At 45.1% G+C, this 144179-nt stretch overlaps 2 protein-coding genes across 2 annotated transcripts in view; one reads left to right on the top strand and one right to left on the bottom strand.

Moving 5' to 3' along the window:
- TBC1D22A (TBC1 domain family member 22A) overlaps positions 1-18833 on the bottom strand; it is a 119170-nt gene extending 100337 nt beyond the window's left edge. The window contains exons 1-4 of the mRNA XM_083463612.1: positions 18523-18833; positions 12097-12153; positions 5119-5456; positions 3660-3839 (exon numbers count right to left, since the gene is read on the bottom strand). Coding sequence (XP_083319738.1) covers positions 3660-3839; positions 5119-5456; positions 12097-12153; positions 18523-18584 — 637 coding nt within the window. The 5' untranslated portion in view covers positions 18585-18833. The remainder of the gene's footprint in view (positions 1-3659; positions 3840-5118; positions 5457-12096; positions 12154-18522) is intronic.
- Positions 18834-61435: 42602 nt separating this feature from the next.
- Positions 61436-114116, top strand: CERK (ceramide kinase). Its single transcript, XM_083463595.1, has 13 exons — positions 61436-61808; positions 75474-75587; positions 77368-77490; positions 78633-78758; positions 82973-83036; positions 86312-86457; positions 92869-92943; positions 99478-99630; positions 100141-100246; positions 103745-103815; positions 106127-106335; positions 111979-112187; positions 113919-114116. Exons 1-13 carry the CDS (start codon positions 61661-61663, stop codon positions 114001-114003), a joined length of 1629 nt encoding a protein of 542 aa, XP_083319721.1. The 5' UTR covers positions 61436-61660; the 3' UTR covers positions 114004-114116.
- The last annotated feature ends 30063 nt before the right edge of the window (positions 114117-144179 follow it).

Raw genomic sequence — 144179 nt, 5'->3', positions numbered from 1 at the left:
AGATGAATGCAAATCGCTACATGAAGTAGCGGTTTGCATGAACAATTAAATGATAGACATGATAAACTAGATTTATAAGCTTCACATCCTTATTAAAAAGAATCCTAGCATAATTTAACTATAAAGAACTAGAATATTCTTCCAAGACAATAGATTCATGGAACTCCAGCTCCCCCAACAGCATCTGGGAAGTCAAACAGCACATACAGAAAATGGCTTTTATAAAAAGGCTTGATATCACTATGGAAACGACTGCAAGCATTTTTTTAAGAGTAATAGCTCTGTTAGGTGCTTCATTAAAAAAAAAAATCCTAGCAAATAAAGCCCTTAATCTTCAATGAAGCAAACGTGTCAGTTGAATGCATACAGAAACTGATAAGTCAAATACAAGTGTGCTGAAGGAGTTAACCTGTTCAGAAAGAAATCTAGACAAAAAAAGCAAGCTTGATTAGCTAACTAGGGCAGAAAGTTGGAAAATTTAATAGTGAAATAGATGAGGTGGAGATGTGAAGGAAACAGAAAATAACTGCATAAGAGCTTAAGTGAAAGGAAGCACAGAATGTTTAGAAGATCATTAAGAGAGAATTTTAATGTGGGTGGTCAAAAGGGCAAATGAGAGCTGTAGAAATAAGTGTTGATCTGCATAGCAATTGTACTTCATAAAACTTCCTTCCTATACAAGGTTTTTTTTCCCCTCTGGAAACATTTATAGCTTGTACAGAGTATTTTTAAAATGCAATGCTTTTCACTAACGTTTTTACTCATCCCCCTTGCCAGAGAGGAAGGATGGTGCTAGCTGTTCTGGCAGCAGGCAACCAACCAAGATGCTCCTCAGCTACCCACTGCCAAAATGATACCCCACTCCCCCCCCCCAGCTCCAAATTTCTGAAGCTGAAAAAGAGATTACATCAGATGAGTGCCCTTTACAGTGGTACCTCTGGTTACGAACGTAATTCGTTCCGGAGGTCCGTTCTTAAGCGGAAACCGTTCTTATCCTGAGGCGTGCTTTCGCTAATGGGGAACGCGCCTTTGGCACATAATTTCCATTCGCATCCTGGGGCAAAGTTCGCAACCACGAGCAGCTACTTCCGGGTTCGCAGAGCTTGTAACCTGAAGCATTTGTAACCAGAGGTACCACTGTACTTCCTGCACTGGTGTTGGTTGGTTGGCATCCATCTGTCATGAGAGACAATGGAGTGCACCTCTAGGGGTGAAGTAAAACCACCATATAGCACATCAGGAACCAATACATTAATCCTATGTATACCATTCTGGGAGTAACCCAACTGAACATAGCAGGACTTGAACTTCCACACAGTTGCATGGAACAGGAAAGGTAAGCTCATAGTAACCAAAAGGTTCTGTTTGGTGACCAGGGCTAGCCAAGATTTGAAGACTCTTGCTTTCTCTCAATTGATGAGACAAGTCCCCGGCAATTACAAAATGCTCGGAAAGCCTAATGCCACATCCTTGAAAAAAATAATTTAATTCTAAAAATTAAGCAAGCTCCAAATTTGTCTGTAACCTGGCCAAATCTCTCAACAATTGAGTCCCATTATTGAGAGGTATAAAGGCATTTCACTGTTGCAATTCCCATGATCATACTTCTTGTACATAAGGTGCCTAATGGTTTTACAAACTATCTGTCATTCAGGAGTGAGGTAGGAAAGCTGACGGCATATTAGAGCTGGCTTAACGGTATTTGCTGCATTTTAGAGACAGCCCACCAAGCCTGACACTCACCATCTAAGCACATGCTATTGAAACTTATGGTTCTCTGACCAACAAGGCACAGAAAAAGCAAGAAAGAGCAGAAATCTCAGGCACTAAAAAGATCTAGTCATTAGGGAGAGATAAACACTGGATGGAGAAAGGCAGCAAGCAGCTCTCCCTTTTTTGTAGTGCAATTTCCATCTTTTCCTCCTCTTGGAGGGGGAGCTTTCAGAATTCAGCATAAAGTACAAGGAATTGCATCCACCTCTTGCCTTCTTAGAAGCATCTGGAAAGTGAAACGAGATTCTGCCCCTCCCCCAAGCCTGTGTGTCCTGGGAGGTGAAATTCCAGTCCAATTTCCACAGGAGAGATACTGATTATCTGGATTTGTGCCAGAAAACAGCCTTAGTCACTCTGGTGGATGATTTGCACTAGGGAATTGATGGGAGACTGCAATCTTACTGGTTTTCCTGCACCCCTCTGCAGCTTTTGATGCCATCCATCATGCTATCCCAAATCAGAGCAGGAGCTCATCTAGTCTTCACCATTTGCTCTATTATGGCAAAATGACCTCAGGGATTTTAAAATATCTTTTGTCAGATAACTAGAGTTTCTGTTCCTAGAGCTCGGGCAGCACTGTGTATCCCAGTTCCCCCAAAATCCTTGTGCTGCCAAATACTAGGCTTATTTTCCTTCAGCCCTGATTTGCTTCCCCAGCTCTTTCTAGATCAAATGTAAAGCTTATCACCACTCATGAACATTAATGAAAAAGCTCTGCATTTTCATTAATGTTCATGAGTGGTGATCAGCTTTACATTTGATCTAGAAAGAGCTGAGGAAGGAAATCGGGGAAAGACTAGGCATCACTTGGGGAATTTGAGAGGGGCTGCTACAAAATGTGGGTAACCAAATCAAACGCTGAAATGAAACTGATGTCATGGGCTTAACTTGGTTGTAAAGTGAACATGGATTTCAAATTGTTGCCAACAGATAAGCTGCCAGGCTTTCAAAAGGACCGAAGGTGACAGAACAAAGTAATAACTGGGGGGTGGGGGTGAAAAACAACAACTCAGAAACTAAACATTTTCACTTTCCAGAATAAATATAAAATGAATAGGAAGGAATTCAATTTCAATTCAATTCAAGTTCCCTGCTGCTCCCCTTGCCTAACAGAAGCGGATGTTATACAAAACAGTCAATGCATACAAGTTTATGCAGTTTATACAATTTATATACAGATGGTGCAATATAAACCTTTAGTTACGCGAACAAAGTCCTTATCAGGTTATGAAATCAAGCCCTACTTTATAAAACTAGAATATTTGATTTCAAATCAAACACAATTCAAGGTGGCTGAAAGGGTGAGGGGCATGTCCACACCACAAACTTAAACATGTTTAACAACAATCCCTCTTTCCCACAGTACTCAGTGAACTGTAGTTCTGCGAGCAGGAAAGGAGTATCCTAACAATTCCCAGCACCCTTAAAAACTACAGTTCCCAGGATTCTTTGGGGGAAACCATGTATGCTGAAGTGGTGTAAAAATGGACATTCATGAATAGTGCAGTTGAAACCAGAGAATAAATCAATGTTCAGTACCAAACACGTAAAAAGGGAATTTCACTGTAACACCAATTAAGACCTGCCATAAAACAGAATCACAATTTAAATTCCTTGAAAGGCTGAAATAGATAAGCTCAAAACGTTTGTTCCCTACGAAATAACAAAATCTCTAGAGAAGTACATCTCACACTTTAGCAGGGCTCAAACTGCCAGAGATAATCTTGCTACACAAGACCCAACTTCAACTTAAAACATGCATTGAAGAACCCACTATTTTTGCCATATATCTGTAAGGTGGCAGCACTGCTGTTGTGACCTCTGGTTGCAACCCAGACCTCTGTCCTAACCCACCAGTTGAAGACCAATGGTTAAGCAGTACTCACCAAGGTTTGTGTTGGGGCCAGCCAGTAGTTGCTTGAATTTATCTAAACGCGATGCCTCTCTTTCCGATAGCATAGGGATACCTGAGCTACTGTGGTCTGTCACTCCACCCACCAGAGTAACAGTGGAGGCTTGTGGAAGGGACTGAGATCTTGGCACAGAAATAACTTCATCAGCACAATCTGTAGAGTATATAAAGGAGCAAACAGACAGACATCAAGTGATCAATTTTTTATAATGCAAAGGTAAAACTTTAATTTAAAACAGAAAAATACTGGGACACAAGTATTTGTAACAGTTGTTTGGTTAGAGACAGAAAATGTTATATCCACTGTGACTTCAAAACAGCTATAAAAATAGAACTCCCTGTCATCATGTCAATACCAAGAATCTCACGTTTGTGAAGAAGCAGCCGAGAACAACTGATGGGTTATTCATATAGAATGGCATTAAACACACACACTTCAAGTATTAATGTTTTAAATGGTTCCTACAATATTTTCTTCTATTAAACACTTCCACAGTGATGTAGCAGGGTTTCCCATTTTTTGCTTCCAAGACAAAGAGGAAGCAGTGCTTTGTGTGTCTTAAAAACAACTCGGGACTCATTTCTTCAGGATTACATGAAAATACTAAAAACGCCTCCATAAATATAGTCATGCATGCTATTTTTTGTATGACATGCAGCCTGCTACCGAGTATTCATGTCAAGAGCGCCTTGTTCGCAGTTCAGAGTAGAAAAGCTTACTTTGTCCACTTTCTTATCTATGGTCCTATAACCTCAAAATTAGGACTGTCACAATGTGGTGTTCGTGGGGCTGCCTTTGAAGACAGCCTTGAGAAAGAAGATTACAGTTATGAGGTTATGAAAGACAACTGGGTGTGTCATCAGTGCTTGAAAGCTCCACTGATTTCTAGTCGCTTTGTGAACTCCAAACCAAGTGCTGGTGCTTAGTTTAAATAGTATATGCAGGAAGCTGCATTATACCAATTCAAGACATTTGTCCAAGACATTGTCTACACTGACTTACACCAAGCTTTGGCCCTACATGGCTTGGTGTCTGAACTCCTACTCCCTCATCAACTTGCCCACACATATAGGTAATCATGGAGAACCCCCTACGAATGAATATCACATGCAAAGCAAGTGGTGACTGGAAAGGGGACTTCTCAATTAAATGGCCCTTCTGAGTTATGGTCCTTAAATGCCACTATTTGGATTAGTCCCATAGACATTAGTGGGGTAGATTTAGAGTCTAAAGTACAAGAACTACTAGCACATTTTCCCAACTTCTCATTATTTTTATTTTTGAATGGATAACATGACCCTTTCCATTACTGTCTGGCTTAAGAGGGAAGTGAAAGCTTCCAAGCCCTCAAGAAATCCTGGAACAAGGAATACACTACAGCTTTCAACCTAGAGAAACAATGAATGGCAATGGAGTTTGAGGTTTAATATACCTGCAGAACTTGATGTGTTGCTTTCACTGACAGATTTAACCAGTCTGCTGTCACCACACGCAGCTGAGGGCAGTTCTGAAAGCTGCTGTGGTTGCTCCTTTTCCACCTGTTCCTCCTGCAATTTGTGCTGTTCTTGTAATTTGCTGTGATTCTGAATTACTCTGTTAGCTGTTTCCATGACTACATCTGTGTTAAGGCTTTCTGCAGCCATCGCTAGGAGTTCGTCGTCGTCATCCCCGACATCCCAAGCGTCGCTCGTGTTGCTTTCGAATTCTTGAAACGTGCTGATTTTCTTCAGTTTCACTGGAGTTGTCGGTGGCTTGGCTCCAGGTTTTAAGCTGTTTAAAAGAAAAACCAGCACTTTACACAAGAACAGGCACTTTTGTGCTTATTATACTACCTGACTAAGTAACTAGTTCATTCCAACTAAAGCAAAAAGTTTTACGAAGGCTGGCCCAAATTCAGCGGGACATATTTCTGAGAAGACTTGGTAAGAAGTGAGCTGCTAATCAGCAAACAATGTGCAGCTAACCAAAAATTAGTTAGATGTGCAGCTTTTTCAGTTTTCCATAGCATTTGGCATATCTAGTCACTGTGGTTTGTATCTTACTGAAAGGCCCTCCATCAGCACAACATGACTTCCTCTCCCTCCCTCTCCCTCATGTGACCTGCACCCACTCAAATCTGTTCTGGGGGTTCCCCCAACCCCCCAAAGCAGATTGGGGGACCACCAGGGGCATGCAGACAGATGAAGTTCTTGCACGAAGGGGGTGATTTTGCTGGATACAACCCCATTTTAGCTCCAACTAAAAGGATATTTCTGGATTTTAAATTTGAAGAGCAATGGAAGAGGCTGGTCTCAAGCTGCTGCTCAGAAGCAGTGATGCTGTGAAGAATGCCCGGCATATTTTGGACAAGGGTCTTGGACAAGGGATCGCTGTGTGGTGTAGTGGTTAAGAGCGGTAGCCTTGTAATCTGGGGAACCGGGTTCGCTTCCCAGCTCCTCCACATGCAGCTGCTGGGTGACCTTGGGCTAGTCACACTTCTCTGAAGTCTCTCAGCCCCACTGACCTCACAGAGTGTTTGTTGTGGGGGAGGAAGGGAAAGGAGATTGTTAGCTGCTTTGAGACTCCTTAGGGTAGTGATAAAGTGGGATATCAAATCCAAACTCTTCTTCTTCTCTGTGTGTATTTTTCCAGTTCATAAATAATAGCTTGTTCAAGAAGATACTTTGCACAAAATACTTTCCATCTTTCACATATTAAGTGCTACTTTCAAGCACAGCCTGCCTCTCCCTTCACTTATCCATTTCTTTTACATTGTGGTACTGCCCTCTCCAGTGTTAGAAAGTGGAATAGAAAAGTCAGCAGCCGAACGGCTCCTGGAACCTGGGTTGTGATTGCCAAAACTGGGGGGGGGTTTGCAACTCTTTTTATTGTTTTGATAAGCATGAACTAATATGCAATTTACATAAGTGACACATTGTTATATCACATTTTTAGCAGAAATTGTTAATGCATGTTTAATAATAATAATAATAATAATAATAATAATAATAATAATAATTTATTATTTATACCCCGCCCATCTGGCTGGGCTTCCCCAGCCACTCTGGGCGGCTTCCAAAAGAATATTTAAATACTATAATACATGAAACATGTTTAATTTGGTGTTTACAATAAAAATATTGGTACTCCACTTCAGTTTTCAAAACATTCTCCTCTTTATTGTTAAACTCCTTAACATATTGTCTATCCTTAACATATACTTTGAGGCTTTAAAGCACATGCATTTCAGAAATCCTTCAGTATCAGCCAGGCACAAAAAAATGGCACCCAGACATTTTTACGTGCTCGCAAACGGAGAATCTTTAGGCGCAAAATGTGCCTGGCACCGTGCTAATTCTGAACCCAGGACCTTTCCCTGCTCCCCATTCTTTCATGCCTAAAAATTACTCAAAATAAATTACTCTTCACTTCCCAAAGTCATTTAACTTGAACAATTTTTATGAGAAATTTTTCACCAAAAAAAAACCAACCCCAAACTTGAGGGGCTTCGAAACATTTTTCTGCAAAACAAACGTTTAATGAAACCTCCAAAATTCTCTATTACACTAATCACAGACAGTAAATGTGGGCAGAATAGCCTACCATTACAGTTCAACAAATCCAAGAGGGATTGAGCAGAATGCTGCTCAGTACTGCTAGCCACACAAGAGTAGGACTGAAATCCATTTTGATCCATTTCCCAGATCATCTACATAAACTCAGAGTTGCTCCAGTCCCTCTTTTCCATCCAGCTCTCCTCTCTCTCCCCATTACGCTACTTCCTGCTTATTTCAAGCACAATCCTCTGGTAAATTCTGTGCAAGCCCCATTAATTTTAATTGAGCTGAGTAAGTCCATTTCAATGGGACTCGCACAGGAAAGCTTCCCAAAGTTATTTGTAATTTTATGTTTTAAGGCTTATAAATGAGAAAGCTTTGCTAGTTTAATAAAAAAAAGGGGGGCAGATTCTATAAAGTAAACCAAGAAACGTATGTAGGTCAAAAGGTGTTTGTTATTCCTTTATTTCCTTCTGCGTTCACAAACCTATTGTTTCATACAGCCTTTCAAAGATATTGTTTCATTGTCTTGAACATTAAATGACATATTTGCATTGTGTGTGCTTACTTTGATAGGTGAAGGACCTCAAGAGCAATTCCCTTTAAATATCGAAACTGTCTGAACCTCAGAGATTGCAGGAGAGAATTAGCTTGCTTATCTTGAAACACCTTTAGCTCAGTACAAAGAACCAAGTGCAATCCTGTTAAAGTTTAGCTACTGGTTGAATTTTATTTCAGACTATTCAACATCCCATTTCCATACATATTCTCTCCAAAGTAAACCTCACCATGTCCCAAATGTGCACATGACAGTAGCACAAGGCTAAAAAAAAAATGATTTCGTACAAAGAGGGGTTATTTTTCTCCAGTCATGTAAACCTATTCCTTCTTCTTTTCTTTTGAATTCAAAGTGCGTTTGAGCCATGTCATCTACTGCATAGGAGCAATGCTTTTTTAAAAAAATTAATGCCTAGCAAGTAATGTTTTAAAGGCAACTATTTCAGATTTCAGTTTGCATCTCATAGGAATTAATGGGCAAAACTTCTGTTTTACACAAAGGGAAGGAGTCATAAGTGAGGACTACTTCATCAATTTTGGCATACAGTGGTGCCTCGCAAGACGAAAAGAATCCGTTCTGTGATTCTCTTCGTCTACGGTTTTTTCGTCTTGTGAAGCAAGCCCATTGACGGATTAGCGCTATTAGCGGCTTTTAGCAGCTTATCAGCTTATCGGGTCGGCTGATAAGCGGCTTAGCGGCTTAGAAAAAGGGGGGAAAGGGGGGAACCGCAGGAACTCGCAAGACATTTTCGTCTTGCGAAGCAAGCCCATAGGAGATTCGTTTTGCGAAGCACCTCCAAAACGGAAAACTCTTTTGTCTAGCGAGTTTTCCGTCTTTCGAGGCATTCGTCTTGCGGGGCACCACTGTACACATACACAATACAGTCGTACCTTGGTTTTCAAACAGCTTAGTTCTCAAACGTTTTGGCTCCCAAACGCCACAAACCTGGAAGTGACTGTTCCGGTTTGCGAACTATTTTTGAAAGCCGAATGTCTGATGGGGTTTCCGTGGCTTCCAATTGGTTGCAGGAGCTTCCTGCAGCCAATCAGAAGCAGCACTTTGGTTTCCAAACGTTTTGGAAGTCAAACAGACTTCCGGAACGGATTCCATTCAACTTCCAAGGTACGACTGCACTGTAAATAAAAGTCTAAACAAGTAAAGTGGGAATGGCAGACATCATAAAGACACACTAGCGAGAAAGCTGTGATTAGCTACCATTCCATGCACGATTGTATGCAGAATACAGTGTGCACAATGGTCCTGATTATTGTAGCCTCCAAGATCTTCCTAGCTTTTATCAAGCTGAAGAAAACTTCACTGTCAAGTCTAAGGAACCTGCCTAATTTAATTGCCTTAAAATACAAATCTTAAGCAGCACTGAAACAAGTAGGTTTAAAGAATCATTTCTTTTACACTGTGTTGTCATGTTTGATAGACATACAAATTATTATTGCTGCTTATCAGGAAACATTTTCTTCTTCTTCAAATAGTAGAAGGCACACTCACTTTTGGGTATGGGAAGGCAGAACCACAGTTTATCTGTTTAAGAAAATATCCCAGTGAAGTAAAGACTTTCCATGAGGTGCAAACTATTGTTATACAGAAGGTTACCATGCACCTTTTATATGCCTATACTACAGACACTGAATCAGAGAGACAATGTAAAATCGTAGCATCATGATGGCGGGGAGAGAGCAAGATTATACAACAATATACAATTCCTAGCTTGTTCAGATTCTTCATTGTCCTTTGTGACAACTTATTAATTACAGAGTACTAAAATAAAGAGGTAGGAACCACATTACACGTTTCACAAATGGTTAAAAAAAAGATGGTGTGTTTCAGCTCCACAAACAAGTCTGTAATTTTTTTAAGCTAACCTGCCAGAGATACCTTTGTCAGAAAGTTACCTAATTCAACAGAACTTTTATAAAGCTTGTTTTCCTCATCACTAGACAAGTGGTCATTTGCAAACCCAATATAATACTTGCAATTTTTTATCATTCACAGACCTACTGCAACATGTAAAAATCTTGACCATCCAGGTCACTACCCAACAAGGTTGATAAACGGTATTATATTCGCAGAGTAGTCTCAAGAGATTGCCTGACGTTGTGTCAAAATAATACTGCCACTCTCGGGGAAGAAATTTAAAGACTATTTGCAGAAATATTGTAAAATTAATGAATGTTAAAATGATGTTGGATTGAAATGAAACGGTTTTAGCAATAAGGTTAAAAAGAATATGTAAAAATGGATTGATAATCAGATGAAAATACGAAGTTATAATATGTTAAGATATAGAATTAAGATAAAAACAAAGAGGGAAGGGATTTGCTGAATTAACCATGTGAACTGGAATACAAAAAAGGGAGGTGTGAGGAGGTCAGGAAACAAGTAAATGAAATATAAGACATGAAAATATTGATTTGTTTTTAATTGTTTTTTTTACTTTTCATGTATTTTGTCTTTGTATTTTTGTATCTTTTTTTCTTTTATTATTGTTATTTTTTTTCTTTTCTTTATTTTTTCTTTTTAATTCTGTAACTTTTTATTGTCTGGAAAATTTCAATAAATATCATTTAAAAAACAAAAAAAACAAAATAATACTGCCACTCTCTTAGCTCCTCGGGAGATTTCACCAACCTTCCCAGTCTCAACTATGGCTTACCATCAGTATGTGAACAAGTATGATTAATCTAACTAGGGTGTACAAACTGGTTTCAAAGCTTGGTAACCATCAACCATAGCGAGTGTAGCTATACGTGACAGTGACTCCTGTTAAGCTGGGCAGAGGAAAGAGGGAGAATTCACACCACTAATCCCAATGTATTAAAAATGGTTAAGAGATCAGCACATTACAGCTGCACTGCCAAACTACTCCAATTCCAGAAATAATAGTAGTATGAACAGGGAGCGATAAAATCCATACTCTAGTTCAGTTCCTCCAGACTTGACATTTACAGTTTGCATCTTTTTGCCAGCTCATAAATTGGTTCTCCTCCAGCCGACAGAAAGCAAGCCTCTCAAATAATTCACCTCCTGCTATTTCTCAGTTCATATCTGCTTAAGCTAGTTTGCCTGTGCAAGAAGGAAAGCCGTAGTGATACAAAAGATCGGAGAAGCAAAAGGGACCAATTTAAAAATCTGGTAGGCAATCCAGGGCTGAGTAGCATTATCAATGAAACAAAATTATTTTATTGTATTAGCTCTACAGGAGGAAAAACTTGTCTCCTGCCACTGTTGAGACCATACATGGTATTTCTTACAAGTAAGACTGGGGGGGGGAAACTATTTCCTATTACCATCACCAATCAAGATGTCACAGTGAAACTTCTGTGTAGGAATTAAGACTGCAATGTAAATACAGATGGATGTGTATCTATATTGCTTCACGTATATCCAGTGAACTTGTAGTACAAGAGACCCTCACGCAAAGGAAACTGAGAAGGCAGCTAGCGTGCTCCCAAATGGCCAGAGCTTCTTTAAGAGGTCCATACAACAACGGGAAACATTATGCCTGCTCATTGTTAATGAATGCACAATATATAAGACATTTCTTGGTTTAAGAGAGGGATGGGGAACCTTTTTCAGCTTGAGGGCTCCATAAGCCATTTTGACAGTTGCATGGGGCAACTCACCTGTCTGTCCCCCGACATCATTAAGCTGTCAAATAACAACTTCAAAAGTGCTGACACAACCCACTTTGTCAACTTGCAGGAACAGTTTGGGGGGGAGGGGACAGCCTCCCAGGCTAAACTGGGATATAAAAGCTCTATTAAAAATAATCTTAAATTAAACAAATAAATAATAAGCAGCCCTTGATAAAACATCGACAAAGCACAAAACTTAAAATATTAGTTTGACATAAGGAAAAATAATTACCACTCCCAAATATAATATAGCAATGGTCCAAGAAATGTTAAAACATTGTTTGCAAATCTGTAATATGAACACAATTAATAAAGCCAGCTGAAACAGAGTCAAATGCTTTGAAAAATGAAAATAAGTTACCCTAATTTTGGCAACAGTTGTCAATAGTAAAGAAACACAGTTGTTTAAATTAAAATTACTTAACAGAATACAGCATTACAAACTGATTAGCTTATTCCATAAAGTGAAGGGACTTTCAAGCTAAGCCAAAGTAATTAAATGTTTAGCAATAAAATTCAAAAAGCCAGTGGAAAGCAGGAACGAAGAGAGCAATATGGTCAGAAGCAGAAAGAGAAGATGACTAAAGCATTGACTTCAACAAAAGATTAGATACTGAGAAGATTTAAGTCCTTTATCTGCTTTGAAAAAGAAAAAAACTTACGTTCCGTGCAACAGTGGATCAAAAGGAGGATGCTGAGCTCCGTATACATGTTGAATACTAAAAAGGAAGAAAGAAAGTTTAGTACAATTACAGCATAATCCAACACCTATTTACATGGAATTTTAATGAAGCTGAATCCCTAATAAGTGTGTTTAGCAGGCTTCAAAAATAACTCAAGACTTCTCTTATACAATAAGAAGTCTTACACTATAAATTTATACTATTTATAAACAGTACTCCAGTTAAACTAAACCATACATTGGTAGGAAGGGATCTGCTGCACTCTTTAACAGAAATATATTTTATATAAACAGATGAGGCCATCCAGCTTAAGACAATAAACATACAGGGGCAACCATTTCATGCAGTTTCCATTCCTGGCCCTTATGCGCATATAAGTTTGCCTCACCCCCGTTTGCCAAAATGGGAACAGTGTCAATTGGACATGCATAAAATGGTCACCTTCTGTACATCCTTTTAAGATTTGGATCATAGCTATACTGAAAGCACCTGCAAGCACTCATCAGAGATAGGGAAACCAAGACCCTTATAGGTTGTTAAGACTCCACCTCCTATCAGCCCCAATCAGCATGGCCAATAGAAGTGGTGTAGTAGGTGTCGGATCGCAGGCAAAACCCTAACATTATCAGATAAGCAAGACAACAATGTCAGCCCTCTCCACATTAAAATGCTTTCAGCAACAACAAGCTTGTTAAACTATTCTGTACTGAAAAGCACTAGATAGACCTTTGAGCTGATGATCACACAATAGGTAGAGATTCACCTACTGCTGCTTGAACGCTGTTTAAAATATTGTGTAAGTAACAAGGATGAGGCCCTACCAAACTGAAATTTGCTACCGCTTCAGCCCAAATCATCATTTCACCTGGACTTATTTCTTTTAACTATAGGGAATATTTCACAATGTACCACACTAATGCTTTACTTGCAAAATTTAATGGATTGGTTTTTATCAAATAACTAGGTAGACCAGGACCAAGTGAAGCAAACCCAACTAGCCTAATAATAGTCAAAAGCCACATTTGGTCACTGCACGTCTTGCACATCTGTGATGTTTCCAGGAGAACTCTCCTGAAAAATCATGCATGGCCATTATATATATAAAAAAACACAAGAGTCAACTTCAATATGCCTTAGTTTCATTTTTGTGGTGTTTTAAGTGCCTTGCTTAAAGTAGTATTGAAATAGAATGCATCCAACTCAAAATACTTGAATGCAACTTACTAATGTAGACTAGAATTAATACTTCAAGGACTTATCCCCGTCACACCCCTTTTCATCAAAGTTTTAAATGCTGGAATTATATTCAATCTTAGAAGTCATATGCACTCACTAATCTTGAATACTGCATTACTAAGAAATCGCATCTTAGTAGGCTAATTGTGAAACAAATAAGTCTACAGTTTGTTTTTTCAAGTATTGCATATATTGTAGTGTAGAACTTCCTACATGTGTTGCTGTCCACATTTCCTTCTCTAATATCACACACCTTACCACATTCTTCACAACTAGATGTAGAAATACTATGTAAGTATCTATAGTGAATTTTAATATATCACTTGCATATTCATATACCATAACCTGATTCAGTGGATGCTGCCAGGGAGAGGTTGTGCAAGAAATTCAATGACTGGGAGATGTGGGTGGAGAAGCCAAGTCAGAGGTGTAATAACTGTAGACTATTAAGTGCTGTTATAAGTGACTCTTTATCTGCTGAGGAAAATGGGCATCTTCCTATGCTATGGATACAGCCCGCTGATGAAAAACATTCTAGTGCATCCCATGTGTCAGGAATCCACAATGCTCCTAGCCCTACACTGGCATCCTTCAAACATTCCTTACATAAACAGGACCCCATGTGATTACTGAGGGACAGGATCACACTACCTGGCAGCAATTATTAGTAAATAATCGTGTCTCAGATGAACCTCATTGGTTATTCATCTGTAGAAGAGGCCAAGCACTGGCCCCAGGAGAGGACTTGAAAAACAGTCCCCCTAATTTAGGGGGGTATTCTTCCATGCATGCTTTAACATCTTCCTTGACCCTATTGTGAATTATGGGGATATGCAACATTCCCACCAGCACTACCAGTCTCTCTCACACATACAAGAAATCTGTCCAGTTCCAAAGTATTATGGAATTTTCAGTATATATCCCCAATATAATTTAAGATTAGTCGTGTAAAATAGCATGTTCAAAAGATTTCCTTTTCAATATATTCTTATGAATGAAATGAAGATTCTAAAAAAAAAATTCCTTCCAGTAGCACCTTAAAGACCAACTAAGTTAGTTCTTGGTATGAGCTTTCGTGTGCATGCACACTTCTTTGGTATCTGAAGAAGTGTGCATGCACACGAAAGCTCATACCAAGAACTAACTTAGTTGGTCTTTAAGGTGCTACTGGAAGGAATTTTTTTATTTTGACTATGGCAGACCAACACGGCTACCTATCTACTAATGAAGATTCTATTTCAGGTTAGTAAAATCTATAGGGAACCAGAGAATGGCAATCTATTCCACAGTCATGTCTGATAATCAACATGTGTCGTTATCATTGCATTGGAATCCATCTGTCTCAAGAGACAGTGGAGGGGTAAAGCAAAGTAAAACCACTGTGTTAGCAGTACTAAAGAGATCTCCCCAAGGTGCAAACCTAGGCAGTGTGTATGGAGATCCTGGGTTGCCTAGACGTCAAGACTGCCCTCTTAGTCTTGCTGATGTGGTCCAAGAGAAAGCAGAGCAATATGTTTGGCACTAGATTAGCTGCAGTAGTTGCCAGAGTTGCCATGTACTTGTACAGTACAAGGTGCTATCCAACTGTCTTAGGGACTCCACTCCGGATTTGTGTAGTGTTTAAGCCTTAGCATTTTCTTCTCCCAAAGATATCCCGCAAGGCAACGGAGGTTTAGGATCAGAGTTTTCCTTCTCCTAGGTTGGCCACCTACCCAGGTTGACGAGCCCCATCTGCTCCTCACTTCCCTTGACAGCACGTGCTGAAACCACCTTCTTGACCATTGGACCCACTATTGGTCTTGTCTGCTCAATCCACCAGACTCTGGCTTCGCATGCAGAGGAAGTCCCTAACTCACCAATGGCATGAGACCCATCGGCTACCTTCACCTGGTTTAGCCTAGCCGACCAGTCAAAGCTGTTCCTGCTGCTGTCACATGCTGACAGCTTCTAGGAGTCACAGGTGAGAGCTGAGCAGGGTGGGGACCAAAGGTGGACAAACTGCGTCAGAAGAGCATGATATGTTCCCACCAGAGGTACTATCCCTCTCCTAACACCCTATAAACCCTTCAAAAATCCCCACCATTTTAACCGACTAGCGTTCGAAACCACCTCAGCCAAATATTCTCACCCTGCTCTAGCTAAGTACAGAGGGCTTTCCTGTAGGAACAAAAGTTCCAGTAGCTATGGATTCTTTTCTCGATATTCAAATTATTAATGAAAACCACAAGCTCTATCTTCTCAATTTTAGCCAAATAATGCCTATTACCTTCTAAAGACAGTTGTCAACAGGCCATCACAAAAGGTAATGAGATGTGCTCCCCAACCCCAGCAATCTGAACATTCTTTTCTGTTGTAGTCATGAACATCTGCTGTTTGCAACACTATAATGCATGTGTTTATTTGAAATGTTTCTAGCCAACTGTTCATCTAACAATCCCAAGGCAGGTTGCAACAAAGATTAAACAAGTTAAAACGAAACAGTTCATAAAACCACAGAGAAACAGTCTACAATATGTACAATCATAAAATATCCATAAGGCTGCAGAGCATACCTTAGGCTGGAAAAAAATAGCACCCCACAAATGCCTGGGCAAATAAACATGTTTCAAAGTTGAGCTAAAATAAGATAATGGCCAGCACCAAGACCTGGAAGGAAAGGGATTCCATAAATGGTAGACATTCTACTAACTATGCTACTTTTAAGAGGTAAATCCACTCAACAGCCTTGAACATACTGTACTGTAATTCATACTGTTCAAAGCAAACTCACCGCCTCAATTTCTCCAATGGGTATTTATTGCCTATTCTGGCATCACATTCTTTACTGCCAATGAAATGCACATAGGCACCTTAACAGATTTTCTTGTTATCAACATACTCCCACTGTTGAACTCTCACGTTTGTTTATGGCAGAGTCCACATATCTTTAACAGCTACATGACACACACAAACTCAACAGGTACGGTTTCCTTCTCACTAGCATAAAGGTGGACCATTGTAAACAGTTTCACCTCTTCTAGCTAGGAACCATATCAGAAGAGAGACCCAAGCATTGAATGCTATAAGTAACTCTAAGCAAAAAAAAAAAAAAAAGGTCAGAAATCACGTTTCCCAACCAAAATTATTTCACTATTAATATACTTCTTAATTGTACAGTCATACCTCGGGGTACAGATACTTCAGGAGGGGGGGCAAGAGAGTGGGGCCCTAAGCTATGGCTTGTTTAGCTTATACGAAAAGCAATGACAAACCTAGACAGCATCCTAAAAAGCAGAGACATGACCTTGCCAACAAAGGTCCGTATAGTTAAAGCTATGGTTTTCCCAGTAGTGATGTATAGAAGTGAGAGCTGGACCATAAAGAAGGCTGATCGCCAAAGAATTGATGCTTTTGAATTATGGTGCTGGAGGAGACTCTTGAGAGTCCCATGGACTGCAAGAAGATCAACCCTCTCCATTCTGAAGGAAATCAGCCCTGAGTGCTCACTGGAACGACAGATCCTGAAGCTGAGGCTCCAATACTTTGGCCACCTCATGAGAAGAGAAGACTCCCTGGAAAAGACCCTGACGTTGGGAAAGATTGAGGGTACAAGGAGAAGGGGATGACAGAGGACAAGATGGTTGGACAGTGTTCTCGAAGTTACCAACATGAGTTTGACCAAACAGGGAGGCAGTGGAAGACAGGAGTGCCTGGCGTGCTCTGGTCCATGGGTTCAAGAAGAGTCGGTCACGACTAAACAACAAAGCAAGGTATTTGTCTTTGTTCCACATTCCTAGTCTTTGCATTAGAAGAACTCACTAAAGACTCCTTTGAACCTTAAAAATGTATCCCCACACTTAATTTCATATGCTCCCTGCCACCTCTATTTCTCCACTCATTCTCCTTCTTTTTCACAATATCCATTCTAATATACTTCAAATTTCTGATTCATAACAGGCCTTTTCATTGCAATAGCATTGTCATGCATCTGTCTCAAGAGACAGTGTGCCTCTGGGGGTGAAGTCAAACCATTGCATTAGTAGCACCAAAATAACCTCCCTGGGTTGCTAGCCTGGGCAGTGTGTCTGGAGGTCCTGGGCTGCAGAGGCTTAGGAAGGTCAGGTGGTACCAGTGTTCTCGAATCTACTAACATGAGTTTGACCAAACTGTGGCAGGCAGTGGATGACAGGAGTGCCTGGCGTGCTCTGGTCCAGGGGGTCACAAAGAGTTGGACGCGACTAAACAACAACAAGCAGAGCTTATCCATTCAAACCTATCCATTCTGAAGGAAATCAGTCCTGAGAACTCCCTGGAAGGACAGATCCTGAAGCTATGGCTCCAATACTTTGGCCACCTCATGAGAAGAGAAGACTCCCTGGAAAAGACCCTGATGTTGGGAAAGATGTACAAGGAGAAGAGGGCAACAGAGGACGAGATGATTGGACAGTGTTCTCAAAGCTACCAGCATGAGTCTGACCAAACTGCAGGAGGCAGTGGAAGACAGGAGTGCCTGGCGTGCTCTGGTCCATGGGGTCACAAAGAGTTGGACACGACTAAACGACTAAACAACAACAAGCAGAGCTTATCCATTCAAACCTCTCCATTCTGAAGGAAATCAGCCCTGAGTGCTCACTGGAAGGACAGATCCTGAAGCTGAGGCTCCAATACTTTGGCCACCTCATGAGAAGAGAAGACTCCCCGGGAAAGACCCTGATGTTGGGAAAGATGTACAAGGAGAAGGGGACGACAGAGGACGAGATGGTTGGACAGTGTTCTCAAAGCTACCAGCATGAGTCTGACCAAACTGCAGGAGGCAGTGGAAGACAGGAGTGCCTGGCGTGCTCTGGTCCAGGGGGTCACGAAGAGTCGGACACGACTAAACGACTAAACAACAACAACAAATCCGGCACTGGTCCACCTCCCCGACATAAATTCTGGCTTCCTGCCCCACCCCTAACACGAATCCTGCCCGTGCTCTGTACCACAATAGAGGCAGCAACCCCGTTCCCCCCCCTTCGCGAATTTGTGCCGCCCCACAGCGAGCGCCACACCGGCGGGCAAGTTTACTTCGCGCAAAGCCCCACCGAGAACCAAGAAAACAGGGGCAAGCTGGTCACATTTCGAGATTTCCGCCTCAGCGGGAGCCTCCCGCCCCCCGGGAGAAACTTTTCCACCCGCGCCCTCGCTCACCTGCCCGGCACCCGGGACGCGTTCCGCTTCCAGAACTGTTTCCTACCCGCGTCGCTCGCCATCTTCCCGTCACCTCATAGCCTTTTTCACCCGGAAAGCGAGAGCCCCCGCCGCCGCGGCCTCGAGCGAAGGGACGCCCAGAGCCAGACCGGGGGCCCCGACCGTTATTCCCCACCCCCGCCCCAAAGCCGAGCGCCGCGGCCCTCACTCCATCCCTGCCCCTCTTTTCCCTGACAGAAAGCAGCGCGCCGCCATCTTGGCACCCCGCAACAACCCCTCTCCCCATTGGCTGCCGGGGAACAGCTGTCGACTACGCCCAGTTGCGAGTGAGCGTACTGCCCGGCGTGTGGGTTTTTTCGGTTTTCGCCCAATCAAATTCCTCGAGTCAGATCTGAGGAGGAGCTGGAATTTCGGCCAATGGAAGCCCAGGTGTTATAGCATTCTCTGTTTCTCGGTTGTTCATTGGCTCCCGCCGCTTGACCCCGCCTACTCTGAAGTGGCTATAATTTGCCTGGAGGCGCTTGGCGTCTTTACAGCTGAACGCTGATGAATCGGCGTCAATTAGACGCTAGGACTCAAAAACATCCCTTATAAAATAGTCAAGTTTCAAAGAGGTTCTGCTTGCGCCACCCGCAAGCATCTGATATGCACTCCTTCATGCCTTGATTCTTTTCTCTGGTTTCCAAGAGCTACTTAAACGTGCATTTTTAAAAATTATTATTGTTCTGTTATTTATTGTGTTATTTATGCCGCCCTTCCTCTGGAGATCTTGGGCAATTCACGGCATAAAAAGGCAAGATAAAAGCACAAAATTCATAATAAAAGCAAGAACAGAACAATAACTCCTACCAACACATTAAAATGGTACAGGATGCTAATCAGCCAAAGGGTTGGCTCATTAATTTTAATTTTTATTATTTTTATTTGTTGTTATTTATTGAATTTATATACCTCCCTATACCGAGGGATCTCAGGGCAGTTCACAGAATAAAATCAATATATAAAATCACAAAATACATAATAAAAATAAAAACAACAATCCAATTCCCCCCCCCCCCACAAAAACCCACATTTTAAAAGGGCATAGGATGTAAATAAGATCAACCAAAGTATATTAAAGCCCTTTCTTGTTTTGGGGGTGATTGATTGATTGCATAGGAAAGCTTTTTATGGTTTGATGTTTTACTATGTTTTTATATAGGATGGAAGATGCCCAGAGTGGCTGGGGCAACCCAGTCAGATGGGCGGGGTACAAATAATAAATTAATATTATATTATTCCCATGCTCGCCAACATTTCTCCAATGAAATGAGGGACGTCCTAAGGAAAAGCAGGAAATTCTGGGATCAAATCAGAAACCATGACGACATCTGTAAATCCAGGACTGACCTTGGAAAACAGGAACACTTGGAGAGTCCGGTATATTGTTATGAATTTGGGACAGCGGTTGAAGCAGACTCCTCATAATTCCTGGATTTAGTAAAAGTCAGACTTAATGAAGGTTTGATCAAACTTTGTCAAATACGGAAACCCACATGGGTTTATCCATGATTTATGTTAGGGGCATGCTTTATGCTGGGGGGGGGGGCGCGAGCAGAACCGAGTTATCTGTGACTCAATTGGTCAGTTATTTTTATTTATTTACTTGAATTGGGGGGCAGCTGCTGCCCCCCTGCCCACGTCCATGTAAACCACCTGGATTTAGTTATGCAAAGAGCCAAGTCAGTTGAGCAGAGCTAGCTGGATGGGCCATCAGGGAACAAATGCCATCAACGAAACCCTCAGAGAGCAAGACTGCCAGGCAAGGGGGAGTGGGGCCCTTCATTGCTGGGTGCTAGTGGGCAAAGGGTTTCAGTTTTGAGAGCCAGTGGTCAGGGGCGTCTTAGCCATAGAAGCTAGTGGTGCCAGGGCGCCAAGTTCTGGAGGGCGCCAGGGATGAGGCGGAGGCTGGATGCGGCGCCTCCTGGCATCAGCTCACCACCCTCACCCGCCTCCACCATGCTACGCTGAAGAAGTGCCGCGTCCGGAGCCTCCGCCTGCCATGGGCACTGTGGCACGAAGTGGGCAGCTGAGCTGGGAGGCACCACGTTCAGCCTCCACCTCTTCCCTGCTGGAGGAGCTGCCCTCCAGCCGCTGCCCACCTCCTCTAGCCCTGCTAGCAGCGCCATCCTCCCTAAACAAACCTCTGGGAAATGGGGTGGGGTGCCGGAGGGATCTTTGCACCATGGCGCCGGATATGCTTAAGACAGCCCTGGTTAGAGTGGTGGACTAGGACCTGCGAGACCAGGGTTCAAATCCCCACTCAGCCATGAAACTCACTGGGTGACCTTGAGTCAGTCACTCTCAGCCTAAGCCTACCTCCAGGGGTCAGCAACCTAAGGCCCATGGACCCCCGCCACCTGCTCGGCTCCCTTGCGCTGCACTAAACCAGTGCGGAATAGAGTGGGGATTGCCTTCCGTGACTCTGGCCGGCTTCCCATTGGCTGCAGGAAGCTCCTGCAGCCAATGGGAAGCTGCGCACGCCTCCTCCATGCCGAAAGGAGCACCGGAAATAGCGTTTGCGCATGCGTGCGCGAACACTCGCACACTCTGACCCACCGTGGCATCTGCGGGACTGTGAACCAGCCCAAGCCACAAAAACTTTGCCAACCCCTGCCTACCTTGTGGGGTTGTTGAGAGGATAAAAATGGAGTAGAGGAAGAAGTGTGTGAACCCTTTGGAGGAGAAGTGGGGTGTAAATAATAGTAGTAATAAATGAAATAAATTAACTTTGAACGAGGTAGGCTGAGGGACGTTGGTTAGCAGCAAGAAGGAGAAAGAGGGACAGAATTCGCCTTACGTGGGGCTACCCTTGAAGCTGTCCCAGAAACTCCAGCAGGTGCAGAATGCAGCAGCGAGGCTCCTCATGGGGTCTCTGCCATGGGAGCATATTCACCCAGTCCTTTTCCAGCTGCACTGGCTCCCGGTGGAGTACAGGGTCAGATTTAAGGTGCTGCTTTTGACCTTTAAAGCCCTTCACGGCCTAGGACCCTCGTAACTACGGGACTGCCTCTCCTGGTATGCCCCACGGAGAGCCTCAAGGTCCATAAATAGCAACACCCTAATGGTCCCAGGCCCTAAGGAAGTTAGATTAGCCTCAACCAGAGCCAGGGCCTTCTCAACACTGGCTCCGGCCTGGTGGAACGCTCTGTCTCTTGAGACCAGGGCCCTGCTGGATCTGATCTCTTTCCGCAGGACCTGTAAGACAGAGTTGTTCCGCCTGGCCTTTGGCTCAGAATCAGTTTGATTCCCTCCCCTTTTCTTTTTTCTTTTTCCTTTCTCCTCCTATGATGAGATTGCTCCCTAATTGTTTTAATGTTGTATCTTAATCTTTTAAATTGTATTTTAATCTACTTGTTTTTATTATTGGTTGTTAGCCACCCTGAGCCTGGTCTTGGCTAGGGAGGGCGGGGTATAAATAAAAATTTATTATTATTATTATTATTATTATTATTATTATTATTATTAGAACTCCATGTGAGCAGACAGGAACCAGGAAACACAAAGGATGGCTTTTGGCAGTCCTTTCAATCCAGTGCTGCCCGTAACAGGGAAGCCAGACCCTCATAGGATGTGAATGCTCTGCGATCTCTCCATCTAGGGGCAGGTTGTATGTTGGTGTAAATAAAACCATATATCACAAAGAATTAAGTAAAAGTTGAGTGATATTGGGTTAAATTGAAAAAAATTAAGGTTAGATCATTAAAACTGTAGAATTAAAATTGAGAAAGATGGGAAGAACTTGCTGAAATAATGAATTGAATTAGAATACAAAAAAAGGAAGGTGTGAGGAGGTCGATGAAATACGTTTAGGAAAGGTAAAGGCATGGAATATTGGGTGTGTTTTTTAGTTTCTTTTTTGTCTGTTTTTTTGCTGTATTTTTGTATGGTTTTTATATGTTTTATGTGTTTTGTTATTGTTCTTTTTCTACTTTATTGTTATTTCTTTTTTTCTTCTGTGATTTTTAAACTTTTAATAAATATCATTTGAAAACAAAAAAACAAAAAACCATATATCATAAAGGCACCACGGTCTCTGCTGTGCCTAATTCCCCCAAAGGGAAGACAGATCCTGGTAAGTACGCCTGCAACCCCTGAAATCTCGCACTGCTTCTGGAGATTGGGGTGGTGTGTAAGAATATGAAAGCTGCAAGCTTTGGAAGATTTTTTGGGGGGAAAGCAGGAACTTCTCATCGCTGGCTTAAAAGGCTCTCAGGTGGCTTTCTGAAAGGAGAAAGTGCAGGCTGATCGCCATACCGATTATTGGGTAATGAAACCTAAGGCACAACGGGTTCTGCTTAAATTTTGGCCAGCACTGGGCAGTCACAGCCTTGCAGTTAATTTGTTGGCAAAGCAACTCTTGCTTGGTCGGTCTACTCCCTTTTATTGTTAAGGCTGCAATTCTAAGCGTGGTTGAATATAAAACAGATTGCTCCTACTTGGATATGGCATTGTTAGGACACGGGGAAGTTGTTCAAAACAGAAATGGCTGTGTACAGAAAGATGCTTTCAGCTCCAGCTGCTTTCAGGCAGCCCGATCCTCTGTAGAGTCGGTGACCCTTGGCACATTGCTTAGAACGTTTCATTATTACAACACGATATTACATCTTTGCAAACAAGGCCACAAAAGTTGCTAGTCTGCAGAAAGTGATACTAGATTTCTAGAGTCTGGCAGAGGAAGGACAGAGAACTCTCCTTTTCCTATTACAGTGGTACCTCGGGTTAAGTACCGTATTTTAAGACGCAGCAGACCACAAGACGTGCCTAGCTTTTGGAGGAGGAAAACAAGAAAAAAAATATTCTGAATCTCAGAAGCCAGAACAGCAAGAGGGATCGCTGTGCAGTGAAAGCAGCAATCCCTCTTGCTGTTCTGGCTTCTGGGATAGCTGCGCAGCCTGCATTCGCTCCATAAGACGCACACACATTTCCCCTTACTTTTTAGGAGGGAAAAAGTGAGTCTTATAGAGCAAAAAATACGGTACTTAATTCGTTCCGGAGGTCCATTCTTAACCTGAAACTGTTCTTAACCTGAAGCACCACTTTAGCTAATGGGGCCTCCTGCTGCCACTGTGCAGCTGGAGCACGATTTCTGTTCTCAACCTGAAGCAAAGTTCTTAACCTGAAGCACTATTTCTGGGTTAGCGGCGTCTGTAACCTGAAGCGTATGTAACCCGAGGTACCACTGTACATTTCTCCAGCATCTGGTTGAAAGAGCTTCCCTCCTTTGGAAACCAACTTGGTTTCCATATCTGGCACCAAGGAAGGATAATAAACTCCACCTCTCCTCTGCCACCCTGCTCACTCACCGCTCTGGAATTCCTTGCTAGCTTTCGCCACAAGGCGTGTGCTTTAAATACATGCCTGACCTGAATATGGCCAGGTGGTATCACTTGTAGCAAATAGATTCAGCGTGCTTTGCTGTAATATATTTTGCTGCCAGAGCTGGCATAAAGTCAGTGTAATTAAAATTAAAAGACAGGCACACGCGTTTGCCCATTGTTAACGGAATATCCTTAGTCACATCCTGTTTCCCCCAAGAGCTAGCCGTGGAACATGTTCTTATCATTGAATTCAACAAATAGGGGAGGGCTGTTTTGCTTTTCAAAAAGCATGGGGGAGAGAATAATACAAGGAAATCCTTTTCTACGCTGCAACTACTCTTTGAGATTTTGGAATTTGGGTCTGGAAAAGGAAGCTAGGTCATCAACTATCTGAGAAAACTTCAGGCCTGAGCAAAATTTAACTAGCATTCATAATAACAATTTCTTTAAAAACACTTCAGAAATCAGGAAATGCCCAACCATATATGACAGTTGTATCTATTTTGATATAATATCTTAAGGATGTCCCTGTTTCACAGCTGTGTTGGAATTTACTACGTGTGTGCAAGTAAGTGTACACTGTAATTAGCTATGTTGCAAATTCATATTCTACTTTGTTTTTACACGTAATTATTACTTGCACACACTGTTCCTTATTTCTCCATCTCCCAACATTCATTTGCATATAAAATGCTATTGGTTTCCCTTTGATACCATTACGCTTATATCTTTCATGAGCAGCAATGTATTAATTGGGTTTCTACTGATCTATTTAAAACAAATCTTTCCAAACAGGTAGTAGCCTCTCAGGTGCTGTTTGGCTATCACACTCACAAGCCACCAGGACAAATTGAGAGCCTCTTTTCCATTGGTGGCAAAACCCAAGAGAGGGTAGTGTGATAACCAGTGGCGTAGCGTGGGTTGTCAGCACCCGGGGCAAGGCAAGTAATTTGCGCCCCCTAACCCGTGGATTTGCGCCCCCTAACCCTAACCCCCAGATGTTGCACCCAGTGCGGCCGGCCCCCCTGCACCCCCCACGCTACGCCACTGGTGATAACACTGGAACAAGTCAGAGAGGCTTATAATTTGGGTTTTCCCTTTTTCCCTTTCTCCTTCCCTAAATCCCACACTGAATGGAGTAACATGAGTTTGGACATGGAAGCCTCCACTGTGTTCTGTAGAGAAAGGAAGGCGGCTTTGCCTATATTGCAAGCTAGAAATCTAAAGATTGTTTGTTTCAACAGAACTTATAAACTTAATTTTTTGTCCTGCCTCTGATCACCACCCTTGAAAATAGGGGGGAAGGGCAGGGAACAGTTATGTTCCTTTGATTTGTTCTGCTGCAGTCAAGAGAGTTCTTTTGTTATAGAGAAAAGCAGGACAGATAGACTGACACACAGAGATATTTTGACTCTGTTTGGAAAAGAAGAGGAGCAAGTTTTCCTAATAGTGAGAAGGTGAGGAGAGTGAACACACTGCTCTTGGTTCTTACCTGTATTTTTTGCACGGTTTGCTCATCTCTTTTCTGTCCCTGAATAACCGTTGTACGTACTGGATTCCTGCTCCGGTGATAACATTCAAGTTCGCTTTGAAACATTGATTGGGACTGATTTGCTGGTTTTAAGTGTTTGCAACGCTTCAAGAAAGAGAAGAGTTGTGGTCTGAGGAGTAGAGTTATCGGTCGGTTCTGCCATTTCCTGAGACATTTACAAATACCACATGGCTGCTATTGTTAGAACTGCTCCTGTTCTTGGGAATAGATTGCACAAAACCTCTGTCAAAAGGTTTGCAACATACAGCAGTGACTCGTTGGGGGGCAAAAAATTCCACTGAATTTTCATTAACAAAAATGTACTGGGAAGACTCCATTATATTTGAAGAGATCAAACCTGGCATCAGGACTTGCATCCCCAGGCAGCTGCTGCAGTGCCAATGTCTGCAAACTGAGTCACCCCTGCCCTGCAATTGTGAGCTACTTGCTGTTTTTAAACTTCCTGTTAGTAATGCCATATCCGGACATTTGCAGAAAACATAGGCTGATGAATGGCTCACAACCATCCACTGATCACTGCTGATCATTATACCTAGACCCTCCAAGTGTCTCTATTTTCCAGGGATAGTCCCAGATTAACAGAAGCTGTCCCGATATCTGGTTTGATCCTGGAATGTCCTGTTTTTCCTTAAAGGTAAAGGGACCCCTGACCATTAAGTCCAGTCGCGGATGACTCTAGCCAAGGGAGCCGGCATACAGCTTCCGGGTCATGTGGCCAGCATGACTAAGGCATTTCTGGTGAACCAGAGCAGCGCATGGAAACACTATTTACCTTCCCGCTGGAGTGGTACCTATTTATCTACTTGCACTTTGACGTGCTTTTGAACTGCTAGATGGGCAGGAGCAGGGACCAAGCAACGGGAGCTCACCCCATTGCGGGGATTTGAACCACCGACCTTCTGATCGGTAAGCCCTAGGCTCTGTGGTTTAACCCACAGCGCCACCCGCGTCCCTGTTTTTCCTTAGGACATCCCTATTTTCATCAGAGAAATTTTAGAGGGCAATGAGTTATGTGACTCACCCACCCCCAAGCCAAGGAGATAAGTAACTATACAACCTGTAGAAGACATCTGAAGGCAGCCCTTTATAGGGAAGGTTTTTTAATTGTTTTAATTGTTTTATTGTGTTTTTATATCTGTTATGTCCAGAGTGGTTGTAGCAACCCAGTCAGATGGGTAGGGTATAAATAGTAAAATTATTATTATTATTATTATTATTATTATTATTATTATTATTATTATTATTATTGAATAGGGCATTCCTATTGAAGTGTAGGTGGGTTCCCATGAGGCAACACACAGTGATAACAGCAAGAACATTTATTGAACAAACAGAACTGAACAACAGGAGCAAAGCTTATACAGTGGTACTTCAGGTTACAGACGCTTCAGGTTACAGACTCCGCTAACCCAGAAATAGTACCTCGGATTAAGAACTTTGATTCAGGATAAGAACAGAAATTGCACGGCGGCGGCAGCAGCGCAGCATCAGCGGGAGGCCCCATTAGCTAAAGTGGTACCTCAGGTTAAGAACAGTTTCAGGTTAAGAACAGACCTCCAGAACAAATTAAGTTCTTAACCCGAGGTACCACTGTATACATTTCTAAAGGCCTGGGCCACGCCCACTCCCAACATGATTGACTGTCCAAACATCCAAGCTGCGAATCATAAGTCAGAGTTTAAGGACCAATGGCAGAGTCCCAAATCCTGAAATGTTCTGTGATTGGATATCATGTATCAAATCAGAACACGGGGGCTCAGAATCCTTCGTCCAGACTCAAGCTCAGGCAAACACAGACCACTGAATACATAACACCTATTTTCATTGGAAATGGTGGTGGGTATGTTTTACCACCCACAATAAACTTATCCAGGTGTGAGTGCTGATGTTGGGATACCACAACATGCCAGTGTTGCCAGGGATTCCCCCAGCCCTCCCAAAATGAAACCCTGTAGCTAAGATTCAGTGAACAGACGAGTAAAATTCAAATACATTTCTCCAGACTCAGCTTACATTTAATGGCTTATTTCTTTTGTGCTTCAAGCAGACTGTTCAGTTCTCGTTCTGGCTCTGCAAGCTCACTAAAATATTTACTGACCTTTAATATTAGATTTTCAGAGGTTATACAAGAGGCTTAATGAAATATGAACTGCCTCCAGTAACAGAAGCTAGGACTTGACTGGGAGTGAATGACAAGGTCATGAGCAAATCGTTACTGAGTCTTAACCGGATAAATTGAAATTAGATCCAGGGGTGTCACTTTCCACAAAAACCTGAACTACATTTGACAGTAAACAGTGTAAAAAGTAAAAGAATAATACATGAAATATTCATTTAGTACACCGTACTTTGATGAAACACAACGTGCTTGGATTTTTGGTGCCCTTTATGTAAGAAGGTTGCCACTTTAGACATAATATCAACTTATGTAGACTCTGGCAGGGGTGTGTTGTGGGGGTCTGCCATTCAGATTTCTGACACACTGCAGTTTATATGGGCTAATATATTAGGACTGACTGACAGGCGTATAACTGGGGCACAGTGGTAATCCCCACACCTTGTACAAAACGTATGGTTCAGTTTCCCCCTTGCTTAGCCAAAATGGGTCTGAGTGGAGATTTAAATCTTCTGATGTTTTATCTTTCTTTTTCTTTTTATAACAAGGAGTGGAATTCACTCTACCCAAGAACATAGGCATTCATTAGAAGCCAGCAAGCAGCCATAAGGGACGTTCCAATCAGTCTCTGAAACTGAATATGCAGTCCTACTCAGAAGCAAGTCCTATTCAGTTCAATAGTCCCTGGCAAGGGAACACAGAGTTACACTACCTAGTAGTCCTCCTTGCTTCACAAATGTCTCTTACTTTGTGGTGGGACTCAGTCACCACAAGTTCACAGAACAGCCCCTTGTTTGTAATAGTAGTAGTTGATGATGATGATGATGGTGATGCTGATGATTTATTATTTATACCCCGCTCATCTGGCTGGGTTTGCCCAGCCACTCTGGGCGGCTCCCAACAGAATATTAGAAACATGATAAAACATCAAACATTAAAAGCTTCCCTAAACAGGGCTGCCTTCAGATGTCTTCTAAAAGTCTGGTAGTTGTTGCTCTCTTTGACATCTGTTGGGAGGGCATTCCACAGGGCAGGTGCCACTACCGAGAAGGCCCTCTGCCTGGTTCCCTGTAACTTGGCTTCTCGCAGTGAGGGAACCGCCAGAAGGCCCTCGGTGCTGGACCTCAGTGTCCGGGTAGAACAATGGGGGTGGAGACGCTCCTTCAGATATACTGGACCAAGGCCGTTTAGGGCTTTAAAGGTCAGCACCAACACTTTGAATTGTGCTTGGAAATGTACTGGGAGCCAATGTGGGTCTTTCAGGACCATTGTTATATGGTCACGGTGCCACTCCCAGTCACCAGTCTAGCTGCTGCATTCTGGATTAGTTGTAGTTTCCGGGTCACTTTCAAAGGTAGCCCCACGTAGAGCGCATTACAGTAGTCCAAGTGGGAGATAACCAGAGCATGCACCATTTTGATGAGACAGTCCACGGGCAGATAGGGTCTCAGCCTGCATACCAGATGGAGCTGGTAGACAGATGCCCTGAACACAGAACTGACCTGCGCCTCCAGGACAGCTGTAAGTCCAAAATGACTCCCAGGCTGCGCACCTGGTCCTTTAGGGGCACAGTTACCCCATTCAGGACCAGGGAGTCCTCCACACCTGCCTGCCTCCTGTCCCCCCAAAACAGTACTTCTGTCTTGTCAGGATTCAACCTCAATCTGTAAGCCGCCATCCATCCTCCAACCGCCTCCAGACACTCACACAGGACCTTCACCGCCTTCACTGGTTCTGATTTAAAAGAGAGGTAGAGCTGGGTATCATCCGCATACTGATGAACACCCTGCCCCAACCCCCTGATGATCTCTCCATCTGATGGTCATATCTCCCCCTCATGATCTTGCCATCTCTCCAGATAAGCCATCGTGTTATTCTTTAAAGGTGCCCGATAACCCGCTCATTTTTTTCTATTATATTTTATTAAGTTTCAAGATTTTTAACATATAAAATCATAACACAATTTCGTCTTTTCTCTTATTTTTGTTGACTTCCCACCCCTTTTCCCATGGAGCTGCTGTTTCTCTCCTGCTGCACCCTATCTTCTAATTACTTCTATTGCTCAAAGCTCAAATCCTGCTCATGAGTTCATCATACTATAACATTTCTTTAAGTAGTCCAAAAAAGGCATCCATTCTTCCATAAAACACTCATCATCAGATTCTCTTAATTTTGCTGTTAATTTTATCAGTTCTGCATAGTCCTTTATCTTACTTATCCATTCTTAGGGTTGCCATATTTTAAAAAGTGAAAGTCTGGACACAAAAGTCTGTTGTTACATACATAAATAACTTTTAATTTTTTTTGTGGGGATTTCTATTATCCCTAAGAGAAATGCTTCGGGGTTTTTTGATATGCTCATTTTAAACATCGTTTTTATCTCGTCATGTTTCATTTCCCAAAATACCCTCGCTTTCTTGCAAGTCCACCACATATGAAAACAGATCCATCTACCTGTTTGCACTTCCAGCAATTGTTAGGAACCTTCTTATACATTTTAGATAATTTGCTAGGTGTTAACAAATTATTAGGCTCCTGTTGCTTGGTCCCAGCTTCTGCCAACCTAGCAGTTTGAAAGCACGCCCAAAAGTGCAAGTAGATAAATAGGTACCACTCTGGCGGGAAGGTAAACAGCATTTCTGTGCGCTGCTCTGGTTTTGGTGTTCTGTTGTGCCATAAGCGGCTTAGGCATGTTGGCCACATGACCCGGAAAAACTGTCTGTGGACAAATGTCGGCTCCCTCGGCCAATAAAGCGAGATGAGCGCCGCAACCCCAGAGTCGTTCGCAACTGGACTTGACTGTCAGGGGTCCTTTACCTTTACCTTTTTTACCATATTTCTAGAAGTAGAATTCAGGACACAAAAGTTGACTTTTGGGGGGGAAACTCATAGTTGCTGACCTTTTCTTAGAAAACAATATAGCGGTACCTCTGGTTACGTACTTAATTCGTTCCAGAGGTCCGTTCTTAACCTGAAACTGTTCTTAACCTGAAGCACCGCTTTAGCTAATGGGGCCTCCTGCTGCTGCCGCGCCGCTGGAGCACGATTTCTGTTCTCATCCTGAAGCAAAGTTCTTAACCTGAAGCTCTATATCTGGGTTAGTGGAGTCTGTAACCTGAAGCGTCCGTAACCTGAAGCGTATGTAACCCGAGGTACCACTGTACTCAAAATCCCGGGCATTTTGCCGATTTTGATAACTCACTCCTCTGCCTGCCTGCTGACTAAGCCCCACTGAGTTAAATGGACCTTGCTCCCCCCAAAATGTGTATAGGATTGCAGCTTTGAAAAGGGTGGGGATTTTTGAACATTGTTTTGAGGTGCGGTGGAGGTGGCTGCGTAATACCCCGGCAGCACAGGGTTCTAATCCTGCTGCTGCTTCTGAGTAGGGGCAGAGAAGTTCAAACCATGCTGCTCCTGCCTCAGCCTCATCGACCTGTCTCCATTAGAAGTTGAGGTGGGGAAACATGCACTGTGGATGGAGAGTCTGTAAACAAGCATTGCCCTGCGGACAAATGTCTGTTAATGCTCAATGTTGTTCTCCCAAGATGAGTAATCAATGCAGGTAGTTTTAAAAATAAAAGCTGTCACTCAACCACGCGGCGCAGCTCATGTCTACGCTTAATGCACTGTTGTTTTTAAGAGAAGGAGCTCGTTTCTTACCCACCCTGCCCCTTAATGTTGCAATGGTTTAACCGATGCAGTGACATGTCATTTGGAGTTGTAACCTATAGCAGACCATTGTGCACCAGGGAACGTTAGCCTTTTGACGTTCCATTAAACAATTCAATAAACACACAAAACGTAACCGGCTGTACTTTTGAATAAATAAGGTATACTATTCATTGTATCAGGGACGTGGGTGGCTCTGTGGGTTAAACCACAGAGCCTAGGACTTGCCAATCAGAAGGTCGGTGGTTCGAATCCCTGCGGCGGGGTGAGCTCCCATTGCTTGGTCCCTGCTCCTGCCCACCTAGCAGTTTGAAAGCACATCAAAGTGCAAGTAGATAAATAGGTGGGAAGGTAAACAGCGTTTCCGTGCGCTGCTCTGGTTCGCCAGAAACGGCTTAGTCATGCTGGCCACATGACCCGGAAGCTGTACGCCAGCTCCCTTGGCCAATAAAGCAAGATGAGCACCGCAACCCCAGAGTCGGTCACGACTGGACCTAATGGTCAGGGGTCCCTTTTATTCATTGTATCAAATTGTAGGTTTCAACAAAAGTCTCATAAAGTTCAACAAAAAAAGCAGAAGACCCAGTAGATCAGTTCATTCTCTAGTCAGTTCATGCATAAGGTCCATACATGTAGAATTATCTATTCCACCTGTCTGTTCAAAGAGTCCAATAATCCACATGAAGGGTTGCTACAGTTCCCTTCTGCAACAATTGGCAGGGAAACGGCCAAAGACAGAAAAGGAAAGAGTCTCCAACGGAGGTTTTGCTGGCATCAAAAGGAATGACCATATCTTCCTTCCCACATCTATCTCATTACACACCCCTCGTCATTATGAGCCTCAAGCACATGCATCAAAAGTTCAAGTGCCGTATTATAGAGCGGCACAATTTCAGCAGATTGTCGAATTAAACCAACACGTTCTCAACCCAGGAGAGGAAGGGGCAGCGGGCTCTCTTGCCGCTGCTAGAAAATGAAAGAAGGCTTTCAAAATGTATTTTTTAAAAATGCAGACGAGTGGGTTTCAGGGGCTCCTCATTTACAATGGTCTTCAAATGCTCATCTCATGGGCTTTCCAAGTACCATCAACAATCCATTGACGACATGCAGTGGCGTAGCGTGGGTTGTCAGCACCCGGGGCAAGGCAAGTAATTTGCGCCCCCTAACCCGTGGATTTGCGCCCCCTAACCCGTGGATTTGTGCCCCCTAACCCTAACCCCCAGATGTTGCGCCCAGTGCGGCCGGCCCCCCCCTGCACCCCCCATGCTACGCCACTGACGACATGATTAGTAATGATGGGCAAGCTTCTGCAAGAGACAGAATGACATATCTCCGCCCAACGAGCGAAGCAGGGTTAAAAACTTGGATATATAATCCAGTGCTTTTTTTCTTTAAAAAAATGTTTCAGGGTCCTCTCATTTTGACTCAAGAAAATCACCATTTTATAGTTCAAATTGGGTAAAATAAATACAATAAATGGACAAAAGTAGAAAGAACATGCATTACCTCATATTACACAGCTGACAGCTCCCAGTAACTTCCACATTGGCATGAGGTTGTGTGCACTAACACCTTCCCGACTTTCATCAGTAAAACACCACACATCCACATTCCACACTGCTTCACACATTAAACGCTCGCTTCCGTCTGAGACTCAGGAACACCAGGAAAGGAAAGGAAGCCGCCATCGGAGGTGGTAACGAAACTGACCAATCACCATGCTATTCAACGGAACTGACGATTCACCGTGCTAGAGAAGAAGCTAATTTTTTAAAAATATATATATAATTTCTTCTCCCATTATATTCACAAAATATTTAGGGGTACGTGTCCCCCTGCGTCCCCTCCAGAAAAAAGCACTAATATAATCTAATCCCCCAAATGGCACCTTAAACCTAGGTTATGGTTACCACAATGGAATGTCTAGGTGCTTTTTCTTTTCTTTTTTGCAATGAAGCTTGCTGTTGCTGTTCATTCTATTTCTATACCGCTTCATTCTATTTCTATACCGCTTCATTCATTCTATTTCTATACCGCTTTATACTTTAAAGAACAGACCTCAAAGTGGCTGACAACACATGAAAACATCAAATAAAACAATCCAGAATGAAACAAGTTCTGGTTTTCGGTCATCGTTCCCCCCCCCCCCACACTCCTAATGCATCAACAAAGTCCTTTTGATTTATGTGTTGCTAATCAATTTCATATCCATTGTGATAGGGGCTTGTGCAAGAAAGCCTGCCCGCAGGCGAGCAATTGCACGAAAGAGTGCAACACTCATATCACTTCCCTTAGATGCTTCTCTGAATGAGGCTGAAAATCATGCAAAAGCGAGATCAGGTTAGTTTCTAAATCTTCAGTAATTCAATTTCAAGTTCACTCGAAAGATCTTGACAATTGCTTCAGGGTCTTTCTATCTTATTACGAGAAGTGTCCTTAGAATTCAGGCAGAGGACCACCAGAGAATCCGTGCTTCCTGGGAAATAGATGAGAGGGCAGCCAGACTATCTCAGAAGTCAGAAGCATTCTAAATGGAAAAGGCTCAGAGGATTAATCTTTTCTAGTGAGACACTGAAGTACTGTAGAAATATTTCTGGCGTGTATGATCATTAAAATGAGATTTCACAAGTAGCCGGAGGAAATGAGTATGTCATTCACCATCATCTTTGAGAAACTTCTCCAAAGTGCGGAGAAAAAGTGAGATATGTTTGAAATACAAATAAAAATCCCCTCCTGTTCTTTCGCTCCTTATGAACCAGACCTGCTGCCCGCTTTATGAATTGCTTGGGAGAAGTTAGATATATATTTTTACTAGTCATGATATATTATTATTATTATTATTATTATTATTATTATTATTATTATTATTATTATACCCCATCCATCTGGCTGGGTTTCCCCAGCCACTCTGGGTGGCTCCCAACTGAATATTAAAAATATAATATCATTCTTATATTGCAAGCATGGGGGACCTATGGCCTTCTAGACGCTGCTGAACTACAACTCCCATATTCCCTGTCATTGGTGATGCTTGCTGGTGCTGATGGGAGCTGTAGTTCAGCAACACCACATCTGTTACACTGCATACATTGGTTTGTAGCTCCAAATGTCATGACCAGGGTAGGAGCTGCGAATCAGCAACATCTGGCAGGCCAAAGGCTACTCACTCTTGCTTCACTTTAAGGGAATGACTCTTATCCCAAAATGTGAAACTAGAATACAACCAACATTTCTTATTTAAGGCCCAGTTGTGATATCCTTGGGGTCCCAAACAAGGGCCTGGCTCCTAGACATCAATGAGTAGCAGTGGCGTTACGTGGGTTTACAGTGCCCGGGGCAAGTCAAGTATTGCGCCTCCTAACCCATGGACGCGGGTGGCGCTGTGGGTTAAACCACAGAACCTAGGACTTGCCAATCAGAAGGTTCGTGGTTCGAATCCCTGCAACGGGCTGAGCTCCCGTTGCTTGGTCCCTGCTCCTGCCAACCTAGCAGTTCGAAAGCACGTCAAACTGCAAGTAGATAAATAGGTACCGCTCTGGCGGGAAGGTAAACGGCATTTTCGTGCACTGCTCTGGTTCACCAGAAGCGGCTTAGTCATGCTGGCCACATGACCCGGAAGCTGTACACCGGCTCCCTCGGCCAATAAAGCGAGATGAGCGCTGCAACCCCAGAGTCGGCCACGATTGGACCTAATGGTCAGGGGTCCCTTTACCTTTACCTTTAACCCGTGGACCATTAGCACTCCCTGAGTCCTTTCCACCAGTCCAGAATTGAATAAAGTCAATGAAATACTCTACCATGCTGACTTCAGGGTATCAAATCACTTGAGACAAGCACGGCGGAGAGTGGGATGGGGAATTGGTCAGGAGTGGGTATTTTCAAAAACCCCGTGCAGAGGGTGCCCTAGAAACCGTCTGCTGCCCAAATGTGCTCCTCAGTCTGCTCACACAAACATTGGGAGATTTTCTGTGTAAGTTATTACTACTTTCCTTCTTTTTCTTTTGAAATTTTGTGCCCCTAAGAATTTTGCGCCCAGGACAACCACCCCTGTGGCCCTTCCCATGCTATGGCACTGATTGGCCAGAATAACCAGCTGTACTGTTGTACAGCCTGTCCAATGAGCCAAGAAAAAATGTTGACATTGCCTACCAAAAGATGCAGCAGCAGTACGCTGCTTAAACATGCTTGACAGTGCTGATGAACATAGGAATGTGACATGATTATATTATGAATAATAATAATAATAATAATAATAATAATAATAATAATAATAATAATAATTTTATACCCCGCCCTCCTTGGCCAGAGCCAGGCTCAGGGCGGCTAACACCAGTAAAATTACAATGAAACAAAAACCAATTTAAAATACAGGTTAAAATACAATTTAAAATGCAGTCTCATTTTAATAGTAGCCCATAGATCAAAACCATAAGGGGAGGGAAACATAAGGGTCAGACTGAGTCCAAACCAAAGGCCAGGCGGAACAGCTCCATCTTGCAGGCCCTGCGGAAAGATGTCAAGTCCCGCAGGGCCCTAGTCTCTTGTGACAGAGCGTTCCACCAAGTCGGGGCCAGTACTGAAAAGGCCCTGGCCCTAGTTGAGACCAATCTAACCACCTTGCGACTTGGGACCTCCAAGGTGTTGTCATTTGTGGACCTTAAGGTCCTCCGTGGGGCATACCAGGAGAGGCAGTCTCATAGGTACATGGGTCCTAGGCTATTCCTATTACTATGGAAGCTGCCCAAACCAGATCACATTGAGCATTTGAACTATTTTATTTATTTAGGAAATGTAACAACCCAGAACATACAGTCGATTCAATTCAATTAACAAAAAAAAAACCCACCCCAATTTCATCTGGTAAGGGTGTCATCATTTAAAGCTGTTAATCTCCCAGTATTTGGAAAGCCTCTAACATAAACATGTGACAGTGGTACCTCTGGTTACAAACTTAATTCGTTCCGGAGGTCCGTTCTTAACCTGAAACCGTTCTTAAACCTGAGGTACCACTTTAGCTAATGGGGCCTCCCACTGCCGCCGCGCCATCATCGTGCGATTTTTGTTCTCATCCTGAGGTAAAGTTCTTAACCTGAGGTACTGCTTCCAGGTTAGTGGAGTCTGTAACCCGAGGTGTTTGTAACCTGAGGTGTTTGTAACCTGAGGTAACACTGTACACTGAAAGGTTGTTTTGTTTTTTCGTTAATTGAATTGTTTTGTCTTTGGGAAGGCTACAGTTAACAGCTCTGATCAAGGCAGATGTGAAATTGAAAATAATAAACCCATTGGAAAAAGGGAAGGGAGAAATATCCTCATTAATGAGAAATCTCTCTAAAACCGCAATGGAAGATGTTCGGCAGATCAGGAAAGAGCGTCAGGGCCAAGAAAATGCCAGTGTGGTTAACAAGCAGGGTCAAAGAAGCTATTAGAGGCAAGATGGCTTTCTTTGGAAAATTGTGCAAATGAGGAGAACAAAAAAGGAAGGCAGACTTTGGCAAGAGGAATGCAAGCAAACAATGGGGAGGTGCTTTTAGAAAAGAAGAATTCGGAGGACACTTGTGAAGAACCTACAGAGCACCACCAACCAGCCAACCAACCAACCAACCAACCAAACATTAAATACATAAGCTGTAAGAGACCTGCTACAGAGATGGCTGGAGTCAAGGGTGTGCTGAAGGAAGAAAAAGAGGTTGCAGGAAAGCTGAATGAATTCTTGGTGTCTGTCTTTGCAGTGGAAGATACAGGCCAGATCCCTGTCCCTGAACTTTCACACAAAGGAAATCTGAGGGACTGAGGCAAATAGTGGTACTTGGCAATTGTTCTACGCCTTGTTGGTAAAAGAAAAACTGATCAGTCACCTGGTCTGGATGTGGGGCTACCCCTGTATCTTATTTGAAATCTTCACGTAGCAAAGAGAAAAGTATTTAGTAGTGTTTCGCTGGAGTTTTTAATGATGTTTCTCTCGGTGTCATCAATTTTATTTTATATGTTGCAATATTTCTATGTATAAAGTGTGACCAGAAAGTGCGGTGAATGGTCACAGAAATTGGACAGCGAGAAATATTCAAACATACAATCGGCATCAGAAACCCACAAAATGCTCACAATTGTGTACAGAGATGAAGCTGTAACTCGAAAGACAGCATCTGAGTGGTTTAAGCGTTTCCGCAAAGGGCGGCAAACCATCGAAGATGACCCTTGGTCTGGCAAACAGTTGACGAGTGGAATGGTGGAAAATGTCGACAAAGTTCGCGAGTTATTGATGTGCGATCCGTGCCTTTCTGTCCACATGATGGCAAAAGAATTGCATATTCCGCGTGAAATCTTTACTGAGGTTACTGAGTCGTCCCACCCTCCATATTCACCCAATCTGGCCCCACTGGATTTCTTTCTTTTTCCAAAACTGAAATCTGCACTGAAAGGGCACAGATTTCCCAACATTTCACACGTCCAAGGTGCTGTGACGAGGGAACTGAAAGCAGTACGAAAAGAGGACTTCTCCAGACGTTTCCAGCAGTTCCATGAACGTTGTCAACGGTGCATTGTATCAGAGGGGGCCTACTTTGAAGGTATGTATGTTCGAATATTTCTCACTGTCCGATTTCTGTGACCATTCACCGAACTTTCCGGTCACACCGTGTGTGTGTGTGTGTGTGTAGTGGGAATTATAAATTTGCAAGTAAATAAATAAATAGGCTCTTTGCACATCAGCTGCAACCTCACATGCTACCTGAGGAGACAAAGGACTTCCAAAGGACTGCATCCCTGTGGTAACATTACAACTGGGCCAAAGATCTGTATGGAACCAACAGAGCTACCCTTTGAGTGCCTATACTTTCAAGCAGCTGTTAACTCCAGCAGACAAATATTTCTGTTCTGTACCATCTGCTCTGCCAGTGGAATGGGAAGCAGTGATGACTAGTGCCCATTAGAAATGGCGTGTAGAGGTACGGTGGGGAGGGGGGAGGAAGTGGAACTAGAGTCAATGACAAGCAGAGCCAAGGAACTCTAGTTTTGTCCCCATCTTTCTCCCTGCTGAGTTCTACAAGGACAATAACCTAATGGACCAGCATCTAAAGGTAAAGGGACCCCTGACCATTAGGTCCAGTCGTGGCCGACTCTGGGGTTGCGGTGCTCATCTCGCTTTATTGGCCGAGGGAGCCGGTGTATAGTTTCTGGGTCATGTGGCCAGCATGACTAAGCCGCTTCTGGCGAACCAGAGCAGCGCACAGAAACGCCATTTACCTTCCCGCAGGAGCGGTACCTATTTATCTACTTGCACTTTGATGTGCTTTCGAACTGCTAGGTTGGCAGGAGCAGGGACCGAGCAACGGGAGCTCACCCCATTGCGGGGATTCGAACCGCCGACCTTCTGATCGGCAAGTCCTAGGATCTGTGGTTTAACCCACAGCGCCACCCGTGTCCCTAATGGACCAGCATCTACTGGTCCATTATTTCTATCTGCGTCTGAGTGAGGCGAACTGCAAACTGCTGTAGGCTGGAATGAACTGCTGCAGTTTGGGAGGACAAATGCACCCTAATGTTTCAATCTCACAGTCTTAGTTAATGGTTCCATCCATTGCTTCTCTTCTGTTGTTGGTTCCGTTTGGTGTTGGGTCCTCTGGGCAGCTTTGGGTGGAATGGAAAGGGCTAATAAACGAGCTCTTGGCAAATGCAGCACAGCCATACGCCGAATCTATTTGAAGGCGCCTGAATAGGAGGGAGCGCCTTTCTTGTTATCTTGAGCAGAAGGAGCAGCAAGGTTGGGAAGGCAGGTGAGGAAGAGTCAGTGCCCTCCCCAAGCACTGCTGAACAACCTTCCTCTTTCCCCATGGCAACCCCAGAGGAGAGGATTAATTATTTGTGTTGTTGTAAGAACAAGCGCTGGGTCTAGCAGCAGGACAAAACCAACTGGCCTCTTTTGAGCCTGCTGTTATTGCCCTCTGAAGGAAGAATAGCAACTGGCTTCCCCAGAGGAACCCGTTATGACTTCATCATGAGATCCTAATGAGACGTGCCCCTGGGGGCTGCTAGCAAGAGAGCTGATAGCAGCTGCGACTGCTTTGCAGTACCTCGGCAACCTCCATCTTGGAGATGAGGAGCTTATTTACGTAGCTCCTCTCTTCCGGGGCTGGAGAACAATCAGCTCGGGAGGAACAGAAACACGGAATTCCAATAATAATAATAATAATAATAATAATAATAATAATAATAATAATAATAATAATAATAATTTATTATTTATTATTTATTATTTATTATTTATTATTTATTATTTATTATTTATTATTTATTATTTATTATTTATTATTTATTATTTATTATTTATACCCCGCCCATCTGGCTGGGCTTCCCCAGCCACTCTGGGCGGCTTCCAAAAGAATATTAAAATACTATAATACATCAAACATTAAAAGCTTCCCGAAACAGGGCTGCCTTCCGATGTCTTCTAAAAGTCTGGTAGTTGTTGTTCTCTTTGACATCTGGTGGGAGGGTGTTCCACCGGGAAGGCGCCACTACCGAGAAGGCCCTCTGCCTGATTCCCTGTAACTTGGCTTCTCGCAGTGAGGAAACCGCCAGAAGGCCCTCGGTGCTGGACCTCAGTGTCCGAGCAGACATCCGAGCTACTCACAAGGGAAGGGTTGGGAAATCAATAGTTAACATACTGATCTCTGTGATACCTGATGCTTGTGGTTCTCACACACACCCAACTTAGAGGGGGAAAGGTAAAGGACCCCTGGAAGGTGAGGTCCAGTCAAAGGTGGCTATGGGGTTGTGGCGCTATTCTCGCTTTCAGGCTGAGGGAGCCGACATTTGTCCACAGACAGCTTTCCTGTCATGTGGCCAGCAGAACTAAACTGCTTCTGGTGCAATGGCACACCGTGATGGAAGCCAGAGTGCACAGAAACGCTGTTTACCTTTCCGCCGCAGCAGTGCCTATTTATCTGCTTGCACTGGTGTGCTATCGAACTGCTAGGTTGGCAGGAACTGGGACAAAGCAACGGGAGCTCCCCCCGTTGTGGGGATTTGAACTGCCGACCTTCCAATCAGCAAGGCCAAGAGGCTCAGTGGTTTAGACCACAGCGCCATCCGTGTCCCTATTCCCAACTTAGGATGCCTCGTTCAGAGTGGTTGCATGTGGGTTTTCTAGAGAGGCATTTCTCCAGAACGATGTTGGGGACTGGCTGGTGGTGGAGAAGGGGGTCTGGAGACTGACTCAGAAGAAGGGATTAGTGATGTGGAGGAGCCTGTAATAGCCAGGGGATGAGAGGCAGAGGCAGGAGAAGCTGCAAGACTGGAGAGAGCTGGAGGATTGGGGAACAGGTGCAGGAGGAGGGGGAGAGAGGCCAAGCTGGTGTAGAGTCAAAGACTTCCACAGCTCCTCGTCATGCTCCACTGTCTCCCAGGACCAGAAGAGGAGTGAAGAGAGAGGAGCAGAAGCAGGTTATCTGCAGAATTTGCAAGGTAAAGGGACCCCTGACCGTTAGGTCCAGTCGTGACCGACTCTGGGGTTGCGGCGCTCATCTCGCTTTACTGGCTGAGGGAGCTGGCGTACAGCTTCCGGGTCATGTGGCCAGCATGACTAAGCCGCTTCTGGCAAACCAGAGCAGCGCACGGAAACGGCTTTTACCTTCCTGCCGGAGTGGTACCTATTTATCTACTTGCACTTTGACGTGTTTTCAAACTGCTAGGTGGGCAGGAGCAGGGACCGAGCAACAGGAGCTCGCCCCATCGCGAGGATCCGAACCGCCGACCTTCTGATCGGCAAGTCCTAGGCTCTGTGGTTTAACCCACAGCGCCACCCGCGTCCCTGATGCGCAAATGAAGAGACCTGAACTTAAGATTGTGAAAAGGAGAAACTGGGGGGGGGGGCAAAATTGGCATATCCACTCATTCCTAGTTGCAAGTGCAGCCATTCAGAAATAAGTTTGCAAGTGGAGCTCACTTTGGGAAGCCTCACTGCTCTCCTTTCTATGTTAATATCCATTAGAAGCAGAATCGCCAAGGGCAGGGCAACAGTGTGAAGAAAGCTGGGTAACACAAGGAATGTCAACGATCAGGAATTAATAGGTGGGGTGAAACGAGATGAATCCATGACGTGTCCATGCAGGCCCGATGAAGAAAGGAACCAAGACATTTCTGTCTGGCTAGCAGCTAGCAGCAAAGAATGATCTGCTCAGAGCTGCACTTCCCTGATACAATTTTGCAGAGAAACCATCTACATTCCTGATCTCTTCTTACGGTATATTCCCTGATGTTCTCTTGACGTTGGTCTTACACAGGTTCAATGTATGCAGCCTTTTCTCCTTCCACGTTTGGTTTGAAACTTCTTCCCAATTGTACTTACACAACAATTCCCTTGTTTTCAGTTTAGGGATCCTTGCCGGGCTTTTCCAAGAGCCGGTGGTAAGAGAGCTCTCTCATATCATTGTGGGTGGCGAAAGTGTTGTTTCCAAAAATCGTTCCGAGGCACAGAAAAGAGACTGAAAACCGCTATGACAAACGAAGTGCAGTCATTCTGGCGGGAGAAATCCAATTTATACATTTTTGCTCTTTCCGAGGGTTACTGAGAGGCACAATCCGCCTTTTAACTAGAACAACAGGGACTCTTCTGCTAGCAGATGGCTTATTATTAAGATTCACTTGTGGCCCAGAATTGCAGAGTCCTTGTCACTTTGGGAATATTGCCAGCGACAATAAGCTATTGAGAGACAGAAACTCCAAAGTCTGATGACTGAAGCACACTTTTGTCTGAATTGAGCTCTCGCTCCCACACCTAACCCCCAAATAGCTATATGTAGGGTTGAAAGAAAGAACTAACTATAGTGGCACTGTCAGCGTAAGCCTTTGGAGCAAAATTCCAGGGCCCCCACTCAGCAGAATGAGCAAGAGCTCTCTCAAAAACAACTAGACTAGATGATCACATCTTGACCATTAAGTCCTGGGACCAGCTGACCTTAGATGAACTAATCCCCTGTATGAGATGCTATTCTGGACATGTCTCCTCTGAACACAGGCAGTAATTATGCCAAGCCTTCCTATCAAGAACGACTGAGTAACCTAATTATACCCATTGTAGAGAAATGGAATAATAATACACTCCCAGCAAATGTTTCTTCAAAGGAAAGGTGGTCAAGTCAGTGGGTGGAGCACGAGGCTGAATTTGGTTACTAGCTGCCGGTTTCCCATTCCCACAAAAGCTCAGGACAGACCTGAGTGAGCAACCTGAATAAGGAACTTCAGCTGTGAATCAGGGCTTGCTTGGCAGTTGAAGACTTTGCTCTTATATTAGCTCTGCCTTTGCTCTTATATTAGCTCTGCCTTTGCTCTTATATTAGCTCTGCCTTTGCTCTTATATTAGCTCTGCCTTCAGCTTTATGCTGATGTTTTCAGATGGTGACATAGAAGGAAGATGTAGAAGGCAGGAATCATCAGAGAATTCTGGGGAGCATTTTTATGAGGAACATTGGCAGCTGCCCTTTACTGAATCAAACCATTGGTCAGTACTGCCTCAGGCAGCTTCAGGCAGGCTTCTTTCCCAGCACCACCTGACAATACCAGGGACTATACCAAAGCAGATGTTCTACCACACAGCTACAGATTTTAATTATCTTAAACAATCGTTGCATTACTGCTGCAAAGGGGCTTCCCTTGAAACTGTCCCAGAAACTCCAGCGGGTGCAGAATGCTGCAGCAAGGACTAATTCCGCCAGCTAGCCCTGGTGACTATCTAATGTTTATTGGATGGATTTCCCCCAAATTGATTTTTGAACTTTGAACTTTATTGTTATTCATGCAGAATATATTACGTTGAGAGGAGGTCAAGATGGCGACGGAGGCAGCAGCCTAATTAGAGCCTCTGATTTTAACTAAGTGTTTTTATTAGTTTTAGCCTCTTCAAGACCCCAAAACTGCACCTTAAGGACCTTAAAGACTGTTGGTTGCCTGTCCTGTCGCCTCGTTTTAATTAGTTTATTCCTTTATACTTCTATTGTTTTATTGTTTTATCGTTGCACTGTTTACTGATACTGCCACACTGACTTACAACCTTGGAGCTCCCGGACGACGGATCGGCTTGAAATACAACCAAAGAAGCAGAGGAAACCACTGAATTCCATTGAGCCTAACATCGATAAGATAAGTCCAAGAACTCCCCCATGAATACCCGGAATTGACTGTATACCAGCGGAACTATTTAAAACCAATGCGAACTGGTGGGCCCCCTTGCTAGCCTCTCTGTTCACATATATAGATAGAACCGCACAGATCCCATACGACTGGGGGACTTCCATCATTATTCCCATTTATAAAAAAGGCTCGAGGGATGATCCCTCCAACTATAGACCTATAAGCCTCCTGAATATAATAAGTAAATTATACGCTAAACACCTCAGCGAGAAACTGTGCGAATGGATAGAAAGAGCGAAGATTCTTGATGATGCACAGGCAGGATTTAGACAAGGGAGATCCACAATGGATCACTGCCTGATCTTACAGCACCTAGCTGAGAAATACACGTCGCACCACAATCACCACCTATTCGCAGCATTTGTAGATTTTAAAGCAGCCTTTGACTCCATCTCAAGAACTCGACTCTGGGACAAACTCAATAAATCATCCATAGACCGACGTCTGCTGCTACTAATATACAAATTGTATAACAACACACGACTTCGTATAAGATGCAGCCAAGAAGGTCAACTCTCTAATTTTATTAGAACAACAAAGGGAGTTAAACAAGGATGCATTTTGGCCCCCTTTTGTTCAACATCTATATAAACTCCCTAATAGACCACCTACAAGGAGCGGATACACACGCCCCAAAATTAGCAGACAAAAAACTGCCTATCTTACTCTATGCAGACGATGCGGTTATACTGTCCCAGACTCAGATGGGCCTCAAAAGAGCTCTTAACAGCTTGTCCCAATATTGTAGAGAAGAGAAACTAGCAGTGAACTACCAAAAAACAAAAATCATGGTTTTCTCTAACAAAAGGAAAATATATAGATGGAATTTAGACAATCAGGAGATTGAACAAGTGACATGCTTTAAATATCTAGGAGTGATATTCCAAGCATCAAGGAAGAAGACTGCCCACATAAACTACAGCACCTTTACAGCACAAAAAAGTACAACAGCAATCCTAAGATTCCATCGTACAACGGGAGGAAATTTCATTCCTGCTACAATTAAACTATTCGTGGCAAAACCAACAGCACAAATCCTATATGGCGCACCACTCGTCTCCCTCTCTAATCTAGACCCATATGAGAAGATACAATCAGGTTTCCTTAGATCACTCCTGCAAACACCTAAATGCGTCCCAAACGCCGCCCTACGACTGGAAGCGGGCTTATACAGCATTAAAGCCAAAGTATGGATAAGAACCTTATGCACTTGGCTAAGACTTAACAACTCGCCGGTTGGACTACTTTCCCTGATGCTTCTCGACAAATTCCAATCTAGCTGGTTGAAGGGCATCCTCAGAAAACTGGCCACATATGGTCTCTCCCCAGAGTATTTATTAAGTTTAGAAAGGGGAAGGGCCAAGAACATAATCAAAGAAAGGCTCAGGGACATTGAAACCCAAAATGACTTTAACCAACTTCCGATAACTTATAAACCTCTATACAACTCCCAAAGGCCCCATCTAGCAAACTATCTCAAAGTTCTAGACAATGCTAAACACCGATGGGCATTTTCCAGGGCCCGCTTCAACGCTCTCCCTTCAGCTCTTCTAGAGGGAAGATACAATAAAACACCGATCGAACAAAGACTATGTCCCTGTAACAGCAATGAAATCGAAACCATTGGGCATGTCATCTTATACTGCCCATTATATCGAGACTCAAGAAAAGAGCTGATCGAACCGATTCTGAGGAAAATACCTCGTAGCACAGATGACACCTATATCAGACACCTCTTAGCTGACAAAGAGCCCGAAATTAACAGGTCCGTGGCAAAGTACTGTTACATTGCAACAAGAATAAGACGAGCAACGATGTCTACAAAGGAGTCCAAACTGTAAACATCGAAGGAATGATACTAAACAGTAGCGACTCCTGAATTGAATTTTAAAAACTTAAAACTCGAAACCTGGTCATAAATATAAGCACCAACTCTGAGAACTGGCCATATTTTTACTGCTACTTCTAGCACAATATTACTCTTAATGTCATATTTTATAAACTGTTTCCTGGTCATTGACCGTATTAAAGATATTTGATTTGATGCTTCTATGCTGCTTCTATGTTGTATTACAATTAAGTGTTTTAAATTTGTTGTTAGCTGCACTGAGCCCTGTTTTCTGAACCGGGAAGAGGTACAGTGGTACCTCAGGTTAAGTACTTAATTCGTTCCAGAGGTCCGTTCTTAACCTGAAACTGTTCTTAACCTGAAGCACCACTTTAGCTAATGGGGCCTCCTGCTGCCGCCGCGCCACCGGAGCCCGATTTCTGTTCTTATCCTGAAGTTCTTAACCTGAAGCACTATTTCTGGGTGTGTAACCTGAAGTGTATGTAACCGGAAGCGTATGTAACCCGAGGTACCACTGTATAAATAAAAAGCTGGGATACAAATGCAATAAGTAAATAAGTCAATCTTACTTTGATGGTGAGGATGGGACCATGTCTAATGGTAGGGCCGGCCCTGAATCTGCATATTCCCACCAAAAATGTGGTATTAACAGGCACCTGCTGCTTAGTCAGCAGCCACTTATGTCAATAAGCCAGCCAGCCTCCACCCAGGCCATTTTTCCACCCTGAAAAACAGCAGAGGCTCCTGCACACTGATTCTGTAAAGAGGCCCCTGACCATTAGGTCCAGTCATGGCCGACTCTGGGGTTGCAGCACTCATCTCGCTTTATTGGCCGAGGGAGCCAGTGTACAGCTTCCGGGTCATGTTGTTGTTGTTGTTGTTTAGTCGTTTAGTCGTGTCTGACTCTTCGTGACCTCATGGACCAGAGCATGCCAGGCACTTCTGTCTTCTACTGCCTCCCACAGTTTGGTCAAACTCATGCTGGTAGCTTCGAGAACACTGTCCAACCATCTCGTCCTCTGTCGTCCCCTTCTCCTTGTGCCCTCCATCTTTCCCAGCATCAGGGTCTTCTCCAGGGAGTCTTCTCTTCTCATGAGGTGGCCAAAGTACTGGAGCCTCAGCTTCACGATCTGTCCTTCCAGTGAGCACTCAGGGCTGATTTCCTTCAGAATGGATAGGGTTGATCTTCTTGCAGTCCCTGGGACTCTCAAGAGTCTCCTCCAGCACCATAATTCAAAAGCATCAATTCTTCGGCGATCAGCCTTCTTTTTGGTCCAGCTCTCACTTCCATACATCACTACTGGGAAAACCATAGCTTTTACTATACGGACCTTTGTAGGCAAGGTGATGTCTCTACTTTTTAAGATGCTGTCTAGGTTTGTCATCACTTTTCTCCCAAGAAGCAGGCGTCTTTTAATTTCGTGGCTGCTGTCACCATCTGCAGTGATCATGGAGCCCAAGAAAGTAAAATCTCTCACTGCCTCCATTTCTTCCCCTTCTATTTGCCAGGAGGTGATGGGACCAGTGGCCGTGATCTTCGTTTTTTTGATGTTGAGCTTCAGACCATATTTTGCACTCTCCTCTTTCACCCTCAATAAAAGGTTCTTCAATTCCTCCCCACTTTCTGCCATCAAGGTTGTGTCATCTGTATATCTGAGGCTGTTGATATTTCTTCCGGCAATCTTAATTCCGGCTAGGGATTCATCCAGCCCAGCCTTTTGCATAATGAATTCTGCATATAAGTTAAATAAGCAGGGAGACAATATACACCGGGTCATGTGGTGAGAGGCAATTGTGCACTTTTCCCAGTGCACTGCTGGTGCCCAGATCCTCATAATCTTTTCATTCAGCCCCAACAAATAAAAGCCAGTCAATATTCCCAGATTTTTACTTGGGGTGTGTGTGATTAGTGCCTGTAAGGTGGCAGTATTCTGCACTGAATAGACAGTTACCATGGCAGTGTTCCCTGACTTAACGTGCCATTTCCCCTCTAGTTCCTACATTTTAGCAGTAGCTTGATCTGCGGCCATTAGTAGGTGATCAAGATTATGACTATTCTGGAAAAAAATAAATAAACCACATGCTGATTTCGACTACAGTTTAAAAAGCAGAAGAGCAGGCCAGGGCTTTGTTTTTTTCTGGTCAGCTGGCAACCCTAATCTGCAGAGATAAATATTTTCCTCTTTCTGAGGCACGTTTAATTGACTGTGGCTAATTATGTATGCTGTTCCCGACATCCTTAGACATCCATCTGATGCTATAAGGAAATGAGAGTGAAAGCCAGACAGCTTGGCCCAACGTATATGCTGAGTTGTCAAAAGACGCAGCGTGGAAAAAGCTAAGCTCTGCACTTTTAGGCAAAGCAATGGAGCTCATTTGCATCCTTGTATCAGCAATTCAGACAACTTCATACCCAGCTGTCATCTTCATCTTTACTTCAATATTCAGCCGGACAACGATCAAAGTGAAGATTATTCCGTTCAAACACAACTTGCTTTAATGCTCAGAATATCTGATAACAATTGAGGATGTGAACAGGGAGAGATTAGTTTGCATATTTCTTGAAGATTCTCCTTTCCATTGGCAAGCTCCTCCTTCCACAAACAATTAACATACACTAGTTGAAGTCATTTGTGCTATAGATTACCATATAAATGAGCTTAATTCCCTTTCCATGTGAGGCAGGGGTCAGCAAACGTTTTCAGCAGGGGGCCGCTCCACTGTCCCCAGACCTTGTGGGGGGCCGGACTATTTTTTTTTTGGGGGGGGTGAACAAATTCCTATGCCCCACAAATACAGTGGTGCCTCGCAAGACGAAAAGAATCCATTCTGTGATTCTCTTCGTCTAGTGGTTTTTTCGTCTTGCGAAGCAAGCCCATTGACGGATTAGCACTATTAGCGCTATTAGCGGCTTTTAGCGGCTTATCGGCTGATCGGATCAGCTGATAAGCGGCTTAGCGGCTTAGAAAAAGGGGGGGGAAAGGAAAAAACCCCCGCAGGAACTCGCAAGACATTGTCGTCTTGCGAAGCAAGCCCATAGGAAATTCGTTTTGCGAAGCACCTCCAAAACGGAAAACTCTTTCATCTAGCGAGTTTTCCATCTTGTGAGGCATTCGTCTTGCGGGGCACCACTGTAACCCAGAGATGCATTTTAAATAAAACCACACATTCTACTCATGTAAAAACACCAGGCAGGCCCCACAAATAACCCAGAGATGCATTTTAAATAAAAGGACATGTTCTACTCATGTAAAAACATGCTGATTCCTAGACCGTTGGTGGACCGGATTTAGAAGGTGATTGGGCCAGATCCGCCCCCCCGGGCCTTAGTTTACCTACCCATGGTGTGAGGTTTCAGCAAACTTTGAAAAGCAAAACAAAATATGCAGTGGTCATGTTAAGTTGTGGGTGAACATATCAGACGACACAGCGATTCTTCAAACAGCTCTTGTTTATTCACAGGCCAGGCCACAACTGAACTGAAGGGTTCAGTCGGCCTGCTTATATAGAGCTCCAGTACAATGTAACTGTAACAATTTTCTAAAACTATCCAATCACTGAACGTCACTTTCGATCCCTTATTTGCATAACTATCTACAGCACAGTATCCCCCTGCTGGCCCAGGGTGAGAACTTCAGTACATAACACCCCTCCCCACCAAGATAAGGCGTTAGTTACAATCTTAATGGTTTCCTTATATACAGCACTACACGTAATGGTTCAATTAGGCGCAAAAGCATATTGGTTACATTTCACATACTTCCATTAGACCAACAGTGTTACATGTCCACCAACATAGTCCTTTAAATAAGTTGGGCGCTTGGAAACTCTGCCAGACCGCCAGGGACTGGTAGCCAAGTCCGGAGGGGCCGCCCAGTTCTTGCTGAGGCTGTGGCGCGACCCTAGGTGGCGTTGAAACCAAGTCCCCTGGATCCGCTGCTGTGGGTGGAACCTCCGCAAGTGGAGTTGGCAGAATGTCAGGCACGGCAGTGGTCTGAGTCTGTCGGTCACACAAAACTCCAAATCTAAATGAGAATCGGAAACTGATCCTTCTAAGGCCCTACAGACTGCTGTCTTTCGTGGGTGAATTCTGCAACAAGTCACCGGCACACTAATACCGCATTCGTAGTGAATTTATACTGGACCAGTGGCGTAGCGTGGGGGGTGCAGGGGGGGCCGGCCGCACCGGGCGCAACATCTGGGGGTTAGGGTTAGGGGGCGCAAATCCACGGGTTAGGGGGCACAAATTACTTGCCTTGCCCCGGGTGCTGACAACCCACGCTACGCCACTGTACTGGACTGTTGTCCACAAGTCTTTCAGCTTTATTTGTTGCTCTGTAATGCTTCCCTGATGTTACAGCACCATCGTTGTCCAGAAGGATATTCTTCACTATAGCTCAACCAATCAGGACAAAAGAACAGCAACTCAGAAATGATTTGTGCCAAATCACAGGATGTCAGCAGGAAGCTACAGAGCATGGACTCATCAGAAACAAAGCACTAGGTCTATCCCAAAACCTTTGCAGGCACAAACAGCATTGAAGGCGGGATCACATATATTCCAATACCATCAAATCTGCATTTTAATAGATCCCCCCCACACACATTGTTTTAATTGCGTATAGTTGAATGGCTTTTTAACCATAACTTTTAATACGTTTCTAGTTCTCTGCATTTTATTTGCATTTCTTTTCATTTGAATCCTGCTTCTGAGGAAATGGCAGGATAGAAACAGACAAACAATACCATAAATGAACACTAATAATAATAATAATAATAATAATAATAATAATAATAATAATTTTATTTATATCCCGCCCTCCCCAGCCGAAGCCAGGTTCAGAGCGGCTAACAACATTAAAATGATACAACATTCTAAAATCATTTCGTTATAAAACCAATTCAAATCAGATTAATGGCAACCACTGGGCTAGAGCTCTGTGAGGATTGCCAAATAATCATGAATGCACAATAAAAAGGATGTCCGGACAGGCCTCTAGTTCTGTGGCACTGTTTAGCAGACTTGAAATTTATGTGCATTCTTTTTTTTACAAAATTAAATTTTGGAGGTTTAATCATCCATATCTGCATGGATTTTTGAGGCATTTACCCTCTCCCCCTCTCTGAGTATTACCTGGCTAGTGTTCTCGTTCGAGAAAGATGGGTTACAAAATTAAATGTATTATATTCTGACTAAATTAGTTTGGCCTCGGCGACAAGTGATAGGTAAGGACTGGTTACAGAAACGCCTGGCTTCACTGAACAAGAACGCTTTCTACTGTCATACTCATTCGATAGTTATGGAAGAACTTGTCTTCCGTTGCGTTGGGTCACCAAACAGGACATGTTTGATAGATTGCAATAGTGTGCAACAGTATCTAGGCCAAAAAGTTTAACTGAGTGCCTTGATTAAAAAGAGAAATTGGTTTTCACAATTTAATTCACATTTTTCCATTTAATACGAACCACTGGTATGATAGAACAAAGCTAAGAGCAGGCTTCCTCAACCTTGGCCCTCCAGATGTTTTTTGGCCTACAACTTCCATGATCCCTAGCTAGCAGGACCAGTGGTCAGGGATGATGGGAATTGTAGTCTCAAAACATCTGGAGGGCTGAGGTTGAGGAAGCCTGGTTAAGAGTGTGGACCTTACAATCCAACATCTTAGAGAGTAAGAATAAACTTTTTGGCTTATAGTAAAAGATGGAAGTTGGTGATTTCCTGTTAACTGTGGCAGTAGAGACTCCATGTTGTAGTCCTTAAGTTGGTGGCATGGTGTTATGAGGCTATATATATATATATATATATATATATATATATATGTTTTGGTGTCTTCGGGTGTCTTCCCGTGTAAGAGTTGGGGTGTCTAGGCGACGTTTCGACGAGGTCTCACTCGTCATCTTCAGGCTGGTGCTTTCGGCTTCTTGTTACTGGAACAGAGCAGGATCTCAGTGTTTGAGTTCCTATAAATACTGTTGAGGGGGTGTGGTGTATAGCCTCCAACGTTCTGGGCAGAGAGGAAGTTCCCAGGTTAGTGTGCCTTTTCTTCTTTTGTTCCTTAATTACTTGAGGGATATCTTGAGTGATTTCTTGAGTGATATTCTGAGTACCACTTAGGTGGGTCATTAAGTGTGGATTAGTTGCTAAAGCTTTCGTGTATTGACCTCTTGAGCTTGTGAAGAGTTTTTCTGAGAAGATGGCTGTACTGCACTTAGTTGTGCTCTGGCTTGGCTTCGTGTATAGGGGCGAGCTGTGGTTTTGTGCCCTGTGCCAGCCAGATCTGTGTAGGGATTGCAGGGGGGTGCAGCATCCGGAGGTGCCACTATGGTTTGGCTACTGGATGGTGTCTGTAATTTATCTGTGGAGAGGGTCTGGGTTTGGGTCTGGTGTGGTTGATTGGTGATGGCGTTCTGTGTGCCTCTGGTTCTGGTGTCGGTTTTTGTGGGGAGGGCTAATTTCCAGATGTCTGGCAGGCGGGACGTGTCGTCACGCTTGTTCATGTTGTGAGGGTGTTTCTCTATCTCGATGGCTTCCGTGATTATTCTCTTGTGGTGATGTTCCATGTTAAAGAGCAATTTGGAATCTGCAAAATTAATTTCGTGTCCTGTTTCTTTCATGTGTTGGAAAAGAGAGGAAGTTTTTTCTTCTTTTTTGACGGCATTCTTGTGTTCTGCGATACGTGCATTTATTCGTCTGTTTGTTTGTCCAATGTACGTGGCTGGGCAGACTTTGCAGGGTATTTCATAGACCCCTTGGTTTTCCAACTGGATTTTATATATATATATATACAGTATATACACACACACAGTAGAACCTCAGTTATCGAACGTAATCCGTTCCGGAAGACTGTTCGACTTCCGAAACATTCAACAACCAAGGCGCAAAGGGAAGTCGGCAAAGTCAATGGAGAAAAAAGAAAAAAAGCTGTTCAACTTTCGGAAGCCGTTCAAAAACGGACACATTCTACTCATGTAAAAACACGCTGATTCCTGGACCGTCTGCGGACAGGATTTAGAAGGCAATTGGGCCAGATCCCGGTTCCAGGCCTTAGTTTGCCTACCCATGCCTTAGAACAGATCAAGAGCAGATCACCTGTTGTTGAACTCCACCGACGCCCATCAACCAGGGGTCAGAGCTGAGGGAACTCAACAACTTGGAGGGCCACAGATTCCCCACCTCAATAGCTTTATACAAGCGAGACAATGAGAAAGGAAACAGTCTCCACATTTCAGATGGGCTGAGGCAGGTTAAGTAAGGATAGAATGAATGGATTGTGTTGTATCTGCCAGAAAAGCATAATAGCATTAACAGCTTCTCAGCAGTAACTACCCACGTCTAGTAGTAACAACACCTTACACTGAAAATCTGACCCTGCTAACACTGATTGATTAGCTCTTTAATCCTGTGAAGAGCGTTGGCTAATCAGCTAAACTTTATTTCTGATGCAGGCAGCGCGAGTTCAAAATCATTCTGCTTCCATCCTAGCTGTAATTCAATTCTGATTATTAACATCCCCGTTCCCACCATGATTGCATGGCATAGGAGACACAAAAACATCAGCTCCTTCTGCATTCAACCGGGAAGAGGAAAAGGCAAAACATTTAAAGTTTGCCACAATCAAAAAATTAAGGCTTGTGCGTCCCCTGAATTACACTAATTTAATGATCCCATAATTTCCCAGATTGTCTTTAATGTGCTGTGTGGCTAATCTAGTTTACCAAAAGCTGAAACAAAAGAAATCTACATATCCTCAATCTTAGCAAGAAGCAAGTGGGGGAACATCCGTCTGGTAGAGATTAGGGCTGCATACACACATTTGATTCTACTCTCAACAAAGACTTGAGTACATGGCTTTATTTCCCTGTGTAGTCCATACACAATCTAGATCTATTGCATTGTCATTATTTTATTTTGCCCACTGTGAATTGCTTCTTGAGAAAGTGGTTTCGTTCTGAAAATAAAAGCTCCTTGCAGATGGATTCTGCATTACTCCACAGTGTGCCCATTTGAAAACAGGTGGAGACAGCTTAGGTTTGATGAGGCCCTAAGCTACTGAAGGTAATGGGGCCCTTTATATGTCCAGCTGTCCTTTGTCAATAACAAATTGTCGCTGGTTTTTTGTTGAATATATGCTATATGGTAATTTATGGACCTTATAGGTGTCTCAAGGGATGCGGGTGGTGCTGTGGGTTAAACCACAGAGCCTAGGACTTGCAGTTCAGAAGGTTGGTGGTTCGAATCCCCGCAACGGGGTGAACTCCTGTTGCTCGGTCCCTGCTCCTGTCAACCTAGCAGTTCGAAAGCATGTCAGAGTGCAAATAGATAAATAGATACTGCTCCAGCGGGAAGGTAAACGGCGTTTCTGTGCGCTGCTCTGGTTCACCAGAAGCGGCTTAGTCATGCTGGCCACATGACCTGAAAGCTGTACGCTGGCTCCCTTGGCCAATAAAGCAAGATGAGCACCGCAATCCCAGAGCAGGCTACTACTGGCCCTAATGGTCAGGGGTCCCTTTACCTTTACCTTTAATAGGTATCTCAAGCCATTTGCCCATGTTGCCATGCAACCAGCCCATGCAGAACGTAGGCACCCTATATATAGAAAGGAGCAAACCTGTGATATTTTAGGGGGCAGACTAGCAGGCGGGGCCCATTACTTACATCATAGGAGCCTACACAACACAAAACACTGTTGCTGTACGTAGATTTTATTTTATTTGTTTTTTATCTTATATTTTGGAAATGTACATCCAGTTGTTGGTTTTTTCCATCAATTTTTTTGGGGACCCCCAAGAGAGTAGGGCCCTAAGCTATAGCTTGTTTAGCTTATATGTAAATCTGGCACTGAGAGGGTCCTTGGCAATGGTGTGTGGGTGGGTGTGGGTGAGATGCAGCCACACCTGTCCAATGGCATTGTGGGTGGGAATAGACCAAGATCACAGTCACTACTTCCTTCTTCATTCATCTGGTTTGTGTGCAGGGAGGAAAAAGCATGGATAACCTAATCAATGGGAGGGTTTCAGATGTGGGTAACCACTCGCACCATTGCGGACAGCAGGATCTAGAATCAATCTAGAACATGGGTAGGCAAACTGAGGCCCGGGGGCCGGATCCAGCCCAATCACCTTCTAAATCCGGCCCGCAGACAGTCCGGGAATCAGCGTGTTTTTACATGAGTAGAATGTGTCCTTTTATTTAAAAGGCATCTCTGGGTTATTTATGGGGCATAGGAATTTATTCATTCCCCCCCCCAAATATAGTCCAGCCCCCCACAAGGTCTGAGGGACAGTGGACCAGCCCCCTGCTGAAAAAGTTTGCTGACTCCTGATCTAGAATGTCCCCAAGGAAGCTCACCTGGTGCCTTCATTACATATATTTACCGGTAGGTGCCAGGTGAAAGCATTCCTCTTCAACCAGGCCTTTGGCCGATTAAACAATCTACTTTCTATGGGGGGTATTGTTCTATTATTCTTGTACAGTGGTACCTCGGGTTAAGTACTTAGTTTGTTCCAGAGGTCTGTACGTAACCTGAAACTGTTCTTAACCTGAAGCACCACTTTAGCTACAGGGGCCTCCTGCTGCTGCCGCGCCATCGGAGCACGATTTCTGTTCTCACCCTGAAGCAAAGTTCTTAACCTGAAACACAATTTCTGGGTTAGCGAAGTCTTTAACCTGAAGCGTATGTAACCCGAGGTACCACTGTATTAGGAATTTTATGTTGTAGGGCACTTTGTGATCTTTGTATGAAGGGCATACCCCCCAACCACCCCAATTTGACCAGGACATCCCAGAATGACAGAAGCCATCCCGGCTTCTGACTGGATCTCTGAATGTCCCGTTAGGGGTTGCAAAATTGTTAGGGGTGCAAAACTTCAACACCCGGTGCTGCCTCAATACAGCTGCGTGCTTCCGGGCCGGGCTCCACTGAAAACGGCTTCTCCATGTGAACCAGGAAATGACCTCTCCATGCAACGGAATGACTCTTCTTATCTCTACTGCTGCAATCTCCTGGGTGACTCAAACCCCATTAGGCAGTTGAATTAGCATATGTACTCCGTCAGTTTCCCACTCCTCTGTGCAGGCCCACGTGCTGGCAACCCACGCTACGCCACTGGGCGGATGTATCTGAGCAAGGGGGCAGGGAGGCATTGGTGTGGGGCGGATTTTAGGTCTGTTGAGGGGCTGGGTCATGTCCCGATTTTCAACAGCAGGATGTTGGAGGGTGTGGAAGGGCAGTATATAAATGTAATAAACAGATTGAAAGCAGCATGTGAGGATTAGCATGCCTTCTTCCTGGTGGAGAAAAACTGCATTTATGTGCTACAAGCAGGCTTTTGTGTACGGAAATATACTCGGAGTCGAGAGTGGATTTCATGCTCTTTATTCAGCTCATAGTGGTGAGGAGGAATGGAAGTTCCCCCAGAATGTCTGCTTTATATACATTATTTACACAATGGGCCCCACGTGATTGGCTAATTCTGGGATTCACCTGTAGGCCAATCAGGTTGCGGATTCACTTCCACCTGGAGCTGGATTGGGTGGCTCCTATGAACCAATCAGACTGTTGCATTCGGGACCCTATTGTTCTAGGACCAATCAGACTGCTGCATTCTGAATCCTATTGTTCTAGGACCAATCAGACTGCTGCCTTTTGGATCCTATTCAACTCAGTACAGAACATGTCCGCAGCCTAGGTCTGGTAAACTTCCTTCTTCCCAGCTTTTATCTGTCCACAAGGCAAGGAGCTAGTTCTACTCTTGAAGGCCCCAAGTTAGAACCCTAATTGTGTGGGGTTCTAACAGGGAGCCTCCACAGCTAGAGCCAGTTCCCCTGTTTGCATGCCATTGTGTGGAGAGAACTGGGCCATTAGGAGGGAATGTGATGGAGAGGGAGAAATGTCTTCACCATGTAATGAAAAGCTTACGAAAAGCTTGGCCTATTGCTCAACATCCTAAAAACCAAAGTGCTGCACCGACAAGCATGAAACAACCCCTCTGCAGTGCCACAAATCCAACTCAATGGTGTAACGTTGGAAAATGTCAATCACTTCTCCTAAATGGACAGTTATCTTTTCACACTGACATTGATGCCAAAATCCAGCATCGCCTGAGCTCTGTGAGTGCAGCTTTCTCCTGATTGAAGTGTTTGAGGACCGGGACATTTGCAGGGAAACCAGAATGCTTGTTTACAAAGCTATTGTACTACCAACCTTACTGTATGCTTGTGAAACATGAACCACTTATAAACGCCAGCTCCAACTGCTCAAAAGATTCCATCAACAGTGTCTCCAAAAAATTTAACACATCACTTAGGAAGACAGGCAGACTAATGCCAATGTACTGGAAGAAGCAAAGATCACCAGTGTCAAAGCGATGATTCTTCAACATCAACTTCGTTGGATTGGTCATATTGTGCAGATGCCTGATTATCGTCTTCCAAAGCAACTACTCGATTCCGAACTTAAAAAATGGAAAGCCTAATGCTGGTGGTCAACAAAAGAGGTTTAAAGACTCTCTCAAGGTAAATCTAAGAAAATGTGGTATAAACACCGACAACTGGGAAACACTGGCCTGCGAGCGCTCCAATTGGAGAACAGCCTTTACCAAAGGTGTCATGGGCTTTGAAGACACTCAAACTCAGGACGAAAGGAAGAAATGTGCTAAGAGGAAGGCACGCTTGGCAAACCCTCACTGTGATCAACTCCCGCCTGGAAACCTATGTCCCCACTGTGGAAGGACGTGTGGATCCAGAATTGGCCTCCACAGTCACTTACAGACTCATTGTTAAAGACTGTGTTCATGGAATACAATCTTACTTGGCTACGAGTGATCTTGAAGGAACACCTTAATAGGGCTAATGCCTGATCTTAATCCCATTAAAGCCGTAAACAGAGACTTCCATATAGATTCTCTTTAGCATCTCACTCCGCCTCTTAGGGGCACTTACAAGCTTTGAAAGGGAAAGGCTGTTGCTGAAACCTCAGCGGATCATATTCGACTGTGGTATTTGCATCCACAGGAAAGCAAATTATCTCCTGGATCCGTTCCCAGGCCCTCTGCTATGTCAATAACTTTCCCTCAATTGCCTTTCACTTAAAATGAAAATGGCATGAATAAGAGGCTGGAATCCCTCTTGACAGGGATTTGTTGGGGGCTCTTCCCCAACCCAGACGAGGCTATTTCCAATAATCGCTATGCTATTTTAAAAGACGGCTAGAAACCGTTCAGAGGAGTGCTCACAGTGAGTAATGCCGCTCATTGATCAAAGGACATTTCACATACACTTATAGACTGTTCGGGGGTTTTCCTGCGTTCTGATCAGTGAAAAGCAGCTTAGAATGGTTTTTGGCATATGAAGTCAGAATGAATTTGACTCTACATACCTCCTATGGGCCTGGCGTGGGTCTGCTACATCCTTTCATCTTAAGTCTTCTTTTCTCATTCATTGAGTTAGAGGGCTTTCAGAACAGAAAGATCCTGGCAATCGTCTAGCCCAGTTTTCCCCAGACTATGAGCCCAATGCAAGCTAGTAAGTTGAACGAGAAAAATTTAGTGGCATAAATGCTCCCAAGGGGCTCAAGGAACCCATCTGCGAAAGGAGACTTGGGGCAGATCCACAATTTACATTTAAAGCTCATTCAATGCACATTTCAACCACATTATTATTATTATTATTATTATTAGTAGTAGTAGTAGTAGTATGCTGCCCTATACCCGCAGTCTCAGGGTTGTTACAACCTAAAATCACAATATAAAAAGACAAAATATATAATAAAAATAAAAACGATAACACCCACCAACACGTTTTTAAAGGGCATTGGATGTCATTCAGCCAAAGGCCTAGTTAAAGAGGAATGTTTTTGCCAGGCGCCTAAAGGTGCCCAATGAAGGCGCCAGATGAACCTCCTAGGCATTCCGCAAATGGGGAGCCACTGCAGAAAAGGCCCTGTTCTCGTGCTGCCACCCTCCAGACCTCTCGTGGAGGAGGCACACGAAGAAAGGCCTCAGAAGATGTTTTCAGGGTCGGGGTAGGTTTATATGGAAAGCAAATGATTCCACAGAGAGAGAGAGAGAGAGGGTTTTTTGAGGGTGCTGAGGAGAGTAACCCTATAGGGCTAAACTGCAGCTCCCAGGATTCTTTGGAAGGAAATCACATGATTGAAACGTAGATTGAATATGCTTTAAATATACAGTGTGGATCTGCCCTGAGTCTACTGTATATATATTGTCACAGTTCACTCCTCTGGCTTGTCTCTTCTCAATTAGCATTAGCGAGGGATGAGTAATGATACAGAAGGTCTGAATGGCATGACTGGATTATGCAAGGATTTCTGTCCTCAGAGGACGATACCCACTACCTATCAGCACAAGTCATTTCACTAGGCTTGCCTCCTTCTAAGCAGGAAGGAGGAGGATGGGTGTTACAAACCAGAAGCGAGTGACACAGTGACACATCAGTTGCCACCCTCCTATGTGAGCAAGCCCTAATGGGCTTAGCCTGATTGCTCTGACAGTGCCAGATAGCAGCAGTGCCCTGATTAGCACTGGGACATTCTAGAGTGTTAGTACCTACAATGCCCCAGTGGGAAATTTAAATGGTTGCAGTGACATAGCGTGGTTTGCCAGCACCCCGGGGCAAGGCAAGTATGGTGCAACCTCTGCAGCGATGAGGTTTCCTTCATAGTAAACCCCCTGCAATTTTAAATCACCTTCCTGTTGTTTTTTTTTAAAAAAAAAATCTGTGCATTTAATTCAGCATTGTTAAGTCATGAAAGAACTGAAGAAACCCACAAACCCACACACAAACTTGCTACGCCACATGCCAACTGGGACAACAGGGTCTAGGCTGGCTTAGCTGATGGACCCCATTATGTGGGGGGAGTAAGATTCCAAGCAGGAAAGCAAAAGCTGAACAAGCCCACCTCACTGGATAGCAGTTGACGTTGGTGTCAAGCGTCACGTCTCAAGGGCTGGCACAAAGGCCCAGACAAGAAGAACGTATTGGGATTGGTAAACTGAGGAACCAAATCAGAATGCATCTTGCAAAACATGAAACTGAGCTAGTTCCTGAAAGTAATATGGCATCTTGAGCCTCATCTGTTACTCAGAGCCATTCCACTTCCTTGTTGCATCTTGCGTGTTGTCAGATCCTCGACAGTCTGCATCAGGGTGGCAAACAGGGTGGCGTCAAATTTAGCAATGCTCTTTGGCGGATTCTAAATTTAACGGACAGGGAAGTGGGGTGTCACAAGAGAATTTGTCACCAACCTACACTGCGCCCTCTGAGGCACGGTGTCTCTTTCCCAGCCTTGAAATAAGATGTAGCTGAATTTGGCAGGCTTTTATATGGGTTCTTTTATATGGGTTCCTGATTCTTTCCACCCTATAATCCGCAGCAATCCCTGGGTGTCTGGATGAGTTTCAGCTTCTTGTAGCCCAGGCATAGTCCAGATGTTTTGGACTACAATTCCCATCATCCCTGACCACTAGTCTTGTTAGCTAGGGATCATGGGAGTAGTAGACAAAACATCTGGGGGGCCGATGGTTGCCTATGCCTGGCCTGTGCATGTTCTAGCCTTATCCTGACTTGAAACTTTTTGTATATTTTGAATCATGATTGTATGATGATGATGATGATGATGATGATGATTTTATTATCTTTTCCCCCTCCTCTGCTAAACCACTTGGAGGTTGTTGTCATTTTTCTACAATCAAGAGGCATATAAATGTTTCAGGGGAAACAAACAAACAAACAAACAAACAAACAATAAAATAAAATAGTTGCCCTCTCCTTTTCTCCTTAAAGGTAAAGGGACCCCTGACCATTAGATCCAGTTGCAGACGACTCTGGGGTTGCGGCGCTCGTCTCGCTTTACTGGCCAAGGGAGCTGGCATACAGCTTCTGGCTCATGTGGCCAGCATGACTAAGCCGCTTTTCTCCTTACTGTGTTTTAATTTGTTGGAAGCTGCCCAGAGTGGCTGGGGTAACCCAGTCAGATGGGTGAAAATAAATATATTGTCTTTACAGTGGTGCCTCGCAAGACGAATGCCTCGCAAGACGAAAAACTCGCTAGACGAAAGGGTTTTTTGGTTTTGCGTTGCTTCGCTAGACGAATTTCCCTATGGGCTTGCTTCGCAAGATGAAAACGTCTTGCGCTTTTTTCTTAAAGCCGCTTGAAGAGGCGCAGTTGCGACGGACCGTGCTTCGCAAGACGAAAAACATCGCAAAACGAAAAGACTCGCGGAATGAATTATTTTCGTCTTGCGAGGCACCACTGTATGTTTATCTATTTATTTATCCTTGGGTCTGCAATCAAGAGGCATATACGGTAAATGTTTTAGGGAAAACAATCAAACAAACAAAAAAACTAAACTACACTCTCCTTTTCTCCTTAAAAGGTAAAGGTCCTGACTATTAGGTCCAGTCGTGAGCGACTCTGGGGTTGCGGCGCTCATCTCGCTTTATTGGCCGAGGGAGCCGGCGTACAGCTTCTGGGTCACGTGGCCAGCATGACTAAGCCACTTCTGGCAAACCAAAGCAGCGCACAGAAATGCCGTTTACCTTCCTGCCGGAGCGGTACCTATTTATCTACTTGCACTTTGACGTGCTTTCGAACTGCTAGGTTGGCAGGAGCAGGGACCAAGCAACGGGAGCTCACCCCGTCGCGGGGATTCGAACTGCTGACCTTCTGATCTGCAAGTCATCGGCTCTGTGGTTTAACCCACCGCGCCACCCACGTCCCAATCAGATGGCTGAACATATAAATAATAAATATATTGTCATTATTTATTATTATTACTATTATTAATTTTTCCTTGCATCTGCTGGCACACTCTCCTTCCTTGGAGTTTTTAAAGAAGAGCTTGGCTGGCCACCTGTCCTGGATGCTTCAGTTGAGAACGCTGCCACTTTAGGGGGTTGATCTAGATGACCCTTGGGTGTCCCTTCCACGCCGGGCCCATTGCGAAGATTCCCCACTCCACCCCGCGAGACTCGCCTTCCTCCTCCCTCTTCCTCCTCCTCCTGCCGTCGAACAACCGAAGGGAAGAAGAAGAAGTGAGGGCAACTCCGGTTGAGGGCAAGAGGCGGCGGCTTCATCGGCGGCCGCTAGGCTTGCGCGAACTCACATCCCCCCCCCTACCTTCTCCCCCCCACCCCCTCCCTCGCCGCCGCTACCCACGCGCATGCTCCGTGAGATGGGACCTGCGAAAATTCTGAAGGATAACAGATTCTAAAATGCCAGGCTGGGCAGAGGCGCGCGCGCAGGCGGACTGAGCGGCGGCGGCGGCGCCAGGCAGCCTCGCCATCCTCGCCGGGCCGCGCCAGCGAGCGAGGGCCGCCCTCCGTCAGCCGCGATGCCGCTCGGGCGGAGGCAACTGCCGGAGCCCCGCTGAAGGGGACCGCAGCCACCATGGGCGAGAGGTCCCCGCCTCCGGCTGGCCGGCGGACCCGGCTGGTCTCCTCGCTGGTGCTGGGGCAGCGCGCCTGCGAGGTCGCCCTGGACCCGGAGAGAGGCGCCTTGGAGTGGACGGAGCAGCCGCAGCCGCGCGGGGGGAGAGGTGAGGACGCTTGGGGGGGGGCAAGGGGGCTCCGAGCCTTGTGCAGAGTGCCGGCGCCTCACCTCCAAGACGCTGCTGCTTTCCTCTTCCCTTTTCAAGTTAAGGCGTGGTGGCGCTTTCGGAATCAGGGCTCCGAGCCATGTGCAGAGTGCCGCTCCCAGCCCACCACCAGCTAGGAACTACCACTTTCTCCCTTAGGGCAAAAAAAGCCTCGGGTGTTTTTCAGGGCTCCGAGCCAATTGCAGAGTGTCATTCACTCCCAGCACTAAGTAGCTGCCACTTCTCCCTTTGGTAAAACAACAAGGGTGACTTTCAGGGGAATTTCTGGGCCCTCCCAGTTTTCACCCCTTTTCAAGTTAAACAGTGGTTGTTGTTGTGATGTTTTTGGAGTTAGGGTTCTGAGCCATGTGCAGAGTGCCGCTGCCAGCCCACCACCAGCTAGGAACTGCCACTTTCCCCCTTAGGGCAACAACAACAGAAAGAACCTCGGGTGTTTTTCAGGGTTCTGAGCCATATGCAGAGTGCCGCTCTCTCCCTCCCAGTGCTCAAGACACTGCCGGTTTCCCCTCTTTTCAAGTCAAGCTGTGGTGGTGGTGGAGCTTTCGGAATCAGGGCTCCGGGCCATGTGCAGAGTGCCGTTCCCATCCCACCACCAGCTAGGAACTGCCACTTCTCCCTTAGGTAAAAAAAAACACTTTCAGGGGAATTTCTGGGCCCTCCCAGTTTTCACCCTTTTCCAAGTTAAACAGTGGTTGTTGTTGTGTTGTTTTTGGGGTTAGGGTTCTGAGCCACGTGCAGAGTGCCATCCCACCCTCCCCACCAGCACTACCAAGGAATTGCTGCTTTCCCCCTTAGGTAAAACAACAACAGCAACTCGGTTGACTTTCAGAGGGACTTATGGGCCTTCCCAGTTAAACACTGGTTGTTGTTGATTATGGTTGTTAAGTTGTTGTTGTTGTTTTAAATTACATTTATACCTGCCTCTGTCCTGCCAGGCGCTGGGTTGGCTTCAGTTGGGCAAGGTGCTGCCGCCAAAAACCACAACCCAAAAGGCAATCGCCTTGTATCCTCCGACATTGTTGGGCTACAACCTCCCACCCTTCCTACCAAGCGTGGCCAGGGATGATGGGAGTTGTAGTCCATCAACATCTGGGGGCCCAAGGCTCGGCAAGACTTTGAAGGCCGTTGGGGAGAGCTGAGGATGGTTGGGAGCAGGGCAAGGGCTTCAGATGGCCTATGGTCGCAACACAGGACTGGTCCCTGTGCAAATATATGGGGGAAATATTAAGAAATCCCCATATGCTTGGTTCACAAGTAGGTTCCCAGGTCTGAAGGCTACTGCCATAGAGCGCTGAGAAACAGCTTTGGTTCGAACCGGTTTGAAACACTGTGCCCCAGCTTTGCCAGGCGGTAGGCAGATCAGGCATCACTTAATAACTTTGCTTAGGGGTACAGTGGTACCGTGGGTTACATACGCTTCAGGTTACAGACTCCGCTAACCCAGAAATAGTACCTCGGGTTAAGAACTTTGCTTCAGGATGAGAACAGAAATCGTGTGGCAGCGACACAGCGGCAGCGGGAGGCCCCATAAGCTAAAGTGGTGCTTCAGGTTAAGAACAGTTTCAGGTTAAGTACCGACCTCCGGAACGAATTAAGTACTTAACTTGAGGTACCACTGTATTCCCAATACAGATACCTCTGAAAAATGGTTGAGCTACTTAACTCATACAGAGCCGTCTTGTTTGGTGGCCCATGATAATCAGCATCAGGCAGGGCCGGCCCAAGATATTTGGCCACTTGAGGCGAGACACAAAATGGCACTCCCCTCCCTGCCAGGGGGGTATCAATGAGTGAAGACTGACATCAGGAACAAGGTGGGGAATAAAGATCTACTTTGGGATCTGCTGCCCCGTGGAGCTTGCCGCCCGAGGCAGTCTTCTTAACTCACCTTGCCTCATGGCTGGGCTTCCACTGCCCAGTTCAGACTTCTCTTGAAGTTGGGACATGACTTCTCCCAAGCTGTTATTATTTAGGAGCCTGTGCAAGAAACTTTGTTCTCTTCTCATTAGTGTTTTCATCATCTGTCAGCATCACAGCCTGAGAGGTTTCACATTCCTGTTTAATATTTGCTAGTCAGATATGCGGGGAGGAGAGTCTGTGTGAATGAAAGATGTGCTGACGACATCACTGGTTCTAAAAACTGCTATTACAAGTTCAGTGGCTGGCCACAGCTCCCAAGCCTTCTAAGAAAGCCACATGCTTCGTTTTATTTTTTGCTGTTGGCTATGTTTGTATTTTAAATATTTGTAAAGTCTTAGCAGTTTTATTTTTTAAGAGTGAACACAGAGATTTGCACTGCTACGTACAGGGTGTTTGGACAATGGCTAGTAAAAGTTCTTTTACGATTGTCAGTCTTAAGCAGTTAATTGTCCCTGTTTGCCCATTACAGTAGGTCAACTTTTTAAAAAATGGCCGGGCCTAGTTCAGTGTCAGTTCTACATGCTGCACATCAGAACGGTAGTCTGTTGAGAGCCTGTTCGCACAGTACAGTTTTTGACCACACAATAAATACAGTTTTTGACCTGGCATATGTTCCTATGTACAAACTTGTTTAAACCAGGCATTCGTTGTCAGTACGTTTCCGAGCACAATTCAAAGTGCTGGTGCTGACCTTTAAAGCCCTAAACGGCCTCGGTCCAGTATACCTGAAGGAGTGTCTCCACCCCCATCATTCTGCCCAGACGCTGAGGTCCAGCTCCGAGAGCCTTCTGGTGGTTCCCTCGCTACGAGAAGCCAAGTTACAGAGAACCAGGCAGAGGACCTTCTCGGTAGTGGCGCCCTCCCTGTGGAACACCCTCCCACCAGATGTCAAAGAGAAAAATAACTACAAAACTTTTAGAAGGCATCTGAAGGCAGCCCTGTTTAGGGAAGTTTTTAATGTTTAATAGGTTATTGTACAGTGGTGCCCCGCAAGACGAATGCCTCGCAAGATGGAAAACCCGCTAGATGAAAGGGTTTTCCGTTTTTGAGCTGCTTCGCAATACGAATTTCCCTATGGGCTTGCTTCGCAAGACGAAAACGTCTTGCGAGTGTTCCGATTTTTTTCCGCTTTCCCCCCCTTTTTCTAAGCCGCTAATCCGCTAAACCGCTAATAGCGCTAATCCGCTAAGCCGCTAATAGGGTTGCTTCGCAAGACGAAAAACCCGCTAGACGAAGAGACTCGCGGAACGGATTATTTTCGTCTTGCGAGGCACCACTGTACTTTAGTGTTCTGTTGGAAGCCGCCCAGAGTGGCTGGGGAAACCCAGCCAGATGGGTGGGGTATAAATATTAAATTATTATTATTATTATTATTATTATTATTACTATTATTATAAGCACCCCCGCATCTAGATCAGCGACAAGGAACCTGTGGTCCTCAAGACATTGCTGGACCTCAGCTGACCTCAGCTCCAGCAACATGGCCAGTGGGCACGGATGATGGGACTTGTAGTCCAACAATATATGGAGAGCACAGGAGCCTTCTCCTCAGTTCCTTCCTGCAGCTCTAATCCCATCTACTATTTCCACCCTTGGCCTTAACTCTGAACTCAGATCAAGCAGCGGATCCTGCAGTTAAACTGCAGTTAAACTGGACATACCCAGAAATAAGTATCATTTAGTTAAATAGGCCTTACACCTGGGTAATAAGTATATATCTGGCGGTTCCCTAACTCTCTTGCAGTGCACTATGGACAGATCTGGGCCATCCTTCCAGGGTGACTCAGGTATGTTTGTTCTGCAAGGGCACGCACAGCAATAATCCTGCATCACATATAAAGTCCCACACCCTCAGTCTTAGCCATGCCAGCCATTGCATCTTCCGTCTTCCTGTCATCCCAGAAGCTCAGGAGCAGCTTGCAGAAAGGGCTGGCAGTGGTGCCTTTCTAGATTACGATACACAAAAATATAACCTGGCCTCCCAGCACTGCCTCAGTTTATAGCTCCTCCCCACCGGCCGCTACTATCACGGCTCTCTTTTCAGGGCTTCTGGCTTCATAACAACCTCTCTTTCTTCTGTGCTGCAGTTAGACCAGGCTTCCTCAACCTCGGCCCTCCAGATGTTTTGAGGCTACAATTCCCATCATCCCTGACCACTGGCCCTGCTAGCTAGGGATCATGGGAGTTGTAGGCCAAAAAACTTCTGGAGGGCCGAGGTTGAGGAAGCCTGAGTTAGACCAAAGTCAATGTGTTCTTCGCCTGTACCATGAGCAGAGCCTTTCCTGCTGCAGCCCCAGTGCTATGGACACACCTTTCGGGGGGGGGGGGAGTCTGAGCAGCTGCTTCCTTTTCACAGCAAAAACACGTTTGATCGGTTTTTGGGTATTAAACACTCCTCTGCCCTGTTTTATTGCTTCACTATTTTCCAGTTTTGTATTCTAGTACAGTGGTACCTCGGTTTACGAACTTAATCCGTTCCGGAAGTCTGTTCTTAAACCAAAGTGTTGTTACCTACTGAGGCCTCCTGCCGCCAGTGCTCTTCTATTGTTCAGCTTCTGAGGCAAAGTTTGCTAACTGGAACACCTACTTCTGGTTTTGCAGAGTTTGTTTGCCGAATAGTTCGTGAACAGGACTGTTCGTAGACCTAGGTTCCGCTCTATTGTTATTATTTTAGGACCCTCGTACCTACGGGACTGCCTCTCCTGGTATATCCCATGGAGGACCTTACGATCTTCAGACAAAAACATCTTGGAGGTTCCGGGCCACAGGGAGGTTAGGCTGGCCTCAACCAGAGCCAGGGCTTTTTCAGCTGTGGCCCTGATCTGGTGGAACGCGTTGTCATAAGAGACCAGGGCCCTGCAGGACTTGACATCTTTCCACAGGGCCTGCAAGACAGAGCTGTTCCTCCTGGCCTTTCGCCAAGGCACAGTCTGACCCGCTCCTTTGGTAATCCTCATAGAACTCTAGCCCAATGGTTGCCATTAATTTGACTCTGAGTTGATTTTAGAATGAATTTCAATTAATTGATTGTGATTTTATGTAAACTGTGTTACTTTTATTGTTGTTAACCGCTCTGAGCCCGGCTTCGGCTGGGGAGGGCGGGATATAAATATATTATTATTATTATTATTATTATTATTATTAGCCGCTATGCAACTGACTTCACTGAATAACAGGACAGGCATATATTTAGTAAGTCATATAAGGATAAATAATTGTGCCTATCTCATACGATCCATGGCTTCTCCCAGAGTCCCAAGTCGATTTGAAGACAACTGGTTATTTCTCCTGCAGGGGTGCCTCTCCTACAGCCCACCTGGCTTTAGCAAGGCTGCATTTCCCTCCAAGTAAAGTGGATAAGGGCCACATAGAGACATTCAGCTCCCTTGACTTTCATGCTCCATTTCTCAGTGGCATTGTATGGAAATAATAGCCAACCAGAGAAGCAAAGAGTTCTGTCCCTGCTTTGCCAGATCTGCTGGCTTCTGTACTGCTGAGAAAGCAAAATACAATGCCAATCAGCAGCGGCGTAGCGTGAGTTGTCAGCACCCGGGGCAAGGCAAGTAATTTGCGCCCCCTAACCCGGGGCAAGGCAAGTAATTTGCGCCCCCCCCAACCCCTAACCTGCCGATCTGAGGTGAGTTGCCGCTGGCGCTGCCGCCCAAACCACGCCGCTTGCCCGGAGGAGGAGGGGGGCAGATAGGCGAGGAAAATGCAACATGGCCTAGCAGCTGCAGCAGCAGCAGCGGAGGCGGGGCTGTGAGGAGGGGCTGCCTGGCGCGTCCTCCGCGGCCCTGACGCGCGGGGCTGAGAGCCGCTGCCTGCCGAACACCTTCAGCCCGGGCGCGCGCACAGCTCGCCGGTTCCACGAGACATGGGGCTCTGCTACAGCCTGCGCCGGAGGCTCTTCGGCGACTCCGGAGGCAGCGAGCGCGCCCCCCCCAGATGTTGCGCCCGGTGCGGCCGGCACCCCTGGCACCCCCCACGCTACGCCACTGCCAATCAGGCTTGTCAAGCAGGAACAGAGCATTCTGCTTTACCTGCTGAGGAGGCAGCGAGCAGGAGCAGAGGGACTGGTTTATGAAGAGTGTCAGGGGCCCGATCCAGATTTAGCCTGAAGCTGGAGGTTCTCTCACCATCTCCCACAGCCCACTAAAGCTGAGGTCTCTTTGGCCTCCCACCTTTCTGCTAGATCCATCCCTTGTTTCCAGGATCAGATTAGGTGAGCCGCTCAGATTAGGTCGCTTGGTTTATGACCGATTAAGCCCTTCTCATGGAAGCTCCTTGAATTTCAAGCAAACTTTCAAACATACTTGATCTCCCAGTACTCCAAAGCTTGCTTCCTCATCAGTGTCAGATTTACGTATAAGTTAAACTCTGTGGTTTAGACCACAGCACCACCTGCATCCCATAGCTTGTTTAGCGTATAAGCTAAACAAGCTATGGGACGCGGGTGGCGCTGTGGTCTAAACCACAGAGCCTAGGACTTGCTGATCAGAAAGTCGGTGGTTCGAATCCCCGCGATGGGGTGAGCTCCCGTTGCTCAGTCCCTGCTCCTGCCAACCTAGCAGTTCGGAAGCACGTCAAAGTGCAAGTAGATAAGCAGGTACTGCTCCGGCGGGAAGGTAAACAGTGTTTTTGTGCGCTGCTCTGGTTTGCCAGAAGTGGCTTAGTCATGCTGGCCACATGACCCGGAAGCTGTACGCCGGCTCCCTCGGCCAATAAAGCGAGATGAGCGCTGCAACCCCAGAGTCGGCCACAACTGGACCTAATGTTCAGGAGTCCCTTTACCTTTAAACAAACTATAGCTTAGGGCCCCACTCTTTTGGCCACCCCCAAAAAAAATTAAAGGGGAAAAAACCACTGGATGTACATTTTCAAAATATAAGATAAAAAATAAATAAAATAAAACCTGCACACAGCAACAGTGTTTTGTGTTGTGTAGGCTCCTATGATGTAAGTAATGGGCCCCGCCTGCTAGCCTGCTCCCTAAAATATCACAGGTTTGCTCCTTTCTATATAGAGGGTGCCTACGTTCTGCATGGGCTGGTTGCATGGCAACATGGGCAAATGGCTTTCGATACCTATTAGGTCCATAAATTACTGTATAGAGGCATTGCAGTGGGCTGGACTAAATGACTGCTGGGGTCCCTTCCAACTCTACAGTTCTATGATTCTCTGCTGGTCCTCCTAACCAGGGTGGATGTGATTTAAATCAAATCGATTTAAATCACTAGTCAGTAAGACCTGATTTACCGTATTTTCCCGTGTATAAGACTAGGTTTCCCCCCTAAAAAATAATGTCAGAAAATAGGGGGCATCTTATACAAAGATACATCTCCCCCCATTTTCTTAAATCGGAGTCTCCCAAAATAGGGGGCGTCTTATACATGGGGGCGTTTTATAGACAGAAAAATACGGTAAATCTCCCCCTTCCCCCCTTTTTTTTACAAAAACCGTCATTCTTGCTTGTATCAGCTTATTATTTGCAACCAGATGAAGATTTTTGGAATAAGTTTTTACAGCTGCATCAAAAATTACTGATTTGGTTATGCTATTAGAAATACGCAGACAGATAATTATGAAATTATTGTGAGGTTTAATAAGTTATCTGTTTATATTTGGACAACTTTCCTGCTGTACTTTATTGGAAGGAGAAGAAGAATCATTTCCTGAATAACAATTTAAACAATTTGTTTAACCAAAACAATAACATTATAGCATATGTATCCATGTTTGTTAACTTTGGATTGTGGTTAAACAATTTTGTTTTATAAAAACACCAGACATTTTTTAGCACACATGAAAAACTTAAAACAAATCCGTATTTCCTGATGAATGGCCTTTGGTCTATAATGTAACTTAAATAGAAAACTATCTTTAGGGGAAAAAAATCCTCCAAAAGCATTTTATTTTAAAAATCCAATTTAAATCAAAAAGTTCCAATTTAAATTAAAAAAATCTGATTTAAATTTTAAAAATCTGATTTTTTATTTCTTTTTTAATCATTGATTTTTATCCACCTGCCCTTCCCAGCCCAGCAAAGATCTGCTGCCAAAAGTGATCATCTCACTGTGCCTAATGATAGGGCTGGAAATTGGGGCTGGATTGAAAAAATATTTTGACATGCCACTGGCATTCTGTTAGATAAAAAGATCTTAAAAGCCAGAGAACAGGCTTCTTCATTTGTTTTCTGTCCCTCCCTCTCTCTCTCTCTCTTTTAAATATCTCTATGGCCTCTTCAAGTAACTGTAGAAGACCTCTCTGCTTCACTTGTTCATCTTACATCAATACTTTCAAATCCACCTTAAGCTTTGTGTGTCAATAAGTGGTGAAATGCCAGGACTGTTGAATATGGCCTTCCTTAATGAACTTGAGAACCTGACCTACTTCTGGAGCTATTTAACTCAACATTTTAAAAGATTTGTAACGCTACTCCTCAATCTTCATCTGATCGGGCCATTGCAGGAAACAGGAAGCTCTCCTTTTGCAACCAAAAATACATTGAAAGACAACCGAAGAACCCGCAAGCGAGACAATGCGAGGCTTTGGGAATGAGAGGAAAAAATCTTCAGCAATAATAAAGTGCACTGCTGCATGCTTTGATCTCCTGCCAAAATATGCATTGTTTACCTGAGGAAGATTAATACATAAGGGAAGTATCAGATGATGAGCTGTCTGGTGAGACTGGCCTCTTACATAACAGGAAGCCCTGTAACACAACACAGCCCTATGCAGTCAGTCAAGAATAAAAAGGTGAAGGGGGAAAAATAGGTCAAGTCAAGAATGAAGGCCTTTTGTAATAGGGAGATTTATGCTTACATAAGCTTGAACGGCATTGCATCACCAACCCCTTAAATAGTACCAGGCTTGCCAAAAACATCAGTGTCTGTAGTTTCCCCCCACCCCTTGGACAGGGGTGAGGAATCTCTGGTCTTCCAGATGTTGTTAGACTCCATCTCCCATCAGCCATCGTCTACATAGCCGATGGCCAGGTTGTTAACGGTCCAGCCACGTCTGGAGGGCCACAGTTTCCTCCACCCCCAGACAGTGTTCAGAGTTAGCTAGGCGCCAGGTTCATTTGCGGGACGCGGGTGGTGCTGTGGGTTAAACCACTGTGCCGCTGGGCCTTGCCGATCAGAAGGTCAGCGGTTCGAATCCCCGCAACAGGGTGAGCTCCCATTGCTCGGTCCCTGCTCCTGCCAACCTAGCAGTTCGAAAGCACGTCAAAGTGCAAGTAGATAAATAGGTACTGCTCCGGCGGGAAGGTTAAACGGCGTTTTCGTGCGCTGCTTTGGTTCGCCAGAAGCGGCTTGGTCATGCTGGCACATGACCCGGAGGCCGTACGCCGGCTCCCTCGGCCAATAAAGTGAGATGAGCGCGGCAACCCCAGAGTCGGCCACGACTGGACCTAATGGTCAGAGGTCCCTTTACCTTTACCTTTAGGTTCATTTAGAAATGTAGAGATTATAGTGCAGTGGTACCTCAGGTTACATACGCTTCAGGTTACAGACTCCGCTAACCTAGAAATAGTACCTCGGGTTAAGAACTTTGCTTCAGGATGAGAACAGAAATCGGGCTCCGGTGGCGTGGCGGCAGAGGGAGACCCCATTAGCTAAAGTGGTGCTTCAGGTTAAGAGCAGTTTCAGGTTAAGAACGGACCTCCGGAACGAATTAAGTACTTAACCCGAGGTACCACTGTAAATCCTTTTGTGGGTGTTGTCCCCAATAAATGAATTTTGTTTGTTTGTTTGTTTGTTTGTTTGTTTATTCCCTGCCCGTCTGGCTGGGCTTCCCCAGCCGCTCTGGGCGGCTTCCAACAAAAGATTAAAAACATGATAAAACTTCAAACATTAAAAACTTCCCTAAACAGGGCTGCCCTCAGATGTCTTCTAAATGTTAGATAGTTGTTTATCTCCTTGACGTCTGATGGGAGGGCGTTCCACAGGGCGGGTGCCACCACCCAGAAGGCCCTCTGCCTGGTTCCCTGTAACTTCGCTTCTCGCAGTGAGGGAACTGCCAGAAGGCCCTCAGCGGTGTATGTAAACCAGGAGCTGGCCCTAGGCATGACATAAGTACAGAATAATAATTACGATAATGAATAGCTGAGGCAAATAATTTATGGACCATCATCCTCATCATTTGTACGTGTGTGTCTTTCCCACCAACCCCTGACATTTCTCAGAGCGGATTACGCAGATTTTGGAGTCAACTTGCTCTCCATCTAGTGGACCTGCCAAAGATACGTTAAGGGATCATCCTCAGGCACTTCAAATTCTTACTTTGGATTGCTGTTCCAGTTTTTGTGATTGGTGATGCTCGTTTTATCACGTGTTACTTTTACACGTTGCTTCAGTTAGCAGGATTGCAGTATGTGACTAACACGTTTTTGGAAATAGAGTATTTATTGTTGATAATGCGCTTTGCATCGAAGGCAGAATTGCGCTGAGTTCCTTGGAATCGATTAAACATATTGTTATGAATTTGATGGGTGGGGAGGGAAGACCCCCCCTAAATCATGGGTAGGCAAAGTAAGGCCCGGGGGCCAGATGCGGCCCAATCGTCTTCTAAATCCGGCCTGCGGACAGTCCGGGAATCAGCTTGTTTTTACATGAGTAGAATGTGTCCTTTTATATAAAATGCATCTCTGGGTTATTTGTGGGCCTGCCTGGTGTTTTTACATGAGTAGAATGTTTCCTTTGATTTAAAATGCATCTCTGGGTTATTTGTGGGGCCTGCCTGGTGTTTTTACATGAGTAGAATGTGTCCTTTTATTTAAAATGCACCTCTGGGTTATTTGTGGGGCCTGCCTGGTGTTTTTACATGAGTAGAATGTGTCCTTTTATTTAAAATGCATCTCTGGGTTATTTGTGGGGCATAGGAATCCGTACATTTCCCCCCACCCCCCAAATATAGTCTGGCACCCCACAAAGTTTGAGGGACAGTGTACCAGCCCCCTGCTGAAAAAGTTTTCTGACTCCTGCCCTAAACCCAGTAAATGAATGAACGTCAGAATCGAGTTAATATTTGATAGGGTTGCCGTGCATCTGGAATTTCCCAGACACAGCCGGTATTCAGCCTTCGTGAACAGCGTCTGGGTGGAAATCGCTGAAATGTCTGGGAAAATCTGGACGCAGGGCAGCCCATGCACTTTTGTGTCGGGATTTTCACTTTTTGAAATATGGCAACCCTATACTTGGAGTTTTGGAGGGAAGCCAGTGGAGAAAGACAGGCTGAGCTTCCTTTGCAAGCCAGGGCCTCACCTGGGATAGAGGTGATAACATGACAAAAAGGAATCCTTGGTCCTGGGCAAACAGAGGTTGCCAAGGTGATGGGATTTATAAGAGAGGTAACAGGAAATGTGTGCTGGGAAGAAGAAAGGAGAGAGAAAAAAAGACAGAGATCCATCTTTGGCAGACTGGTCGATGGGAGAAATGACTTGAGCTCCAGTGCTGCAGTGGGAAACAATCCCCTCTTGAATTGACTGTGTTGCAAGTTCTGGGCTCCCTCCCTCCCTGGTGTAAATATGTGAATAAATCATATTTCTTAAAGCTGTGGCAGTCTCTGCCATGTCTTGCTACTCAAAGGAGCACAGAGTGGCTGGAATCTTGGCACAGATTGGGGATGCCACCCAACCTTTGTAACAATATTTTGGAAGCAAAGGGTTTTCCCTCATCTGGCTTGAAGGGAACATCTGTATAAAGGGAAAGACCTGCTTTCTGCCTTAGAGGACTTGCACAGTCAGATGCATGGCATTACAGTGGTACCTCGGGTTACATACGCTTCAGATTACATACGCTTCAGGTTACAGACTTCACTAACCCAGAAATAGTGCTTCAGGTTAAGAACTTTGCTTCAGGATGAGAACAGAAATTGTGCTCTGGTGGCGCGGCGGCAGCCGGAGGCCCCATTAGCTAAAGTGGTGCTTCAGGTTAAGAACAGTTTCAGTTTAAGAACGGACCTCTGGAATGAATTAAGTACTTAACACGAGGTACCACTGTATCATCATCATCATCATTACTCTTACTCTTATTATTATTATTATTATTATTATTATTATTATTATTACAGTGGTACCTTGGTTCTCAAATGTAATCCATTCCGGAAGTCTGTCCAACTTCCAAACTTCCTTCACTCAAGTGGAAGCTACATTGGCTGTTCGGCTTCTGAAAAACGAAACACTTACTTCTCGGTTTTCAGTGTTCAGGAGCCAATTTGTTCATCAACTAAGCCGTTTGAGAACCAAGGTTCCCCTGTATTATTATTATTATTATTATTATTATTATTATTATTATTATTACTACTCGCCTTTTCCTCAGACCAGGAATAAGCTTACAGATAAAATAGAAGAAACGAAAAACATTGAAAAGATAGCCCATAAAACAGAATGAAACACTTACAAAATGAAAACAGCACATATACTAAATATTTATTTATTTATTATTACAACAACAGCATCACAGCACCAGCACTTTCCTTTAAAAAAGTTTCTAAAAGCCTGTTAGAATAAGGTCTTCACCTGCCAGAAGATGAACAACAAGCAGGAGACAGCCTAATTTCTTTAGGTAGGGAATTCTACAGTTTGGGAGCAGCCACCGAAAAGGCCCTGAACCCCAAGTGTGAGGACTGTGAGGGTGGAGGGACCAGGAGAGGGGCCTCCATTGAAGATCTCTGGGCCCATGAAGGTTTGTTAGAGAGAATACAATCATCTTGTATTCTCAAACTTGGTATAAAGTAGGTAGCCTCTCATATTTGTGGTGTAAACCACTGAGCCTTGGGCTTGCCGATCGGAAGGTCGGCGGTTCGAATCCCCGCGACGGGGTGAGCTCCTCGTTGCTCTGCCCCAGCTCCTGCCAACCTAGCAGTTACAAAACACGTCAAAGTGCAAGTAGATAAATAGGTACCACTCTGGCGGGAAGGTAAACGGCGTTTCTGTGCGCTGCTCTGGTTTCGCCAGAAACGGCTTAGTCATGCTGGCCACACGACCCGGAAAAACTGTCTGCGGACAAACATCAGCTCCCTTGGCCTGTAAAGCGAGATGAGCGCCGCAACGCCAGAGTCATTCGCGACTGGACTTAACTCTCAGGGGTCCTTTAAAAAGGTAAAGGGACCCATGACCGTTAGGTCCAGTCGTGGCCAACTCTGGGGTTGCGGAGCTCATCTCGCTTTATTGGCCGAGGGAGCTGGCGTACAGCATGACTATGCTGCTTCTGGCGAACCAGAGCAGTGCACAGAAATGCCGTTTACCTTTCCGCTGGAGGGATACCTATTTATCTACTTGCACTTAGATGTGCTTTCGAACTGCTAGGTTGGCAGGAGCAGGCACCGAGCAACGGGAGCTCACCCCGTCGCAGGGATTCGAACCGCTGACCTTCTGATCGGCAGGTCCTAGGCTCTGTGGTTTAACCCACAGTGCCACCCTTTACCTTTTTAATGCTGTCATTATGACTTGTCAAGTATCTTCTCTAAAAGTCTTTTGTTCTCAGAGTGTATCCTGAATATTCATGGTAGTTACCTCCCGATAAAATGGCACACCTTTCCATTACTGCATCTTGGTCCGGCCTTCATACCTGCATGTCAAATCGTATCTCTTAATTTTTCGCATTTTCTTCTAGAAGCAGAAGCCGAAGGACTCTGATGCTGTGTAGATCTTCCTCACAACACTGCTCTATCTCTTTTTCACAGAGAGCTGCGCCGTGCCCATATCTGAGATTATTGCTGTCGAGGAAACAGAAATCGATAAGAAACAATCTAATAGTGGGAAATGGCAGAAAATGGCAAAGGCGCATGCATTCACAGGTAAAACACAACGGCAGCACCGTTTTTTAAAACACCTGTTTGCTAAATGTTTGCAATATTCTTCCAAGCGGTGAGAGAAATCTTACCACTCATCTGCTTTCTTGGATTTCTCGCCAAGAAATCGTTTGGAGTAAGTTACCACTTGGCATAACATAATCTGTATTCCACCCTCACCAACCCTCAATTCTGAGTGGAGAAATTGCCGCAAATCTACTCTGATTTCCACTGCAGAACACAATAGCACCATTAACTACCATACCCCTCTGTGTATCTTGCAGAAAACGGACCTTTAGGGAGCATATTAAGGGAAAGCAAGCAATAAATGGCTTTGAATTTGTCTTTTGACCCACTAGGGTATATGCCTGGACTTAGTGTGTGTGAATTTTCACCACACATGACCTTCAAATTATAGGGCATTATTAAGTGCTTTGAAATAGCGACAGGATGCATGTTTTCATATGTGCTCCATATTTTATGTACATATAATATATAAGAGGTTTTTTAAATTGATGGCATATCTATAAACTTAACCAAGGGTATATTGATTGCTTAAATGCCCAAAGTGTTTGTTTGTGTTTAACCTAAATTTCTGCTAAATCTTGCCCCTATTGAATCCATTAAATGGTCAGGGTTTTCTGCTTTGTATCTGCACTTTAAAAAATGGTAATTATTAATTATTACCTCACAACAGATTCTTCTTCTTTTTCCCCCCCAAAGGAAGAGGAAGACCTACTTGACTTCAAAATATAAACCTTAAAAAAATTAGAAGCCCTACCTGTCTGAGGTGAAAGGGCAAGCGCTTGATTTGTTTCTAATTCCTTTTAATACCTTTTGAATAAATAGAGGATTTTCCTTTTACAGTGTTGGAATATGAGACATTCTGGGTACCTTGCAATGAATCCTTACGTATAACTTTGTTTGCATAGGACAGGCATCCCCAAACTCGGCCCTCCAGATGTTTTTGGGACTACAACTCCCATGATCCCTAGCTAACAAGTCCAGTGGTCAGGGATGATGGGAACTGTAGTCCCAAAAACATCTGGAGGGTTGAGTTTGGGGAGTTCCACGCTTTGCAGTGATAGCTGACGCGTGAAAGTAGACTTTCCAGTCTCTTTTCCCCAAATCTGGAAAGTCGGAGGCTGTTTCCGAAAAACCTTCAGCCAGCTTTATAAAATTAAAGTTTAATTTGGAATGCCTTCCCCATTTTTGGTGCCCATATCTTGAAGCTACTGGCACATACCAACTGAAAGACAGGAACGTTGATTAGGAAGTCAAATCTCATCTATGCCGTATAACTGACTTGGTGGTCTCTCTTGTCCCATTCAGAATTATGTTTCATGCGTTGGTCTAATAAGTGGGTGGGGCCGTAACAAATAGCTCCACCCCCAAGTCTCTGTGTATACAGTGTGAATGTCTGCAGAGAGGGAGTCCTTGCTCTGGGTTCCAGATCACATGGGGCGGGGCTACTTGGGACATGTGACACTGGGGTGGAGCTAGTCAAATTAGGCCCCCGCCCACTTCTGGCTATGACTTCTTTTTTCTTTTTTCTTCTGCCTCAAATTCCCAGCTGCAATACAGGGCTAGCGATGCCAGTCTATCTTATTGGGTTGTTGTACGTTTTAATGAGATAATGCACGCGGAGTTCTTTGAACCCTACTAACCTCTGTATAAATACTAAGTTCCATTATGTTTTCTGGAGTTAATTTTGCCCCGCGTTTAAAGGACTCTTCAGATGGAATTCTGCCTCCTGTGTACATGACCCTTTTTTGTTTGTTTGCAGTGCACTATGTGAAGAGAGTACATAATCACCGCTGGCGGTGCAAAGACGTGACCTTCTGGTGCATTAATGAGCAACTGTGTAATCAGTGGATGCATGCGCTCAGAGAATTACTTGATTTGCAGAGTAAGTTCTCGATGCGCAACTTGTTTCCTCCGCTGCCTTGGATGGAGATCAAAATCCTAGAGTACAGCAAACGAAAAACATGGGCAAGGAGTTTGTTACAGGTGCTGAGAGTCATTAGGAACCGCCATTTGCCTCCTAGAGCTACCAATTTCCAGAGTGGTTTAACAATCAATCCCTCTTTCAGGGAATTTTGGGAACTGTAGAGCAGAGAAATAATGTATAGTGTTAACCACTGGTCCTCTCCTGTGACATTATTCCAACTTCCAGCAGCCTCGGCCAGCATGGCCATTGGTCAGGGATCATGCGTGAAGTCTAGTACCATCTGGGACATAAGTGTAGGAGAAGAAGATTAAAGATAAGAAAAAACAGGAGCTCACTGATAACTGGAAACCTCTAAAGAATTACTTGAAAAATTAGTGTTGCAATCTGAATTTGGTAGCAGCTTTTGAATAAGCTCTGTAAATAAAGGTTAAATGAGTTAAAACAGATATATAATACACAGAGATGCATATTAATATTTTATTATGATTTTGCTGATAAATTTAGACAACAGGTTTACTAGAGTGAAAAGATGTTGAGAAGGACGGGTAGTCAAATTTATGAAGATATATCCTGTACTTCTTGGATGGAAATTTTAACTTGATGAGTTTGATTTATGGACTATGAAATGTCTTTGATGTATGGATGTAACTATGGTTAATAAAGCATTAAATAAATAAAAAAGGGGGGGGGGAGAAGAAGTAGTCTGGCTGCCTTGAATTTATTGGAGGAAAATGGGATAAAATTATCCAAAGTAACAATTAACTATACATATCGCCAAAAAAATCATGCACCCTTATCCATTTTCTGGCCTATTCCTTGAACACCTTTTTAAAAAACTGAAAAAGGGAAATAATGCTGGAAATGCAAAAAAATGCAAAAAAAAATTGACTGAAAGTTTGTGAGAATCTTTTGGTACTCTGTTCAGTCATGATAGTGTTTATTACATTTGAATCATTATTTCCAATGAACTTGGTTCGCTAAATTGCTTTGTAAAAACAACAACAACAAAACAACCCGCTGATGCGCATGAAGGAATTGAGGAGCGAATAATCCTAAAAACTATTTAGTTTTAACTCGTATATCCTTTTTCACTTTGGCAGCCTCTAGACCAAAGCACTTGCTTGTATATATTAATCCGTACGGTGGGAAAAAACAAGGAGAGAAGATCTATGAACAAAAGGTAGCTCCATTGTTTAGCCTAGCCTCCATTTCAACAGATGTTATAGGTGAGTAATGTGGAAATGGTCTGCTATAAAATGCGTTCCTTCATCTCGTGCATGTTTTAGAAACAACTGCCTTTAACTTAATTCCATGTCAATGCTGTTACGCAACAGAGGTTTGCCGCTGAACCTACAAAAGGGGTTTTTCGATTCCGGTAAGGAAAGTTGTGCCACAATGCAACCCAGTTATAATAATAATAATAATAATAATAATAATAATAATAATAATAATAATAATAATTTATTATTTATACCCCGTCCATCTGGCTGGGTTTCCCCAGCCATTTTGGGCGGCTTCCAGAAAAATATTTAAATACTGTAATACATCAAACATTAAAAGCTTCCCTAAACAGGGCTGCCTTCAGATGTCTTCTAAAAGTCTGGTAGTTGTTCTCTTTGACATCTGGTGGGAGGGCGTTCCACAGGGAGGGCGCCACTACTGCCTGGTTCCTTGTAACTTGGCTTCTCGCAGTGAGGGAACTGCCAGAAGGCCCTCAGTGCTGGACCTCAGTGTCTGGGTAGAACAATGGGGGTGGAGACGCTGGACCGAGGCCATTTAGGGCTTTAAAGGTCAACACCAACACTTTGAATTGTGCTCGGAAACGTACTGGGAGCCAATGTAGGTCTTTCAAGACCGCTGTTATATGGTCTCGGTGGCCGCCCCCAGTCACCAGTCTAGCTGCCGCGTTCTGGATTAGTTGTAGTTTCCGGGTCACCTTCAAAGGTAGCCCCATGTAGAGTGCATTGCAGTAGTCCAAGCAGGAGATAACCAGAGCATGCACCACTCTGGCGAGACAGTCCATGGGCAGGTAGGGTCTCAGTCTGTGTACAGATGGAGCTGGTAAACAGCTGCCCTGGACACAGATTTGACCTGTGCCTCCATGGACAGCTGTGAGTCCAGATTGACTCCCAGGCTGCACATCTGGTCCTTCAGGGGCACAGCTACCCCATTCAGGACCAGGGAATCCTCCACACCTGCCTGCCTCCTGTCCCCCCAAGAACAGTACTTCTGTCTTGTCAGGATTCAACCTCAATATGTTAGCCGCCATCCATCCTCCAACTGCCTCCAGACATTCACATAGGGCCTTCACTGGTTCTGATTGCACAAACCGTGGTGCAGATTCCACATCCTAGCTGCATTTCCGCATCCAGCCTCTGGGCTTGGATCTCAGGTCAACCCCCAGTGCATCGTAGTGCAAAATGCCCGTTTGTTGAGAAACAGCTGCAAGGTTTTGCAGCTCCCTGGAAGCTCCACAGTGCTCATTTAATTCTCTGGATGCAGAGTGCTTTCTCAGTCCTCAAATAAACAAATAGGCACGCATAGCACAAAAGGAAAACTACACCTGAAAACATTTGCATGCGCTTTTTCAGTTGTCAACAAGAGAATGACCCTCTCCCTCTTTCCTAAATGTACACAGCCTTGCTCGAGTTCAGATTGTCATTCTATGCTGAGAAAGACTCCTAAGAGATTGGGACAGGCCTTTGTGCATGTTGCTGGAAGGCTTTCTGGCAATTTACTATGTGTGTGTATTTTTAGAAAGGTGCTGTGAAAACTCCAAGCATTTTGCAGCCATGTTGTTTGTACAGGGTTCACCTCAGATTTGGCACTGGCGTAGATATTTTCTGTAGGTATTTTGATTAGTCCGTGACGTGCTAATTGATTTACTATCGGCAATTAGCTCTTTATGGCAGCTTCGGCAGGTCCGGCACACTTCCTCTGCGCGAATCTGCTCCTTCTTCTCCGTCACGCCCAGCAGAGTAAAACACAGCAGCAACTTGTCACTCAGTTTCCCACAAACACACAGAGCATAGTAATGTCCATTTACAGCTCTTTTATTGCATCATTTTCTCAGATATTTCCAGGACTTCTCGCGGACATGGCAAACACCCTCTCTCTCTCAACGACTAGAGAGGAACAGACAGGAAAGCTCCTCCCAGCTTCCATTCCTGACGTCAGAATGCTGAGGCATCATGGGAACAACTTAACCTCTTAAGTTCCAACTCCCATATTTTCCAAATCCACGCTGAATATAGATTACAGGATTGTTGTTTTCCTTTCAAGGAGGCCGATGACCACGTAGTAGCTTCTTACTCCTTTTCTTATCCAGCTATTATGCGCTTCCTTCTTTTGCTGGAATAACGGTCTATTTTTTTCCATAGGAAACTTGGGTCGTTGCCCCAAAGGGAAGCATTTGCTAGCTGGGAATAGCAAACAGTGTTTGAGGCCACGGGGCTGGCAGAAATCTGGTGAAATTTCTACAGGCCAGGCTCTATCACAGACCCTCCAAGTGTCCCCATTTTCCAGGGACGTCTCTGATTTAGAGAAGCCATCTCTGTTTCTGATTTGATCCCGGAATGTCCCACTTTTCCTTAGGAAGTCCCTATTTTCACTGGAGAAATGTTGGAGGGTATGGAGTTATCCGAGCCCCGAGCCGTCTGAAAGCGATCCTGTATAGGGAAGGGTGTTTTTTTAAATGTTTTATGATGTTTTTATATACATGTTGGAAACTGCCCAGTAAGATGTGTGGGGTATAAATATAAAAATTACCATACTGGGCTGAATATGAGCTGTACTATTTTTTCCCAAATCCCAACTGTGAAAAGTTAAAGTGTGGCTTATATTCATGGCCTTACGAGAGCGACACCCCCACCCCCCACCCAGGAAGCAGCCCGGAAGCGTGGGGCAAAGTTGCCCAGCCCACCCCCCACTCCCAAGCCTCCCCTGAGCAGCCCTTGAATTTTGCAGCTTATTTGAGAGTGCAGCTTATATTCGGGTCAATACGGTATCATTATGGAATAAGACGTCCCTATTTTCATCAGAGGAATGTTGCGGGGTATGCTATCTTACAAGCAAGAAGTGGAGAAGCTGGCATGCCACAATTGTGGCAGTGTACATTGTGGTTGCAGTTTGCCCATGGAGGCGAGTTTACTCCAGGCTTGACTACTGTAATTCGCTCTACACGGGGCTGCCCTTGAAGCTGTCCCAGAAACTCCAGCGGGTGCAGAATGCAGCAGCGAGGCTCCTCACGTGGTCTCTGCCATGGGAGCATATTCACCCAGTGCTTTTCCAGCTGCACTGGCTCCTGGTGGAGTACAGGGTCAGATTTAAGGTGCTGGTTTTGACCTTTAAAGCCCTTCATGGCGTAGGACCCCTGTACCTACAGGACCGCCTCTCCCGGTATGCCCCATAGATAGCCTCAAGGTCCATAAATAGCAACACCCTAGAGGTCCCAGGCCCTAAGGAAGTTAGATTAGCTTCAACCAGAGCCAGGGCCTTTTCAACACTGGCTCTGGGCTGGTGGAACGCTCTGCCTCATGAGTCCAGGGCCCTGCAGGATCTGATTTCTTTCCGCAGGGCCTGTAAGACAGAGTTGTTCCGCCTGGCCTTTGGCTTGGAGCCAATTTGATTCCCTCCCCCTCTTTCTTTTTTCTTTTTCCTTTCTCCTCCTGTGATGGGGCTGCATTTTAATATTTTAATGTTTCAATATTTTAATGTTGTATTTTAATCTTGTTTGTAAGTTGTATTCATTCAACTTGTTTTTATTATTACTTGTTAGCTGCCCTGAGCCTGGCCTTGGCTGGGGAGGGCGGGGTATAAATAAAAATTATTATTATTATTATTACTGCAGCCCTGCCCTGTTTCACGAATGAGCCATACCTGCATTCCATAACAGCTTCCTATATTGCTATACACAAGGTGGTTTGCAGGCAGAAGAAACAACAGAACATGCAACGAAGATCACGCAACCTGGTCATGAAAAACTCTTGCATTTTAAATGATCTTGTACTGAATCAAGTAATAAATAACCCATAAGAATATAATAATGCACTGCTAGATGAACTCTCAAAATAACAGCAGGTTATTTTAACAGGAATTCACTCTCAGCGATTGCAGTGAATGATTACCAAATTGTAATCAATAAAAATGGTAGCAGAGTTACAGTACGTAAAATAGATGGGCTAGTCCTGGATGACACCCTACGTAACAATGGGTGGAGTTGCAGCTTGGTGAAATATGATAAGGTTTATCACAATCCTGGCGCCTTACAGTAGCCTAGACTGCTTCCTCCCTCAGGCAGCTGCAACAACAATAAGTGTCAGGAACCAAAATGGTCATAAACCAGTAGTTTTCTCCCTTCCTTAGCCATTTATGTGCACATATGATCCTCCTTTTAATATTATGTCCTAAAGCTGTTTGTTCCTTTTCTTTCCCCCCTCAGTCACTGAACGCGCTAATCATGCTAGGGATAACTTACTTGAAGTTAATCTAGAGAAATACGATGGGTAAGTTCTCTCTTTCTCCCTTACATTAATCTGTTTTTTTTAAGATAAAGTACACAGTCTGTACGTGCCCTGCTTAGTAGACAAGTGGAATGACTGCCCAATAATTTGGGAATACCCTTTAGTGTGCAGATTGCTGCGAGGAGCTTGCTTCAGCCACCCAGTTTAGCGCCTCTCTTTCTGACCTTATTCCCAGGCACCTGCTGAGGCCGCAGTCCCTATTGATTCATAAACGAACCCCAAAGAGAGCCTGCTTAGTATTGCAGTCTTAGGGGACGGAGATATCCCTGTGATGTTTTGAAACCATCAGGGCGTCGTACCGCTGAGTGGGCTTTGGCACATCTTGCATTTTCTCTAGTAGCGTAGGAGAGCTGAAAACAATGCCAATATATTTCACATCTGGCAACCAATGCGCCACTTTGGTTTCAGATAACAAGTGGGCAGATGAGTCCCAAAAGCCCGGGACCCAAATTTTCATGGTTCTCTAGCAGCTAGTTTTCCAGACTGCACAGTGTGCTGCTCCAATGCTCTTTGCTTTCTGATAATTTAGGAGACGCGTGAAAAACGGCGATGCCTTAATTGATGCCCAGTGAAACAAGTTCCTCTCGGCCCATAAATCTTCCAGGAAAGCTTTGTAATGCCTAATGATGCCCTCTTATCGACGGAGTAGCACATTTATTTATCATTGTGCATGTTTATAATCCTCACCGGTATATTCTCAGAAAGTTTAGCCAATTCTAATCGCCCTTTGGGAGGAAGATGGGTTGGGCTGTGGGGAGATATCCCCAAGCAAGCTACCGTATTTTTTTGCTCTATAAGACTCACTTTTTCCCTCCTAAAAAGTCAGGGGAAATGTGTGTGCGTCTTATGGAGTGAATGCAGGCTGCGCAGCTATCACAGAAGCCAGAACAGCAAGAGGGATTGCTGCTTTCACTGCGCAGTGATCCCTCTTGCTGTTCTGGCTTCTGAGATTCAGAATATTTTTTTTCTTGTTTTCCTCCTCCAAAAACTAGGTGCGTCTTGTGGTCTGGTGCATCTTATAGAGCGAAAAATACGGTAATTTCCCTTCTGCTCTCCTATTTCTGCGTATACAGGCTATAATCCAACAGAACTGGTCCATGCATATAGCAGGGCTTGTCTGTCGCTGGCGATGGGAAAGCATTGCCTGCATTCCCAGCTCTCTTTCCCTCCCCCTGAATCCTGCAACACACACACAGATCTCAGGACCGTGGGCACCTGGTATAGGAATGCTAATTCGCTGCTTCTGCCGTGCCCGCTAAGACGGAGATTAATTAAACCGCCCTGCGCCCTGCTAATGCAAGGCCTTCTCATCAAGTCACAATTCCTCGTGCATTAATCCTCCCCTAATTACTACAACGCCAAGTCAAATAGTATTGAGATTCCAATTACGCCGGGCATGGAAATGGTTGTAGGACGGGACAGGCGTCCTGGATCATTCCTGAGGCTCGGAATATATGGACGCTCTAGTTGTTATAGACAGATCGGCCGGCGGTTACAAGCAGACAAATTACCAGCGTTCTATACCAATCCCGCATCATTTCCGCTTGCTGTCTTTGTCCCTTTGGTCTCACGAACGTAAGAGAGAGCTTTGGATAGGAGGTGTTAACTTTGAGCAGCGGATGTTCACGATACTGCAGTTGTGGTAGGGGGGGAAATGTGTTTCAATTTGTCTTTTCAAATATAGGCAGATATCTCACAGCAGATGATGAGGCAGCAAATGCAGAGCTAGATGAGACGATGGCTTTCCTGTTATCCAAATGTGACATGTAGAGCTTTCTGTCTGTCTCTGCGACATATCACAGCCAGCTATTGAACTATAGGAGAATTCAGCCGCCTCTAACGAATTAACTCTCGTTTCTGCTGTGCGTTTAAACATCACATGAACAGGGATCAACCTGGCAGCTCAACATTCCTTGAAAACTTTCCCAAATGAAGATTTCCCCCACTGCAGAAAGCCGGTACAGTGGTACCTTAGTTCTCAAACTTAATCCATTCCAGAAATCTGTTCCATAACCAAAGCGTTCCAAAACCAAGGCACACTATCCCATAGAAAGTAATCCAGAGCAGATTAATTCATTCCAGACTTTTAAAAACAACCTCTAAAACAGCAATTTAACATGAATTTTACTATCTAACGAGACCATTGATCCATAAAATGAAAGCAATAATCAGTGTACTGTACTATAAAATAAATAAGACAGTATTGTAGATGATTTTTAAAAATTAATTCCTACCTGCACTGATGATAGTCATTGTTTGGATGGGGGGCATTTATCCATTTCTGCAGTCACACAATCAGTAGCTGAACCCAGTAGCTGAACTGGGTTCCACACAGTCACAAAAACAAATTAACCAAAAAAGCCTCAAAAACAAAAACGCAAAATAAATGGCAAAAACAAAAGCGCCAAACTTCATCCATTCCGTTTGACTTCTGAAATATTCAAAAACCACTGTGCAGCTTCTGATTGGTGCAGGCGCCCCGGAAACAATGGCCGACAGCTGCATCGGATGTTCAGCTTCTGAAAAACGTTCGAAAACCAGAACATTTACTTTCGGGTTTTTGGCGTTTGGGAACCAAGGCATTTGAAAACCAAGGCATTTGAGAACCAAGGTACCGCTGTATCTTGCAGTACCAACTGGTGAGGAATTTGATTGGAAATGTCTGCAGGATTAGTCCCTTCCAATGTGGCTGGGTTATTTAAATGATCTCCCAGACATTTGTACACCTGGGGGATTGCTGAAAGGACCATTCAGTCGCTCACGAACTCTTGCTGTCCATGGTAAAATCTCCAGAACAGCAACCCAGCTGTAAGATGATAAGAAACAGTGGCTTATGTAGGGATTATGAATGGTAACTCATTAGGTGAAATATCTGTACGTTGGAAGAGGAACAGTATTCCATGTTGACGTCTGCCTTGTGTTCACTGTTTTGTTTTCAACCGATGTCTGTGAGTACTCGCAAAGGAACAGCAGAAACTAGGGGAGAATTATTTTACAATTAGCCCCAACTCTGCCCCTTCCCCCTCTAAAACAGGTTTACAACTGTTCTGTGATCTGAAATTACATTTTGAACGGATTAATTCAAGACGCACAGTAAACCAGCCTGAAGAACTTGATAAGGGAGGTTTTTCTTTTTTTTCTTTTTCTTCCTTCCTTGATAAAGCGAACCATATCTATTGTGTCGGGAGTGTTTGACATATTTGTTGATTCCTTCGTTTGCTGTGAGTGTGCATTTTAATTTGTGTATTTTCCGGCAGTGTTGTTTGTGTTGGTGGGGACGGCATGTTCAATGAAGTGATGCATGGTTTGATTGGAAGGACGCAGAAGGATTCTGGCATAGATCAAAATAACCCCAAAGCACCATTAGTCCAATGCAATATCAGGATTGGCATAATCCCGGCTGGTAAGAATCGCAAAACGGCTCACTTTCGCCATACGTCATTATATTGCGGTTATGATTTATTACATGTTTCATCAGCCTCCAGGTTGTGCGGCAAGGAACCTAGCCTAGAATCACAACATGGGCAGAAACTGGCTGTTGGTATTTCAACGTTGTCTGTATCTGTGTAAAAAGGAGCACGTGAAGGGAAACGACAGGATCACAACCTGTTGCCAGACCTCCATCACCCCAACCTCTGTGCGTTTAGCCAAACCCATGAATGGCTCTGTTCACAGATAATGTATGGATACATAGAGGTCAGAGACTGGAACATGCGGATATCATCTTGCTCGTTTCTCTTCCGTGTGATCATTCTACATGGCTGGATGTGCGATCAGCCCTAACGGTTATGGCATATTAAGATTTCAAGGACACAGAGTATGTGAGATAATTGAGCCTAATAATAATAATAATAATAATAATAATAATAATAATAATAATAATATTCACAGAATAAAAATAAAAACAACAACCACAAAATGCATAATAAAAATAAAAATAAAAATGACAACCCAATAGCCCCCCACCCCAAAAAATAATTTTTTTTAAAGGACACAAGATGTAAATAAGATCAACCAAAGGCCTGGTTAAAAAGGAACATTTTTGCCTGGTACTGAAAGGTGTACAATGAAGGTGCCAGGCGAACTTTCCTGGGGAGAGCATTCCACAAATGGAGAGCCACCACAGAGAAGGCCCCGTTCTCGTGTTGCCACCCAATTATCATCAGCATTCTTCCCCTTTCTCTTGGGCCAGCCAGTTTTACCCCAGAAGGACCTTATTTAAAGGAGCCTGGAATCCTATGTTCAGGAACAGCATCTCAGTTTTCCATCACTGTCCCTCCATAGTTCAGGGAGCTTATAGCAAATTGGACAGCGCAGGATTACCACCCTTCATTTATTCTACATTGCTTTAGCAGATTTATAGCGTTTGGGCTATGTTTTAGATTTAGATTGTTTTGTCTTTTGTGAAGATTTAACATTGTCTCATTGTTTGTTGTTTGCGGGCTGTTAGTACCCTTGACATGTGTTTTCCAGGGCTGTCTATTCTCACTGGAACAAACCCTAGTCCTTTTATTTATATGTAAAGGCAAGCCTTTCAGGTTTGCCTGAATGTGTGCTCCTAGCGAATTCTATTTCGAGAGCTATGGACACATCAGGATTTAGTCTAAAGAAAGAACACATCTTGGTGGATTTTGCTAGGAATAGTTTGGACCTCACACCTACCCCATGAGCCCTCAATCTATCACTTTCCTTTTAAACTGGGAAGTATCCTCCAAACTAGTCTCTTTATTTTTATTTGGTTATGGACGTGATTTATACTTCGCCTTTCAACAGCTTCCCAGGGAAACTGACAAAAAGTTTTAAATGGTGCTAAACAAATTAAGACAAAAGCATTAAAACACAGGCAGCAACAGCAGCAGCAGCAGCAATAATAATAATAATAATAATAATAATAATAATAATAATAATAATAATAATATATTTATACCCCACCCATCTGGCTGGATTTCCCCAGCCACTCTGGGCAGCTCCCAACAGAATATTAAAAACAAGATAAAACATCAGACATTAAAAACTACCCTAAACAGGCTTGCCTTCAGATGTAAAAGCGAAAGCAAAGCGAGAGAAAGGCAACTTTAACATAGAGCAGGGCTCAGCAAACTTTTTCAGCAGGGGGCCGGTCCACTGTCCCTCAGACCTTGTGGGGGGCCGGACTATATTTTGAAAAGAAGAAAAAGAACAAATTCCTATGCCCCACAAATAACCCAGAGATGCATTTTAAATAAAAGGACACATTCTACTCGTGTAAAAACACACTGATTCCTGGCCCATCCGCGGGCTGGATTTAGAAGGCGGTTGGGCCAGATCCGGCCCCCGGGCCTTAGTTTGCCTATCCATGACATAGAAGCCAGGATTTATTATTCTCCTTTATTTTTAAAAGGTCTTCACTTGTGGCACAGACACCTGCCACACCTTAGACACCCAGTGAAGGACCTCTGTTGTAGGTCTTACAAACCATGAAGGGCCTTAAAGCCGCCAAGCAGCTTTTGAAGTCGTGAAATGACCTGGGAGCCAGCACAGTTGGCAGAGCACAAGTGTGCCATGATCACAATGCCCGGTCCCAGGGGTCACAGCTTCGCGGTTGTGTTTTGGATTAACTGCAGTTTCCGAACCATCTTCAAGGGCAGCCCCTGTAGTGCACTAATGCAGTAGTCCAGCCTTCTCCAAGCCAGTGGCCTCCAGACGTTTCGGAGTCCAGCTGCCATCAGCCCCGATGCCCTATGGGCCGAGGAGAGGAGCATTGGTCCCTTGAAGCTGAGGGAATTGGCCTTGCCATCACTCCTTGTTGCTAGGCGGCAACTTGAGTTACTGCCATGGGCCTTTCCGTGGAAGGAGATTGTGATGGTGGCAGCTGCTACTACCTCTCACCGAAGGGATATCTAACTGAATAGTGCCACTCACAGGGTGTATAATTACTATTCATTTTTTATTTTTTTTAAAAGCTCAATGGTGAACAGTGGCTCACCAGAAAACTGATGTACCTTTGGCACGTAAATTAATTGTCAGTTTAAGCAGGGCTTGTCACATGCCAGGACAAAACTCAGAAACCTGTTTTTCACTAGCAGGGTTTCTGTCATGGTCATCTTATTTAATTAGTTAATTTTTTAAATAGCATTCCTCACCTGCCCTTCACCCAGGGCGAGTGGCTTCCAACTGAATATTTAAAAAATACAGTATCAGACATTAAAAACTTCCCTAAACAAAGCCACCTTCAGTTGTCTTTTAAAAGTAAAATAGTTGTTTATTGCCTTGACATCTGCTGGGAGAGTGTTCCACAGAGCAGGCACCACTACCGAGAAGGCCCTCTGCCTGGTTCCACATAACCTCACTTCTTGCAGCGAGGGAACTGCCAGAAGGCCCTCACCGCTGGACCTCAGTGTCAGGCTAGATGATGGGGAAGGAGACGTTCCTTCAGGTATACAGGACCGAGGCCGTTTAGGGCTTTAAAGGTCAGCACCAACACTTTGAATTGTGCTCAGAAATGTACTTGAAGTCAATGAAGATCTTTCAGGACCAGTGTTATTGGTCTTGGAGGCCACTCCCAGTCACCAATCTAGTTGCCGCATTCTGGATTAATTTCAGTTTCCGGGTCACCTTCAAAGGTAGCCCCACGTAGAGCGCGTTGCAGTAGTCCAAGCAGGAGATAACTAGAGCATGCACCACTCTGGCAAGACAGTCTGCGGGTAGGTGGGGTCTTAGCCTGCATACCAGGAATAGAATATACAGTGATAAAAACATTTATATGAGAGAAAAAACACCCCAAGTAAAGCACGCAGAACACAGAACAATATAAATTCAGCAAAACATATTTTGTTTTGTCCCACAAAACAAAATGCCTTAACCATCAAAGGCCGGAGGTGTGTTTTTGACATGCAAGAGACACTATAGAACAAAGATGCCAGTCGTACCTCTATGAGGAGGGAATTCCACAATTTTAGGGCCTGCTGCAGAGAAAGCCCTCTCCCGGCCACCATTCCCCACATTTTTTTTTGGGGGGGGGGGGTTCCTTATATCAGTCGGCTTTCCAGTGAGGAGGGTCTCAAAAAGGAATAACTTCTCTAGTCCCCATACACTCAGGATGAGAAGGTAGGGCTTCTAAGCTAACAAGGCTGTTATTAGTTTTACATTATTTTATCTTATTTGCACTAAGTTACATTCTGAATTTCAGTCTCGTTTCCAGAATGACTCTTTCCCCAATGGATTGATTTCCTTATGTTCTGCCTTAAAAACACACTTCGGTTGCTTGGACGTCCTATTATGATTTTCAGCTTTCATTAGACGGAGAGAAGTGCCGCAATCAAAAATTCAACCCAATTGAATCGGGGGTTTTTGGGTGGGCTTTCGGAGTCAAAATGTATCTCCCCGGGTCAGAAATATCTGCTTGATATTACCTTTGCTTTCGGACTCAAAATGTCGTGGGTGTATCTCCCCAGGTCAGAAATGTCTGCTTGATATAACCTTGATGTTTATTAACTTGCAGAGATTTCGTTGGTATGAATTCACTGGTCTGCTCTGTAAAGGGCGGCTCAAACTGTTCCTGTCTTTTCCCTCCGTTTAGCTGCCTTCATTCCACCCACCTGCCTGACAAATCAAAATTTTGCTTAAGCACGCACTAAGCCTAATTCTTTTGTTCTGCCCTGGACAAACAGCACCAGCTTGACAAAAGGATTTCCACCGCAGCTCTTTAACAACAGATCAATCTCCCTCTACACCTCTCTCGAAACATTGCGTTGACCCTCCTGCCTGAGTTATCAAGGAGAAAGCAAACACCACGACTTCGTCCTGTCAAACTGCATAAAACGGTTAGCAAGAGAGGCGAGGGAAGGAAATGTCTCTCCTGTCTGCTGGATGGAAAGGAAGAAAATTCTACATTCGGCTGTCCCAGGGCCATTACCATGCCCTAAGCAATTCCATCCTGTTTCGTCACATTTTGGATATTCAGCATATGTCGACATTCGCATGTGAAAGCTGACAGTCCCAAGAGGGGAAAATTCAAAGTGTCTGACAGTTCAGATAGTCGCTAGCGAACGTTGACAAGTCACCTAAATGGAGCAGTCAGCTTTCCTTAGTATATGTCCGAGAAGCGGGGAGGATATAGGTCTGTTTTCAGGAATTCCAGGGCTCAGTTCTTGGGCCTGTGCTATTTAACAGGTTTATAAATGACCTGGATGCAGACGTAGAAAGGATGCTGCAGACTTGTGGATGACTTGAAGCTGAGACCGATCGCGAACACCATAGAAAACAGATTCAAGTCTGGAATGCTAGGCAGACCAACAAGGTGAACGTCAACGTACACAGATGTATTGAACTTCATTGCAAAGCTGAGCAGAAACAAAAGATGGAGGAGGCCTGGCTCGTGTGAAAAGGATCCAGGGGTCTTGACTGGCTGCGAAACTGAACACGAGCCAGCAATGTGATGCATCTGCTAAAAAAGCGAATGTGATCTTAGGTAAAGGTAAAGGGACCCCTGACCATTAGGTCCAGTTGTGACCGACTCTGGGGTTGCAGCGCTCATCACGCTTTATTGGCCGAGGGAGCCAGCATACAGCTTCCAGGTCATGTGGCTAGCATGACTAAACCATTTCTGGCAAACCAGAGCAGCACACAGAAACGCCGTTTACCTTCCCGCCAGAGCGGTACCTATTTATCTACTTGCACTTTGAGGTGCTTTCAAACTGCTAGGTGGGCAGGACCTGGGACTGAGCAACGGGAGCTCACCCCGTTATGGGGATTCGAAACGCCGACCTTCTGATCAGCAAGTCCTAGGCTCTGTGGTTTAACCCACAGCGCCACCGGCTGCGTTAAAAGAAACATCATCATGGGAAGTGATACTTTCAGTCTATTCTGTGCTGGTCAAGACTTATCTGGAATGTCACTCCCGGTTCTGGCACATTTTAAGCATTCAGTATTTCTGTCATTCATTTTTATCTGTGTACTGCCGTGCAAGACTCACGGAAATAAGTATCGAGAGACAGTGTTAAGTAGTGGTTAGAGCGTTGGCCTAGGATCTAGGAGACCAGAATTCAGATACCCCAGTCAGCCACGAAGCTCACCGGATTACCTACTTATTTCAACAATTTGTAAACCGCTTGATCCCAGTCGTCTCTAAGCAGCGTACAAGAAATCCAATGCAGTAAGACTAAAAAATGCGTTACTACTGTAAAATCACAAAGTTCAATTAAAAAGCCTGCAAGGTTTGGGAGGAGGAAAATCATGCAGACCACCTTGAGCTCCTCAGAGGAAAGATGGCGGGGGAATGTAAAATTTAGTTAATACTTTTCTTTTTTTAAAGCAAGGCTTTTGCAGGAGAACGTCCAAAAGGAATCTGCCCTAAGTCACAGTACATTGTACAGATTTGGATTTACACAACGGGTTTTGAAGATCCCTGTCATTAAGTTAGAATCACCGGACTGGAAATGAGTAAAGATGCTCTGCAGAAAAGCTCAGAAAGGTTACTAGACTGCAAAAAGAGTTGCCCACCTGCTTACAGTGCTCACTCATAGCCTAAAAGGAAGAGAAGGCTTCAAAATATCTTCCTGCCTGATCGCCCAGAGCACCACAGGCAGCTAAGCAAAACTATTTACTACCCTAAGGTAGTTCCTTCCTCTCTCTCATCCTCTGACTCACTCCTACAAAGCACACAGCACAAGTAGACAGCACAGAACCTTGGCGCTTCAAGATTGCGCAGCTCTAGATAACTCAAGCAAATGAGCCAGTTCATAGGGACAAGAGACGATCGTGGGTTTGGGGGTAGGGGAAATGAATGGCTGTTTTCTTTATGTGTCTTCACCGTGCTGTAAAATTCCTTTTCCAGGTTCAACGGACTGTGTTTGCTATTCAACGGTTGGCATCAATGATCCAGTAACTTCAGCCTTGCATATCATTGTGGGTAAGTCTCCGCCTATGGATTTTGTGCCCTGGGTGGCGTTTCCAGGGGAATGTCCACCAATTTTACACTGTTTCTGTATTTTCCGGTCATGTGTTTCCCCCTCCCAGACTGGGTACACATCAGAGACCATTCCACTGGTGGCGTGATGGCACGAATACGTGTTATGTAATATTGCTCTGTCAGACAGTCACAGAGAAGCATTCTTCATAAAATGTACAATTATTAGTTAACGCTGTTTCTGGCACCTGAATTCTGTGGGGTGTCCTGCCTTAATGTGTCGGTCAATGTAGAAACTTTTTCGGCATAGCTGTTAGCTATAATTTTAACTTTCCCGTGTCTGGTGTTCACATGGCGACAAGTGATTGGCAGGCTGAGTGTGGTTTGCCCCCAAATGGCCGAATTAGTTCCACCTAACAGTTGTTGTTCTCCACCACTCTCACAGACCCAAAGTGTCATGCAGCAAACACTCTCTTTATCTCTCAGTTCAGTTCTGGATTTGGGGATGTGAATAGCGCTGTGGTCTAAACCACTGAGCCTCTTGGGCTTGCCAATTCCAAGGTCGGCGGTTCGAATCCTGTAAACTCCCTTTGCTCTGTCCCAGCTCCTGCCAACCTAGCAGTTTGAAAGCATACCAGCGCAAGTAAATAAATAGGTACCGCAGTGGCGGGAAGGTAAATAATATAATAATAATAATATCTTTATTGTCATTGCCCCCATCGGGGACAACGAAATTACTTGACTGCTCCATAAAAACACTAATTAAACAATACAATACAATACAGCAAGGGAGATTAGATGACTTTCAAAGTCCGGGCTTCCCATTTAGGGCCGAGATCGCTCTGGAGAAGAAGCTGTTCCTAAGACGGCTCGTTCTTGTCTTCATTGACCTGTATCTCCGTCCCGACGGCAAGAGCTCGAAGAGACAGTGACCAGGATGCGATGGATCTTTTACTATGTCCAGTGCCTGTTGGGAAACTGCCAGGGAGATAACGTCCATCTGAGCCCCCAAGCCGGAGTTCTGGACGTCCATCAGCCTCCCGTAGTCACGCAGATCCAACAGTTAGGGGCACAAAGCCTTTGGAAATTCTTAGCCACATTCCTAGGCTGGTGCACCCTCTTTCAGCAGAAAGCACAGTCAAAAGCTTGCACCGCAGAAGAGCAGAAGAGCATTATTTACAGACTTTATATAGCGTAGAACAGAACAAAAGAAAACACGTCCATTCTGTGTCAGCATCTCTGGCCAACTGAAAACGAAAGGAAAAACAGCAAGCATAAACATCCTGTGAATAGGACATGCGCAGACTCTGTTGCTTACAAAAGCCTGCTCCCTTTTAAGGTGGAACGGAAATATCCTAACATCCTCCCCCTTTCCGTGTAACCTGTTGTACCTGTGGTTCACCCAATTGCAACTTTTGTACATAAACCTTTAGTTGTTCTTTGTTAACAACCTTAGACAACAGATCAGCAGGAATTTCATTTCCTGCCATGTAGGACACCTGAATCAGTCCTTTCTGGATACACTCTCTTGCACGATGTAACTTAATCTGCAAGTACTTGGTTCTCTGCTTGCAACTCTCGGAGTTCAGCAAAGCCAAACACGATCTATTGTCTTGATACACTTGTATAGGACATTTTACAGACACCCTGATGTCCTTAAACAGTTGCACCAACCATTCACAATCCATGAGTGAAAATGACAGAGCATTGAGTTCTGCTTCACAGGAACTTAGGCTCACTGTTGTTTGCTTCCTGCACAACCAGTCAAACAGGCAGTGGTTGTACATGTAGCATACTCCAGAAGTGCTTGTACCATCCGTGGTGTCACTTCCAAAACTTGCATCGGCAAAGATTTCAAGACCTCCAGTCTTCTGACTGGTGAACCTCAGCCTGTAGTGCATAGTCCCTTTCAAATAGCGGGCTATGCGCTTCAGAGCTTTCCAATCCTGAACCGTAGGATTGTTGGCATGTCTGCTAAGCAGATTACAGCTTACAGCTATGTCAGGTCTTGAACATCTGGCAATGAAATTCAGCTTGCCTAGAACGCATCTGTACAGCGTTGTGTCAGAAAACGCTTCAGCAGTACTGTCTACCTGGTAACCTGTCACCATCGGTGTGTCTGCTGGGTTTGCATCAACCAAATTCAACCTGGTTAGCACATCAGCAATTTTCTGTGTTTGGTGTACCAGAAAATTACCTGCTTGGTCCTTCTCCACCTGCAGAGAAAGATAGTTGGATACCTCACCAAGATCCTTCATGTCAAAGTGCTCCTTCAGCTGAGCTAGGGTGCTTTGGTAAAAAGCCTGATTCTTCCAAAACATCAGAAGATCATCAACAAAACATAAACAATACAGTTTGTTTTGCCCCTCCTCCTTGACAAACACACATGGATCAGCTTTGCCCTGGTGAAAACCTAGAGAAAGCAATGTCTCAGTGAGTTTTGTGTTCCAACACCTGGCACTCTGCTTGAGACCATATAAGGATTTCCGCAGTTTACAGACCATACCCTTCTGTATCTCCATCCCATCAGGTGGAAGCATGAACAGCTGTTCATTCAGAATCCCGTACAAAAAAGCTGTATTAATGTCGTGGTGGGAAACATGCAGTTTCTCCTCCGCAGCGACCTTGAGCATCAGCCGAATGCTCTCATATTTGACTGTGGGTGAGTAGGTCTCGTGGTAATCCTGTCCTGGTACCTGTGAAAAACCTCTGGCAACCAATCTGGCTTTGTGTCTGACTACCTTGCCATTCTGGTCTGTCTTGGCCTTGAAGACCCATTTGCTGCCAACCAGTCTCATTCCTGGGACTACCGGTACCAATTCCCAAGTTTGGTTCCTGTTCAAGGAATCAACTTCAGCCTTCATGGCATTAAGCCAAGGCTCAGCATCTTTAGAGGTTAACTCCTGAACCTCTTTGAAGCTTGAAGGTTCCCACACCTTCTCTGAGCTACCAAGAACAGCAGTTGCTGTCTTAGCAAACTCATCAGCATACCTCTTTGGAGGTCTGCCCTTGGTCGCCCTTTCAGACCTACGTACTAGACGCAAGTCTTCTGGACTCATCTCCTCTTTCTTAGGAGAAAAATGACCAATGGTGAACAGTGGTTCTTCCAGTTCATTGTCAGACGCATCAGATGGTCTGACTGAGGCCTTTGCGCTCTGGTAGTCTGCTGTGTCGTCACTGTCACTGACACCAGCAGCAGCAGCAGCGCCGCCCACTGAACTGGAATCCGAACTCTGATCATCATCATCATCATCATCATCCTCCTCATCATCATCATCCTCATCAGCAGCAGCTTTTTCATCTTTAGCTGCTTGCTTGACATCACCTTCATCCTCCTCTGGGTAACTCTGGAAAATTCCCACATTTTCCCCCCACTTAGGATTGTACTCAACACTCCTTGTGAACTTTATGGATTTTGAGTCAGTCATCCATACCCTGTATGCACCTTTTTCGTACCCCATGAACAAACCATGTGCCCCACGCTTCCCAAGCTTGTTGGTTTGTTGTGTGCGTACCCACATGTCCGAACCAAATATTTTCATGTGTTTGGTGTTGGGTTTCTTGCCAAACATCTTCTCATAGGGGGTACAACCAATGGGTGATGACAATCTGTGATTAAAAGAATAAACCAAATTCCCCAGAGCCTCCCCCCAAAACTTATCAGGGAGATTGGCATCATGCAACAAGGTTTTGATTCCTTGCAGCAATGTTTGATTTGCTCTCTCCGCAAGCCCATTCATCCATGGCGATCTGGGCGTTGACATGTCATGCTGGATTCCCTTCTCAGTCAGGAAAGCTTCAAACTGCTGAGAAGTAAACTCCCCGCCCCGATCAGTAAACAAAGAAGAAATACGTTTACCGTGCACATTCTCCAACCAAGCACAGAATTCCTTAAACTTCAGAAACGCTTGCGATTTCTGTTCGAGCAAATACACATGAATGTACCTGGAAAAGGAATCAATCAGAATCATGAAGTACCTTGCTCCTCCTAAAGAGGGCGCTAGTGGCCCAACCAGGTCCGCATGCACTAGCTGGTAGGGTTTGGAAGCCTGCCTGCTAGACTCCTTGCCTTTTGGAGCAACCTTCACCTTGTTCTCTGCACAAGATACACATTTCATGTGAAATTTACAGGGTTTGATGTTCAAACCCTCAACCACCTCTGGCATCTTGGCCAGTGCCTTCCAAGAGAGGTGACAAAACCTTCGATGCGCATCATGAATGCAACCTGCATGAAGAACTTTGTTAGTTTGTGCAACACAACAAGAATCAGCATTAGATTGAACAGCAGTGTCCTCATAAGTTATATGGAACAAACCATCCATAAACTTTGCATGCAAATAGTCCTCTTTGCCTTTACTGATGACACAGACGCTCCTCTTGAAGGAAATCTGAAAACCACGCCCAGTAAGCTGTGGGACGCTCAACAAGTTGCTTGCAGCTCCTGGAACAAAAAGTACATTACTGATGGTAGTATGCAGACTTGCAAGTTTCACAGTCCCTTCTCCTGCAATCTGCAACGTCCTTCCATCAGCCAGGTGGATCTCAGCTTCCTGTGGCTTGAAGGAGATAAAGAGATGCCTGTCCTTGGAAATATGGTGGCTGGCACCTGAGTCCACAATAAACCTGCCTTTGGCTGTTGGAGCAGTCTTTACAGCAAGCAAACCCTTTTGCAGCTTGCCCCCCTGCTGCTCCTGGCCAGCAGACGTGCCTTTAGCCTTTGGAGAAGCTGTGCCAGCAAGCAAAACCTTGCTTCCCACTGGCGTGGGCTTTTGCAGCTTGCCCCCCTGCTTCTGGTCAGCAGACGTGCCTTTAGCTTTTGGTGAAGCAGTGCCAGGAAACATCGCTTTGTTTTTCTCTGACGCGGGCTCTTCACCCTCCCTCTGCTCCTGGCCATCTGCAGGTGTCTGCCTGTGGTTCTGTTTACCTTTGCCTTTCCGGCCTCTGCAAAGGCGATGGCCTTGGTTCCCATGAGAAACAGAGCTCTCAGCTGCCGACTCCTTGGCTCCCCCTGGAGGCTGGAATGCTGCCTGGGATGACGTGACGGTCAGCTCCCCCTGCAGCTTGCAACCGGTGCCCTCAGCATCCCTGGATTCACTCGCATTCTGGGAAACAGCTAGGACCTCCGATGCAGTCAAACTCTGGGCTGGGATTATTGGTTTGTGAGCTTTCATCAAAGCAGACCACATACCACGTGCAGTGGTGTTGCCAGCCAGCGTCTTAATTTCCTCAAGAGATACGGATAGGACTATTACGTCCATCGCTCTCGAATCATGCGATTTCCATCTCTCTGTCAGAGGAACTGGGGGGGCTTCAGAAACAACATGCCACACCCCAAACTGATGCAGTAAACTCTCACACCATTTTGCCCAGGGTTCATAATTCTGCCCATCCAACTTAGGACACGGAGCAGTTTCTGAGGTCTGTAAGAGATCCATCTCAGCTTTTTACTTGAGCCGTGAGCCCTATGCCTTCAAAGACTCCTTATCTTGGCAGCCCATTAATCACGAACTCTTTGGCTCGGCTCCCAGGCCAATTAAGCCTTGCCGGAGTTCAAAAGCTCTTTGCCGAGGTATAACAGAAAAAGCATCCGTCCCTTTCGCTTTTCCCCCCTTCATACCTCTCAAACGCAGTCTGTTGCAGCTTTACTCTCCTGTAGGTGCCGTGAATCTGGGCCCGAAACCTTGTTGTTGGGAAACTGCCAGGGAGATAACGTCCATCTGAGCCCCCAAGCCGGAGTTCTGGACGTCCATCAGCCTCCCGTAGTCACGCAGATCCAACAGTTAGGGGCACAAAGCCTTTGGAAATTCTTAGCCACATTCCTAGGCTGGTGCACCCTCTTTCAGCAGAAAGCACAGTCAAAAGCTTGCACCGCAGAAGAGCAGAAGAGCATTATTTACAGACTTTATTTAGCGTAGAACAGAACAAAAGAAAACACGTCCATTCTGTGTCAGCATCTCTGGCCAACTGAAAACGAAAGGAAAAACAGCAAGCATAAACATCCTGTGAATAGGACATGCGCAGACTCTGTTGCTTACAAAAGCCTGCTCCCTTTTAAGGTGGAACGGAAATATCCTAACAGTGCCTTCCTATGGCACCTTGTGGCATAAATCTGCTCTAAGGTGGAGAGTGGGCAGCCAACAATGCTCTCTGCTGCCTTAACAACCCTGCACAACCCCATCCTGTCCTGGGTAGTACAGCTTCCGTACCACACACATAAGCCATAAGTGAGCACGCTCTCAATGGCACAGTGATAGAAGGCAAGCAGCAGTAAAGGGCGTTTCCGTGTGCTGTGGCTTCCGTCATGGTGCTCCATGCACCAGAAGCGGTTTAGTCCTGATGGCCACATGACCCGGAAAATTGGGCTGTAGGCGAACACCGGCTCCCTCAGCCTGAAAGCAAGATGAGCGCCACAACCCCATAGTCGAATTTGACTGGACTTAACCGTCCAAGGGTCTTTTACCTTTTGCCTCAATGCTGGACTTTCAGGCTGATGCAATTGCAGCCTCCCTTATAATCTGAATTGTCTCTTGTCGACAGGAGACACTCAGCCTCTCGATGTCTCTTCAGTGCATCACCACGACACGTTACTGAAATACTTTGTCTCCCTCTTGGGGTATGGTTTTTACGGCGATATATTAAAAGACAGCGAGGGGAAACGCTGGATGGGACCCGTCAGATACGACCTCTCAGGTAACCTTTCATATTTTGTCCTTCTGTATGAACCTGCAGAGAACCAAGTTGCCAATAAAACCAGTATTTTTCTCTAAGGACAACCATTACTGAGCCAGCCTTGCTATAAGAAGGCTGTGAATGTTACCAGTCTGCAAAAATGTTTACGGGCTTCCTGAGGGCTGGCAAAGGAAAGGCAGAGGGGTTCATCCGTCTGTTAGCAGCCCACTTATGGGCACGGGGGCTCCCACCACATGGGAGACAGAAGGCGCCAGACCCTTCCTCTGCCAACCACTGCATGCGGTGCCATCTCCTACTGAAGCTGCCAGGCTAATGCTTAAATATAGAACTGCATATGAGCCGAACGGTGGGAGAAGGAAGCAACAAGCTTGGGATGTCAAAAAAATCAATAAGAAGATGGCAGAGCGAGTGTCTCCATGCACTTCTGCAAGAGAATTAGCAGAATGGACAGAAATAATTTGTGTTGGTTTATAAGACATCGTCGTTTCTTAATTCTCCTCACCCCCCCAGGTTTCAAGACCTTTCTCTCTCATCATTACTACGAGGGAACAATATCCCTTCTACCAGCATCACACGCCGTGGGGTCTCCAAGAGATAAGAAGCACTGCAGAAGTGGGTAGGCTAAACTATATTGCATTCGGGTGTCGTTGTTTTTAACACATCTGGCTCCCAGGTCACTGCACTGAGTTGTCAGGATGCTCCCAGCAGCTCCCAGCTGGTTGCCCAAGAAAGTACAGTGGTACCTTGGTTCTCAAACTTCATCCGTTCCGGAAGTCTGTTCCAAAATCAAAGCATTCCAAAACCAAGGCGCACTTTGCCATAGGAAGTAATGCAAAATGGGTTAATCTGTTAAAAACAAGCCCCAAAACAGCAATTTAACATAAATTTTACTACAGTGGTGCCTCGCAAGACGAAATTAATTCGTTCCGCAAGTTTTTTCTTTTTGCGAGTTTTTCGTCTTGCGAAGCACGGTTTCCCATAGGAATGCATTGAAAATGAATCAATGCGTTCCTATGGAGACTCCTGGGACAGAGGGGAAGCGCCGCGGGCCTTCCCCTCTGTCCCCGGACCTGTTTTAAAGCAAGGGAAGGGGCAGCGGGGAGAATTGCTTCTCCCCGTTGCCGCCCCTTGGTTCAAAAGGGGTCCGGGGAGAGAAGGGAAGGCACACGCGCGCCTTCCCCTCTGTCCCCGGAGATTGCGGGGCTGGCAACGGGGAGAAGCAATCTTCTCCCCGCCGCCCCTTGCTTCAAAAGAGGTCCGGGGTGCGGGGGCAAGCTTCGTTTTGTGAAGCAATCCCATAGGGAAATTCGTCTTGCGAAGCAGCTCGAAAACGAAAAAACCTTTCGTCTTGTGAGTTTTTCGTCTCGCGAGGCATTCGTCTTGCGGGGCACCACTGTATCTTAACAAGACCATTGATCCATAAAATGAAAGCAATAAACAATATACCTCAGTCACGCAATCAATCAGTCAGTAGCTGAACTGGGTTCCACACAGTCAGAAAAACAAAAACGCAAAATAAATAGCAAAAACAGACAGATCTCAGTGTAACACTCAAAACAGAAGTGTGGCACTCAAATCGGAAGTGTAACTTTCAAAACGGAGCACGTTTGGCTTCTGAAAGAAATTCACAAACTGGAACACTTACTTCCAAGTTTGCAGTGTTTGGGTTCCAAGTTTGAGAACCAAGGCGTTTGAGAACCAAGGTATAAAGACAAGGAAAGGTTTCTTACCATCCTTTTTAATTTCATTCTTTACAGAGAGAGGCTATAGAACTCAGCCTCTTGGATAATGATGTTGTCCCGAGTGAATCTCCACCTCTCCCACTTCCTCATTCATCACTTCTACGAGTGCTGCTACGTGCCCTCTGCCTTTGAGCTCTTTGCTCTCCTACTTTTAAGGCTCGCCAGGTTCTGGGAGATGAAGGGTCTGGAATGTTTTCTAATGACACTGTGTCAGCTGGGTGTTGCTCTGGCTCTCCCATGATTTCCCAGCTTTCCCCCTCATCTGCCTCTGAGCTGCGACCTCCCTCCAACCCGTGATTGCATACACAACGTTGATGCTCACACCAGCTAGAGCAGAAGGTGGAGGGGAAAAAATATGTCCTTTTGCTATGCCTGCGCCTGCAGCAAAGATGCCTGGGATCATTGCTGCCACATGATGGTAGCAGAGCTCGCTCAGGATCCCGAATATCTCTTGCCGCCCCAGCTCCACCTTTTCTCTTCGAAACCCCCTGTTGGGAGGTGTTTTATTTTTGCAGGCTACTGCAGGCAGCAGCCCCTGCCCACAGTAGGAGCAGGGACATTGGGGTGCTCCACACTAGCGGACCTCAGGCACGGTTGGGACACCCTGAGGTCATCCAATTGCCCCTCTAGCACAGGGGTCGGCAAGGTTTACCTGCCATGGGCCGGATTACGGCCACAAAGATTGTACATGGGCTAGACTGGAGCAATGCAGCTCCGGAAATTGCTTCTGCGCAGAAGCGATTTCCGGCGTCTGGACATGCGTACACGCAATTTCTGGTATCTGCGCATGCACAGATGTGATTGTTGGAAAAACGCCCGGGAAGGCCACCTCCTTCCCAAGACACCAGGGCCTCTCTCCGGTGGTCACTCTCTGGCTGTAAATCTTCCTCAGTCCAGAGAGACCAGTGATAAGCGACCCCTCCCTCTTGAGAGGAGCACGCTCGTCTTCTGGCATCTCATTGCAGAAGAAAAAGACAACCAGTAGCTATAAACTGCTTTATTTACAGTCCATATATACAGAGAACCCACCAGCATGTCTGCTCTCTCTCAGCAGCAGTACAGAAACAGCATCTCACACAGAAGTGAAAGTAACTTCTCTAGCCAGCGTGAGAGAACCAGCGTGGTGTAGTGGTTAAGAGCAGTGGACTCATAATCTGGTGAACCGGGTTCGCGTCTCCGCTCCTCCACATACAGCTGCTGGGTGACCTTGGGCTGGTCACACTTCTTTGAAGTCTCTCAGCCCCACTCACCTCACAGAGTGTTTGTTGTGGGGGAGGAAGGGAAACGAGATTGTTAGCCGCTTTGAGACTCCTTAGGGTAGTGATAAAGCCGGATAACAAATCCAATCCAATCCAAACTAGCAGTACCCAACAGTACTGAGACTTCCTGTCTCACGCTCTCAGACACTCACATGATATAAACAACCATAGTGCTGCTTGCTGAGCAGCTGGTGAGATAAAAATCCTAACAGTGATTTCCGGCGCTGCTCAGCGAGTCCCTGCGCCGTGCTGTGCCGGTTTAGCCCAGCATGCAGGGGACTCGCCGAGTGGGTAACTCAATCCAGGGACGGCTCGTAGGCCAGTAAAACGGTCTTTGTGGGCCGCATCTGGCCCATAGGCCGCACGTTGCTGACCCCTGCTCTAGCACAACCGATCGTTTTCTGTGTTGGTTCACTGTGAAAGTCAACAAGAAAAAAGCAGTAACAAGAGTCAACAGCTTTCTCTAACTCTTCAGAACCTGCAATGCTTTGGCTGCCAATTATTTCGGTTTTTTTTTTTGTTTTTTGTTTAAAGAACCATTAAGAAAAAAGATAGACATCCATTATAGCACTGCAGGGCTTCAGCTAGAAATTTTGAAGCATGCGACAACTACAGTGGTACCTTGGGTTAAGAACTTAATTCGTTCTGGAGGTCCGTTCTTAACCTGAAACTGTTCTTAACCTGAAGCAGCACTTTAGCTAATGGGGCCTCCCGCTGCCGCCACACAATTTCTGTTCTCATCCTGAAGCAAAGTTCTTAACCTGAGGTACTGTTTCTGGGTTGGCGGAGTCTGTAACCTGAAGCATCTGTAACCTGAAACGTCTGTAACCCGAGGCACCACTGTATTCCAAAGGGAGGCAATCAATTTCATTGTTTGTCTCCAAACAAAATCTCAAATATTTGGAAAATGTGGCTTCAGAACTCAAGATGACTCTGGTACAGAATTCCCAAAGGCTGCTCCAGAGGTTAGCTTGCTTCTCATTTAAATGACATATAAAATGTTGCTTACAACACAGCCTGACATACTGCAGACAATCTGGCTAAACGGATGAAACATTAATGCCCGGTTCAGACTGCAGAGGGGAAAAAACAAGGCTCACTCTTCTTCTCCAGGTGCCACATTTGCAAGCAGAGTAAACAACAGCTGGAGATAGAGCAGAAGAAGAATGGGGGAGAGATTAAAGGTAATTTTATACTATATGGAAGACCAGACCCGGATGGTTAGCAGATTTGTTCATTTGGCCTCTTAATGCACCGGGTGATGTAGCAACAAATGCAAGGGCAAATTTGGATGATTAGAGAAACTGAATTAAACCAGAAGCCCAGAAGAGACTCACATGGGTTTCAGACCAGGTAAGCTTTCTTCAAAGTGATGCTTTTTTGCTTGTCATCATTTATGGATCATTCGGTATGAATGATGAGGGATGTGATGGAAGCTACAGGGCCCTGCAAACAAAATCTGCATTTCATATGTGAGTGCTTTTCTTTCTTCCTGTTTGCTCCACTGAAGTGTCCAACTTAGAATGGGTTGGACTTGCTTCTGAGCAGACATACCTAGGACGCCAGTTGTAGTTGTTTGAACAGAGCTCCTATTGAAATCAAGGGCTGAAGTCATGACTAACTTGCTCCATTGGTTTTTATAGGACCAAATTGCAGATTATTATTATTTATACCCCGCCCTTCCCAGTTCAAAAACAGGGCTCAGGGCGGCTTACAACAAATTTAAAACACTTTTAAAAACTTAATTATAAAAGCAGCATAAAATACAGTATAAAAACATGAATAACAATAAAATTCAAAAATCAATTAGATAATCCCCAAGGCTAGCTGGCCTAATTGGTCCTACTTGGGCCAGCGAGGAGGCCAGGGGAGAATTAGCTGTGGGGTCTCAGAGCAGGTGATCTTCATAAAAGGGGAGGGGGATTGATTGATTGATTGATTGATTGTTTATTGAATTTACATACTGCCCTATACCCAGAGGTCTCAGGGCGGTTCACAGATAAGATCAACATAAAAACCACAATATATATAATCAAAATAAAATCAACAACCCAATAACACACACCCAAAAAAGAGCCACATTTTTAAAAGGCATAGGATGTCAATCAAGTCAACAAAAGGCCTGGCTAAAAAGGAACGTTTTTGCCTGGTGCCTAAAGGTGTTTCATGAAGGCGCCAGGTGAATCTCCCAGGGGAGAGCATTCCACAGACGGGGAGCCACAGCAGAGAAGGCCCTGTTCTCGTGGTGCCACCCTACGGACCTCTCAAGGAGGAGGCACACGAAGGAGGGCCTCAGAAGGTGATCTCAGGGTCTGGGTAGGTTCATATTGGAAGAGGTGGTCCTTGGGGTATTACGGTCCTGAGCCGTTTAAGGCCTTATAGGTCAAAACCAGCACTTTGAATTAGGCCCGGAAACTAATTGGTAGCCAGTGCAGTCGGATCAGGATCAGTATAACAGGCTCAAACTATCTTGCTCCAGTGAGCATCCTGGCCACTGAATTCTGCACCAGCTGAAGTTTCTGAACCATCTTCAGAGGCAGCCCTACGTATAACGCGTTGCAGTAATCTAACCTTGAGGTTCCCAGAGCATAGGCAACAGTAGTTAGGCTATCCCTGTCTAGATAGGGGCGTAGCTGGGCCACCAGCTGAAGCTGATGGAAGGCACTCTGGGCCACTGAGCCTCGAGCGACAGCAAGGGATCCAGGAGCACCCCCAAGCTACAAACCTTCAGAGGAACTGTGACCTCATCAAGAACAGGCAATCTCCCATCCATCCAGGCTGGGGAATCGCCCACTAACAGTGCCTCTGTCTTATCTGGATTGAGCTTCAGTTTTCTGGCTCTCATCCAGTCCATTACCAAGACATCCAGCTTAGTCTGGATGCAACCCAACATGTCCATTTTAAAGTACAGCCACAGACATACTAGAAGAGGTTACCCATAACCCCTGTTGCTCTAGCATCATAAAACTGACTTTGGCAGTACCTTCTATTTTCAAGTAGAGTTGCCCCCCCCTCTTTTTTTTACAATGCAGAAACACTTATTGCTCTGCCTTCTCTTGCCTCTGGCCCCATAACTTTTCTTCTAGAGCAATTCAGTCTCTAGGTAACGAGAGCGAATCAGGTGCCAACAGCTATAAAAGAGCTATAAAAAGCATTCTGATTCCTGCACATCCAAACCTTCTCGAAGATACAAGTCAACACACTGTCTCCTGTCTGACCTCACTTGCCAGTTAGTTTGAAGCCCTTTTCCAAAGGACAAATATGCACAGCCAGTTGGCCTTGTGGACAACCGGTATTTGAAAATGTGCAGTGATTTTAACTTGGATAGCTTGCTAACGAAAGAACGTGTCATAAATTTGTGCCATGGTTTATTATTGCACACGTAAGAGAACCGGCAATGCCGTAAGACACCTTTAGAAATCCAAATCGTGGCCAAATCGTCATGTTTGTGGCTCCCATCCCACTGTCTCTGTGCTAAATGTTTGTGTTTTTAAGGGGATGACAAAGGAGAATGGAAGGTCATCAGAGGAAAGTTTCTGGCCATCAACACCGCAAATATCAGTTGCGCCTGCCCACGGAGCCCGAAAGGCCTTGCCCCAGCTGCTCACTTGGCAGACGGCTCTGCAGACCTCATTCTGGTTCGCAAATGCTCCCGATTCAATTTCCTAAGGTATCTCATCAGGCACACGAACCGGGATGACCAGGTGTGTATCTGCTGTGGCGGATTGAAAGGGCTGAAACATGGGGTGATGTTTAATGCCGATCTGTGCTCCACAAATGTAGATTGGGCATAATTTGAAAGAAGCTCCAATAGCAGCCTACCAGTGGTTTTTTTTGGGGGGAGGTGGGGGAGAGGGAGGAGAAACACCAAGGATTTGGATTGGCTATGGCGTTAAAACCCTTTCCGGCAAAAGTGGAGTTGCCAGCTGCTCGCTTGAATTGGATTTCTGCGCTGCTAATTGGTCTCTGGCAAGGGGGAAAGTTTGGCAGGTGGAAGTTCTTGTAATGTGTTAGGAATCTCAAAAGTAGTGACTGGGGGAGCCAAGTGCTTTATTGATACTGTCCGCGCTATTGCAGAAGCTGGCCAGAGGAGAGAGCTGGCCAGATTTCCACTATCTTTCCCAGCAAGAAGCAAGCGGCCAAAGGGGTCACAGGTCCTACCTGGCTCTTCACAGCAGCGGTGAGGACATTGTGGTCCTTTGTATGTTGTCGGATTCTTGGCCATGCTAGCTGGAGTCGATGGGAGTCAGAAGTCCAGCATCTGGCCCGAGCTGCTCATTTCTCAGGATCAGGCGCTTGAGTTTCCTGACCAGCTTGACTGCCCACCTGCTTGGCTCGCCTATCTTGGCTCAGATCCCTGTCTGGATAGTACATGTTTGCTGCAGCCTCCCAGCTCTGACAGTTCTTCTCTGCTTGCACTGATGCATATTGAACTACCTTCCAGCCCCCTACAGCCGACAAATGAGTTTCAGAATCCACCACCCCCCCAAAAAAATTACTATTATGTTTCCTCTTTTTAAAAGGCCAAATTCAAAACTGGTTAATAACATCGAAGGAAGACAGCTACTTACAAACAAGGCAGTTGTTTGTTTCTCCATTGCTCTGTACTTTATGTACAGTGGTACCCCGCAAGACGAATGCCTCGGAAGACGAAAAACTCGCTAGACGAAGGAGTTTTTTGTTTTCTTAGCCGCTTCGCAAGACGCATTTCCCTATGGGCTTGCTTCGCAAAACGAAGCTTGCCCCACAAGCTCCGGGGATAGCGGGGAAGCGCAGCGCGTCTTCCCCGCTGTCCCCGGACCCCTTTTGAACCAAGGGGCGGCAACGGGGAGAAGCGATTCTCCCCGCTGCCCCTTCCCTTGCTTTAAAACAGGTCCGGGGACAGAGGGGAAGGTGAGCGGCGCTTCCCCTCTGTCCCCGGACGGTCTCCATAGGAAACCGTGCTTCGCAAGACGAAAAACTCGCAAGAAGAAAAAACTTGCGGAACGAATTAATTTCGTCTTGCGAGGCACCACTGTATGATATATACTCCTTGGGGCAGGAGCCTTTTCTTGTTTTACTTAGCGTAAATCTGCAAAGTGCAAAGTGCCACAACCATTTATGGCACTCTATAAATAATGATTTCAGCACCCAGCGTTCCATCAGGCTCCAATAAACAGAACTCCACCCCCCACCCCCACCCAGAGCTGTACAATTGAAGGGATGGGTCTATTGATTTGATTTTTATTTGATATATTATATTTTTACACTGCTTTTCGTTCAAGTGAATCCCAAAGCGGTTTACAGAGAACAGATAACAATAACAGAAAATCACAGGTAAAGGTAAAGAATTCCTGGATGGTTAAGTCCACTGAATTTGACTACGGGGCTGTGGCGCTCATCTCACTTTCAGGCCAAGGGTTCCGGCGTTTGTCTGCAGCCAGATTTTCCGGGTCATGTGACCAGCATGACTAAACCGCTTCTGGTGCAATGGGACACCGTGATGGAAGCCAGAGCACATGGAAACACTGTTTTATCTTCCCAAACATCACAAACGCTGTATAAATCATATAGAGCAATCAACAATTCACCAGAAAAACAATATATAAAACACTATTAACAAAGCAGCAACTAAAAAATATAAGCTGATCATCCCAATTGCAGCAAAAGTCATATATGATTCACAAACCAATACAGCATTTATAGGGACATGGGTGGCACTGTGGTCTAAACCACTGAGCCTCTTGGGCTTGCCAATCAGAAGGTCGGCAGTTTGAATCCCCGTGATGGAGTGAGCTCCCGTTGCTCTGTCCCAGCTCCTGCCAACCTATCAGTTTGAAAGCACACCAGTGCGAGCAGATAAATAGGTGGTGGGAAGGTAAATGGTGTTTCCATGCGCTCTGGTTTCCGTCACGGTGTCCCGTTGCACCAGAGGATGTTTAGTCATGCTGGCCACATCACCCAGAAAACTCTCTGCCGACGAACGCCGGCTCCCTCGGCCTGAAAGCGAGATGAACGACACAACCCCATAATCCCTTTAACTGGACCTAACTGTCCAGGGGTCCTTTACCTTTTACCTTACAGCATTTACAATCTATGGAGCAATATTTGTATGAAACAATAAACTAAGCCCTGCAAAGTTCCTGCGCGCAGTCTCCACAGATAGACACAGACCTGATCCTCAGTGGCAGAGATCACCAAGGGTAGGGATCAAGTTACGATACAATACGATATCTTTATTGTCATTGTCCCATACAGAATAATGAAAAGATCTACATAAGACATTCAAAAACCCCTAAAAACTCTGAAACCCCATTTTAAAATACAATATACTCCCATAGAGACTCCTTATACTGTGTTTAGAACCAGAATTGCATTTGGGTAGAAACTGTTTCTCAGACGGCTAGTCTTAGTCTTTATAACCCTGTACCTTCTTCCAGAAGGCAGAAGCTGAAAGAGATCATTTCCGGGGTGCGCACTATCCTGCACTATCTCTGCAGCTTTCTTATGGCACCTGGAAGCATAGATTTGATCCAAGGTGGGAAGAGTGCACCCAATTATTCTCTCTGCAGTCTTCACAACCCTGGACAGCATTGTTTTCCCCCTGGTACCTGATCCAGTGGCGTCCCCAAATACACAGTTCTCATGGAACATAAGTGAGCAGCTGCCATTCATTCCTAGCGGGGGAAAGCAGCAGACTGCATTTCGGAGATGGGCAGTGTGGAAGTGGGGGCACAACATCCCCACCAGCGGCGCAACCGCAACTTTCACCACGAAGTGGGTGGCAGCAACATCCCTTTTTAACTTTCTAAAGGCAGCTCCAGGACTGCAGGAAAGGAGGTGATATGTTCCTGCCCCACCGCCAGGTCCAAAGCTGGGTTAGAAACTTGGAGAAGAGAATGCCAGATGGGAGGAATAATAATAATAATATAATAATAATTTATTATTTACCGTATTTTTCGTCCCATCGGACGCTCCGTCCCATAGGACGCACCTAGTTTTTTGGGGGGGAAATAAAGGAAACCGAACCAGGTCGAGGAACAGCGGGATGGCGGCGCTGCGCCTCCCTGCTGTCCCCCAAGCTTGTGGGGCTGGCCCATGTCTGCCTGGCGCGAGGGGCGTGCTGCTTCAGGGAGCCCTGCCCGCTGGGCAGCAGGCTGCTATCCGCAGCATGGGGAGCCCTGCGAGGAACTCCTGCAAAGCTCCCCACGCTGCGGAAGTCTGCCTGGCACGGGGGGCGCTCTGCTTCAGGGCGCCCCGCCCGCCGGGCGGCAGGCTGCTATCCACAGCGTGGGGAGCCCTGCGAGGAACTCCTGCAAGGCTCCCCACGCTGCGGATGTCTGCCTGGCGCGCGGGGGGGGGGGCGCTCTGCTTCAGGGCGCCCCGCCCGTCGGGTGCCAGGCTGCTATCTGCAGTGTGGGGAGCCCTGCGAGGAACTCCTGCAAGGCTCCCCACACTGCGGATGTCTGCCTGGCGCGGGGGGCGCTCTGCTTCAGGGCGCCCCGCCCGCCAGGCGGCAGGCTGCTATCCGCAGCGTGGGGAGCCCTGCGGGGAACTCCTGCAAGACTCCCCACGCTGCGGATGTCTTCCTGAAGCCTGGAGGGCGAGAGGTGTCGGTGCGCACCGACCCCTCTCGCTCTCCAAGCTTCAGCAAAAGCCTGCATTCGCCCCATAGGACGCACCCAGATTTCCCCTTCATTTTTTGGAGGGGGAAAAGTGCGTCCTATAGGGCGAAAAATACGGTATACCCTGCCCATCTGGGGGCTTCCCCAGCCACTCTGGGCGGCTTCCAACAAAATATTAAAATACTGTAATACATCAAACATTCAAAGCTTCCCTAAAGATCCCCTCAAATCCTTCTCAGAGTAGGTAGGTCATATTTGGTTTGGCAGTGAGGATAGCAGATCAGGAGCAAGCTTTGAAAAAATGTTATCTCAACCTGCCTAGCATCTCACCATGCTGAAAATGTTTCTATTCCATCAGTCACAATTAAGAACACATCTTGCCACCATAGTTTGCTGATTTCCGATGTTAACTTTTCCATATGGTTTTCTTTCTAATTGTATGGTTTTTACATACAATCCTGATATTCTTTTAAAATAAATGGTGGTATATGAATATTTTGTTATGAATAGATTTGATTCATTTCCTACATTATAGTTAAGAATGGGCGAAGGTGCATCTATTGAATATCAAGGAATAAAAGTTGACAGTGCCTCTTCCTGAGCTTGTCATAGGAGCCACTCAAACGCCATTCTAGGGACGGCCATACATTTTGTAATGTGCATTCCATTTACTTTGCAGAGGGTCACTCTCTTTCCTGGATAATGTGGGCAAGTCTCAGTATTTCACACTCAGTTTTCCACCTGTAAAATGGGAATAATTCTGACCTGCCTTACGGGATTTTTAAAGGAGGACCCAGATCCAAGTTTGTTTGTAAATGGCTAGCCACCCACCATTGTTGACATCCAGCTGGTTCAACGTGGCCCAGGTGAACACTGAAGGATAATAATAATAATAATAATAATAATAATAATAATAATAATAACAACAACAACAACAACAACAACAACAACAACAACAACAACAACAATTTATTTCTACCCCACCCATCTGGCTGGGTTTCCCCAGCCACTCTGGGTGGCTTCCAACAAAAGATTAAAAATAGATTAAAAGATCAGTCATTCAAAACTTCCCTAAACAGGGCTGCCTTCAGATGTCTTCTAAAAGCCAGATAGCTGCTTATTTCCTTGACATCTGATGGGAGGGCGTTCCACAGTGCAGGTGCCACTACCGAGAAGGCCCTCTGCCTAGTTCCCTGTAACCTCACTTCTCGCAGTGAGGGAACTGCCAGAAGGCCTTCGGAGCTGGACCTCAGTGTCCGGGTTGCACAAAAGGGTATGAGCAGAATTGTCACAATTTAGATGTGCCGAAGCCATTTGAAATCCATGACCTGCACCTTTCTTTATACTGAACTCTGATGGACTATATGGAATTGGCGGAAATGACTGGAAGAATCCGAGACCAGGGAGAAGAGTCGGTGGAAGAAGATTGGAAGAAATTTAAAGATTATTTACAGAAATATTGCAAAATTAATGAATGTTAGAATGATGTCAGAATGAAGTTAAGTGGTTTAAGCAGCAATGTTATAAAGGTGTATGTAAAAATGGATTATTAACAGGTGAGAATCCAAAGTTATAATATATTAAGTTAAAGGATTAAGATAAAAACAAAGAGGGAAAGAAATTGCTGAATTAACTAACTGAATTGGAATACAAAAACTCTGGCTTGCTTTGAACTAACAGAAGCGGTTTGCTGAGTTTTGAATCAACAAACGCAACAGATTGCCTCTTCTCCCTTCTCTGCAGTTTGACTTCAGCTTTGTGGAGGTTTATCGGATCAAGAAGTTTCAGTTCACATCGAAACATTTAGAGGACGGTGACTGTGATGCCAAGAAAACGCAGAAGAATCGCTTTGGCCATTTCTGCAGAGACCACCCTGCTTGCTGTTGCCTTCCTGCTAGCAGCACCTGGAACTGCGACGGAGAGACGCTGGATTGTTCAACAATTGAAGTCATGTGAGTATCTTCCTTTCTGGGGAAAAAAGGATCTGTGCTTTTAAAGATGCAACAGTTTCACTTGTTCCTTAATTGATGGGAACTGCAAAAAAATGGTCTCCACAGCAGATAAAAATCTGTTATTTGGCGCACACACAAAGCTGTACATGGGAAGTCTTGAAAATGAGAGGTCATAACATGCTTGAATTTTCAGACCTGCCTCTGTGCTGAATAGCAACTTCCTGTGTTGGGGGGAATAATAATAATAATAATAATAATAATAATAATAATAATAATAATAATAATAATAATAATAATAAATTTATTTGTACCCCGCCCATCTGGCTGGGTTTCCCCAGCCACTCAGGGCGGCTTCTACAGAGACCAAAAATACGCTAAAATGTCACACATTAAAAACTTCCCTGAACAGGGCTGCCTTAAGATGTCTTCTGAATGTCAGGTAGTTGTTTATCTCTTTGACATCTGATGGGAGGGCGTTCCACAGAGCGGGCACCACTACCGAGAAGGCCCTCTGCCTGGTTCCCTGTAGCTTTGCTTCTCGCAATGGCCCATGGTGCTGGACCGCAGTGTCTGGGCAGAACGATGGGGGTGGTGACGCTCCTTCAGGTATACTGAACCGAGGCCGTTTAGGGCTTTAAAGGCCAACACCAACACTTTGAATTGTGCTCGGAAACATACTGGGAGTCAATGTAGGTCTTTCAAGACCGGTGTTATATGGTCTCGGCGGCCGCCCCCAGTCACCAGTCCAGCTGCTGCATTCTGGATTAGTTGTAGTTTCTGTGTCACCTTCAAAGGTAGCCCCACGTAGAGCGCATTGCAGTAGGAAGGCAGAGTTACAGTTCATTGGCACCTCAGTGAGGGAGGAGGAAGTTAAAGCCCACTTCTCACAGTCTTTATCCTAATTCAGAGGACCCAGCAGCTGCTTTTACAGTTTCAAAATGGTACATGCAACCCCTCGCTGCATGTTTAGCATCACACATAATTTGGCCCTTTGTCTTGAGGAATATAAAGACTAGTCGAGTGGATGTTCAGTTAATGAGTCCTGACGTATGTTTGTGGGAACTGACCCCAAATTTGGCTGGACCGTGGCCAAAATGTTTTCTTTTCTTTCATAGTTCTGCAGAAATCTGTAAGCGGTTTGTAATTCCCAACCAAAAGGGAAATGTAATGCAATATTCCACATTCCAAACTGAACAATACTCACTCGAGTCGTACCTTGGTTCTTAAACAGAATTATTTCCAGAAGTCCGTTTGACTTCTGAAAACATTTGAAAACCAAGGCACAGTTTCCTATTTGCTGCAGCACCTTCCTGCATTCAATCGGAAGCCGTGTCGGACATTAGACTTCCAAAAAATGTTTGCAAACTGGAACGCTCACTTCCAGCTTTGTGGAGTTTGGGAGCCAAAATGTTCAAGTCACAAGGCGTTCGAGTACAACTGTACTAATAATAGCAACCATAATAATGCCACATTTTAAGTAACATAATTAAATATCTCTGAAAAAAATCCACAACAGCCCTGGTCATTTATTCCCTGCCTCTCATCTTGGGAATGCAAGCTCTTCACCACCAATATGACAAGGCAACCATGACTTTCTCTGACTTTCTCTGGGGTGCCATTGTGAACAGCCAGTTCCCCTGGAAGAGCAAAGGGGTTTGCTCCTCCTGATGACGGGCCTAGTTCACAATTAATACATCTGCATTTATTCCGCACTTTTCTTCCCTTTTGCAGGGTCCACTGCCAACTCATGAAACTGTTTGCAAGAGGAATAGAGAGGAACTCCACACTTGAAGCAATTCAGAGGCAGCTCTGCTGAGCAAGTTAACCGAAGCCCGTTCTCCATAAAACAAAACGAAGAGCAAGCAACGGAAGGCAACCGCCTGGACGAACAAGCGTCTCAGGCCCGTCAATAAACGTTTTAAAGCTGAAGACGTTTTTGTGGTAAAAGAATCCATTTTGGTAATATGCATTCTCTGCGAATGCCTTCGAAGATTTTAGACTTAATGCACGCCAGGCTACTGTTTTGTGAAGAAAGCGAGGCTGTGTACACATCACCTCAAGCAGAGGCGCCAACTTGTGCCCAAAATTGAGGGGGCCCAGTGTGCTTGTGACATCATGCATGCATGTGACATCGCACCGGCAGGAGGAGGTCGAGTGCGGAGCCCAACAGGGTGCAGCTTCAGTGACTGGCAGCTGCTCTGGAGCCGGCCACTGAAGGCATGCCACTCTTGGCTCCGTGCTCGACCCCACAGATATTTTTTGGGGGGTGAATAAACCTTGGCCCCACAGAGTTGGCACCAGGGACCTCAAACCAGCTTCCCCCTGATTTGAAAACACAAGCCAAGGTTAAGCTGAGGTGCGTCCACTTCCGATAGCTGTTGTGCACATGCCGGCAGCTTCCTCGACTAGGACTCAAACCAGGAAATGAGCGCCCCAAACCCCTCTCTGGTCTGTACATTTGCAAATGTGACAGCAGGGATGAATGACCTCACTGCATTTTAAGCCGCTATGCGTACATAGACTTGAATATTTGATACAAAGCAGGGCGAGTGTAGCTTGTCAGAGGCCCCCAGGCAGGAGTCCTGCTAGAATAAAGGTACTCAACCCAAACAAAAAAGCAGCCGGTCCCTAGCAGAGCCCCTTGGCCAGCTTAGATCTCCGAGGCCTGGGGCAAGTGTACCTGGCTGGGGCCCCCTCTGCGTGGGCCTGGAGGGAGCAAATGGCTTGCATTTTCATGCTTTATTTTCGCCCTTCCTCCTGTGACTATGCTCCAATAACAACTAGGCAGTAATTCAGCCTTATTAGCTTGCTGCCCCCTGGTACCACCACCACTCCAAAAATATCAGACTGCTAAGAAGATGGTATCATGCATCTCCATACTGGCCAGAAAGGCATAGTCGTTTATTTTGTAGCCAGCATGAAAATACAGGATGCCAGCCACATAGCAGGCTAGTGTTAAAGTGGGAAAGGATCCTTCTAGGAAGTGGAAGACAGATGGAGTGATGCATCCTCCCCTCTGCCGGACCCCTGCATTTTCAAGCTAGCTATGTATGTAGGGACGCAGGTGGCGCTGTGGTCTAAACCACAGAGCCTAGGGCTTGCTGATCAGAAGGTCGGCAGTTTGAATCCCCACCACGAGCTGAGCTCCCGTTGCTCAGTCCCTGCTCCTGCCAACCTAGCAGTTCGAAAGCACGTCAAAGTGCAAGTAGATAAATAGGTACCGCTCCAGCGGGAAGGTAAACAGCATTTCCGTGCGCTGCTCTGGTTCACCAGAAGCAGCTTAGTCATGCTGGCCACATAACCCGGAAGCTGTACGCCGGCTCCCTCGGCCAATAAAGTGAGATGAGCACCGCAACCCCAGAGTCGACCATGACTGGACCTAATGGTCAGGGGTCCCTTTACCTTTACCTTTATTTATGAAGCAATTTTCCTTCCCATGTACAGAAATCAAGTGGACCAGTAGAGGAGGAACTGTTCCTCCTGCAGCAAGCTAACTCACTTGCATGGAGTTCCTTGTTGCTTATGGCTGCCAGGCAATGGAGCGGGTTGGCTTAGCCAGCCACCATCGGCTCTCACCGGCTGCTGCCAGTTTAGTGAGCGCCCCCTTCTGCCTACAGCAAAAAATACGGTAATTTCCACCTTGGGAGCTGCTTGAAACCAAACGCTGTGCGTGTGTTCGAAACGACCAGCTGAATTACGATGGCTTTGTAGCTGGCGTGTTGATTTAAAGGCTCCCTTGTGTCAAAGTTCTCAGGCCGTCACTCACTCTAATTTTTCTCCTCCCCAAATTATAACTGAAACCCCTTTGTTGCGTGAGCGGAGCCACGCCTGCAACTTATCAATGCAATTCAAACACACAGGCCTGGCTTCAAAGCAATAGGGTGTTGCATAGAACACCTTTGCGTACAAAAACATACTGTGATGCCCTTCTGTACATCTCTGGGAGGGAATAAAGGATTGTCTGAAAGGGCTGTAAGGCCAGACAGCTGTTCCGCAGGGCCTGGGAGATGCCGAAAAGAGACAAAGTGGAAGTAACTGACACAAGACACCAGCAGATTGTCCGCTTGTAAAACGTGCTTTAAATGAAAACAAAATAGCTTGGGTCTTCATTTTCTTTCCATGAATGCAACAGAGTTCGTGCACACAGGACATGGTTTCCCTTTTCTCTGCAGTCCCTGGAGGCTGGGTCACCCTTGAGACTGGTAGAGGATTTGGTGTAGTGGACTGCAGGTGGAAGGGAGAGTTGGCAGAAATATCCCCCCCTCCTCCCCTTACATGATCGGAGGAACAACTTAGGATCATGGCCAACGACTCCTTAGAATCATCAAATTCTAGAGTTGGAAAGGTTCATCTAGTCTGTTGCCTGCAGTGCAGAAATACGGGGATCGAACCTGTAACCTTGGTATTGCCAGCACCACACTCTAACCAACTGAGCTATCCAGACTCCTTGGTTGAAGCCAGTTTGCACAATCAGAAGAATCAAGTGAAGTAATCATTCTTTGATGCAGCTTGATTTTTTTTAAAAAACTGCTTAGACCTATACTGAACCAAATTTGCTGGGTTTGTTTTTAATTGTTTGGCTTTTGGACTGGTTCTGTATTATTGTCAAAGCGCTTCGGTATCCTAGCCTACAGATACTTTAGAAATATCAACCATTTCAGATCGCTGGTAGGTTAGCAGGAGGTCTCCAATGTCCCGTGCGGAAGGGGGACCTGTTTGCAGGCTCTTGTGCTCAGGTGGGTCTGCACGACTTGTGAATCTACCCAGCTGAACGCAACACACCAGCCTTAGAATTGTAGAGTTGGAAGGGACCCAAGGCTCACCCTGCCCCAGCCCCTGCCACGGATCCTGCCCACAGTCATTCCTGGGTGGGCTCATCCCACCAACCTTCTGGTTAACAAGCAGATGTGTTGACCCATCAAACGACTGGGAGTTCGGGGGCAAACCATTGTGAGAAATCATCACTGTTCCAAAGAACAGGTAATATAGAGCAGGGTTGCCACCTCCCGTGGGTCAAGTTTGGAGCCCCTGCCAGGTGTCATTGGTGGCATCAGATGACTCAATCCTGCACCACACCTGATGCCATTTATTATGTAAATAAAGGGGAGGGTTAGCTGGACGTACCTTGGGCCAAAGCGGTCTTGAAGGTCAAATGGTATCAGGTCTGAAATGGTCCACAGGCTAGAGCATGGGTAGGCAAACTAAGGCCCGGGGGCTGGATCCGGCCCAATCGCCTTCTCAATCCGGCCTGCGGACGGTCCGGGAATCAGCGTGTTTTTACATGAGTAGAATGTGTCCTTTTATTTAAAATGCATCTCTGGGTTATTTGTGGGACCTGCCTGGTGTTTTTACATGAGTAGAATGTGTGCTTTTTATTTAAAATGCATCCCTGGGTTATTTGTGGGGCATAGGAATTAATTCATTCCCCCCCCCTTCAGAATATAGTCCGGCCCCCCACAAGGTCTGAGGGACAGTGGACCGGCGTCCTGCTGAAAATGTTTGCTGAGCCCTAGGCTAGAGGATCCTCAGTGCTGGTGTCGAATAAACGCAGTGTTGCGCAAGTGACTGCCGAGAATTAGAAAACCCAGCTCAGTCCCTGCAAGTTAGGCTAAAGATTCAACATTTTGAGAATCAAGCGTGTTGCTTCAAACTGCTGTATATCTGAGTAGCTTCATATGTTAACAAAAGCACAGTCCTCTTTTAATGGGGTGCATTCCATGTTAGGAAGAGAGCTGTGTACCTGTAGCTGGTGATCCTATGCATGTTTCCTTGGGAATAAGCCCCACTGAATATTTTGAGGGTCGCTGCCAAATACATGAGCAAAGACTGGGTTGTATCTGACTGTTTAAGATGGAGTTAAAAAATTAGAATGTTGCAACATGATCATTGTTGATGGGGGACGACGACTCCATGTTGGCTTGTGGGGTTTTGTTTTTTCTTTATATCAATCTTGCTGGTTTCAGGATTGAAAAGCAACGTTTTGTTCTTGAGTGATGGAAAGAAACTCTTCTCAAAATAAACAGCTACGTGGCAGACGTTGTGCGTGCTTTTCTGTTTGGTGTTCAAGTTTCTCTGTTAAGGACAGCCTTTTCCCAGAATTCTCTCCCAGCTCAGTGATGTTGTTGCTGCTGTTATATTCCAGACCTTAAGAAAAAAAGGGGGGAGGGAACCAAACATTATAAAACAAATACTACCATTCCAAAAATGAACACAAAAGCCAAATGACAGTGGAGACATACTTGATCAAAAGAAGCAGGAAAGGAGATTGTATCACAAATAATTTATGTATTTCCATAAGTTAACGCAAAAAAACAGAGTGATATAGAAAATTAGGTTTAAGAGTTTCTAGCGTTTATCTGATATATTGATTCATAGAAAATTATTTCTCATTTTGCTCTGGCATTATTATGTTGAGATTTGTTATTCAGTATTTTATGAACTTAAACAGCTCTTTGAGCATTTAGTGCACATTCCCATAACCTTTTATCATACATGATATTATGTATATACACCCTGTGTCAAACAGCTAAGACCTATTCCTTCATGGATGGGAATTTCCTTTCCCCAGTGTATAGCAATTAATATATGAGTTGCCACCAAATCATTTCTCAGTATCTTTGGGATTATTATTTTGCCCAGTCCGAAAGAGGGGGGACCCAGAGGATCTAATTTTAATTTGGAAGTGTGGATTCCTCATTTATTTTATTGATTTAGATATATTTTTATATTTACATTCCCAACAAGTGTGTCCAAAACTCTTGTCCACTGGAATGGTGTACTGTGACTGTTGCATTCTGCCCTACTTCAGATAGATACAGTGGTACCTCAGGTTACATACGCTTCAGGTTACACACGCTTCAGGTTACAGACTCCGCTAACCCAGAAATAGTGCTTCAGGTTAAGAACTTTGCTTCAGGATGAGAACAGAAATCGTGCTCTGGCAGTGCGGCGGCAGCAGGAGGCCCCATTAGCTAAAGTGGTGCTTCAGGTTAAGTACAGTTTCAGGTTACGTACGGACCTCCGGGACGAACTTAACCTGAGGTACCACTGTAGATAGATAGATAGATAGATAGATAGATAGATAGATAGACAGACAGACAGACAGGCATGTATATGGTCAAATGTAGCTTTGGCAGGTAGCATGTGACTCCTTTTTCCACACTGGGCTAGAGTACTGTAAATAAACAATCTTTAGTTAAATATCATGTGAAGTATACGACCCTCAGCCCATTTGCTAGTTTTCCCTGTTTATGTCTACTCAGTAACGAAAGTAAAGGTTTTAAGTATTGCCTAGGATCTGAAAGGATTCAAATCAGAAGAAAAATGTATAAACACCCATAATTTTGGAGTCTGCAGTGTGGAATGATTTGAAGGCGTTGAAAGCCTCAGCCTCAGCTAGCAAAGTAAATTATAATTTCTACAGGATGTACAAAACCTGCAGTACTTTGAGGTTAGCAAGTCAGCACTTAACCGTTTTAGAGGAACATACGTTTTTGATTCATTAAACGTAGCAAGATATAATTTATAGCGCCTGTATGGATGGATGTGGGGGGAAACCCTCAAATTTACACTGTGTGAGCTGAGGCCCTCACCTTTAAAAAAATAAATAAATTATGGAGCGTAGATAAGAAATCCCAGAGGTCCAGTCAATGACAGAAAGCATACTATTTCGTCATTGTGTACAGCCCTATGTGTTTTGCCGGTTTTTAGATATTACATCAAGTTGCATTTCCTTTCTGCTGCACTATGCCTGGGTCAGAAGGGAGGATGGATTCATCAATTATAGGTGCAGAGTTGTTGACACACAACACTTGTAACTGCACAGAATTAGTTTCATAATAATAATAATAATAATAATAATAATAATAATAATAATAATAATAATAATTTTATTATTTATACTCCGCCCATCTGGTTGGACTTCCCCAGCCACTCTGGGCAGCTTCCCAAAAAAATATTAAAATACTATAATACATCAAACATTAAAAGCTTCCCTAAACAGGGCTGCCTTCAGATGTCTTCTAAAAGTCTGGTAGTTGTTGTTCTCTTTGACATCTGGTAGGAGGGCATTCTACAGGGCGGGTGCCACTACCGAGAAGGCCCTCTGCCTGGTTCCCTGTAACTTGGCTTCTTGCAGCGAGGGAACCGCCAGAAGGCCCTCGGCGCTGGACCTCAGTGTCCGGGCAGAACGATGGAGGTGGAGACGCTCCTTCAGATATACTGGACCGAGGCACAAGTTATGAAGTCTACCTATTGATCTGTACGCCCAGACTCACCCCTTTGCATCTTGACCTCAGAAATGTCCGTGCTGCAGGGAAAACGGGCAAGGCAAATGCAGGGCAGGGTTCTGTTTTGTATTTGCTGACCCGGGCATTCTCTTGGCCCTGCCTTAACAACCGAGCCCCGTGCCACCTTAAAGATTAGCACATTTGTTGTGTGGTGCACCTCGCGCAGAAAAGAGCTTATTCCGTCGGATGCAGCCGCAGCCTGAGGGTTCCACAGCTGTGTCCAGAAAACCAGTCCAGATCAAGGGTCCCCGTTGCTGTGCCAGCATAAATATATATCACAAGTCAGAGAGGTAAAAGTGGGGAGGAACAGCAGATGAAAATGAATTGCTCTGCCATATTATATCACCGTCATGTTGTTTTTGAAAAGAACCAGCCTCCAGCGAGAGGCTCGCACAAAGTCCCTGTTTTCATTGGAATAAAAGGCTGCGTGAAATAATAATAATAATAATAATAATAATAATAATAATAATAATAATAATAATAATTTTTTATTTATACCCCACCCATCTGGCTGGGCTTCCCCAGTCACTCTGGGCAGCTTCCAAAAAAATATTAAAATACTGTAATACATCAAACATTAAAAGCTTCCCTAAACAGGGTGCCTTCAGATGTCTTCTAAACGTCAGTCAGTTGTTTATTTCTTTGACATCTGATGGGAGGACGTTCCACAGTGCGGGCGCCACTACCGAGAAGGCCCTCTGCCTGGTTCCCTGTAACCTCACTTCTTGCAGTGAGGGAACCGCCAGAAGGCCCTCAGAGCTGGACCTCAGTGTCTGGTCTGAACAATGAGGGTGGAGATGCTCCTTCAGGTATACAGGACAGAGGCCGTTTAGGGCTTTCAAGGTCAGCACCAACACTTTGAATTGTGCTCGGAAACGTACTGGGAGCCAATGTAGGTCTTTCAGGACCGGTGTTATATGGTCTCTGCAGCCACTCCCAGTCACCAGTCTAGCTGCCGCATTCTGGACTAGTTGTAGTTTCCGGGTCACCTTTAAAGGTAGCCCCATGTAGAGCATGTTGCAGTAGTCCAAGGGGGAGATAACTGGAGCAGATATGATCAGTGTCAGGCAAACATCAACGAGAACAGCTAGCCCAACTGTTTAGGAGTGTCTACTGCATTTACTTTAAATCTTTCCATTTCTTAATTACTCAATAGAGTCCTGCTGGTTTAGACCAAAGGCTCTTCACATCCTGTTTCCAGACAGAAGTTCAGAATCAAGGCATGAAGACCCAGGGCCCTCTCCTGCTGCCCACCAATTGGTATTCAGTACTTTTCTTCCTCTAGGGCACAGATGGAGAAGCCATAGGCCTCCAGCGCCCATGATCCCTGACCATTGGCAATGTTGGCTTAGGGCAGTGATGGCCAAACTTCGCCCTCCAGCTGTTTTTGGACTACAACTCCCACCATCCCAAGCTAACCAATGGTCAGGGATGATGGGAATTGTAGTCCCAAAACAGCTGGAGGGCCAAGTTTGGCCATCACTGGCTCAGGGGGACTGATGGGAGTTGGTCCAACTCTCATTGAAATTCTACTCAATATGATCCAGAGCAGAACTCCAACGTATAGTTAGCAGAGTAAAAACTTAAAACACGTTGCAGGATTCCCAAAATATAGACCAGAGGCAATTGTATTTCATCCAGCAGAACTTTACTGCTACCAAAGGCAAATGAGCATAATGGTCACAAATCCAATACATTCAGGATCGGCACTGGCCATAAGAAATCTAGTTGCAGCAGACTTAACTTAAACTTACAATAACTTATAATAAGTCTAAACCTTAACACTAAGCATACTATTACAGAACACCACATCAGAAGGGAGAGAGATAGAAAGAGAAAGTGAAACCCTACTGTTCCTTCTGGCCCTACTTTTATAGTCAACATGGGCTTGACAGAAAGAGATAAGAGAACCAGCTTAAGCCAGCTGTACTCAGCTTCTCTGAAGGAATAACCCAAACATCATGAACCTTCTGCTTGTTTCTTTCACACCGAGAAGCTTCCAGAACCCTCTTGAGTTAAGTAGAGTAGGAGAGATCGCTACACATCAGATCAATACTTTCTGCACTAAGAAATGCAAACGGACACCAACAGCATCTGGAAAACCACTAGTCCCCCATCTCTGCTCTAGAAAAGTTCAGTTTCATTTCCAAGTTTAGTCCTATCTTCCATGTGTTTGAAAGGTAAAGGGACCCCTGACCATTAGGTCCAGTCGCGGACGACTCTGGGGTTGCGGCGCTCATCTCGCTTTATTGGCTGAGGGAGCCGGCGTACAGCTTCCGGGTCATGTGGCCAGCAAAACTAAGCTGCTTGTGGCGAACGAGAGTAGCGCACGGAAACGCAGTTTACCTTCCCGCTGGAGCGGTACCTATTTATCTGCTCGCACTGGTGTGCTTTCGAACTGCTAGGTTGGCAGGAGCAGGGACCGAGCAACGGGAGCTCACCCTGTAGCGGGGATTCGAACCGCTGACCTTCTGATCGGCAAGTCCTAGGCTCTGTGGTTTAACCCACAGCGCCACCCGCGTCCCTTTTCCTCCATGTGTTTACTCCAGTATAAACCTACACAGGGCTGGTGCCAACATCTGACATCCTGGACAGGTGTCATGGCCCACTGCTGATGCTTGCCTTGCTCCCCTTCCTTTTTGGGGGGCAAGAGTGCTAGACCACACCCAGCAGCTGGATCTAGCCAGCCATGGGAGGCACTGGCAGGTGCACTGGTGCCCAGAGGAACCACATTGGCAACCCCTGCAGTCCTTTAACAGGAGCAGTGTGCTTTGATCACCACCTGCACTCTCTGCCAAGTGTTAGCAAGATTCCAGGTGGTTCCAGACACTCACCCAGGGCCTGTGCTCCTTTGGAGAACTGAAGAAGTGGCAGAGACTGTCGTAGCTTTAACAACAACAACAACAACAACAACAACAACAACAACAATAATAAAAATTATTTATACCCCACCCTGCTTGGCCAAAGCTGGGCTCAGGGCGGCTGACACCAATAAAATTACAGTAAAAACATAATGGGGGGGGGGGGATAACCAATTTAAAATACAGGTTAAAATGCAATTTAAAATGCAGCCTCATTTTGAAAGTAGCCCATAGATCAAAGCCATAAAGGGAGGGAAACATAAGGGCCAGACTGAGTCCAAACCAAAGGCCAGGCAGAACAGCTCTGTCTTACAGGCCCTGCGGAAAGATGTCAAGTCCCACAGGGCCCTAGTCTCTTGTGACAGAGCATTCCACCAAGTCGGGGCCAGTACTGAAAAGGCCCTGGCCCCAGTTGAGACCAATCTCACCACCTTGCGACTTGGGACCTCCAAAGTGTTGTCATTTGTGGACCTTAAGGTCCTCCGCGGGGCATACCAGGAGAGGCGGGCCTCTAGGTACATGGGTCCTAGGCCGCATAGGGCTTTAAAGGTCAAAACCAGCACCTTAAACCTGACCCTGTACTCCACCAGGAGCCAGTGCAGTTAAGAAATATGATAGATTCACATATTTACACCTCCAGTCTGCATGGAGAGAGTCCAGATCTTACAGCATGGTCATCTCAAGAGGGGTTTGTTCCCCACAGCAACACAGCATCTACTGTCAAAGGCATCTCTCCCAGCTTGCCTTCAGCCAACCTGCCCAAAATGGATCTCTGCCTTTGTTCTCCCTTCTTGTTCCCAGCACAGCTATCCAAAAACATTCTTCCTATCACATCATGCCCAGCTACCCTGGCAACCTTCCAAATCCCCAGCCTTTGTTCACACCCAGGGGTGGGGGTGGAGGTGGGGTGGGGGTGGGGCAGGACAGCTTTCTTGCACTGCCAATGGTCTTCTTGTTTCTTTATGGTCTTAGCTTGGCCAGTTCATTTTGCCTAGGCTAGCTCAGGAATTTCTCTGCAGCTTGCATTTCTCCCTTCACATCCCAAATAATCAAAACCCTAAAATGTATTAATTTCTAGGGTTTAGGGGAGGTCCCCCCCCAACTTACAACTGCTTTTATGATGTATAATATTAGACGGCCAATTAGAAAACTGAACGTTTCCCTTCAGAATTCTGGATATTGCCTTGGTAAATCACAAGACTGATCAGTATTAAATATAAAAGAAATGTCATTTATACTCATCAGCCCTAAAGCACACGGTAAGATTTCCCAGTAAATCCCAATATTCACCCAGTTGCTGATGTTTAACATCACTTTTAGCTAGGCAGTTCAATAGCTCACGCAGAAATTAATAGAGATAAATGTGTTGTAGAATCTACAGAGGCTGGTTTTGTCCTATGGCTCCCTCTGCTGCAAGTTCCTTTTTAAAAGATTTCATTTCATCAAGCTCCCTTTTCGAGAACTCACAGCATGTGTGTGAAATTTCAGATAAGATGCAACACTTTTCTCTTTCTCTGAATCACTGTTATACCAACCCTAGTTAATATATTATAAAATACTTCCACCGCGTTCACCACACGTCTCTTGGTTATCTAATTCACCTTGACATCTGTTCTTCATTCACTTCCTTTCCTTAAATTCTTTCATAGTCCATCTAATCTTTGTATTCTCTGTATTCTTCACAAGGTTAGTCTAAGCACAACCAAACTTTCGTGTTTGATCCCGGTTTGCATAAATATTCATTTAAGCTTTCCCATTGTTTCTGTCATATCTTAAGGATGTGAAAATGAGTACTTTAAATTGTAAAACAGAAAATTTAATAAAAATGATATACAAAAATGAGAAAAGAAAAGAAAGAGAAAGCTAGGTGTCAACCTCATACTGGTTTGTGCCTGCTCATTTATATAGAGTGATTCAAATTTAGAAATGACGACTATAAGATAAATAGAGCAGAGTTTCAAAATATCTCACCACAGAAGTGAAGACTGTGACTGGGTGGCCTGCTCAGTCTGCGGCCCAGGTCCTAAATGCGACGGGCAACTTCAAGCCCTTGCTTTTCCATCTCAAAAGAGACTTGGGCCGGACAGTTCTTCAAATGGAGGACACCTTCAGGCAGAGAGACATCCTCTGTAAAGTAGGAGACCTGGCCACACTAGTCTTAGATAACACTAAGAATGAGAGGGTGTCAAAATAGGGCAAGCTCCCCTCCTGCCCCATGGCCCTCCCAGTTGGTGTAACCAGCCATTGGACAAACCGCCCATCAAAAATACTTCTGTCTTGTCCATCCAGCTCCCAGATTCAGTGGCACCACTCCTCTGACCAGCACCAACCAGCCACAGTTTTAAATGGACCACCATGGCCCTGAATTAGAATTATGTTGGGTGCTCTGGGTTATTGTGGTGAATTTAAAAGGGCTGTGAAGTACCAGGGATCTATTCCAATAACCAGGGCTGCAGCCTTGGCAGCTGCCCATACATATCAGATGTTGTCTCTGGTCACTGCCTAGATGTGAGATTATGCTAGTGTAGGGACATCGTGAATACCAGCATCCTTGCTTTCCAGCACTGCAAGGCAAAGCCACTTCCGACCCTAGGGAGGAGGTGGGGTTGCGGGCTTCCCGCCCCCAATGCCCACGCGGAGGCTGGCTTTCAGCCCCTCGTATACAAGGGGAATCCTCTGCCGCGTCATCCCCTGGCCAGCCTATCGGCTGGCTCGGGGGCGTGGTTTGCCGCTCTTAAGGCAAGCATGGCAGAGGAGCTCCCTCTTTACCGCCAATCAGCTGGGGGAATTTCCCACAAACTCTCCCTTTAAGGTTTTCCTTTGACCTTACTATGGACTTCGGTTGGTCGCCGTTAAGGGGCCTGGTAGGAATTTTTCCACTTGGCAAATTGGCACCGGCCATTTGGTTTTTTCGCCTACCTCGTAGCAAATAGTCACAACTTTCACGGTTTGGCAGTGAGGCATTGGTTGGGGTATTGTTATGTAGATGGATGGGGGGGAGCGCCATCACCCCCCCCCCCCCGGTTGCGAAGGGTAGTCCAGTAAAGGACTCCAGGGGCGTTGCCCCGTCTGAAGCCTAGGGAGGCCAGGGCCCAAGGCATGCCCCTGAGCGGTGACCCCAGGGGAGTGCCTAGTTGATGTGCATCAGCAGGACTCCCCCTGCTGGTGTTAACCGTTCCCGGCCTCTCAGGCATACAGCCTGAAGCCGGATAGTTGATAGGACCAATGCCTAGGCCAATACCACTCATTTCCTGCAATCAATAAAGTTGTGGCCAATTTTTGCCCATTAACCTTAACTATGGTGTCTTGTGTCTTTATATCTTCTGGTGGGAGGTGGGAACTCGCCACGCAAAGGCAATGCAAGAGTAAGCATGATTTTGCAGAAAGCAGCTGTAGTGGGGTCCTGAACATTGCGGCCCGATATCAATGGAATTTAAAATCTCGCCTATAGAGCACCCTAACATTTGCAAGCGTATTTCGTCAGCAGGCGTAGACAATAAATAAACGGGACGCCAGAAAGCTTTTGTATATTTTGTGATGAGCATGGATAATATAAAAGCAACCACCTAATAGTGCTAAGATCTTTGCAGCCTGAAGCAGAAATGAGCCAGAACAGAAGATTCTCAAAAGGCATGACAAAGTATCTTTCCTGCGCTGCCCGTAGGGAAGGAGAGGGATAAAGATACTTAACAGAAAAAGTTGTCCATCAAACGCAAAGCCTCTTCAAGTGTACTCAGCTCTGCTTTGAAGGCAATGGCCGGTGGCGTGTTGATTATGGAATCCAAGCCGATTCTCCTTTGAAGCCTTGGATGTGTGACCGCTCCGTTACATGAGTGCTTTGAAGTTCAAGAGAGTCTTAACGGAGCCTTTTCAGCCTGCAAAAATGCTAGCAACACAGAAAGCAGCCAGGTTTCGCACTCCTCTTTGTGCGAGCACACAATGGGTAGGAGCAGTTAAGGCGAAGAACTAATCCGTAGCATGTGCACACAACTCCTTTGATTTCAGTGGCGCTTTGTGGAGAGCGACACTAGCAGAATTGGTACGCAACAAAAGAGGGGGCCAAGTCATTCCCTCGCCCCTCGCCCCCCCAGGATACGTCTGTAGTAACACAGGGATTTCCATAGTCAGGGAAGTCTCTAGCAGTGAGGCAGCTCATGGGTCGATTACCTAGCCGAACTTAAAATTGGAAAGCGTAATGCTGGTGGTCAACAAAAGAGGTTCAAAGACTCTCTTGAGGCAAATCTAAAAAGTACTTGTTGTTGTTGTTTAGTCGTTTAGTGGTGTCCGACTCTTTGTGACCCCATGGACCAGAGCACGCCAGGCACTCCTGTCTTCCCCTGCCTCCCGCAGTTTGGTCAAACTCATGCTGGTAGCTTCGAGAACACTGTCCCAACATCTTGTCCTCTGTTGTCCCTTCTCCTTGTGCCCTCCATCTTTCCCAGCATCAGGGTCTTTTCCAGGGAGTCTTCTCTTCTCATGAGGTGGAGTCTCAGTTTCAGGATCTATCGTTCCAGTGAGCACTCAGGGCTGATTTCCTTCAGAATGGATAGGTTTGATCTTCTTGCAGTCCATGGGACTCTCCAGAGTCTCCTCCAGCACCATAATTCAAAAGCATCAATTCTCTGGCGATCAGCCTTCTTTATGGTCCAGCTCTCACTTCCTTCCATCACTACTAAAAAGTATAAACACCGACAACTGGGAAAAACTGGTCTGCGAGCGCTCCAATTGAAGAACAACCTTTACCAAAAGTGTCATGGGCTTTGAAGACACTCAAACTCAGGACGCAAGGGAGAAATGTGCTAAGAGGAAGGCACGCTTGGCAAACCCTAACCGTGATCAACTCCCGCCTGGAAACCTGTGTCCCCACTGTGGAAGGACGTGTGGATCCAGACTTGGCCTCCACAGTCCCTTATGGGCTCAATGTTAAAACTGTGTTTATGGAAGATAATCTTACTCGGCTACGAGTGATCGCCAAAGGAGGAAAAGAAGAAGACCTGGCACTCATAGCAGCCTGGCATGCAGCAATGTCAATTGCCCGCTGCATAATGTAACAGGGATCTATTGGGAACAACACGCACGCTGCCATTTAATTTCCTCGGTAACAGCAAATGTGCACTTATTCAAATGTGAAGTTGCTGTGAAAAGGCTCAGCGTTAGCCTTTGATTTCCCAAACGACAAAAGGGAAGAGTGTTTTCCCCCTCACCTTCCAGTTGCTTGCGCATTGGAGAAGACTAAGGATGAATGAGGATCCTTCAGTGCAGATTGTCAAGCAAACCTGGAAAGAAGAAGAAGAAGAGTTTGGATTTGATATCCCGTTTTATCACTACCCGAAGGAGTCTCAAAGCAGCTAACATTCTCCTTTCCCTTTCTCCCCCACAACAAACACTCTGTGAGGTGAGTGGGGCTGAGAGACTTCAAAGAAGTGTGACTGGCCCAAGGTCACCCAGCAGCTGCATGTGGAGGAGCGGAGACGTGAACCCGGTTCTCCAGATTACGAGTCTACCGCTCTTAATCACCACACCACACTGGCTTGCTTTGGGGAGGAAGCAGGAGTGTCTTCACACCTTTTCTCCACGGACCCCTTCAACTTGAAAATGATTTGTGGGTGGCACCGATCACACACTTAGTTCACACTTCCACCTGCCCCTTGCCTACAAAGCTGTCAAGGAGCTGTCAAGGAGCCAGGTCACCCGCAGGGCAGGCACCCACATGAAAGGCACGGAATTCAGTCAGCTTTTTATTAGCAGAAAACATCACCACCACAATGTCCTGTTTTGCCTTAACTTGACAGAGGTGTTGCCGGAACTAAGCTCTGCCTTAGTTTTGCTTTTGGCCGCTGTTGTTTGCTAAGGCTGCTGGGAACTGTAGCTCTGGGAGGGGTAAACTACGGCTCCCAGGATTCTTGGGGACAGGTGCTTTAAAAGCATCATTTGTACACAACCCTGATGTCTCCTAATCTTAGTTTTAGAGTTGTCCTGGCTGAACCAAGAAAGCTGAAGGGCAAGGGCAAGGTCTACTGAATCGCTCTACACTTACTGATACTCACCAAGAAATTTGTTTTCTACAAAATTATTTTTCTAAAACTTATGATGGATAAGGTGAAGGACCATGGCTCAGTGTTAGCACATCTTCTTTAGATGTGGAAACTCCCAGGTTCAGTTCCTGGCTTCTCCTGATATAGGGCTGGGGGACACGACTTCTGGAAATCCAGTGTAGACCAATATTTTCCAAACTTGGGTCTCTGGCTGTTTTTGGACTACAACTCCCATCATCCCTAGCTAGCAAGACCAGTGATCGGAGATGGTGGGGATTGTAGTCAAAAACAACAACTGGAGACCTAAGTTTGAAAATAGATATAATATCGTGTAGATACTTCCTGGGTTATGCTTGCTTCCCTTAAGTTTTCAACTATCAAAACTTTATTCATGCTTCTTCTTTTTAAAACAACTGACTTGGATCAGAGGCTGACAGAATTGTTCTTTTCTGGACATTAGCCTTTTTTTATTGGTTCTAGGTTAGTCACCTTCCAGCGAAATGGATTCTATGGATATTTTAGTTAATAGTTCTTAGCCCAAACACTTTGATGAATGTTCTTTGCCCAAAGAAATTTGTCAGCTTTTAATTTGTTTTCTATCCAAAGAAATTTGTCAAGTTTTAATTTGCAAATTCACTAATTCCGTCCTTTGTCTCTTTTATTTGGCATGGTGCCCAGGGTGATTTATGCCGCAGGAGAGCCCAGCCATGAATTCAGTGGGGCTCACTTTGCAGTTAAGATGTCTAAGAGTCTGCTGCTAAATTCTATGCAACTTTTGCAATGGTTTACACCTATGGTAGAGACACGGGTGGCGCTGTGGTCTAAACCACTGAGTCTCTTGGGCTTGCTGATCGGAAGGTCGGCGGTTCGAATCCCCGCAACGGTCTGAGCTCTCATTGCTCAGTCCCTGCTCCTGCCAACCTAGCAGTTTGAAAGCACCTCAAAGTGCAAGTAGATAAATAGGTACCGCTCCAGCGGGAAGGTAAATGGCATTTCCGTGCGCTGCTCTGGTTTGCCAGAAGCAGCTTAGTCATGCCGGCCACATGACCTAGAAGCTGTACACTGGCTCCCTTGGCCAGTAAAGCGAGATGAGCGCCGCAACCCCAGAGTCGGCCACGACTGGACCTAATGGTCAGGGGTCCCTTTACCTTTACCTTATGCCTATGGTACCACAGGCCCTCCACAGTGCTCATCCTCAAGTACAGCCCCACACATGAACTTCCAACAGACATGTTTTGGGATCTTTAACCTATACGATGCCATGAAGGAATTAAAGCTCCCAGAAGGGATAAGCCAAGAGAAAACAAGACAGAACGTAGTATATTTAGATACAAAGTTTAATACGATCCTGTACTGCAGGGTGTGGGACTAGGGGAATTTTGGGGTACCTTGAACCCTGCAATTCTATTATTCTTTGAGGCAGAACCGGCCCACCCATGAGGCAAGGTGAGGTGGCTGCCTCAGGTGGCAGGATCCACAGGGGCATGGAATGCATCAGCCACTGCTGCTGCCACAATGGCAGTAATGAGTACTATAAACTTCTTGGGAGACTGGATCTGCCGTATCCTTGGCAGCCCTCCACCAAAGTGTTATGTACTGAAGTTCTCACCCTGGGCCAGCACGGGGATTCTGTAGATAGTTTTCACTCAGGTCCACATATGCAAATAAGGAATTGAAAGTGACATTCAGTGATTGGATAGTTACAGAAAGTTGTTACAGTTGCTTTGTAGTTGAGCTCTATATAAGCAGGCTGGCTGATCCCTTCAGCCCAGTTCTGTTCTGGGCCTGTGAATAAACAAGAGCTGTTTGAAGAACCGCTGTGTCGTCTGATATGTTCACTTATAACTTAACACCAAGTACCACCTCTACAACGGTCTCTTGGTGAATAGGATGTGCTTCTGGTCTGCTCACAACCCTAGGAAGGAAATGGCAGGGGCTTCCCTCTGGGGTCTCCCGGTCTCTGCACCCGCACAGTGTGATTCACAGCAGGCCCCTTTCCTTTGATTCCCAGTTCAACTGTTGCATAAGGCTGATTCGATTCTCCCCACCTTGTTCCCAAAGCACTCTACACTCACCCCTTTTGGGGGGGGCGGGAAGGGGAGGAATTTGTGGTTCACCTCAGGCACCAAAATGCCTTCGGAGAGCATGGAGAACAGAGGCAGGAGAGATAAAGGCATCTAAAGAAGGTCTCACAACCACAACAGTCCCATGGTAAAGGACCCCTGGATGGTTAAGTCCAGTCAAAGGCAACTATGGGGTTGTGGTGTTCATCTCGGTTTCAGGCTGAGGGAGCAGGCGTTTGTCCACAGACAGCTTTCCAGGTCATGTGGCCAGCATGACTAAACCGCTTCTGGTGCAATGAAACACCGTGACAGAAACCAGAGCGCATGGAAATGCCATTTACCTTCCCGCTGCAGCTGTACCTATCTATCTACTTGCACTGGCATGCTTTCAAACTGCTAGGTTGGCAGGAGCTGGGACAAAGTAACGGGAGCTCACCCCATCATGGGGATTTGAACCATTGACCTTCCGATCAGCAAGTCCAAGAGGCTCAGTGGTTTAGACCATAGCGCCACCAGGGACAGCCCTGCAGACTGCGCTGAGGACCTCTCCACACCGGTGCTTTCTGCTGCATCATTGGCTCAATAATGGTACATTTGTGGTGGACTGTCCACACATCATTCAAACTTAGTGGTTGTTCTGCAATGCTTCTTCATTATACACCTTTAGGTTTCGCACACTTGATCCAAGCCGCAGAAAGAAGGAGGGACTGCGCTGATGTGACGCAGAAGAGGCAAATCCCTTTCCAAAAGGTTCTGTTTGCTGAGAAAAGTGTGCGCAGCAGCCTGTTTAATTAACTGTCTGGAACTGACAAAGACAAACTGCCCATTTTTTATCTCTGTGTTTCCTTGTATCACAATTAAGCTTGTGTACTTAATGTAGCACGGATGCAAAATAAAGGCAAAAGCTGGGATCATTAAATAAAGAGGCATGACAAACCAAGGTGCAGACCATGCACACATGAGGAATAAAATGAGTTTTAAGGGGCTGTTGCCATTGTCCATTGCCCGGCCGTTCTGCCTGGGCTGTCTTTGCTGCCATGTTTTTAACTCTTATCATGCATGATGCCCCATTTTTACACCTGTCCAGTATCCTTTATTTAAAATGCAAAGGCTGAAGTACTCAGTTGCAGAGTAGTAATGCCCAGCAGTGGTCTAGGGATAGAAGGATCTGATTCTCTCAGATTCTTGTTTTTATAATCTTAAGATGCCGTCACATTTTGCAGCAATTTGCAATAATAATTAAAAAAATCACCAGCATTTTTATATGCAGCAACATACACATTTTTGCAAGCAGTTTCCTCTAACTTTGGTGTTATTTATATTCATTTTTATGCATACTTCAACCTAATATTTGCATTTTTGGGAACACTGGTTGGCACAGCAAAATGTGGATAAGTGTGAATGCTGAAGGAACATTGTGTTTCGGTTCACATAATGTTTCGGACAGTGCAAATTTTATAGATTTTGTTTCAAATGAGACCTGAATCAAACTTCTTCCTCATCCCCAGTAGTGTGCACAAAGACTGTACTGGTAGTCCTTTCTACTAATTTGTTTTTTGTTGCTGTAAGCACCTACCTAGTGACAAGGCTGATTGGATTTGAGACACATTTGCACAGTGAGGACACCGTGCAGTTTCATCCACAACAGATCTCTAAGCAGTATACAAAATTAGCCCTGTGGTTTTTTTTAAGTATAATAGAAACAGTTTAATTAAAAACAGCATTATAAAAAAATAAGCAGGTGAAAACAGGAATTCAGAAAGGCAAATGTCCCATCTTATGGGTCAGGGAAAGCCTGATCAGAAAAATATGTCTTCATTATTTAAGGAAGATTGGAAAAGGTTTGCAGAATATTTGAAGAAGCATTGTAAACAGGTTAGAACGTCAGCAAGATTACAGTAAACGCAGCAGTAAAAAAAATAATACATTGAGATAAAATGAGAAAGGGAAAACAGGGAATAAATAGAATATGCCGCAGTAAGGAGTGATCCGAAGGAACCATGGAATGGGGGAAAGGAAGTTCATGTTTAATTTAATTTAATGTTTTGTTTTTGTTTATGTGATTATGAAAATTATAAAATTTAAAAAGAGAAGTATGCCTTCCCAAGACATATTCAGAAAACTCCCTACCTATGAACACAACATCTTCAGCATTTTCTGCCAAAAGTGGAGGTCTTAAAAAGTGGGATTTATACAGATTCTTGAAAGGATCAATCCTTCAACACAATGAGTGACAGATAACGTTTGCATCACTTTTGCTTGAGAGATTCCCTGAAAGCCTCCTTGATAGTCTGCCAGCTAAATATGCAATGCAGTATTCTTTCTTCTTTGGTGATCACTCGTAGCCGAGTAAGATTGTCTTCCATAAACACGGTTTTAACAGGAAGTCCATAAGTGACCGTGGAGGCCAATTCTGGATCCACACGTCCTTCCACAGTGGGGACATAGGTTTCCGCGTGGGAGTTGATCACGGTGAGGGTTTGCCAAGCGTGCCTTCCTCTTAGCATGTTTCTTCCTTTTGTCCTGAGTTTGAGTGTCTTCAAAGCCAATGACACCTTAGGTGAAGGCTGTTCTCCAACTGGAGCGCTCGCAGGCCAGTGTTTCCCAGCTGTCGGTGTTTATACTACATTTTTTTTAGATTTGCCTTGAGAGAGTCTTTAAGCTTCTTTTGTTAACCACCAGTATTACGCTTTCCATTTTTAAGTTCAGAACAGAGTAGTTGCTTTGGAATAAGAGCCCACTGGACTCGCAGTATGCATGGATCAATAGGCAGGTTGGCAATCTCCACTTTCTGGCATTTATAGTGTTGACGATTTGCTGTCCCAACTCGTGTGTGTGTGTGTGTGTGTGCTCATGTGCACTTGTGCTGCAGTATTTTTATTTCCACATTCCATTGCACCATGTGGTGAGATGTGCATTGTGCATTAAGTGCTTTCTCTCCACCACAGAGAGGGGAAAGGAGGTTATTATTCAACAAGGCAATAATCTGAACCAATTGAGAGAACCCCTACTAAGCATACATTATAGATTGCTCTCAAGGCATTCATTTACTTACTTACTTACTTACTTACTTACTTACTTACTTACTTACGTACTTACTTACTTACTTACTTACTTATTTGCTGTTTTTAGTCCATTATGTGGATTCTGGTTCATGCTGGTAAGAAATGGAAATAAGCTAGAAGCATATGTCTTCTCACTGGCCACACAGATTCAAGGTCTACCAGTCAGTGGCCAGGACTCAAAGGTTAGGACTCTAGGCTTGCCCAATAGAATCAACACACTCAAAAGAGTTTGCTAATTAATGAATTAAAAAGAACACCAAATGATACAAACTGCTTTTGAGACTCCCATCAGTTTCAAAGGAACTTTCCCGTATGGAATCGGGCAGAGGGCATTGCAATTCAAAAAACATACATGTCACTAACACTGAGATCTTTGGATCTAAGTTGGAGCAGTGAACCTTTTTTTTAAAAAAAAAATCAAGGGCAATATTCCCTCAGGGCTGATCTCACAGATGGACAAAGGAATATAATATGAAAGGGCAGATAATACCATTTAACAGTTTCATTTGACCCCAGGTACCTTCTCTTCAAGGGACGTGGGTGGCGCTGTGGGTTAAACCATGGAGCCTAGGACTTGCTGATCAGAAGGTTGGCGGTTCGAATCCCTGTGATGGGGTGAGCTCCCGTTGCTCGGTCCCTGCTCCTGCCAACCTAGCAGTTCGAAAGCACATCAAAGTGCAAGTAGATAAATAGGTGTCGCTCCAGTGGGAAAGTAAACGGTGTTTCCGTGCACTGCTCTGGTTTGCCAGAAGTGGCTTAGTCATGCTGGCCACATGACCCGGAAGCTGTATGCCGGCTCCCTCGGCCAATAAAGCGAAATGAGCGCCACAACCTCAGAGTCGGCTACGACTGGACCTAATGGTCAGGAGTCCCTTTACCTTACCTTCTCTTCACGAACCTACCTATGTGGTGCTTATTCCACTTTAAACAGTCAAGCCCCAGCAGTGCATCTGAATCCATTTCCTCACAAAGCAAACAAGAGAAGAGTTGTTTTCTCAGATTCGCAGAGGTGGGTGCCATGCAAATTTCCCTCAGGAGGTGACGTGACCTGCAATTACCTTGGGTCAGCCATCAACAGTTTGTGTCTGAAGCTGGAATCGCTTGTCCCCATACACTGAGGTGGTTGTGTCATCCCTCAGATAATAGTCTCTGAATCCTTGATTGTATAAACTTGCTATAACAGAAACAGAAATAGATTTTAACACACTGAGCCTGAATAGAAGTCGCACATTCTTTCTTTGTGAATACAGTCAGTGAATGTGATATATATATATATATATATATATATATATATGGAGAAGTTCAAATGCCCAAGACTATAATTGACTGAAAGAATTCCCAAGCATCCTGTGTCACAGAACCAGAAATGGGCTTTGTTGTTTAAGGCTGTTTCTTGCCCAACCACACGTCTTTCTTCCAGAGAGGTATTTCTCAGAGCGGCACAATATAAGCTACCGTTGATATTAACCTAAAATGCCTGTACGTTTCTATTTCCCGTTGAAAAAGTAGGCCGCAGCCTTTCTTTCCCATATTCTAGTCAAGAGAGCCTCGCCGCAAGACTGACCGTTAATTAAAAATGCAGCGAGACAGATACCTGCTGGGGAATTGCAGGCCTTAAAAAGTTCTGTTCGGTGCGGCAAAATAGCTAGATAAATTTAGCTGCCAGATAGCCATAGCTCCAGTCTCCATGAATAAGCCCTAGTGCAGGCTGGCGCTCCCTTAGACAGCTTAATCTGTACTTTCCATCATGTCCCTGAATGCCCAGATGTTTAGTGTGGTCAATCAAAGGCGTACATTAGCTTGTTACTGGGTATCCTTGGAAAAAAGGAGGGTCTGAGTGATTGTCTTCTACAAGATTGTCCGTCTTCATTTTAGCCACTTCAGACAGCCGCCGCATTTTTGCCATTTCCCCCTCCTCCCTTTTATTGTAAAGCATTTCAATTACTTTCCAGCAACACAGGAGCAAAAAGGTTTGCAAGCGACTTTAAGTTCAAATCTACCATTTGGTTGGAAACAGTTCTGAAACACGAATCTTTCAAGCCAGGGTTAGTTCTCCCTTTTTTTTCGCACCTATGCAGACGCACGCAGAGACAAAGAGCAATTACAACGCTCCAGTACTGCTTTATCAGTGAGGAGACCCAATTAAGGGGCATGGCTAATTTAGGCCCATTAGTTTCAATGGGTCTACTCCAATTAATGCTTAGCTGCATGCAACCCGTCATTTGCAGTCTACAATGCTATACAATTCATAATCTAGTGAAATCAAAGTTATTGCGGTTATCTGATTAACAATAGCATATCTGGCAACAGGTTATAAAAGGTGTTATTTATTTATTTGGAAGCATGTGAATGTGTTTTATGTGCTTTTGTACGTAGCTGTTTCCAGTTTTAGTTAAAAGAAAACTAGTACAAAATCAAAATATGTGGCCTTTCCCTAAGCACTCACTCATCCTCTAGCAAACAAATCATGTATTTTTTTAAAAAGAAGAAAATAGTACTAAGTGTGCAGGGGGCATGTTTCAAAGTTCCTAGCGGGAAAACTTGAGGAAGAATTAAAAACCCAAAGATGAAAATATGTCTAACCACACATGAACTGAGATTTAAATCTCAGCATCAACCGAGATGCAAGTTTAATGTCTGGATTTGATTTTAACTTTCCCCCCCACCTCTGTGTGAGGATTTGAACCCAGCACTATATCACCTTGCGCCCTGAGTTATTTGTAGCTGATAAACCACGAAGAATAACAGCAAGTCAAGAGACCAGTGGCTGCAGCACTAAGGACAGCTCCTAGTGAGCAACTAGCTCTAGCATCTTAAAAAGGAGAGACATCACCTTGCCAACAAAGGTCCGTATAGTTAAAGCTATGGTTTTCCCAGTAGTGATGTATGGAACTGAGAACTGGACCAAAAAGACCAATCGGCTGGCTCGGGGGGCGTGGCCTTGCCTACTTAGGTCTGGCGCGGCCGAGGGTCTCCCTCTTTCCCATGCCGCAACCAACCCGATTTTCCCTCTCCTCCCACCCGTTAGGTTAGGCTATCTGACGTTGCTATGAACTACGGTTGGTCGCCATCAAGGGGCCTGGTAGAAATTTTCCCAATTGGCAGATTGGCACCAGCCACTTGGTTTTCGCCTACCTCGTAGCAAACCATCACAACTTCACGGTATTGGCGGTTAGGCATTGGTGGGGTACTGTTTATTGTTATGCAGATGAAGGGGGGGAGGAAGCGCCATCACCTTCCCCCAAATCAAAGAGTAGTCTGGTAAAGGATTCCGGGGGGCGTGGCCTTGTCCTAAGCCTATGGAGGTGTGGGCCCATGGCACGCCCCCACGCGGTGACCCCGGGGGGAAGTCCTAGTTGACGTGCCTCAGCAGGACTCCCCCTACTGGTGGTTAACCCTCACTGGCCTTCAAGCATGCAGCCTGAAGCCGGTTAGTTGTTAGGACCAATGCCTAAGTCAATACCACTCAATTCCTGTAATCAATAAAGTTGTGGCCTAATTTGACCCATTAACTCGAATTCTTGTGTCTCGTGTCTTTATTTCTGAGGGGGGAGGTGGAAACTCGCCACGCAATCTTTGATCAGTATAACTGAGTTTGAATCCTAAGACTGTGTGTGCATACCCTGCACATTTACAGCACATTTCAAGCACAAACAAAAATAAATAATGGGAACTGCAGTTTGCTATGGTGCTCAGAACTGTAGCTCTGTGACAAGCAAACTACGGTTTCCAGGATTCTTTCTGGGTGTGCGCTTTAAATTTATGATTTCTGTGCAACCTCAGTTTTTCATCCTGGTGACTATAAAGTGGGGGGGGGAGTGCTGAAGGTTTTTGTTTTTTAAAATATTATCTTCTAAACAACAGACATCACTTCATTTCCCCCCACAGCAGGAAGGAGCCTGTAACCATCTCTGTCTGTCAGGGTTGCTGTTTGGTAGACGTGGCTGTAGACTCCACCATGTGCTTGTAGATGCCATATTTTATTATCTAATTCCAAGGAAGCAAGAAATGTTCAGCAACTCATTCTCATTTTCCCTAAAGAGCAATTAGGAGAAAGAAGAGAGTGGTTGGCATTGTATGGGCAATTATAATTAACCACAATTTCCACCCTGTCTAATCAACAAGATACTATGATGCTTTGCGTCCAGGGGAAGCTGTACTGGTTTGGTGCCAAACTGCCCTTCACACATCTGTTAGGCCATCTACAGAAATTTAAAGAGCCTTCTGCCTCTTTACTTTTTTCAATATTTGAATTGCATTTGAGATTCCGCACGCACACCCCTTTTATTATTTTAAAGTCTGAACAATACTGCTGTGCGTTCTGTTTCATTCAAAATCTGTTCATTGCGCTGGATAAACTTCATTTGTTCTCCACATTTTGTATTCCAAACTTTCTCATCCACTTTAAAAAACCACCCAAAACCCTACCTTATTTACTTTGATTGCAGCTGCAGACAACCTTTGAGAAATTTTTCAGCTTGCCCCTGCACTATACCGCTTCTCTCAACTCCTCCAGTAACTCTAAACAGCAAGCACAGAAAATGAAAAGGCCACATTTACAGATGAAAGGTCAAAAACAAAACAAAGATAGAAGATAATTGGTTCATACAGCTTCTTGCCAGGACAGTGTGTCCAAAACCCTCCTTTATAAATAAAATGCCACACAGGCTTAATGCAGGCCAACTCTGCCATTTAAAGCCTTGTCAGATAAAACAATAGGATTTCCCCCTCCTTCTGCAACTCTTCCAATCCAAAACTGACTACAAAGCTTATTTGATTTGTTTAATTCTTACACAATTGGTTTTCACAGTTCTCTCCTGCATCACACTGGGGGTTGATGTGGCACTGACTCTCATCATTTGTATTTTATCTGTTGATCTCTCCCAAATGGTGATGGGAACACTATATATAAATCCTGTCAGGAATGAGCCAGCCCCAAGCAAAGGTTTGCAGCCAACGGCAGAAAGCAGCCAGGAACAGAGAGGCTTAGATGTTAGTCAGGCAGGGGAAAGACGGTAGCTGCAGACTTCAGCTCTTCCTGACTGTGAAGGACAGGCTGATAAGGCAGTAGCTGAGTGCAGGCTGGAACATAGCCAAAGCTCGCAGGAAGCACAAAATGGTGCAAACAGTTTCAGAGACAGCATCTCAGAAAAGGAAGAGGTTGGAGCTGATCCACTAAGTCCAAAGAGTTGGCGAATGGGAGGGCTGCTAGATAGGAAGCAAAACAAGAGACATAAGGGTTATAGGTTCAATATCTTCTGTTGACACCGGAAGAAGTCTTCAGAAGGGTCATCTTAAGTAATGATGCTGAAGGCTTTGTTGAAGGTGTCCAAAGCTATCAGTTTGTTTTTGCAATAAATCCTCCTTTTTAATTACCTATGCTTATTGTGTTATCAAGCTGGGAACCTGGACTCCTGACAAATCCAGTGGCGTTTTCCAGTCTACCCAGTTCAGTTCTTGCTCTTTACCAACTCAGGTACCAGCATCATATCCACAGTGATGTTCCATGGTGGTTTTACGGGGTAGGAAGAGGGCAGGGTGGGAAGAGATATTTCTATTCAGTGCTATTCACCGTTTCCCTAGGTACAAGCCCAGAAACTGTGCTCCCCTCATACTTCATGTGACCTGAAGTTCTGCCATGCCTCTTTTGAGCTTTTAAAAGCTCCCAAGTGGCCCAGAAACCACAGTTTCCTCGGTATCAAAACTCCCTTCTTCTCCCCACTTCCTCTTTCAGGTCAAGCCACACGTTACAGGATAGTTTCATGAACTTCCTGTTCATTTTTTAGCTTACAATCTGAAGCCAAGAAGGAAGGAGGTGGAAATCAAGATGGATGCAACAGTGCCTGGAAGGCAATTCTAACTTTTTCTCGCTATGCCTGGGAAATAGACAAAGCCCACTCACACTATCAGGGTATGGGAAACCTTACCAGCTTAAGTGCTAAACACAGCACTCCTAAACTTATTTTGCTAGTGAGAAAGCCCATTCAAGATCACAAGACAAAAAATGAGTCAATTGTGCTTCTGGGCAACATCCTTGGAAGGTCTCTGTGCTGTGGGTGGAAAAAACTGTCTTTGGATTGGCCTGTTTAGCGCTCCCTCCCTCGTGTTCTGTAACCTAATGCTTTTCCCTTTGTCTTACCAACACAATTCAGCCTCCTCTTGACCACTAGATTGAGTCAGACGCCTTGAGGCTGCCTCTTCACAGGGTTTTAAGTATGGAGACAGACTCGGAAGATTCCCACAGTCAGGTAAGTCCTGCTCAAATGCATCAACGCTGGGGCAAACACGCTGCTCTGGGTCTGCGGTGTCCAAACCCTTCTTTAAATCAAACTGTGGACACGTGTTCCATGCTCAGGGCTGCAGATGTACAGTATATGCACCAGAAGAGGCCATTCCTTTCTTGTCCTTGTATTCATGGAACTGTTTCCTACAGGAGAGTCTCCCTTGGCCCATGCTGAGCTGCATAGCTTTCGGCAACCCATTGTAATTCTGCTCTTGCATCAGGAAGATTAATTCAGCCTCCACACACTGATCTACAGTTCTTTTTTTCCTTTTAGGTTTCTCGACAAATTGTCAGCCAAGGCATCGGATTATATGCTGAAGGGTTTGCTGACAGGAGACCCAACGATGAACCAGCTATTCCTCTTACTGAAGCTGAGTGGGTTAAAGAGATGATAGAGGGAGTTTATCTTGCAGTTATGAATGAACAGGAGAAACCTGTCAGGGAAACCTGTTTTCGTTGTGGCCACCTTAGGCACACTTGTGATCTGCAGAACCAACCCCCATGCAGCAGTGCAAGAGAATATAGCCTGTAGAATCCGTTTACATTCCCCCACAAAGATGCGGAAACAGGGTTTATCTCTGCAGTGTAAGCAGAGCAGACATGCTTTTGTGTGAACACAGTACTCAGTAGTAGGAGTGAGGGGTAATGTTTGAAAGCCCAAACCCCTATGAAAATGCTCCAAGAATTCTAAGCTGGTCCTTCCTTACGCAGAATATTAAATTCTGGATGCAGACCCCAGATTACCTGGAAAAATTCAGGGCAATCTATTGAGACACTGCATTTCTTGACCACATCAGAGCTTGATGTGAGTATTCCCACATGCTTGTATCACTTTGGTTTGGGGCAAGAGAACCAGAAATGATCAGCAAATAGTTCTTCTCCTTGCTTCAGTGAGCCTTCCCAGAAGAGCCCGAGACATTGATGAGACTCGCTGTACCATTAAGTAGGGATGGGTGAATTTGTCAATTTCGGTTTCTCTCAGTGCCTCATTTTTCCAATCATAAATTCGGTTCTCCACATGTGCACATCAATTTGCAAATTCCTTCTACAAAAAGTCCTCATGAAAATTCACCAGTACTTTTGCTGTTTTGACTAACACATACATTTTTGAAAGCGATATTTCCCCCAATATAACACATTGTTGTGTTGTATTACTTGATATATATATTCCTCCACCCACTCAGCCTTTACCTTATTACTGTACATGGATTTTTATAAACAATATTTGGCTGGCGAATTGGCAAGGTTCTGAGGAGCATGACTTTCGAAGGACATACATTTCAGTTCGCATATCGTTTCGGGAAGGGCAAATTCAACTTCCAGTGCAAATTGAATGGAATTTATCTCCAATTCTTCATCCCTCACAATGGTCCCACATGAAGGAAGTGTCTGGCCTTGATTCTGATATTTTTTCCCAACTCAGGCCCAGCTACCATCGGGTAATTTAGATGTGAGAGGGAAATAATACTAAAGAGACATGTCTTCAAGGGATCAGATTTGCCTTTCTTTGCCTACAAGAAATCTGTATCTTCGTTGATGTTATATCAAGTTGTCACAACAAGGAAGTGTCTGAAAGTACCAGCTGAGTGCCTCCTTTGGGCTGTTTATGTGTTTGAAATCTTATCTTCTTGAGAAGCACAAGAGGCAGGGTCTGTCAATGCTACAAAACTGTCGCTTCTTGAAGGACATATAGATGCTTGTATCAGAGCAGAGCCAAGCCATAAGGAGTCACTCAAAATATGCTCATCAACTGCTGCTGCTTGGTTTTGGGTTTTATAAGGATATTAAGTAATGGCTCTTCAGTTGGTTTTATTGTTTGTATTCCCACCCTGGGGCCAGATGACGAAGGGCGCGTTAGAAATACAACAAACTAACAAGCAAACAAGACAATTGTGGCTACAAGTGAAGGGACAGGAAAATCAGCGGGAGGTGTGAAGAGAAGGTAGCACCCCAAATTCTGCTACCCCAAACCCTGTAAAATTAGCTCTCGTTCTTCCCACTGTCTCCAGCCCTACCAGTCTCAATGGGCAGCAGCCACCACTGAGCATAGGGGGAAAGAAGAGAGGGAGCCCCAACAGACACGAACAAAGTAGAACTCAGAAGTTGCTGAAGAAAATGGGAACCTTTGTTCATAAATGCACTCTAGATACAGTTATGACACCCGAAGGGTTTTGGGTGTTCACAACTCATGCCTAATGAATTCCTTTTTCTTCCGGGCAAAAATAAAACCTACCCTTTTCTTCAACACCTTTGAAGGTTTACCTTCTCCCCACAGATCCATCGTTGGTGACACTCCCAACTCTAAAACACACACTCTTCCAGTGAGACAGTGAGAAGCTAGCCTGATTTCCATCTTCCATATCTACCAATTAACGATGAGACTAACTATCGGCATATTTTGCGATTAGCTTGCTTACAGATTTGCAGACCGGCGTTGACTTTTGGCAGGCAACATCTGAGAAATCTATTTAACTAACGGCTGGCAGCAGTGACAACTGGCAACTCTAATTGCACTTGACAGACTACAGAACGCGAGACCTTTCTCCCATGGCCTCCTGCACCCGCTTCCTTTGCAGCAGATGCTTCTACAGCTCCAGGCACTAGTCTTGTCTGCTAATTCCTGCCCCTGATAGAACTTATTAAGACGTGCACCTGTCAGCGAGGACGCGGCAAATGCGTGGCAAGGCATGCAAAGCGTAACAACGCACCGCAGAAACGCCGCGGCGAAAAGTCTTTGCCTGTCACCACAAACTACCTCCCAAAGTGAAAAATTACCCAACGCCGGCGCTTGTCACCAAGACAACATGACAGCTTTCACCACTGCATCTGCTAAGGTGGGGTCACGTTGGAGAGTGTGCCAAAGTGTGTCGCTGTCCAATTGCTTTAGTGCTGACGTGCTCTTTTCATCCTCGCACAGCCCACTGATGTTTCTGAACTGCCCCGGTGGTTTCATAGACTTGCGCTTGATTAAGCAGCTAAGGCAGACAAGGCAAATTGACGACGACTCTGATATGATACTTCAAGGTACATTGCTTCAGTGCTCTCCTCCTCAAATAAATCACAACACAACTGCCTGTCAAAATGCAAGGACTCATTTTCCAACGGTGCGGCCATCTTTTTTAAATTCATCCTTCTTCTTTGAGTTCGCAACATCACTCCAGCCAGCTCATCAGGTGCAAATGCCAGGACAGACCTGACTGAGCAGGCCAAGACTAGCTAATATGGTGCCCTCCACATGTTTTGGGGCTATAACTCCCATTATCCCCGACCAATGGTTATGCTGGCTGAGGCCTGTGCAATTTCCTTCTCATTTGGCTTGGGGATGAAACGTGTGTAGATCATGTGATTATATAGTTTGGTCCCTAGGTGACGCTGGACATAATTCTATTTGGAATGG

The sequence above is a fragment of the Podarcis liolepis genome (genome assembly GCF_965112155.1).
Source record: "Podarcis liolepis genome assembly, chromosome: 10".
Taxonomy (NCBI): domain Eukaryota; kingdom Metazoa; phylum Chordata; class Lepidosauria; order Squamata; family Lacertidae; genus Podarcis; species Podarcis liolepis.
Note: the sequence above shows the minus strand (reverse complement) of the source record. Positions and strands in the feature narration are given on the sequence as shown.

Coding starts and splice junctions, on each gene's coding strand:
- CERK (XM_083463595.1), top strand. CDS start 61,661: ATGGGCGAGAGGTCCCCGCCTCCGGCTGGCCGGCGGACCCGGCTGGTC. Junction 75,588..77,367: donor AAAGGCGCATGCATTCACAG/GTAAAACACAAC, acceptor GTTTGTTTGCAG/TGCACTATGTGAAGAGAGTA. Junction 77,491..78,632: donor AGAATTACTTGATTTGCAGA/GTAAGTTCTCGA, acceptor TCACTTTGGCAG/CCTCTAGACCAAAGCACTTG.